Genomic DNA, 144,179 nt, shown 5'->3' with positions numbered 1-144,179 from the left:
GCAAGCTAAGTAAGGAGCCAATGCAGTAGAGTACTCTCTGTAAAACCGAATTGAAATCCCATCAGGATCTGGCGATTTATTTATTTTCAACCCATTCAGCTGCTTCACAACCCCAGGGATGTCTATCACTATGTCCTCCATACGGGAATCTGTGCTAGACTCAAACGGCGGTATGTTTGTACGATCCTCCTGCGTGAAAGATTTCTCAAATGCTAAATTTTAAATTTCAGCTTTCGTTTTGCTCTCTTCCGTTGCCAGGCCAGACTGATCAGTGAGTGACTGGATGGAACCCTTCGACCCGATTACCGATTTTACGTAAGACCAGAATTTCCTTGGGTTTTCAGCAAGATCTTTTGCTAAGGTATGACAGTGGTAGTGGTTGAATGCTTCGCGCATCGCTCTTTTTACAGCAGCACGAATCTCTTCTAACATTTGCCTGTCCTCATTCTCCCGATCTTTCTTGTACCGCGAGTGCAACTGCCTTTGCTTCCTGAGCATTCTCCGAATTGCGCTGTTAATCCACGGTGGGTCTTTTCCGTCCATAACCCACTTTTTCGGCACATACTTGTCCAATGCGTGATTTACAATGTGTTTAAAATTTGCCCATAATTCTTCCACGTCCATCGTACCGGAAGTAAATGGTTCAAATGGTTCAAATGGCTCTGAGCACTATGGGACTCAACTGCTGTGGTCATTAGTCCCCTAGAACTTAGAACTACTTAAACCTAACTAACCTAAGGACATCACACACATCCATGCCCGAGGCAGGATTCGAACCTGCGACCGCAGCAGTCGCACGGTTCCGGACTGCGCGCCTAGAACCGCGAGACCACCGCGGCCGGCCGGAAGTAAATGAAGTCGATTCATTTACTAAGTGGGATGCTAACAACTGCTTATCTGCTCTTTCTAGTAAGAATACTCTCCTAGCCTTCTTGACAGACGTTCTAACTTTTGTAACCATAGTCGTAATGACAACATCATGATCACTAATCCCTGTCTCAACACTGACACCGTCCATGAGGTCTGGTCTGTTCGTGGCTACCAGATCTAAAATATTTCCATTGAGCGTTGGCTGTCGATTTAGCTGCTCATGACAGTTTTCGGATAATGTATTCAAAAGTAATTCTCACGACGGCTTGTCTGTACCACCTGTAATGAATCCATAGATATCCCAGTCTACACTAGGTAGGTTGAAGTCGCCTCCGACTAATATAGCACGATCAGGGTACTTCTGCGATACAGAATGTAGATTCCCCTTGAATGATTCTAGAACTGTCACGGTGGAACCTGATGGCCGGTAATAACACCCTACAATTAACTTTATTTCACCTAGCCCTGTTAAACGTGTCCAGATAACTTCACAATCACACTCTACTTCGACCTCAGTAGACACAATATTTTTTTCAACTGCAATGAAGACACCACCACCTACGGAGTCTAATCTGTCTTTCCAATACATGTTCCAACCCTCACCAAATATTTTAGAACTTCCTATCTCTGGGTTAATCCAGGTCTCAGTCCCGAGAATAATTTGTGCGCCACATGCTTCCTGGAGGGCAGTAAATTCAGGAACTTTATTCCGAACACTCTGAAAATTTACTGCTAATATCTTGATAGCTGAAGTGTCTTTACACTGAGCGCTTTCTGATTTCCCTGCCTGCACGTCGACTGGTTAGTGTTCATCAGGACACCTCGCACTACTGCCTAGCCTAAAAAACCCCCATGTGCACGCCACAAGTACTCTGCTACCCGGTAGCCGCTTCCTTTGTGTAGTGCACCCCTGACCTATCTAGGGGCGTCCTATAATTCCCCACCCGAAAGCGCAAGTCTAGAAATCTGCAGCCAAGACCGTCACAGAGTCGACGAAGCCTCTGGTTGAGACCCTCCACTCGGCTCCAAACCAAAGGACCCCGATCCACTCTGGGAACGATGCTGCAAATAGAGAGCTCTGCATGCACCCCGCGTGCGAAGCCAGCGGTCTTCACCAAATCCGCCAGCCGCCTGTACGAACTGAGGATCGCCTCAGAACCCAAGCGACAGGCATCACTGGTGCCGACGTGAGCAACTACTTGCAAACGACTGCACCCTGTACGCTCGATAGCCGCAGGCAAGGCCGCCTCCACATCTTGGATGAGGCCCCCTGGCAGACAAACCGAGTGCATGTTGGATTTCTTTCCAGCCCTGTACGCTATTTCCCTAAGGGGCTCCATAACCCGCCTAACGTTGGAGCTCCCAATAACCAGCAAGCCTTTGCCCCCGTGTGCCTGCTCGGGCCCTGCTGAAGGATGAACGGGCGAGGCCAGCCGGCCAGCCTCCACATTGACCCTCCGCCTCGAGCGACGCGAACGCGTTGCAGTCCGCCACTCGCCCTGAGGTGAGGGCGGCCCCAACGCGCCGGGTACACTAGAAGGTGCCTCGGCGGCTGAGTCAGCGGACGCAAGTGACACCTGAGGTGCCTCAAGCGACGCGCCAGACCCTCCGCCGTCGCTGCACCTCGAGGCAGCAGCCTGAAGGCGGCTGACCGCGGCCAACAGCACGCACAGCTGTCCGCGAACCTGTCCTGCGCCCGCACACAGCACGCACACACCCTATCCATCCTACTGCTACTGTCTAACGACTCCGCGAATTTATACTCTATGGCTATCAATAAGCAATATTACTCCTCTCAAATACGAGAATAAGCAAGGATTTTATGTAATTAAATATGCAAGCGCACAAACACTCGGAAATAAATTAAGAATCAAACTACAAAACAAATATGAAAGCTAAACATGCGACTCGCTACTGCACTGCTCCTTGGGTCATCTAGGTGGTCAATTGCTTAACAGTTGCACGTCTATTCCCCCATACACATCTCCGCAGCCGTCGTTCACCTATGTTATCTATGGCCCGAGGTGCACCACAGTTGCCTCAGTGCAGGTTTTGAGTGCACAGTATACTGCAACCACCGTGGCACATGAACAGTTTACAAAAATATCCAGTTCGGAAATACTTCCACCCTTGGTCCGAAAGTCAATGATCATGTCCGTTTGGGCATAATTTAAATCACTCCATTTCCGCATTACGATAGCGACTGCATTGTTTTCCGCATCCCCCCGACACTGCTGGTGGTGTCACCTGTCACCTCAAATCTTTGAGTGGTTATTGCATGTTGACGTCGAACATAGTCGGAGGCCACATTAATGTTACTGGGCCGGCCGAAGTGGCCGCGCGGTTCTGGCGCTGCAGTCTGGAACCGCGACACCGCTACGGTCGCAGGTTCGAATCCTGCCTCGGGCATGGATGTGTGTGATGTCCTTAGGTTAGTTAGGTTTAACTAGTTCTAAGTTCTAGGGGACTAATGACCTCAGTAGTTGAGTCCCATAGTGCTCAGAGCCATTTGAACCATTTGAACCAATGTTACTGGACCGTGTAAAATTTCGGAACCTGTATGCTTTCAAATCACCTACAGATTTATTAACGTGTTCTTTCTACTACACTTTATAAGCATTATTTTCTATCCTGCCTGGTGAGCAGTTTCAATGGTGAGCAATGTATTTTCGATCGTTCTTACAATGTGCTACAAGGGTGTCATCAACTATTACCACTGGCGGATTCTGATTTCTATTCCAAAACAATGTTTGCATATATCTCCACAGCTGTCAGGTGTTGCAAGTACGAAGCAAGTAATGGTTTCCCATGAATTAGCATTTCAGCACGTAACGTGTCATGTAGCACTGCAGCTGTTTCCTAGCTAGTGGAAGTGGAGCGTTCTGGTTTTGCAAAGATATAAATTATACAACGAAACTAATTATCGTTGAGAGAAGACCAGTAGAAAGAAAGAAGGGAAGTTCAATAGTCCATCATTCTGTTTTGCACAGCGTGGTCATCAAAGATATTAACTAAACAACGAAACTAGTCTTTGTACAACGAAGACGATGGAGACAAAACGGAGCGTTGGGGCTCAAATCCTCAACGGCGACGGTATGATTATGTACCGAATACTTCCTCAGTTGGAGAAGGATGGGGAAGAAATTCGTCTGCGTCTCATTCAAAGAATCGTCCTGGAAATTGCTTGAATCGATTCAAGTGAACCATAGACAACCTTAATCTGAGTGGACAGATCATTTACTCGAACTCTATTTCTACTGGAAGCAAATCTACTATCTTAGTAGAAATAAATTATTGTTCATTTAATGCATCAGACTGAAGAAGTCAAATCTATATTGGCGCTTTGCACACCTATTATCAACAATAATAACTGTTACGCTATTTTAAGATAATCAGGCAAACTAGCAATGAAATATTTTACACAGGCCAAAAACAAACTGTTTCTTATATCTAGGATTTTAGAATTGATTTTAGCCACAGTTGGGGCGTTGAATCAAAAGTGAAATCAGTCTTCCTCTACCCGCTCTAATTTTTTTGATCATTGTTGTTTAACATGCACTTCTACATGAAATGTGCATTTGTAACTCTGGTTTGTGCACTTCTAAATCACATGTACGATGATTGGTTCTTGTAGGTTTGCCATATTGCCAGTCTGCTTTCTAATTAGTTTCAGGAATATCCACCAGATGGAGTTGGAGGTTACCGTTTGAGCTCTGGCCACACATGGCTGAGCGAGAATGACGTCGCTTGATCTATGCTGTAGTTTTTTGCACTAGTGATGTTGAACAGAAATAATATAAGTTAAAGTAGAAGAAGTTGCGTAAATCACTTTGATGGTTTTTGCTACATATGCAGAGAATAAACGCTGAAAGGAAACCGAAAACCTAACGTTGAGTTTGTAAAAACTTTTGCAATAAATCTGTATAACTTGTACAGAACATTTACGATTCTAGACTACCGGGAAACGAAAACGTCTGAAACAATGGCCACGCCAATACCTGTTGTTTGTGAGGACTGGTGTTGTCCCTCTGATACTTATGACGATGACAGGGATTATGTTGGTATGGCATTAATTCCTCAATGTTTAACCTGGGATGAGTTAATAACCCACCAGGGATCTCAAGCTGTCAAAAGAAGTTTCTGAATTACTGGCTTCCAACAAAAATGTACTGGATCAAGGAACCAAGGTTACCTTTTACCATACAACAGAAAAGGTATGCTACCCTTCTTGCTCTTGAAATGGTTCAACTCAGGCAAAATATCCCAGATGAGCCATTCCAATTGAAATAAATCTCTACTGTAATTACGTAATAGTTTGAGAAAATTACTCTTTCAATATATATTTAAACGATTTGTAGAATAAAAGTAAACACTCATTTTGTTTCAAAGAGAAGCGGCAGCATTCACCTAATTTGGGTATGAATAGGTTCTCAGATTGTTTACTAGCTTGTGAAGATACTATTTCTTAATATTTCTTCTTGATTTATTTCACAATTAGTTTGTCACCCATAGTAAAACATAATACACAATTTTTTCTTAGTGTCAACTTTTTTACCCATGAACAAGACAAAAAAACGTAGTCTCATCACCAAAACCTCTTTTTACACAGAAGGAGCTCATTTTCAATTGATTGCTGATAACAAAAACGTTACACACGTGTCTCACATACAAAAGCTTAAAAGTCAACTCAGCTAACAACTATGCCCAATCTGATTTGGGATGCATACCGTTCTATATAACACAAAATTGTTGTCCAAAATGTTCTAGAATTCCCTTTGTCAATATAATTATTAGAACGACATCTGGTTTTACAAACAGTGGCGATTTATGCAATAATTATACCTTTTTATGGTTACAAAAATGCGATTTGCAAAAGAATTTTTATATATTCCTGTAATAAAATTTAGTAATGTAAAAATCCATAACGTTCCAAAATTTGTTTACATAATGCAGTATTAAATTATTACGTCAAGCAGAAATTTTCTGGTGAAGTTAACTGCGGTTTTTGAATACACTGAAGACTATTGTCTGATAAACAATCAATTACGTTTTTCTACAGCTCATATGACACTTGGAATTTTGTTGAGTATATGTCGTGTACGGGAAAAACTGTATATATGAAATGAATTCCAATAAAAACCTTTAAGGTTAACAATACCTCTTAAATATAGACTTCTGTAAAGTCAAATCTGTAGGATGACCAGTTTTCATAATTTTATGTCTTCATGGTTTAACTCGCACTAAAGTGGTAAATTTGGAAAAGAATACTATTTCGTAAATACTTCAAAGTATCGTGTACCTACATAAGAGTCGTAAATCTCATACTTTACGATCTAAATCGGAATAAATGGTAAACCAATGGATGTGGTATAGTATCTTTCGGTTTTGCCCAGGCTGGTGTTGTAACGACCTGCTGATCCAGGAAGCCCTTCATTTTTATTTTTTATACTCTCAAGAAGACAATCTCGTGTTTTGCACGAAATTAGTGGACTCCTGGGGAAATGGGTCTTCCTGAATGTTTTATAGTTGATTTTCTTGTTTCTGTGCACAGCTCAAGGCAAGTTTGAAATTTGTACTAATACACAACGGTAACAAATTTAATTCAACATCAGCTGCTCCCTCAAGGGAAATGAAAGAAGAACATAAAACCGTAGTTTTGATCTTTGAGAATATTAAGTCTCATAAACATCAATGGATGGTTTGTCTAGACTTATGAACGGTAAACTTTCTCCTTGGTTTGCAATGTGCTTCTTGTGACTCTGGAATAGCAGAGACAAAACACATCACAGTGTTGGAAAAGAAACGCCAAAGAGAGAAAACATGTATGGAGGGAGGAAGAATGTCATTAACGATCCCTTAGTTGAACGAGAGAAAATCATTTGTCATCCACTGCATATCAAGTTGGGCCTTTTGAAGCAGTTTGTAAAGGCTTTTGATAAGAACGGGTCACGCTTTGCCATATATAGGGAAAAATGTCTGAGCTGAGAACGGAAAAGTTCAAGCAGGAATATTTGACTGTCCACAAATAAGGCAACTCTGCATATGAAAACTGTCGAGGAACGCTACCAAGGAAGATCGGATATGCACGTGATGGCAGTTTACTGCTCGAATTTAAAAATGGACCGCTCCATAATACATTCAAGAATGTCATGGAAAAGAAGCTTCCTTAATGTTCAGGGACTGGATGTTATCATCAATGACCTTTTTATTTAGTATAGAATAATATTTATATAATACAATAGTAAAATTATTGTTTCATTTTATATCCATGGACTTATATTAAAACAGTATAACATATATTTCACTAAAATCTTGTATTTTAGAATTTTGAGCTCCTTGCCAAACATTAATGAATTGTTTGAATTCAGGGCATGAAATTCTTAGAAAATCAGCTCAAAACACTCCGTTTTCATAGGATTTTTAGCCAGCTCATTGTCACACTAATAATAATCTATGTTTTTGCTCGTGAGTATCTTTCGCTCTGTGCTCTGTGGTAATGAAGGTTAGAATGTAACGTACCTTGAATCAGAATTATTACAAAGGGGCACTACCTTACTTGAAAGGGCAGTTTAGAAAATTGGTCATAACCTTGATCAAGGAGCCGTAATATCATTTGCATGAAATGAGTTAGAGAAACATGAGGAATTGTTAATCTTCCTGAACGAGAGTCCAGCGTTTCCATGGCTGCACCGCATCGTACATAAAATACAATGTGGACTGCTGATGTGCTGCAGATATTTTTTATTATCTGTTGTTGGATTTTGCTGAAAGAACAAGTTTTGAAGTACTCGAACGTGTTGGGTTGGCTACACCAAAAATAGCTACCTCACGTGAACTGGCCAATGCGAAGGCTGTCGTGATAAAATGAAACGTTATAAACTACACAGAGGGCATCCACCGCATTCACCAAATTTCGTTAATAAAACCCAGCGGGGTGATGAAGTGGGATGACCCAGAAGTCACAGTTAGGAGATCAGAGGTTTGTATCTCTATCAGTCCATCCACATTTAGGTTTCCTGCAGTTTTCCAAGCATAAGCTTGGATAGGAGACTGCTGAGAAAGAAACCTAAATGTGAATGGCCTGACACAGATTCGAACCACTGCCCTCCTGACTGTGAGTCCTGTGTCTTCCCACTTCGCCACCTCGCTGGGTTTGTGCCTTTGTCTATGGAAAGGAGTATACTCCTACATAGAAATATGGAAGTGATTGCGCATGCGCATGCCCGCGTGTCTGTGTGTGTGTGAGCGTGTGCCTGTGTTTGTGTGTGTGTGTGACTGTGAGCCCGTGGTCATGTGCTCGGCGGAAGGCGGGCTGGGGCGACGGTATCAGACACGCGAAGGCGTACCTCCAGGAACGTTACGACGCTTTCTCGTATGTCGGATAGCCAGATGACGGATTTACCGTTCCTGTTCCCTTGAACAATCTTATAGGACACAGCCATCTCTGCAGAAGCAGAGAAAGAAGGAGGAACTTCGTAACTTGGTCATTTCTAGCACTAGTCTATATCTACATCTACAGGGCGTTGACACAAATATGGAACAACGCGAAGTACAACATCTTGCCACGCCTAACGCGGCGAAGGAAAACACAGCTTCTAGTCATCACAGAACGGTGAAATATAGGTTCTGTGCCGTTTTCAGGGGAATCTTATACCACTGTCCCTGAAAAATATTGGGAACTTCAGGTAGTGATGATGGAAGTACGTACACTTCATTCCCAATTTGACGATGAAGGCTGAATAATGCTGAGATCTGTCACTGTGGTGGCCAGGGGAGAAGCGACAACTCAGTGTCTTGGTCACAAACCAGTCCTGGACGAGGTGAGCTTTGCGAACAGGAACCATGTCTTCTTGGAACACAGCATCTACATCTACATGATTACTCTGCTGTTTACAAGAAATTGCCTGGCAGAGGGTTCAACGAATCACCTTCAAGCTGTCTCTCTACCGTTCCACGCTCAAAAGGCGCTCGGAAAAAAGAGCACTTAATTATTTCTGTGCAAGCCCTGATTTCTCTTATTTTATCGCGATGATCATTTCTCCCTATGTAGGTGGGTTTTCGCAAATTGGAGTAGCAAACTGGTGATTGAAGTATCATGAGAAGATCCCATCGCAACAAAAACCGCCTTTGTTTTAATGATTGCCACTCCAATCACTCCAATTCACGTATCATGTCTGCGGCACTATCTCCCCAACTTCGCAGTAATACAAAACGAGCTGCCCTCCTTTATACTTTTTCGATGTCATCCGCCAGTCCCATCTGACGCGCATCCCACACCGCACAGAAACATTCCAGAACAGGGCGGACAAGCGTGGTGTAAGCAATCTCTTTAGAAGACCTGTCGCACCTTCTAAGTGCTCTGCCATTGAATCTCCGGCTTTGGTTGGCTGTACCCACAACATTATCTATGTGATCGTTCCAATTTAGGGTATTTGTAATTGCAATCCTTAATTATTTAGTTGAATTTACACCCTACAGATTTGTGTGACTTGCCGCGAAACGAAATTCAGCAGATTTCTTTTAGTACTCATGTGAATAACTTCTTTCTTTACTTTACTCAGGGTCAATTGCCACTTTTCGCACCATACAGATTACTTATCTAAATCATTTTGTAGTTTGTTTTGGTCATCTGATGACTTTACAACACGGTAAATGACAGCATCATCTGCAAACAATCTAAGACGGCTACTGAGATTGTATTCTGTCGTTAATACAGATCAGGAAAAATAGAGGGCCTATAACACTGCCTTGGGGAACGCCGGTTATTATTTCTGTTTTACTTGATGTCTTTCCGTCTGTTACTACGAACTGTGAACTTTCTGACAGGAAATCACGAATCCAATTGCACAACTGATGCGATATTCCATAGCCACTCAGTTAGGTTAGAAGACGATTGTGAGGAACGGTGTCGAAATCCTTCTGGAAACTTAAAAATATGGAATCAATTTGAATCCAATGTCGATAGCTCTCATTACTTCATGACTATAAAGAGCTAGTGTGTTTCCAAAGAATGATATTTTCTGAATCCGTGCTGACTACGTTTCAAAAATGGTTCAAATGGCACTGAGCACTATGGGACTTAACAACTGAGATCATCAGTCCCCTAGAACTTAGAACTTCGTAAAACCTAACTAATCTAAGGACATCACACTCATCCATGCGCGAGGCAGGATTCGAACCTGCGACCGTAGCGGCAGCGCGGTTCCAGACTGAATGGCCTAGAACCGCTTGGCCACAGTGGAAGGCGCCTACCTGTCAATAAATTGTTTTCTTCGCGGTACTTCATAATGTTCGAATACAGTATATGTTCCAAAACCCTAGTGCAAATCGACGTTAGTGATATGGGCCTGTAATTGAACGGATTACTCCTGCTTCCTGTTTTGGGTATTGGTGTCACTTGAGAAATTTTCCAGTCTTTAGGTACGGATCTTTCTGTGAGCGAGAGGGTGTATATAATTCCTATATATGGAGCTATTGTATCAGCATACTCTGAGACGAACCTGACTGGTATACAATCTGGACTGGAAGCCTTGCTTTTATTACGTGATTCTAGCTGCTTTGCGACTCCGAGGATATCTATTTCTATGTTTTTCATCTTGGCAGTTGTTCTTGATTGGAATTCAGGAATATTTACTTCGTCTTCTTTGTTGAAGGAGTTTCGGAAAATTGTGTTTAATAACAGTGCTTTAGTGGCACTGTCATCAGTGACTTCACCGTTGTTATCGCGCAGTGAAGGTATTGATTGCGTCTTGCCACTAGTGTGCTTTATGTATGATCTGAATTTCTTTGGGTGTTCTGGCTTATTATTTGTCCAGGATTATTTAATGCTAAGAGGTCAAGTATGCTTTCACAAGCATTTACGCTTCGAGTGGGCTTATGAACTAATTGTTCGAAATAATTTTCTGAGAAAGCCCAGTACAATTTCGGATGACGTTTTATGCCTGCCACCGGTTTTAACGTATAATTTTTCCAGCATATCGAGGGTAGATTAAACTCACCGCCGACTATTACTGTATGAATGGGGTACCTATTTTAAACGAGACTCAAGTTTTCTTTGAGCTGTTCATCAACTGTATGTTCTGAGTCGGTGGGTCGGCAAAACGACCAAATTTTTAAATGCTTCTAATGGCTCTGAGCACTATGGGACCTAACATCTGAGGTCGTCAGCCCCCTAGAACTTAGAACTACTTAAACCTAATTAACCTGAAGACAGCACACACATCCATGCCCGAAGCAGGATTCGAACCAGCGACCGTAGCGGTCGCGCGGCTCCAGACTGAAGCGCCTAGAACCGTTCGGCCACGGCGGCCGGCCCCAATTGATACTTTAGTCAAGTTGTCAAGTATAACCTCTACTCATACTATTTCGCAGGAACTATGTATTTCTATTTCACTACAAGGCAAACTACTTCTGACAGCAATAAATACTCCACCACCAATTGTATTTAACCTATCCTTTCTGGAAACTACTAGATCGTTAGAAAAAATTTCTGCTGAACTTGTATCCGGCTTTAGCCAGCTTTCTGTACCAATAACTGTTTGAGCTTCAGTGCTTTGTACTAGGGCTTGGAGCTCTGGTTCTTTCCCAACAGAGCTACGAAAATTTATAACCACAATACCGATCGTTTCTACAACTAACTTACTGTGTTTTACCTGCCCCCTTTTAGACGGACGCCCTTTCTGTGGTTCCCTGTGTCCCACTGATCTAGAAAAAACCGCCCAGTCCCTTCCACACAGCACCCGCTCCCGTGTAGCAGCTTCCTGTGTGTAGTGGACTGCTGACCTATTAAGCAGAACCCGATGGCGCAAGTCAAGGAATCTGCAGCCTACACCGTGACAGAACCGCCTAAGCCTCTGATTCAGACCCTCCACTCGGCTCTGCACCAAAGGACCACAGTGCGTTCTATCGACGATGCTGCAGATCACTATTGGAGAGCAAATATTGTACCACGAAATGGATCTGATCACACAAAATTGACTCACAATGCTTGGCAGTAATATGACCTTGCAGAGTAACCATGGGCTCCGAGGAATACCAGGGTATGGCTGACCGAATCATCACCGAACCCTCGCCATGTTTCGCTCTTGGCAGCAAGCTGTCTGTATCGTAGGCCTGGGACATGCATATGCCAGACATTAACTCGGGCAGAAATTGGAAACAGTGTAAAACAAGTCATTATCCAACCAAATGACTTTCTTCCATTGCTCCATATTTAAGGTTTTATGGCTTCATTTTCCTGTTGCACCCACTGCAGTCGCTAATGCTTGGTTTTGAAATTCCACATCGGCCTGCAGTTCTCTGCTTATGAAGACCCCTTCCTGGCTTTTGCTGCTGACAGGGTACTCGAGTGCGACATTGAGTTCTGCAGTGACTATTATAGCTTTTGTCCTCTTATTTTTCGTCACAGTCCTCTTTAATGATGATACGCGATGGGTACTCAACACACACTTTCGTTCGCATTGTGAATAAGAGGGCGCGTTTCCGCTCTATCTGTATTCAGCATAAATCTTAGATACGGTGCCTCATGAAACACGAACCACTTCAGCTACTTGGTAACAGAAACAAATACCATAAAATCACCAACAATCTGGCCATTTATGAACTCACTTACCTCTGACATAACACAGTTACAGCTGCACAGAACACTCTTCTGACCACGACTGACACTTGCAACGCATTGAGGGCATTGCACAGGTGCCGTTCGTGATCAAATACAACAGCGCACCCAGCAGGTTCGGCTAGCATCTGCAGTTATGTTCAAGAATGCTTTGTATTTCTCGTAGTGCTTCCATGTTTTTGTCCAACTCTCGCATATCTACATCCATTGTCGAACCCCTGTATATCTACCGCTACGGTCGCAGGTGCGAATCCTGCATCGGGCATGGATGTGTGTGATGTCCTTAGGTTAGTTAGATTTAAGTAGTTCTATGTTCTAGGGGACTGATGACCTCAGAAGTTAAGACCCATAGTGCTCAGAGCCATTTGAACCATTTGGTAGTTCCAACTGAACTAATTAGGGTTTCTTCTCCTTCCATCCACATACAGATTTAGAGAAAACTTGCTGTTTATACGCCTTTATACTCTCTGTAGTTAACTTAATCTTGTCCTCTCGATCCCTGTAGGGGCGTTGTGGTATATTCCATAATTCGTCTACGAAAACTAGTTCCTGACACTTTGTATGTAGGTGTCTGCCAGTCCAGTTTCTCCAGAATTTCCGTGACACTGTCCTGCAGATCAAACAAACATGTGATCATTGCTGTTGTCTTTCTCTGTATATGTTCAGCACTCTTGTTCGTCCTATTTGGAAAGGATTTACATCACCATGTACATGGTTACTCTGCAATTCACACTTAAGTGCCTGGCAGAGGTTTCATCGAACCATTTTCATACTACTTCTCTACCATTCCACTCTCGAATGGCGCGGAGAAAAAGGAACACCTAAATCTTCCCGATCGAGCTCTAAGTTCTCTTATTTTATTATAATGATTAGTTCTCCCTACGTAGGTGGGTGTCAAAAAAAGATTTTCGCGTTCGGAAGAGAAAGTTGGTGATTGAAATTTCGTAGATAGATTTCGCCGCGAAGAAAACCGCCTTTGTTTCAGTGACTGCAACCCCAACTCGCGTATCGTATCAGTGACACTCTCACTCCTATTGCGCGATAACACGAGACGAGTTGCCCTTCTTTGGACTTTTTCGATGTCCTCCGTCAATCCCACCTGGTAAGGATCTCACACCACGCAGCAATATTCCAGCAGAGGACGGACAAGTATAATGTAGGCTGTCTCTTTAGTGGGTTTGTCACATCTTCTAAGTGTTCTGCCAACAAAGCGCAGTCTTTGTTTCGCCTTCCCCACAATATTATCTATGTGGTCTTTCCAATTTAAGTTGCTCGTAGTATTTAGTGGAATTGACAGCCCTTAGATTTCTGCGATTTATCGTATACCCAAAATTTATTGGATTTCTTTTAGTACCCATGTGGATGACCTCGCACTTTTCTCTGTTTAGTGCCCATTGCCACTATTCGCGCTATACAGAAATTCTCTCTAGATCATTTTGTAATTAGAATTGATCGTCTGATGATTTTACCAGACGGGAAATTACAGCGTCATCTTCAAACAATCTAAGGGGGCTAGTCAGATTATCACCTAGATCATTTATGTAAATCAGGAACAGCAGAGGGCCTATGAAACTGCCTTGGGGAACGCCAGATATCACTTCTGTTGTACTCGATGATTTACCGTCTATCACTGCGAACTGTGACACTAGAGCAATATTCTAGGAAGGGTCGTATGAGTGTTGTGTAAGCAGTCTCATTTGAAGACTGAATACTTCCTAGTATTCTACCAATGAAACGAATTCTGCGATCTGCTTTGCCTACAGCGCAGCAAATGATATGGAATTATTCAGTTTACAGGGTACGTATATGTGACGACTGTTTACATTAACGAACACATTTATTTTGTCATACGCACTCAACTACATTTAAAAATATTTCCTTTCTCAGCCTACTGGCTTTTAAAGAGAAGTTCGCCCATGAAGTAGAACTGGGTTGTCCAGGGAAGATGATTATAATTTTATTTAAATCTTGCTGCGCTACCTGTCAGACATATTACGCTATTGTGCAAATGATCAAAAAATCTTTTGCAGCGCATTGAACTTCTTTGTGAGCCACTAACTGCTTTAATAATGGTTAATGATGTACATTTTTTCCTATACTTTTGTAGGTGTGTAAATCACTATTCTTCTCAAATTGTGGTGGATTATTTATGACGAATTTGTGACATCTCAGTTAAAACTGAAGTGATGTCAGGTGTTCCCCAGGGAAGCGGCCTGGGACCTCTGCTGTTCCTGATCTATATAAATGACCTGGGTGACAATCTGAGCAGTTCTCTTAGGTTGTTCGCAGATGATGCTGTAATTTACCGTCTAGTAAGGTCATCCGAAGACCAGTATCAGTTGCAAAACGATTTAGAAAAGATTGCTGTATGGTGTGGCAGGTGGCAGTTGACGTTAAATAACGAAAAGTGTGAGGTGATCCACATGAGTTCCAAAAGAAATCCGTTGGAATTCGATTACTTGATAAATAGTACAATTCTCAAGGCTGTCAATTCAACTAAGTACCTGGGTGTTAAAATTACGAACAACTTTAGTTGGAAAGACCACATAGATAATATCGTGGGGAAGGCGAGCCGAAGGTTGCGTTTTCATTGGCAGCACACTTAGAAGATGCAACAAGTCCACTAAAGAGACAGCTTACACTACACTCGTTCGTCCTCTGTTAGAATATTGCTGCGCGGTGTGGGATCCTTACCAGGTGGGATTACAGAGGACATCGAAAGGGTGCAAAAAATGGCAGCTCGTTTTCTATTATCACGTAATAGGGGAGAGAGTGTGGCAGATATGATACGCGAGTTGGGATGGAAGTCATTAAAGCAAAGACGTTTTTCGTCGCAGCGAGATCCATTTACGAAATTTCAGTCACCAACTTTCTCTTCCGAATGCGAAAATATTTTGATGAGCCCAACCTACATAGGTAGGAATGATCATCAAAATAAAATAAGAGAAATCAGAGATCGAACAGAAAGGTGTAGGTGTTCGTCTTTCCCGCGCGCTGTTCGGGAGTGGAATGGTAGAGAGATGGTATGATTGTTGTTCGATCAACCCTCTGCCAAGCACTTAAATGTGAATTGCAGAGTAATCATGTAGATGTAGATGTAAAATGCACAGCTCCTTGAAGAAGTACCTACATGACGACCGTGTGTGAACATCACTTATTATTACTTATTATTCTTACTGCTCGCTGTTGGGCAATCAGTACCTTATTTCTAACTGGTAAAGTACCAAGAAAATTACTACATGAGTTATTATTCAGAGTAAATACGCAAAATATGTTAGTATGTTGTTTCCAAGGCTAGCAATTATACGAAGAACAAAAGGAGCTGAACTTAACTGTTTGAGAAACTCAGCAACACGCTTCTTCCAGTTCAAGTTTTCATCAGTATGTAGACCCCAAATTCTGAAGCATTCTACATTGTTTACTGACTCCTGTTGTTGTGCCACGTCTATTGTTGATATTACTCTGTTTATTGTACAGAACTCTATATAGTGTATTTTCCCAAAAATAGTTTTAGTTGAACAGAGCGTCATGAGAAAATTACTATTTCAAGATGTGATTAAACAATTTGTAGAATAAAGGTAAATACTCATCTTGTTTCAATGAGAAGCGGCAGCATTCGCCTAATTTGGGTATGAATAAGTTCTCAGTTTGTTTACTAGCTTGTGAAGATACTATTCCTTAATACTTCGTCTTGATTTATTTCGCAATTAGTTTGTCACTCATAGTAAAACATAATACACAGTTTTTCTTAGTGTTATCTTTTTTACCAAAAAACAAGACAAAAAAACGTAGCCTCATGACCAAAACCTCTTTTTAGACAGAAGGAGCTCATTTTCACATGATTGCTGAAACAACAACATTACACACGATGTGTCACATACAAAAGCTTAAAAGTCAACTCAGCTAACAACTATGTACAGTCTGATTGGGGATGCATACAGTTCTATATAACACAAAATTGTTGTCCAAAATGTTCTAGAAATTCCTTTGTCAAAATAATTATTAGAACGACATCTGTTTTTACAAACATTGGTGATTTATGCAAAAATTATACCTTTTTATGGTTACAAAAATGCGATTTGCAAAAGAAATTTTATATATTCCTGAAATAAAATTTAGAAATATAAAATCACACCACGTCCCATGATTTGTTTACATATTGCAGTATTAAATTATTACGTCAAGAAGAAATTTTCTGGTGAAGTTAACTGCGGTTTTTGAATACACTGAAGACTATTGTCTGATAAACAATCAATTACGTTTTTCTACAGCACATTTGACATTTGGAATTTTGGTGAGTACATGTAATATACGGGAATAAATGTATATATGAAATGAAATCCAATAAAAACCTTTAAGGTTAACAATATACTTTAAATATAGATTTCTGTTAAGTGAAATCTGTAGGATGACCAGTTTTCATGATTTTATGTCTTCATGGTTTAACTCGCACTAAAGAGGTACATTTTTAAAGAATACTATTTCGTGTGTCGTGTACCTGTTGTAAATCTCATACTATACGAATTAAATCGATATAAATGTTAAACAAATGGATGTGGAATCGTATCTTTCGGTTTTGCCCAGGCTGGTGTCGTAACGACCTGTTGATCCAGGAAGCCCTTCATTTTTATTTTTTATACTCCCAAGCAGACAATCTCGTGTTTTGCACGAAATTAGTGGACTCCAGAGGAAACGGGTCTTCCTGAATGTTTTCTAGTTGATTTTCTTCTATTTATGCACAGCTCAAGGCAAATTCGAAATTTGTACTAATACACAACGGTAACAAATTTAATTCAGTGTCAGCTGCTCCCTCAAGGGAAATGAAATGAGAACATAAACCAATAGTTTTGATCTTTGAGAAGATTAAATCTCGTAAACATCAATGGATGGTTTGTCTAGACTTATGAACGGTAAACTTTCTCCTTGGTTTGCAAAGTGCTTCTTGTGACTCTGGAATAACAGAGACAAAACACACCACAATGTTGGAAAAGAACGGCCAAAGAGAGAAAACATGTACGGAGGGAGGAAGAATGTCATTAACGACCCCTTAGTTGAACAAGAGGAAATCATTTGTCGTCCACTGCATATCAAGTTGGGCCTTTTGAAGCAGTTTGTAAAAGCTTTTGATAAGAACGGGTCACGCTTTGCATATATAGGGAAAAATGTCTGAGCTGAGAACGGAAATATTCAAGCAAGAATATTTGACGATTCACAAATAAGGCAACTCTGCATATGAAAACTGTCGAGGAACGCTACCAAGGAAGATTGGATATGGACGTGATTGCAGTTTACTGCTCGAATTTAAAAATGGACCGCTCCATAATACATTCAAGAATGTCATGGAAAAGAAGGTTCCTAAATGTTCAGGGACTGGATGTTATCATCAATGACTTTTTTATTTAGAATATAATTATATTTATATAATACAATAGTAAAACTATTGTTTCATTTTTTATCCTTGGACTTATATTAAAACACTATAACATATATTTCACTAAAATCATGTATTTTAGAATTTTGAGCTCCTTGGCAAATATTAATCAATTGTATGAATTCATCCATTGTCGAAGCCCTGTATACCTACAAACCCTGTATATCTGGAAACCACTATGAAATGTATCGCAGAGGGTACTTCCAGCTCAACTAAATACCGTTTCTTCTCCTTCCATTCACGTACGGATTTCGTGAAAAATGACTGTTTGTACGCCTTTATACGCGCTGCAGTTAACCTAATCCCGTTCTCTAGATCCCTGTAGGGGCTTTGTAGTATATTCCAAAATTCGTCTACTAAAACTGTCCTGCAAATCAGACGAAACTGTGATCATTGCTGTGTCATTTCTCTCTATACGTTCAGTACTCTTGTTCATCCTATTTGGAAAGGGTCACACACACTAGAGGAATATTCTAGGAAGGGTTGAATGAGTGTTTTGTAAGCGGTCTCCTTTGAAGGCGGAGTACTTCCTAGTATTCTACCAATGAAACGAATTCTGAAATCTTCTTTGCCTATGGCTGAGCAAATGATATGGAATTATTCAGTTTACAGGGTACGTATATATGACGACTGTTTACATTAATGAACACATTATTTTTTGTCCTACTCACTCAACTACATTTAAAAATATTTTCTGTCTGAGGCTACCGGCTTTTAAAGAGAAGCTCGCCAATGAAGCAGATGTGGGTTGCCCAGGGAAAATGATTCTAATTTATATTTAAATCTTGCTGCGCTGCCTGTCAGACATAGTACGTTATTGTGCAAATGATCAAAAAATGCTTTGCAGCGTATTGAACTCCTTTGTGAGTCACTGAAAGCTTTAATAATGGGTAATAAAGTTCACTTTTTCCTCTAGTGTTGCAGGTGAGTAAATCACTACTCTTCTCAAATTGTGGTGGATTATTTATTACGAATTTGTGACATTACAGTTAAAATGCTCAGCTCCTTGAAGATGTACCTACATGAGGACCGCGTGTGAACATCACTTATTATTACTTATTATTCTTACTGCTCGCCATTGGGCAATCAGTACCTTATTTCTTACTGGTAATGTCCAAAGAAAATTACTACATGAGTCATTATTCAGAGTAAATACGCAAAATACACTCCTGGAAATTGAAATAAGAACACCGTGAATTCATTGTCCCAGGAAGGGGAAACTTTATTGACACATTCCTGGGGTCAGATACATCACATGATCACACTGACAGAACCACAGGCACATAGACACAGGCAACAGAGCATGCACAATGTCGGCACTAGTACAGTGTATATCCACCTTTCGCAGCAATGCAGGCTGCTATTCTCCCATGGAGACGATCGTAGAGATGCTGGATGTAGTCCTGTGGAACGGCTTGTCATGCCATTTCCACCTGGCGCCTCAGTTGGACCAGCGTTCGTGCTGGACGTGCAGACCGCGTGAGACGACGCTTCATCCAGTCCCAAACATGCTCAATGGGGGACAGATCCGGAGATCTTGCTGGCCAGGGTAGCTGACTTACACCTTCTAGAGCACGTTGGGTGGCACGGGATACATGCGGACGTGCATTGTCCTGTTGGAACAGCAAGTTCCCTTGCCGGTCTAGGAATGGTAGAACGATGGGTTCGATGACGGTTTGGATGTACCGTGCACTATTCAGTGTCCCCTCGACGATCACCAGTGGTGTACGGCCAGTGTAGGAGATCGCTCCCCACACCATGATGCCGGGTGTTGGCCCTGTGTGCCTCGGTCGTATGCAGTCCTGATTGTGGCGCTCACCTGCACGGCGCCAAACACGCATACGACCATCATTGGCACCAAGGCAGAAGCGACTCTCATCGCTGAAGACGACACGTCTCCATTCGTCCCTCCATTCACGCCTGTCGCGACACCACTGGAGGCGGGCTGCACGATGTTGGGGCGTGAGCGGAAGACGGCCTAACGGTGTGCGGGACCGTAGCCCAGCTTCATGGAGACGGTTGCGAATGGTCCTCGCCGATACCCCAGGAGCCACAGTGTCCCTAATTTGCTGGGAAGTGGCGGTGCGGTCCCCTACGGCACTGCGTAGGATCCTACGGTCTTGGCGTGCATCCGTGCGTCGCTGCGGTCCGGTCCCAGGTCGACGGGCACGTGCACCTTCCGCCGACCACTGGCGACAACATCGATGTACTGTGGAGACCTCACGCCCCACGTGTTGAGCAATTCGGCGGTACGTCCACCCGGCCTCCCGCATGCCCACTATACGCCCTCGCCCAAAGTCCGTCAACTGCACATACGGTTCACGTCCACGCTGTCGCGGCATGCTACCAGTGTTAAAGACTGCGATGGAGCTCCGTATGCCACGGCAAACTGGCTGACACTGACGGCGGCGGTGCACAAACGCTGCGCAGCTAGCGCCATTCGACGGCCAACACCGCGGTTCCTGGTGTGTCCGCTGTGCCGTGCGTGTGATCATTGCTTGTACAGCCCTCTCGCAGTGTCCGGAGCAAGTATGGTGGGTCTGACACACCGGTGTCAATGTGTTCTTTTTTCCATTTCCAGGAGTGTATGTTAGTATGTTGTTTCCAAGACTAGCAGTTATACGAAGAGCAAAAGTAGCTGAACTTAACTGTTTGAAAATCTCAGCAAAACGCTTCTTCCAGTTCAAGTTTTCATCAATATGTAGACCCAAAAATCTGAAGCATTCTACCCTGTTAACTGACACCTGTTCTTGTGCGACGTCTATTGTTGATATTACTCTGTTTATTATAGAGAATTGAATATAGTGTATTTTCCCAAAAATTTTGGGAGAGTCCAGTTTCAGAGGACCAGTTAATAACCCTTTGAAAAACATCATTAACAATGTCTTCTGTTGCTTTCCCTTTAATGGCATTTCTTAAAGCACAAGCATCATCTGCAAAAACGTACAAGTTTTGCGATCAACTTTGATTCCACAAGGAGCTGTTGTGCACAGGGACCGTAGACGACAAGGAAGGAGAGAAACATAGCATTCAGTCGCATTTCCATTACTTTTCTTACTCTTTCATAGGCGAAGAGCCGGCCGCGGTGACCGAGCGGTTCTAGGAGCTTCAATCCGGAACCGCGCGACTGCTACGGTCGCAGGTTCGAATCCTGCCTCGGGCATTGATGTGTGTGATGTCCTTAGGTTAGTTAGGTTTACGTAGTCCTAAATTCTAGGGGACTGATGACCTCAGATGTTAAGTCCCATAGTGCTTAGAGCCATTTGAAACATATGTGAAGACGGCTACTTATAGCAAAATTCTAGATATGCAGTAGTAGTAAAACTAATGTGTCGCGAATGATTGTTATGTGTCATTGCTTCCTTAAATTCTGCGATCATCCCGTTTCATACCTTCAAAACCTGTTACATCCAAGTATTTGTATGTGGTGACAGATTCCAGTTAAGACTCATTGATATTGTAGTTATAAAATACTGCATTGTTTTCTTTTTGCGAAGTATGTAATTTTGCATTCTTAGGATTTGAAGCAAGTGTCCAGGTGTTGCATCACTCTGAAGTTCTATCAAGATTAAACTGAATATCTGTGGACCGTATTTCGGGCAGCTCTTAATTGTAAATAACTATACCATCTACAAAAAGTCTGAGGTTACCGTTAATATTTTCTGCACTGTCATTAATTTTCAACATGAACAGTAAGGGCAGCATCACACTTTGCTGGGGAACAGGGTGTCCCAGGAGGAATGGTCAATATTCAGGGATGTTACAGGAACGATCGTTTGAAGCAAAAAACATCATACAGGCATATGCCCTATTCCGAATGATTTTCGAGACAGAACACATTTAATGTACATCGTTATTTATTTTCTGTTCTTCAATAATTTGCCGGCATCACCCATGTACAACAGTTAGTAAATATAACATAATTAGTTTAACAAAGTATCAGCTCATAAATATGTTTTTTAGCACATTCATCTCCAAGTATTATCGTACACGTCACATCACAGCCGATGTACGGTGCACAATCAGTGTTCGAGTATCGCAGCGCCAACTTCAGTGCATTTGTTCACTCTTGGAGAACATGTCGTTTTGCCTGTCAGTGCCGCAGCAAGTTCCCTAATGAGGATAGCAGTGTCCATGATGCGACCATGCGGTTCATCTCTTGTACATATCTTTCGCTTGTACATCTGAAACTTCATCAAAACCCAAAGTCAAAAATTTAATGACGTAATACCTGGCGATCTTAGTGGCCAGTTAATTGGAGTACTACGACCAAAACACCAACTAGGGAAGTGCCGCTGAGAGGTTTTCTCATACGTCTGGTAAAATGTAGAGGGTCTCCATAATGCTGGAAGTAAATTGCACTCCGAGTGTGTAAGAGAATGCTCTCAAGCTTTCAACATGCAAATCATTCTGCCTTCTTATTTGCTCTTCTAAAATGAGTGAACCTAGCAGCATATTACCGATCGTGTCAGACCAAACAGTGATCGTAAAAAGGACTTGTAAATTGGTTTCCACTGTAGCTTGCAAATTTTTGTGCGGCCATCGATAATTATGTGTTGTTGATTACATTCCATATAAACGTGTCTACATGAGCAAAACGTATTAATGGAAGCAAATGACGATTGTCATGTAACCAGTGACAAAATTTAATTACGATGCTATTGTCGGTATTATGAAGATTGTGAAAAGGTAGTATGTAGAATGGGTAAAAGTAACCAGCAAGGGCGAGGCCACAGGCAGCTGCGACAGCGGCGATTCCCAGGGGAGTGACACGCCAGAAGACCTGGCTGCTCTTTGCATGAGAGGTTGTGCGTGGGTCTGAACCTATGCCCCTCAGACAGACGACAGACGGCGGCTGACGGTGTGATGTCGAGTCCCTCCTGGGTCACATCATTTGCGGCAGCTGACAGGAACAGCAAGTCAGCAGGGCTATAACGCCAAGTCTCACAATGGACCCAGTGTGCCGGCAGACACAGCCTGGTCTCGAACCATAGGCGCTGCCCAGCCGTCTTATTGGCCAGTGGTGCTCCAGCATTGTAGTGCGGCTACTCAGCAATTATCAAGTCCTTGACTCGAATAACGTCCTATCCTCAAATTCAGCCTCATTTATACTCCATTACTGCCCATTTGTTCCTCTAAATCCTGGTGTCTAGTCATACTGCCCATAACTGCTTCAGTGCAGTGGCAACGACCCAATTGCTACATCATTATGAATTACCTCGAAGAAAACTGGCCGGCCGAAGTGGCCGTGCGGTTAAAGGCGCTGCAGTCTGGAACCGCAAGGCCGCTACGGTCGCAGGTTCGAATCCTGCCTCGGGCATGGATGTTTGTGATGTCCTTAGGTTAGTTAGGTTTAACTAGTTCTAAGTTCTAGGGGACTAATGACCTCAGCAGTTGAGTCCCATAGTGCTCAGAGCCATTTTTTGAAGAAAACTGTCTATTGACACACAGTCAACATGGGTTTAGAAAAGATCGTTCCTGTTAAACGCAACTAGCTCATTATTCACGTGAAGTGCTTAGTGCTATTGACAAGGGATTTCAGATCGATTCCATATTTCTCGATTTCCGGGAAGTTTTAGACACTGGACCGCACAAGTGGCTTGTAGTGAAATTGCGTGCTTATGGAATATCGTCTCAGTTATGTGACCGGATTTGTGATTTCCTGTCCGAGAGGTCACAGTTCGTAGTAATTGACGGAAAGTCATCGAATAAAACAGATGTGATTTCTCGTGTTCCCCAAGGTAGTGTTATAGGCCCTTTGCTCTTCGTTATCTATATGAACGTTTTGGGAGACAACCTGAGCAGCCGTGTTAAGTTGATTGCAGATGACGCTGTCGTTTGTCGACTAATAAAATCATCAGAAGACCAAAACTAACTGCAAAACGACTTAGAAAAGGTATTTGAATGATGCGAAAATTGGCTGTTCACCCTAAATAACGAAAAGCGTGAGGTAATCCACATAAGTGCTAAAAGGAATTCGTTAAACTTCGGTTACACAATAAATCTGTCTAATCTAAAAGCCATAAATTCGACTAAAAGACTAGGTATTACAAATACGAACAACTTAAACTCGAAGGAAAACATGGAAAATGTTTTGGGGGGAGATCTACCCAAAGACTGCGTTTTATTGGCAGGACACTTAGAAAACATAACAGTACTACTAAGGAGACTGCCTATACTACGCTTGTCCGTCGTCTCTTAACAATACTGCTGCGCGGAGTGGGATCCTTACCAGATAGGACTGACGGAGTACATCGAAAAAGTTCAAAGAAGGGCAACACGTTTTGTACTATCGCAAAATATGGGAGAGAGTGTCACAGAAATGATACAGAATTTTGGCTGGACAAAATTAAAAGAAAGGCGTTTTTCGTAGCGACGGAATCTTCTCACGAAATCCCAATCACCAGCTTTTACCTCCGAATGCGAAAATATTATGTTGACACCGACCTACATAGGCAGAAACGATCACCCCGATTAAATAAGGGAAATCAGAGCTCGTACGGAAAGATATAGGTGTTTGATCTTTCCGCATTCTATACGAGACTGCAATAATAGAGAATTGTAATGGTGGTTCGATTAGCCCTCTGCCAGGCACTTCAATGTGATTTGTAGAGTATCCTTGTAGATGTGGAGGTAGATTCTTTGCTGCGTGGGGCAATTTACCATTGTGCTACGCTATACTTGCTTCACAACTCACGCATATATTATTCTGCCTTATTTGTCGACGTAGAATGGCTGATGGCCAGCGCTAGCACTATAACACTCCGTGGTGGCCTCCATGCTACTTTCAGCGCTTACAATAAAGATTTATTACTTTACCAGAATTCTGGGTAGTGTCACTATGCAGTGTAGTAGGACTAATACCACCTACATTTTTTATATATGGGTTTCTCATTCAGAATGTTGTTTGCTAGTGAGATGATCTTGTTACGCCTCACGTACGAACACGAACAGCAGCACGTGTCAGAATTCGACAGTGGCAGCATCGTGAACATTCGAAACAGTGGTTTATCGTTCCGCGATATCACTATTGCCTTGAATGGCATCCCACGATTGTCACGTGATACGGAATTAATGTGTTCAGTAGATTCCTATTCAGCGACATGAGGGATCGCAACAATCACATATGTCTGGAGCCCGAGGAACATGCATATTCATTCAGCTGTGCAGGATGACAAAGTAAAGTTACATGCCAAGAACCATGAAATGGGTTTGCTTACTACACGACAAGTATCCATGCGGAGAGTGAGGTGACGTCTCGAGCACTACGGACTATCAGTGCAGAACCCGTTGCTGCTGGCACCCTTGACACATTAACAGAGGAAGTTAAGGTGACAACCCTGAACACAGGAGTGACGCCATGACACTCTTTCTGCGTATACCATCATGGTTTTTCAGCTTTCCCGTCGCTGTCATACATGCTCCAATACCTGGTATCATGCTATTCAGGGCCAATGCGTACAGGAAATGTCTACTTCTGGTTCTCATAGCCGGTAACTTGGACAGCAGCCGTTACATTTCCGACTCCTTAAGGCCAGTGATATTGCCTTATATTTGAGGTCTCCAAAACGTTATGTTTCACCAAGACGATGCAAGTCCGCATGTTACCACACTGTCCAAACCTACCTCTATACAGAGGGTGTACAACTGTAGTCCTCGCCAACACGTTCTCCAAATCTCTCGCCCATTGAATACATTTGGTCACGGGTTGCCAAGAGACTAGGATGCTTGCACTTGACACTTCGATTGGCATGTAACTGAAGCAGCATAGCGTGCTGCACCCATACCTCTCATACAAGCTCAGTTCAACTCAATGCTCAGCCAAATTGGAGCCATCGTTGCTGCCAGAACTGGCAATTCTGTGTACTGCTTGGGCCAATCATATTAATGTGACCACCTGACAAAAGTCTGAATGACCACCTTTTGCAGTGTGAGATGTGCAGAAGAAGTCAGTGGGGTTCTAGGGGTACAGAGAGGGATGTGGAGTCATGCCGACTCCATGGCCGTTGCCAGCTGAGCTACGTTTCTCGGTTGAGGCTCCCTGGTGGGATCGAGCTAGTCTCACAGATTGTCAACTTGGTTCAATCCAGGGAGGTTTACAGGCAGGGGAGAACAGTATACTCATCCTGGTGCTCCTCGAAACACGCACATACACTGCAAGCTATGTGACATGATGCTTTGTCCTGCCAGTAGGTGGCATCATGTCAAGGAAAAACAAAATTCATGTAGGGGACAGATGGATATAAGTATTTTGTTGAAATATTGTGCCTCCAGAATGATGAGATTAGCCAGGGAATGCCACTGAAAACATTGCCCAGATCATAACGCTCCCTCCTGGTTGCAGGGTGTTTCCTTTCAGACATTCCTATGGAACATAATACGTAATTCATCTAAAAAGGACAGCTGTCGAGACACTCAGTGGCAGCCAGTTGAAGTATTGGCGTGCAAATTACAGCCTTTGCCGCCGATGAATAGAAGTCAGCATGGGTGCATGAACCAAACACCTGCTCCAGGGCTCATACACAGCGAAGTTCGCTGAACGGTCGTTGAGCAGACACCCTTGCTACCTCCTTGGGTCATACTTTAACCACAGTTGCACATGAACACTCTACAAAAATAGCCGTTTCGGAAATACTTCCTCCGTTGGCCCGAAAGCCTATGATCATACCCTTTTGGACATCATATAAATCACTCCATTTCCACATTGCGATAATAACTGCACTATTTTCCGCATCCCCCCGACACTGCTGGTGGTGTCACCTGTCACCTCAAATCTTTGAGTGGTTATTGCATGTTGACGTCGAACATAGGCGGTGGCCACATTAATGTTACTGGACCGTGCAAAATTCGGAACCTCTATGCTTCCAAATCACTTACAATTTTATTCACGTATTCTTTCTACTACACTGTATAAGCACTACAAGTAAAATGTTATTATGTTCTATCCTTCCTCGTGAGCAGTTTCAATGGCCAGCAATATATTTTCGATCCTTCTTACAATGTGCTACAAGGGTGTCATCAACTATTACCATTGGCGGATTCTGATTTCTACTCCAAAACAATGTTTGCATATATCTCCACAGCTGTCAGGTGTTGCAAGTATGAAGCTGGTAATGGTTTCCCGTGAATTAGCATTTCAGCACGTAACGTGTCATCTAGCACTGCAGCTGTTTCCTAGCTAGTGGAACTGGAACGTTCTGATTTTGCTCAGATATTAATTATACAACGAAACTAATTTTCGTTGAGAGAAGAGCAGTAGAAAGAAAGAACGAAAGTTCAATAGCCCATCATGCTGTTTTGCACAGCGTCATCACCAAAGATATTAACTAAACAACGAAACTAGTCTTCGTAACGCGAAGACGATGGAGACAAAACGGAACGTTGGGGCTCAAATCCTCAACGACTACAGTACGACTATGTACCGAATACTTCCTCAGTGGGAGAAGGATAGGTAAGAAATTCGTCTGCGTCTCATTCAAAGAATCGTCCTGGAAATTGCTTGAATCGATTTAAGTGAACCATAGACTTCCCCCACGAACCATGGACCTTGCCGTTGGTGGGGAGGCTTGCGTGCCTCAGCGATACAGATGGCCGTACCGTAGGTGCAACCACAACGGAGGGGTATCTGTTGAGAGGCCAGACAAACATGTGGTTCCTGAAGAGGGGCAGCAGTCTTTTCAGTAGTTGCAGGGGCAACAGTCTGGATGATTGACTGATCTGGCCTTGTAACATTAACCAAAACGGCCTTGCTGTGCTGGTACTGCGAACGGCTGAAAGCAAGGGGAAACTACAGCCGTAATTTTTCCCGAGGACATGCAGCTTTACTGTATGATTAAATGATGATGGCGTCCTCTTGGGTAAAATATTCCGGAGGTAAAATAGTCCCCCATTCGGATCTCCGGGCGGGGACTACTCAAGAGGACGTCGTTATCAGGAGAAAGAAAACTGGCATTCTACGGATCGGAGCGTGGAATGTCAGATCCCTTAATCGGGCAGGTATGTTAGAAAATTTAAAAAGGGAAATGGATAGGTTAAAGTTAGATATAGTGGGAATTAGTGAAGTTCGGTGGCAGGAGGAACAAGACTTTTGGTCAGGTGATTACAGGGTTATAAATACAAAATCAAATAGGGGTAATGCAGGAGTAGGTTTAATAATGAATAAAAAAATAGGAGTGCGGGTTAGCTACTACTAACAGCATAGTGAACGCATTATTGTGGCCAAGATAGACACAAAGCCCCTGCCTACTACAGTAGTACAAGTTTATATGCCAACTAGCTCTGCAGATGATGAAGAAATTGATGAAATGTATGACGAGATAAAAGAAATTATTCAGGTAGTGAAGGGAGACGAAAATTTAATAGTCATGGGTGACTGGAATTCGTCTGTAGGAAAAGGGAGAGAAGGAAACATAGTAGGTGAATATGGATTGGGGGGAAGAAATGAAAGAGGAAGCCGCCTTGTAGAATTTTGCACAGAGCATAACTTAATCATAGCTAACACTTAGTTCAAGAATCATAAAAGAAGGTTGTATACCTGGAAGAATCCTGGAGATACTAATAGGTATCAGATAGATTATATAATGGTAAGACAGAGATTTAGGAACCAGGTTTTAAATTGTAAGACATTTCCAGGGGCAGATGTGGATTCTGACCACAATCTATTGGTTATGAACTGCAGATTGAAACTGAAGAAACTGCAAAAAGGTGGGAATTTAAGGAGATGGGACCTGGATAAACTGAAAGAACCAGAGGTTGTAGAGAGTTTCAGGGAGAGCATAAGGGAACAATTGACAGGAATGGGGGAAAGAAATACAGTAGAAGAAGAATGGGTAGCTCTGAGGGATGAAGTAGTGAAGGCAGCAGAGGATCAAGTAGGTAAAAAGACGAGGGCTAATAGAAATCCTTGGGTAACAGAAGAAATATTGAATTTAATTGAGGAAAGGAGAAAATATAAAAATGCAGTAAAAGAAGCAAGCAAAAAGGAATACAAACGTCTCAAAAATGAGATCGACAGGAAGTGCAAAATGGCTAAGCAGGGATGGCTAGAGGACAAATGTAAGGATGTAGAGGCTTGTCTCACTAGGGGTAAGATAGATACTGCCTACAGGAAAATTAAAGAGACCCTTGGAGAGAAGAGAACCACTTGTATGAATATCAAGAGCTCAGATGGCAACCCAGTTCTAAGCAAAGAAGGGAAGGCCGAAAGGTGGAAGGAGTATATAGAGGGTTTATACAAGGGCGATGTACTTGAGGACAATATTATGGAAATGGAAGAGGATGTAGATGAAGATGAAATGGGAGATAAGATACTGCGTGAAGAGTTTGACAGAGCACTGAAAGACCTGAGTCGAAACAAGGCCCCGGGAGTAGACAACATTCCATTAGAACTACTGATGGCCTTGGGAGAGCCAGTCATGACAAAACTCTACCATCTGGTGAGCAAGATGTATGAGACAGGCGAAATACCCACAGACTTCAAGAAGAATATAATAATTCCAATCCCAAAGAAAGCAGGTGTTGACAGATGTGAAAATTACCGAACTATCAGTTTAATAAGTCACAGCTGCAAAATACTAACGCGAATTCTTTACAGACGAATGGAAAAACTGGTAGAAGCGGACCTCGGGGAAGATCAGTTTGGATTCCGTAGAAATGTTGGAACACGGGAGGCAATACTAACCTTACGACTTATCTTAGAAGAAAGATTAAGAAAAGGCAAACCTACGTTTCTAGCATTTGTAGACTTGGAGAAAGCTTTTGACAACGTTAACTGGAATACTCTTTTTCAAATTCTGAAGGTGGCAGGGGTAAAATACAGGGAGCGAAAGGCCATTTACAATTTGTACAGAAACCAGATGGCAGTTATAAGAGTCGAGGGGCATGAAAGAAAAGCAGTGGTTGGGAAAGGAGTGAGACAGGGTTGTAGCCTCTCCCCGATGTTATTCAATCTTTATATTGAGCAAGCAGTAAAGGAAACAAAAGAAAAATTCGGAGTAGGTATTAAAATTCATGGAGAAGAAGTAAAAACTTTGAGGTTCGCCGATGACATTGTAATTCTGTCAGAGACAGCAAAGGACTTGGAAGAGCAGTTGAACGGAATGGACAGTGTCTTGAAAGGAGGATATAAGATGAACATCAACAAAAGCAAAACGAGGATAATGGAATGTAGTCAAATTAAATCGGGTGATGCTGAGGGGATTAGATTAGGAAATGAGACACTTAAAGTAGTAAAGGAGTTTTGCTATTTAGGGAGTAAAATAACTGATGATGGTCGAAGTAGAGAGGATATAAAATGTAGACTGGCAATGGCAAGGAAATCGTTTCTGAAGAAGAGAAATTTGTTAACATCGAGTATAGATTTAAGTGTCAGGAAGTCGTTTCTGAAAGTATTTGTATGGAGTGTAGCCATGTATGGAAGTGAAACATGGACGATAACCAGTTTGGACAAGAAGAGAATAGAAGCTTTCGAAATGTGGTGCTACAGAAGAATGCTGAAGATAAGGTGGGTAGATCACGTAACTAATGAGGAGGTATTGAATAGGATTGGGGAGAAGAGAAGTTTGTGGCACAACTTGACTAGAAGAAGGGATCGGTTGGTAGGACATGTTTTGAGGCATCAAGGGATCACAAATTTAGCATTGGAGGGCAGCGTGGAGGGTAAAAATCGTAGAGGGAGACCAAGAGATCAATACACTAAGCAGATTCAGAAGGATGTAGGTTGCAGTAGGTACTGGGAGATGAAGAAGCTTGCACAGGATAGAGTAGCATGGAGAGCTGCATCAAACCAGTCTCAGGACTGAAGACCACAACAACAACATAGACAACCTTAATCTCAGTGGCCAGATCGTTTACTCGAAATCTATTTCTACTGGAAGCAAAACTACTATCTTAGCAGAAATAAATAATTATTCATTTAATGTATCAAACTGAAGAGGTCAAATCTATTTTGGCACTTTGCACACCTATTATCAACATAAATAATTGTACATCAGCCTACTGCAACGTTACCCCAGCTTAAGATACTCAGGGAAACTAGCGACGATGTAATTCCACAGGCCAAGAACAAACTGTTTTCTTATATCTAGGAATTTAGAATTGATTTTAGCCCAGGTTGAAGAGTTGAGTCAAAAAGTGATATCAGTCTTCCTCTATCCACTCTTATTTTTTGATCATTGTTGTTTAACATGCACTTCAAGATGAAATGTGCATTTGTAACTCTGGTTTGTGCACTTCTAAATCACATGTACGAGGATTGGTTCCTGTAGGCCTGCCCTATTGCCGGTCTGCTTTCCATTTAGTTCAAGGAATATCCACCAGATGGAGTTGCAGGTTACCGTTTGAGCTCTGGCCACACAGGGCTGAGCGAGAATGACGTCGCATGATAAATCAGTTAGGAAACATCTGTGCTGAAGTTTTTGCACTAGTGTAGTTGAACAGAAATAATATAAGTTATAGTTGAAGAAGTTGCGTAAATCACGTAGATGGTTTTTGCTACTTATTCAGAGAATAAACGCTGAAAGGAAACAAAAAACATATTATTGACTTTGCAAAGACTTTTGAAATAAATCTTTAAAACCTGTACAGAGCATTTACGATTGTGGACTACCGGGAAACGAAAACGCCTGAAAGAAAAGCCATTCCGACACCTGTTGTTTGTGAGGACTGGTGTTGTCCCTCTGATACTAATGACGATGACAGTGATTAAAAGCCGCCAATAGAAGCTTCTCAATTACTGGATTCCAACAAAAATGTACTGGATCAAGAAACCAAAGTTACCTTTTACCATACAACGTAAAAAGTATGCTACCCTTCTTGCTCTTGAAATGGTACATCTGAGGCAAACTATCCCTGCTGAGCCATTCCAATTGAAATAAATCTCTACTGTAACTACGTAATAGTTTGAGTTCAACAGAACGCCATGAGAAAATGACTCTTTCAAGATGTGATTAAACAATTTACAGAATAAAGGTAAATACTAATCTTGTTTCAATGAGAAGTGGCAGCATTCTGCTGAAAGAACAAGTTTTGGAAAGTACTCGAAAATGTTGGGTTGCCTACAGCAAAAGTAGCTACCTCACGTGAACCGGCCAATGCGAAGGCTCTCGAGATAAAATAAAACCTTATAAACTACATAGAGGGCATCCACCCCATTCACAAAACCTTGGAGAACATGTTGTGTTGCCTGTCACTGCCTCAGCATGTTTCCTCATGAGGGTAGCAGTGTCCATGATGCGACCATGCAGTTTATCTCTCGTACATATCTTTCGCTTGTACATCTGAGACTTCATCCAACTTCAAAGTCAAAAATCTAATGATGTAATACCTGGCGATCTTATTGGCCAGTTAATTGGACTACTACGACCAAAACACCAACTAGGGAAGAGCGGCTGAGAAGTTTTCTCATACGTCTGGTAAAATGAAGAGGGTCTCCATAATGCTGGAAGTAAATTGCACTCCGAGTGTGTAAGAGAATGCTCTCAAGCTTTCAACATGCAAATCATTCTGTCTTTTTATTCGCTCTTCTAAACTGATTGAACCTATCAGCATTTTGCCGATAGTGTCACACCAGTGATCGTAAAAAGAACTTGTAAATTGGGTTCCACTGTAGCGTCCATATTTTCCTGCGGCCACAGATAATTTTTGAGTGTGTTGTTGATTACGTTCCGTATAAACGTGCCTACATGAGCAAAAAGTAATAATGGAAGCAAATGACGATTGTCATGTAACCTGTGACAAAATTTAATTACGATTCTATTGTCGGTATTATGAAGATTGTGAAAAGGTAGTATGTACAGGGTGTTTGAAAAAGACCGGTATATTTGAAACGGCAATAAAAACTAAACGAGCAGCGATAGAAATACACCGTTTGTTGCAATATGCTTGGGACAACAGTACATTTGCAGGCGGACAAACTTTCGAAATTACAGTAGTTACAATTTTCAACAACAGATGGCGCTGCAAATGATGTGAAAGATATAGGAGACAACGCAGTCTGTGGGTGCGCCATTCTGTACGTCGTCTTTCTGCTGTAAGCATGTGCTGTTCACAACGTGCAAGTGTGCTGTAGACAACATGGTTTATTCCTTAGGACAGAGGATTTTTCTGGTGTTGGAATTCCACCACCTAGAACACAGTGTTGTTGCAACAAGACGAAGTTTTCAACGGAGGTTTAATGTAACCAAAGGACCGAAAAGCGATACAATAAAGGATCTGTTTGAAAAATTTCAACGGACTGGGAACGTGACGGATGAACGTGCTGGAAAGGTAGGGCGACCGCGTACGGCAACCACAGAGGGCAACGCGCAGCTAGTGCAGCAGGTGATCCAACAGCGGCCTCGGGTTTCCGTTCGCCGTGTTGCAGCTGCGGTCCAAATGACGCCAACGTCCACGTATCGTCTCATGCGCCAGAGTTTACACCTCTATCCATACAAAATTCAAACGCGGCAACCCCTCAGCGCCGCTACCATTGCTGCACGAGAGACATTCGCTAACGATATAGTGCACAGGATTGATTACGGCGATATGCATGTGGGCAGCATTTGGTTTACTGACGAAGCTTATTTTTACCTGGACGGCTTCGTCAATAAACAGAACTGGCGCATATGGGGAACCGAAAAGCCTCATGTTGCAGTCCCATCGTCCCTGCATCCTCAAAAAGTACTGGTCTGGGCCGCCATGTCTTCCAAAGGAATCATTGGCTCATTTTTCAGATCCGAAACGATTACTGCATCACGCTATCTGGACATTCTTCGTGAATTTGTGGCGGTACAAACTGCCTTAGACGACACTGCGAACACCTCGCGGTTTATGCAAGATGGTGCCCGGCCACATCGCACGGCCGACGTCTTTAATTTCCTGAATGAATATTTCGATGATCGTGTGATTGCTTTGGGCTATCCGAAACATACAGGAGGCGGCGTGGATTGGCCTCCCTATTCGCCAGACATGAACCCCTGTGACTTCTTTCTGTGGGGACACTTGAAAGACCAGGTGTACCGCCAGAATCCAGAAACAATTGAACAGCTGAAGCAGTACATCTCATCTGCATGTGAAGCCATTCCGCCAGACACGTTGTCAAAGGTTACGGGTAATTTCATTCAGAGACTACGCCATATTATTGCTACGCATGGTGGATATGTGGAAAATATCGTACTATAGAGTTTCCCGGACCGCAGCGCCATCTGTTGTTGAAAATTGTAACTACTGTAATTTCGAAAGTTTGTCTGCCTGAAAATGTACTGTTGTCCCAAGCATATTGCAACAAACGGTGTATTTCTATCGCTGCTCGTTTAGTTTTTATTGCCGTTTCAAATATACCGGTCATTTTTGAAACACCCTGTAGAATGGGTAAAAGTAACCAGCGAGGGCGAGGACACAGGCAGCTGCGACAGCGGCGCTTCCCAGGGGAGTGACACGCCAGAAGGCGACCTAGCTGCTCTTTGCTCTGCGGTTGCAGAGGCGGTTGTGCGAAGGTCTAAATCCATGCCCCTGACAGGCGATAGACGGCGGCTGACGGTGTGATGTCGAGTCCCTCCTGGGTCACATCATTTGCGGCAGCAGACAGGAACAGCAAGTCAGCAGGGCTATAACGCCAAGTCTCACAATGGACCCAGTGTGCCGGCAGACACAGCCTGGTCTCGAACCATAGGCTGCTCCTGGCGCTGCCCAGCCGTCTTATTGGCCAGTGGTGCTCCAGCATTGTAGTGCGGCTACTCAGCAATTACCAAGTCCCTGACTCGAATAACGTCCTATCCTCAAATTCAGCCACATTTATACTCCATTACTGCCCCTTTGTTCCTCTAAATCCTGGTGTCTAGTCATACTGCCCATAACTGCTTCAGTGCAGTGGCAACGACCCAATTGCTACATCATTATGAATTACCTCGAAGAAAACTGTCTATTGACACACAGTCAACATGGGTTTAGAAAAGATCGTTCCTGTTAAACGCAACTAGCTCATTATTCACGTGAAGTGCTTAGTGCTATTGACAAGGGATTTCAGATCGATTCCATATTTCTGTTTTTCCGGAATCTTTTAGATACTGTACCGCACAAGCGGCTTGTAGTGAAAATGAGTGCTTATAGAATATCGGCTCAGTTATGTGACTGGATTTGTGATTTCCTGTCAGAGAGGTCACAGTTCGTAGTAATTGACGGGAAGTCATCGAGTAAAACAGATGTGATTTCTCGCGTTCCCCAAGGTAATGTTATAGGCCCTTTGATGTTCCTTACCTATATAAACGATTTCGGAGACAACCTAAGCAGCCGTCTTAAGCTGTTTGCAGATGACGCTGTCGTTTATCGAATAATAAAGTCATCAGAATATAAAAACAAATTGCAAAACGATTTAGAAAAAATTTCTGAATGATGCGAAAATTGGCAGTTCACCCTAAATAACGAAAAGCGTGAGGTAATCCACGTAAGTGCTAAAAGGAACTCGTTAAACTTCGGTTACACAATAAATCTGTCTAATCTAAAAGCCGTAAATTCAACTAAAAGCTTAGGTATTACAATTACGAACAACTTAAACTGGAAGGAACACATAGAAAATATTGTGGGGAAGGCTACCAAAAGACTGCGCTTAAATGGCAGGACACTTAGAAAACGTAACAGAACTACTAAGGAGACTGCCTATGCTACTCCTGTCCGTCGTCTTTTATAATTCTGCTGCGCGGTGTGGGATCCTTACCAGATAGGACTGACGGAGTACATCGAAAAAGTTCAAAGAAGGGCAACACGTTTTGTACTATCGCAAAATATGGGAGAGAGTGTCACAGAAATGATACAGAATTTTGGCTGGACAAAATTAAAAGAAAGGCGTTTTTCGTAGCGACGGAATCTTCTCACGAAATCCCAATCACCAACTTTTACCTCCGAATGCGAAAATATTATGTTGACACCGACCTACATAGGTAGAAACGATCACCCCGATTAAATAAGGGAAATCAGAGCTCGTACGGAAAGATATAGGTGTTTGATCCTTCCGCATTCTATACGGGATTGCAATAATAGAGAATTGTGATGGTGGTTCGATTAGCCCTCTGCCAGGCACTTCAATGTGATTTGTAGAGTATCCTTGTAGATGTGGAGGTAGATTCTTTGCTGCGTGGGGCAATTTACCATTGTGCTACGCTATACTTGCTTCACAACTCACGCATATATTATTCTGCCTTATTTGTCGACGTAGAATGGCTGATGGCCAGCGCTAGCACTATAACACTCCGTGGTGGCCTCCATGCTACTTTCAGCGCTTACAATAAAGATTTATTACTTTACCAGAATTCTGGGTAGTGTCACTATGCAGTGTAGTAGGACTAATACCACCTACATTTTTTATATATGGGTTTCTCATTCAGAATGTTGTTTGCTAGTGAGATGATCTTGTTACGCCTCACGTACGAACACGAACAGCAGCACGTGTCAGAATTCGACAGTGGCAGCATCGTGAACATTCGAAACAGTGGTTTATCGTTCCGCGATATCACTATTGCCTTGAATGGCATCCCACGATTGTCACGTGATACGGAATTAATGTGTTCAGTAGATTCCTATTCAGCGACATGAGGGATCGCAACAATCACATATGTCTGGAGCCCGAGGAACATGCATATTCATTCAGCTGTGCAGGATGACAAAGTAAAGTTACATGCCAAGAACCATGAAATGGGTTTGCTTACTACACGACAAGTATCCATGCGGAGAGTGAGGTGACGTCTCGAGCACTACGGACTATCAGTGCAGAACCCGTTGCTGCTGGCACCCTTGACACATTAACAGAGGAAGTTAAGGTGACAACCCTGAACACAGGAGTGACGCCATGACACTCTTTCTGCGTATACCATCATGGTTTTTCAGCTTTCCCGTCGCTGTCATACATGCTCCAATACCTGGTATCATGCTATTCAGGGCCAATGCGTACAGGAAATGTCTACTTCTGGTTCTCATAGCCGGTAACTTGGACAGCAGCCGTTACATTTCCGACTCCTTAAGGCCAGTGATATTGCCTTATATTTGAGGTCTCCAAAACGTTATGTTTCACCAAGACGATGCAAGTCCGCATGTTACCACACTGTCCAAACCTACCTCTATACAGAGGGTGTACAACTGTAGTCCTCGCCAACACGTTCTCCAAATCTCTCGCCCATTGAATACATTTGGTCACGGGTTGCCAAGAGACTAGGATGCTTGCACTTGACACTTCGATTGGCATGTAACTGAAGCAGCATAGCGTGCTGCACCCATACCTCTCATACAAGCTCAGTTCAACTCAATGCTCAGCCAAACTGGTGCCATCGTTGCTGCCAGAACTGGCAATTCTGTGTACTGCTTGGGCCACTCATATTAATGTGACCACCTGACAAAAGTCTGAATGACCACCTTTTGCAGTGTGAGATGTGCAGAAGAAGTCAGTGGGGTTCTAGGGGTACAGAGAGGGATGTGGAGTCATGCCGACTCCATGGCCGTTGCCAGCTGAGCTACGTTTCTCGGTTGAGGCTCCCTGGTGGGATCGAGCTAGTCTCACAGATTGTCAACTTGGTTCAATCCAGGGAGGTTTACAGGCAGGGGAGAACAGTATACTCATCCTGGTGCTCCTCGAAACACGCACATACACTGCAAGCTATGTGACATGATGCTTTGTCCTGCCGGTAGGTGGAATCATGTCAAGAAAAACAAAATTCATTTAGAGGAGAGATGGATATAGTACTTTGATGAAGTGTTCTGCCAACAGAATGATGAGATTATCCAGGGAATGACACTGAAAACATTGCCCAGATCATAACGCTCCCTCCTGGTTGCAGGGTGTTTCCTTGCAGATATTCCTATGGAACATAATACGTGATTCATCTGAAACGGACAGCTGTCGAGACACTCAGTGGCCTGGCCGCCACTTGAAGTATTGGCGTGCAAAGTACAGCCTTTGTCGCCAATGAATAGCAGTCAGCATGGGTGCATGAACCAGAGACCTGCTCCAGGGCTCATACAGAGCGAAGTTCGCTGAACGGTCGTTGAGGAGACACTGTTCCTACCTCCTTGGGTAATCTAGGTGGACAATTGCTTAGCACTTGCACGTCTATTCCCCTTTGCACAACTCCACAGCCGTCGTTCACCTCTGTTATCTATGGCCCGTGGTGCACCACAGTTTCCTCAGTGCCAGATTTGGATGCACAGTATACATTAACCACAGTTGCAAATGAATAGTTTACAAAAATGGCCGTTTCCGAAATACTTCCCCCTTGGCCAGAAAGCCAATGATCATAACCTTTTGGGCATCATACAAATCACTCCATTTCAACATTGCGATAATAACTGCACTATTTTCCGCATCCCCCCGAAACTGATGGTGGTGTCACTTGTCACCTCAAATCTTTGAGTGGTTATTGCATGTTGACGTCGAACATACGCGGTGGCCACATTAATGTTACTGGACCGTGCAAAATTTCAGAACCTCTACGCTTACAAATCACCTACAGATTTATTCACGTATTCTTTCTACTACACTTTATAGGCACTATTAGTAAAATGTCATTATTTTCTATCCTGCCTGGTGAGCAGTTTCAATGGCGAGCAATGTATTTTCGATCGTTCTTACAATGTGCTACAAGGGTGTTATCAAATTTTACCACTGGCGGATTCTGATTTCTATTCCAAAACAATGTTTGCATATATCTCCACAGCTGTCAGGTGTTGTAAGTATGAAGCAAGTAATGGTTTCCCACGAATTAGCATTTCGGCACGTAACGTGTCATGTAGCACTGCAGCTGTTTCCTAGCTAGTGGAAGTGGAGCGTTCTGGTTTTACAAACATATAAATTATACAACGAAACTAATTATCGTTGAGAGAAGACCAGTAGAAAGAAAGAAGGGAAGTTCAATAGTCAATCATTCTGTTTTGCACAGCGTGGTCATCAAAGATATTAACCAAACAACGAAACTAGTCTTTGTACAACGAAGACGATGGAGACAAAACGGAACGTTGGGGCTCAAATCCTCGACGACGACGGTATGATTATGTACCGAATACTTCCACAGTGGGAGAGGGATGGGGAAGAAATTCGTCTGCGTCTCATTCAAAGAATCGACCTGGATATTGCTTGCATCGATTCAAGTGAACCATAGGCAACCTTAATCTGAGTGGCCAGATCATTTACTCGAACTCTATTTCTACTGGAAGCAAATCTACTATCTTAGTAGAAATAAATTATTGTTCATTTAATACATCAGAATAGAAGTCAAATCTATATTGGCGCTTTGCAGACCTATTATCAACATTAATAACTGTTACGCCATTTTAAGATAATCAGGGAAACTAGCACTGAAATAATTACACAAGCCAAAAACAAACCGTTTTTTATATCTAGGATTTTAGAATTGATTTTAGCCACAGTTGGGGCATTGAATCAAAAAGTGAAATCAGACTTCCTCTATCCGCTCTTCATTTTTTGATCATTGTTGTTTAACATGCACTTCTACATGAAATGTGCATTTGTAACTCTGGTTTGTGCACTTCTAAATCACATGTACGAGGATTGGTTCCTGCAGGTCTGCCCTATTGCCGGTCTGCTTTCCATTTAGTTCAAGGAATATCCACCAGATGGAGTTGCAGGTTACCGTTTGAGCTCTGGCCACACAGGGCTGAGCGAGAATGACGTCGCATGATAAATCAGTTAGGAAACATCTATGCTGAAGTTTTTCCACTAGTGTAGTTGAACAGAAATAATATAAGTTAAAGTTGAAGAAGTTGCGTTAATCACGTAGATGGTTTTTGCCACTTATTCAGAGAATAAACGCTGAAAGGAAACAAAAAACATGTTATTGACTTTGTAAAGACTTTTGAAGTAAATCTTTAAAACCTGTACAGAACATTTACGATTGTGGACTACCGGGAAACGAAAACGTCTGAAAGAAAAGCCATTCCGATACCTGTTGTTTGTGAGGACTGGTGTTGTCCCTCTGATACTAATGACGATGACAGTGATTAAAAGCCGCCAATAGAAGCTTCTGAATTACTGGCTTCCAACAAAAATGTACTGAATCAAGGATCCATAGTTACCTTTTACCACACAACAGAAAAAGTATGCTACGCTTCTTGCTCTTGAAATGGTTCATCTCAGGCAAAATATCCCAGCTGAGCCATTCCAATTGAAATAAATCTCTACTGTAATTATGTAATAGTTTGAGTTCAACAGAACGTCATGAGAAAATTACTATTTCTATATATATTTAAACAATTTGTAGAATAAAAGTCAACACTCATTTTGTTTCAATGAGAAGCAGCAGCATTCACCTAATTTGGGCATGAATAAGTTCTCAGATTGTTTACTAGCTTGTGAAGATACTATTTCTTAATATTTCTTCTTGATTTATTTCACAAATAGTTTGTCACCCATAGTAAAACATAATACACAATTTTTTTTAGTGTCAACACTTTTACCCATCAACAAGACAAAAAAACGTAGTCTCATCACCAAAACCTCTTTTTACACAGAAGGAGCTCATTTTCAATTGATTGCTGATAACAAAAACGTTACACACGTGTCTCACATACAAAAGCTTAAAAGTCAACTCAGCTAACAACTATGCCCAATGTGATTTGGGATGCATACAGTTCTATATAACACAAAATTGTTGTCCAAAATGTTCTAGAATTCCCTTTGTCAAAATAATTATTAGAACGACATCTGGTTTTACAAACAGTTGCGATTTATGCAATAATTATACCTTTTTATGGTTACAAAAATGCGATTTGCAAAAGAAATTTTATATATTCCTGTAATAAAATTTAGTAATATAAAAATCCACAACGTTCCAAAATTTGTTTACATAATGCAGTATTAAATTATTATGTCAAGCAGAAATTTTCTGGTGAAGTTAACTGCGGTTTTTGAATTCACTGAAGACTATTGTCTGATAAACAATCAATTACGTTTTTCTGCAGCTCATATGACACTTGGAATTTTGTTGAGTATATGTCATATACGGGAAAAACTGTATATATGAAATGAATTCCAATAAAAACCTTTAAGGTTAACAATACCTTTTAAATATAGACTTCTGTAAAGTCAAATCTGTAGGATGACCAATTTTCATAATTTTATGTCTTCACGGTTTAACACGCACTAAAGTGGTAAATTTGGAAAAGAATACTATTTCGTAAATACTTCAAAGTATCGTGTACCTACATAAGAGTCGTAAATCTCATACTTTACGATCTAAATCGGAATAAATGTTAAACCAATGGATGTGGTATAGTATCTTTCGGTTTTGCCCAGGCTGGTGTTGTAACGACCTGTTGATCCAGGAAGCCCTTCATTTTTATTTTTTATACTCTCAAGAAGACAATCTCGTGTTTTGCACGAAATTAGCGGACTCCTGGGGAAATGGATCATCCTGAATGTTTTATAGTTGATTTTCTTGTTTCTGTGCACAGCTCAAGGCAAGTTTGAAATTTGTACTAATACACAACGGTACCAAATTTAATTCAATATCAGCTGCTCCCCCAAGGGAAATGAAAGAAGAACATAAAACCGGAGTTTTGATCTTTGAGAATATTAAGTCTCATAAACATCAATGGATGGTTTGTCTAGACTTGTGAACGGTAAACTTTCTCCTTAGTTTGCAATGTGCTTCTTGTGACTCTGGAATGGCAGAGACAAAACACACCACAGTGTTGGAAAAGAAATTCCAAAGAGAGAAAACATGTATGGTGGGAGGAAGAATGTCATTAACGACCCCTTAGTTGAACGAGAGAAAATCATTTGTCATCCACTGCATATGGAGTTGGGCCTTTTGAAGCAGTTTGTAAAGGCTTTTGATAAGAACGGGTCACGCTTTGCCATATACAGGGATAAATGTCTGAGCTGAGAACGGAAAAATTCATGCAGGAATATTTGACTATCCACAAATAAGGCAACTCTGCATATGAAAACTGTCGAGGAACGCTACCAAGGAAGATCGGATATGCACGTGATTGCAGTTTACTGCTCGAATTTAAAAATGGACCGCTCCATAATACATTCAAGAATGTCATGGAAAAGAAGGTTCCTAAATGTTCAGGGACTGGATGTTATCATCAATGACTTTTTTATTTACACTCCTGGAAATGGAAAAAGGAACACATTGACACCGGTGTGTCAGACCCACCATACTTGCTCAGGACACTGCGAGAGGGCTGTACAAGCAATGATCACACGCACGGCACAGCGGACACACCAGGAACCGCGGTGTTGGCCGTCGAATGGCGCTAGCTGCGCAGCATTTGTGCACCGCCGCCGTCAGTGTCAGCCAGTTTGCCGTGGCATACTGAGCTCCATCGCAGTCTTTAACACTGGTAGCATGCCGCGACAGCGTGGACGTGAACCGTATGTGCAGTTGACGGACTTTGAGCGAGGGCGTATAGTGGGCATGCGGGAGGCCGGGTGGACGTACCGCCGAATTGCTCAACACGTGGGGCGTGAGGTCTCCACAGTACATCGATGTTGTCGCCAGTGGTCGGCGGAATGTGCACGTGCCCGTCGACCTGGGACCGGACCGCAGCGACGCACGGATGCACGCCAAGACCGTAGGATCCTACGCAGTGCCGTAGGGGACCGCACCGCCACTTCCCAGCAAATTAGGGACACTGTTGCTCCTGGGGTATCGGCGAGGACCATTCGCAACCGTCTCCATGAAGCTGGGCTACGGTCCCGCACACCGTTAGGCCGTCTTCCGCTCACGCCCCAACATCGTGCAGCCCGCCTCCAGTGGTGTCGCGACAGGCGTGAATGGAGGGACGAATGGAGACGTGTCGTCTTCAGTGATGAGAGTCGCTTCTGAGTTGGTGCCAATGATGGTCGTATGCGTGTTTGGCGCCGTGCAGGTGAGCGCCACAATCAGGACTGCATACGACGGAGGCACACAGGACCAACACCCGGCATCATGGTGTGGGGAGCGATCTCCTACACTGGCCGTACACCACTGGTGATCGTCGAGGGGACACTGAATAGTGCACGGTACATCCAAACCGTCATCGAACCCATCGTTCTACCATTCCTAGACCGGCAAGGGAACTTGCTGTTCCAACAGGACAATGCACGTCCGCATGTATCCCGTGCCACCCAACGTGCTCTAGAAGGTGTAAGTCAGCTACCCTGGCCAGCAAGATCTCCGCATCTGTCCCCCATTGAGCATGTTTGGGACTGGATGAAGCGTCGTCTCACGCGGTCTGCACGTCCAGCACGAACGCTGGTCCAACTGAGGCGCCAGGTGGAAATGGCATGGCAAGCCGTTCCACAGGACTACATCCAGCATCTCTACGATCGTCTCCATGGGAGAATAGCAGCCTGCATTTCTGCGAAAGGTGGATATACACTGTACTAGTGCCGACATTGTGCATGCTCTGTTGCCTGTGTCTATGTGCCTGTGGTTCTGTCAGTGTGATCATGTGATGTATCTGACCCCAGGAATGTGTCAATAAAGTTTCCCCTTCCTGGGACAATGAATTCACGGTGTTCTTATTTCAATTTCCAGGAGTGTAGAATATAATTATATTTATATAATACAATGGTAAAACTATTGTTTCATTTTTTATCTTTGGACTTATATTAAAACACTATAACATATATTTCACTAAAATCTTGTATTTTAGAATTTTGAGCTCCTTGGCAAACATTAATGACTTGTTTGAATTCAGGGCATGAAATTCTTAGAAAATCAGCTCAAAACACTCCGTTTTCATAGGATTTTTAGCCAGCTCATTGTCACACTAATAATAATCTATGTTTTTGCTCGTGAGTATTATCTTTCGCTCTGTGCTCTGTGGTAATGAAGGTTAGAATGTAACGTACCTTGAATCAGAATTATTACAAAGGCGCACTACCTTACTTGAAAGGGCAGTTTAGAAAATTGGTCATAACCTTGTTCAAGGAGCCGTAATATCATTTGCATGAAATGAGTTAGAGAAACATGAGGAATTGTTAATCTTCCTGAACGAGAGTCCAGCGTTTCCATGGCTGCACCGCATCGTACGTAAAATACAATGTGGACTGCTGATGTGCTGCAATTATTTTTTATTATCTGTTGTTGGATTTTGCTGAAAGAACAAGTTTTGAAGTACTCGAACGTGTTGGGTTGGCTACACCAAAAATAGCTACCTCACGTGAACTGGCCAATGCGAAGGCTGTCGTGATAAAATAAAACGTTATAAACTACACAGAGGGCATCCACCGCATTCACCAAATTTCGTTAATAAAACCCAGCGGGGTGATGAAGTGGGATGACCCAGAAGTCACAGTTAGGAGATCAGAGGTTTGTATCTCTATCAGTCCATCCACATTTAGGTTTCCTGCAGTTTTCCAAGCACAAGCTTGCATAGGAGACTGCTGAGAAAGAAACTTAAATGTGGATGGCCTGACAGAGATTCGAACCACTGCCCTCCTGACTGTGAGTCCTGTGTCTTCCCACTTCGCCACCTCGCTGGGTTTGTGCTTTCGTCTAAGGAAAGGAGTATACTACTACATAGAAATGTGGAAGCGATTGCGCATGCGCATGCGCATGCCCGCGTTTCTGTGTGTGTGTGTGTGTGTGTGTGTGTGTGTGTGTGTGCGTGTGCGTGTGCATGTGTGTGTGTGACTGTGAGCTCGTGGTCATGTGCTCGGTGGAAGGCGGGCTGGGGCGACGGTATCAGACACGCGAAGGCGTACTTCCAGGAACGTTACGACGGTTTCTCGTGTGTCGGATAGCCAGATGACGGATTTACTACCGTTCCTGTTCCCTTGAACAATCTTATAGTACACAGCCTTCTCTGCAGAGGCAGAGAAAGAAGGAGGAACTTCGTAACTTGGTCATTTCTAGCACTAGTCTATATCTACATCTACAGGGCGTGGACACAAATATGGAACAACGTAAATTACAACATCTTACCACGCCTAACGCGGCGAAGGAAAACACAGCTTCTAGTCATCACAAAACGTCGAAATACAGGTTCTGTGCCGTTTTCAGGGGAATCTTATACCACTGCCCCTGAAAAATATTGGGAACTTCAGGTAGTGATGATGGAAGTGAGTAGTGATCACGTACACTTCATTCCCAATTTGACGATGAAGGCTGAATAATGCTGAGATCTGTCACTGTGGTGGCCAGGGGAGATGTGACAACTCAGTCTCTTGGTCACAAACCAGTCCTGGACGATGTGAGCTGTGCGAACAGGAACCATGTCTTCTTGGAACACAGCATCTACATCTACATGATTACTCTGCTGTTCACAAGAAATTGCCTGGCAGAGGGTTCAATGAACCATCTTCAAGCTGTCTCTTTACCGTTCCACTCTCAAACGGTGCGCGGGAAAACGAGCACTTAAATTTTTCTGTGCGAGACCTGATTTCTCTTATTTTATTGCGATGATCTTTTCTCCCTATGTAGGTGGGTTTTCGCAATCGGAGTAGCAAACTGGTGATTGAAGTATCATGAGAAGATCCCATCGCAATAAAAACCGCCTTTGTTTTAATGATTGCCACTCCAATTCACGTATCATGTCTGCGGCACTATCTCCCCAACTTCGCAGTAATACAAAACGAGCTGCCCTCCTTTATACTTTTTCGATGTCATCCGCCAGTCCCATCTGATGCGCATCCCACACCGCACAGAAACATTCCAGAACAGGGCGGACAAGCGTGGTGTAAGCAGTCTCTTTAGAAGACCTGTCGCACCTTCTAAGTGTTCTGCCATTGAATCTCCGGCTTTGGTTGGCTGTACCCACAACATTATCTATGTGATCGTTCCAATTTAGGGTAATTGTAATTGCAATCCTTAATTATTTAGTTGAATTTACACCCTACAGATTTGTGTGACTTGCCGCGAAACGAAATTCAGCAGATTTCTTTTAGTACTCATGTGAATAACTTCTTTCTTTACTTTACTCAGGGTCAATTGCCACTTTTCGCACCATACAGATTACTTATCTAAATCATTTTGTAGTTTGTTTTGGTCATCTGATGACTTTACAACATGGTAAATGACAGCATCATCTGCAAACAATCTAAGACGGCTACTGAGATTGTATTCTGTCGTTAATACAGATCAGGAAAAATAGAGGGCCTATAACACTGCCTTGGGGAACGCCGGTTATTATTTCTGTTTTACTTGATGTCTTTCCGTCTGTTACTACGAACTGTGACCTTTCTGACAGGAAATCACGAATCCAATTGCACAACTGATGCGATATTCCATAGCCACTCAGTTAGGTTAGAAGACGATTGTGAGGAACGGTGGCGAAATCCTTCTGGAAACTTAAATATATGGAATCAATTTGAATCCAATGTCGATAGCTCTCATTACTTCATGACTATAAAGAGCTAGTGTGTTTCAAAAGAACGATATTATCCTAATCCGTGCTGACTACGTTTCAAAAATGGTTCAAATGGCACTGAGCACTATGGGACTTAACAACTGAGATCATCAGTCTCCTAGAACTTAGAACTTCGTAAAACCTAACTAATCTAAGGACATCACACTCATCCATGCGCGAGGCAGGATTCGAACCTGCGACCGTAGCGGCAGCGCGGTTCCAGACTGAATGGCCTAGAACCGCTTGGCCACAGTGGAATGCGTCTACCTGTCAATAAATCGTTTTCTTCGCGGTACTTCATAATGTTCGAACACAGTATATGTTCCAAAACCCTAGTGCAAATCGACGTTAGTGATATGGGCCTGTAATTGAACGGATTACTCTTGCTTCCTGTTTTGGGTATTGGTGTCACTTGAGTAATTTTCCAGACTTTAGTTACGGATCTTTCTGTGAGCGAGCGGGTGTATATAATTGCTAAGTATGGAGCTATTGTATCAGCATACTCTGAGACAAACCTGACTGGTATACAATCTGAATTGGAAGCCTTGCTTTTATTACGTGATTCTAGCTGCTTTGCGACTCCGAGGATATCTATTTCTATGTTTCTCATCTTGGCAGTTGTTCTTGATTGGAATTCAGGATTATTTACTTCGTCTTCTTCGTTGAAGGAGTTTCGGAAAATTGTGTTTAATAACAGTGCTTTAGTGGCACTGTCATCAGTGACTTCACCGTTGTTATCGCGCAGTGAAGGTATTGATTGCGTCTTGCCACTGGTGTGCTTTATGTATGATCTGAATTTCTTTGGGTTTTCTGCCTTATTATTTGTCCAGGATTATTTAATGCTAAGAGGTCAAGTATGCTTCCACAAGCATTTACGCTTCGAGTGGGCTTATGAACTAATTGTTCAAAATAATTTTTTGAGAAAGCCCAGTACTATTTCGGATGACGTTTTATGCTTGCCGCCAGTTTTAACGTGTAATTTTTCCGGCATATCGAGGGTAGATTAAACTCACCACCGACTATTACTGTGTGAATGGGGTACCTATTTTAAATGAGACTCAAGTTTTCTTTGAACTGTTCATCAACTGTATGTTCTGAGTCGGTGGGTCGGCAAAACGACCAAATTAATAAATGCTTCTAATGGCTCTGAGCACTATGGGACCTAACATCTGAGGTCGTCAGCCCCCTAGAACTTAAAACTACTTAAACCTAACTAACCTGAGGACAGCACACACATCCATGCCCGAGGCAGGATTCGAACCTGCGACCATAGCGGTCGCGCGGCTCCAGACTGAAGCGCCTAGAACCCTTAGGCCACGGCGGCCGGCCCCAATTGATAGTTTAGTCAAATTGTCAGTTATAACCTCTACCCATACTATTTCGCAGGAACTATGTATTTCTATTTCACTACAAGGCAAACTACTTCTGACAGCAATAAATACTCCACCACCAATTGTATTTAACCTATCCTTTATCGAAACTACTAGATCGTTAGAAAAAATTTCTGCTGAACTTGTATCCGGCTTTAGCTAGCTTTCTGCACCTATAACTAGTTGAGCTTCAGTGCTTTGTATAAGGGCTTGGAGCTCTGGTTCTTTCCCAACACAGCTACGACAATTTAAAACCACAATACCGATCGTTTCAACATCTAACTTACTGTGTTTTACCTGCCCCCTTTTAGACGGACGCCCTTTCTGTGGTTCCCTGAGTCCAACTAATCTAAAAAAAACCGCCCAGTCCCTTCCGCACAGCCCCCGCTACCCGTGTAGGAGCTTGGTGTGTATAGTGGACTGCTGACCTATTAAGCGGAACCCGGAAACCCACCACCCGAAGGCGCAAGTCAAGGAATCTGCAGCCTACACCGTCAAAGAACCGCCTGAGCCTCTGATTCAGACCCTCCACTCGGCTCTGCACCAAAGGACCACAGTGCGGTACATCGACGATGCTGCAGATCACTATTGGAGAGCAAATATTGTACCATGAAATGGATCTTATCAGACAAAATTGACACACAATGCTTCGCAGTAATATGACCTTGCAGAGTAACCATGGGGTGCTGCACTGATACTTCACCAGCGGCTGCTCAATGCCACACGTTAAGTCCTATAACAAACAGACCTTCTTTATGCTAATTAGGAACTTAAACAACTGTGAATATTATACCACTTTGAAACTCAATGCAGTTTTCCCAGAAGATTCTATACTCCATATAAAGACAGCATCGAAAAATCAGCTGTGTTACAATGATTTTATATATTTTTTTAACAGCGTATCCTTTCGTCAATACAGCATTTGTAAAATACTAATCTCCTTCATTTTCATAATCCTACATTGCTTAAGGTGTTCAATATTCTAAATAACATATGTACACTCCTGGAAATGGAAAAAAGAACACATTGACACCGGTGTGTCAGACCCACCATACTTGCTCCGGACACTGCGAGAGGGCTGTACAAGCAATGATCACACGCACGGCACAGCGGACACACCAGGAACCGCGGTGTTGGCCGTCGAATGGCTCTAGCTGCGCAGCATTTGTGCACCGCCGCCGTCAGTGTCAGCCAGTTTGCCGTGGCATACGGAGCTCCATCGCAGTCTTTAACACTGGTAGCATGCCGCGACAGCGAGGACGTGAACCGTATGTGCAGTTGACGGACTTTGAGCGAGGGCGTATAGTGGGCATGCGGGAGGCCGGGTGGACGTACCGCCGAATTACTCAACACGTGGGGCGTGAGGTCTCCACAGTACATCGATGTTGTCGCCAGTGGTCGGCGGAAGGTGCACGTGCCCGTCGACCTGGGACCGGACCGCAGCGACGCACGGATGCACGCCAAGACCGTAGGATCCTACGCAGTGCCGTAGGGGACCGCACCGCCACTTCCCAGCAAATTAGGGACACTGTTGCTCCTGGGGTATCGGCGAGGACCATTCGCAACCGTCTCCATGAAGCTGGGCTACGGTCCCGCACACCGTTAGGCCGTCTTCCGCTCACGCCCCAACATCGTGCAGCCCGCCTCCAGTGGTGTCGCGACAGGCGTGAATGGAGGGACGAATGGAGACGTGTCGTCTTCAGCGATGAGAGTCGCTTCTGACTTGGTGCCAATGATGGTCGTATGCGTGTTTGGCGCCGTGCAGGTGAGCGCCACAATCAGGACTGCATACGACCGAGGCACACAGGACCAACACCCGGCATCATGGTGTGGGGAGCGATCTCCTACACTGGCCGTACACCACTGGTGATCGTCGAGGGGACACTGAATAGTGCACGGTACATCCAAACCGTCATCGAACCCATCGTTCTACCATTCCTAGACCGGCAAGGGAACTTGCTGTTCCAACAGGACAATGCACGTCCGCATGTATCCCGTGCCACCCAACGTGCTCTAGAAGGTGTAAGTCAACTACCCTGGCCAGCAAGATCTCCGGATTTGTCCCCCATTGAGCATGTTTGGGACTGGATGAAGCGTCGTCTCACGCGGTTTGCACGTCCAGCACGAACGCTGGTCCAACTGAGGCGCCAGGTGGAAATGGCATGGCAAGCCGTTCCACAGGACTACATCCAGCATCTCTACGATCGTCTCCATGGGAGAATAGCAGCCTGCATTGCTGCAAAAGGTGGATATACACTGTACTAGTGCCGACATTGTGCATGCTCTGTTGCCTGTGTCTATGTGCCTGTGGTTCTGTGAGTGTGATCATGTGATGTATCTGACCCCAGGAATGTGTCAATAAAGTTTCCCCTTCCTGGGACAATGAATTCACGGTGTTCTTATTTCAATTTCCAGGAGTGTATATACAAAGAAAATTTAAGATTACACTCTGTACAATGGTCATGGAGGAAGGGGAGTCAAAGACAGTACATTTGTCATTACACTATTTTTAACAAAAGGTTACAGTGTTGTATCAGCATCTTAAAATCAAATTCATAAGATCCATATGCCATTGTACAATGTATTTTAGACAGTACTTACATCATTTAAACCATGCTCTTGCTATTTGACAGGATGGAAAGAATGTTTGTCAGTAAACCACTATTCAACTCTATTTCCTTTTGTGGTCACTTCGCGAGATCTGTGTGGGAGCAAGTAATATAAAACTTATTTTATAAAAAAGTCAACTACTTACACTTCGTTCAGAAGAAACTGTCTTTGTGGACAGAGTGTAATTTGTTACTGGTATATAAACTTACTGCCAAAGAGAGGACATTTATGTTTTGCTACACAGTGTAAAGTCCTTCAACAGCTAGATAAGCCGATACTACAGCAGAGATGAAGTTTCCCTCATTTTAACTGCCCCTAGAGCGTTGTGCGATCTACACTCATATCTGATCAAAAGAATTTAGATACAGACGATTGGACACTAAAATTGGTTGTCTCCTCCCGTCGAAACGCGGACTACCTTTTAAAAAAAGAAAAATCGCGACTGACAAGCAGTGACATGTGCACAATGGATCCTTAGGCTGAGCCTTCATATTAATTGAAATTCCCTGAGACATGTGTGGGAGCACGTAATGGGTCAAAACGTGTTTCATAAGCGGCTTATTTCGTTGGTGATGAATCTCATTTCCTTAATACTCTGTGAACGAACTACAACATGGCATCTGATTCTCTAGCAAGTCATTTTATGTCATCGTTCTACATTAGGTATTATATGCTTGTTACCGATTCCAGTGGCTCACTACGACTAGTGTAATCGGAAAGGTGTTTTGTTAGACGCTTATTCCATGGATGATGAATTACATTTCCTTAAGATTCTGCCAATGAAACTGAGCATGGCGTCTGTTTCTCCTACGAACTGTGTTATGTAATCATTATACATTACGGTATTCTGTTCTTGTTACTGATTCCAGTGGCTTACCACCAATAGTGTAATTGAACAATAAAAAATTTTGTTTATTTATTTATTTGCAGCATGCTTCTTAATAATATTTTTAATACTACCTATGTATGTACTGTGAGTGTGTGTGTGTGTGTGTGTGTGTGTGTATGTGTGTGTGATGTGTAATGTGTGGTGTGTAGTGTAATGTTTGTGTTGCATGAGATGATAATGAGAGAAGGGAGAGGATGAAACCTGGTGCCTGCACATAGCCTGCTCCTCGTGAATTGCAGCAAGGGGGCCGCCCCATCCGACAGACGGATCACGATCAATAATGTCACTTGCCCTCACTTCATGAGGCACAATGGTGAGGTTTGATATTTAAACCAGGATATTGGCGCGAAGTCTGGTGATCAGGAATTTTACGTCACAACTTTTCCTCCCCTTGCCAGCAAAATACAGACAGTGGAAATTTTTCCATCACCAGCATTCGAACTAGCTTACTGCTGAGTCGAACGCTACTGCACAAGTCTGCAATAGCGACATTTTTCTATTTATTTATCTTTTTGCTTTTTCCTTTCTCCCATTTTTCCCGTTTTTTAAACAAAGCATTTTCCAAACGTAAAATAAAAATTATGTTTCCTGCATCAAATTAAAAATATGCCTCTTTTCCTGCAATTATGTTTTTTTCAGAAGCGGTTGAAGGTGAGTAGAGTACCTGTTACATCAAAATGAGGGCTGAGTGTATGGAGGGGACTGACAGAAAAACGTCATCTATATGTATTGGCTCAGGACTGAATGTACGAGTAAGGAGACAGGCTGGACAGTGGAGGGGGAGGCGTGTTTATAGCGATAAGAAGTGCAATAGTATCGAAGGTAATTGACGGAGATCCGAAATGTGAAATAATTTGGGTGAAGGTCACGGTTAAAGCAGGCTCAGACATGGTAATTGGATGTCTCTATAGGCCCCCTGGCTCAGCAGCTGTTGTGGCTGAGCACCTGAAGGATAATTTGGAAAATATTTCGAGTAGATTTCCCCACCATGTTATAGTTATGGGTGGAGATTTTAATTTGCCGGGTATAGACTGGGAGACTCAAACGTTCATAAAGGGTGGCAGGGACAAAGAATCCAGTGAAATTTTTTAAAGTGCTTTGTCTGAAAACTGCCTTGAGCAGTTAAACAGAGAACCGACTCGTGACGATAACATATTAGACCTTCTGGTGACAAACAGACCCGAACTATTTGAAAAAGTTAACGCAGAACAGGGAATCAGAGATCATAAAGCAGTTACTGCATCGATGATTTCAGCCGTAAATAGAAATATTAAAAAAAGGTAGGAAGATTTTTCTGTTTAGCAAAAGTGACAAAAAGCAGATTTCAGAGGACCTGACAGCTCAACACAAAAGTTTTGTCTCAAGTACAGATAGTGTTGAGGATCAGCGGACAAAGTTCAAAACCGCTGTACAATATGCGTTAGATGAGTTTGTGCCAAGCAAGATCGTAAGAGATGGAAAAGAGCCACCGTGGTACAACAACCGAGTTAGAAAACTGCAGCGGAAGCAAAGGGAACTTCACAGCAAACATAAACATAGCCAAAGCCTTGCAGACAAACAAAAATTACGCGAAGCGAAATGTAGTGTGAGGAGGGCTATGCGAGAGGCGTTCAATGAATTCGAAAGTAAAGTTCTGTGTACTGACTTGGCAGAAAATCCTAAGAAATTTGGGTCTTATGTCAAAGCGGTAGGTGGATAAAAACAAAATGTCCAGACACTCTGTGGCCAAAGTGGTACTGAAACAGAGGATGACAGACTAAAGGCCGAAATACTAAATGTCTTTTTCCAAAGCTGTTTCACAGAGGAAGCCTGCACTGTAGTTCCTTCTCTAGATTGTCGCACGGATGACAAAATGGTAGATATCGAAATAGACGACAGAGGGATAGAGAAACAATTAAAATCGATCAAAAGAGGAAAGGCCGCTGGATCTGATGGGATACCAGTTCGATTTTACACAGAGTACGCGAAGGAACTTGCCCCCCTTCTTGCAGCGGTGTACCGTAGGTCTCTAGAAGAGCGTATCGTTCCAAAGGATTGGAAAAGGGCACAGGTCATCCCTGTTTTCAAGAAGGGACGTCGAACACATGTACGGAACTATAAACCTATATCTCTAACGTCGATCAGTTGTAGAATTTTGGAACACGTATTATGTTCGAGTATAATGACTTTCCTGGAGACTAGAAATCTACTCTGTAGGAATCAGCATGGGTTTCGAAAAAGACGATCGTGTGAAACCCAGCTCGCGCTATTCGCCCACGAGACTCAGAGGGCCATAGACACGGGTTCACAGGTAGATGCCGTGTTTCTTGACTTCCGCAAGGCGTTCGATACAGTTCCCCACAGTCGTTTAATGAACAAAGTAAGAGCATATGGACCATCAGACCAATTGTGTGATTGGATTGAAGAGTTCCTATATAACAGAACGCAGCATGTCATTCTCAATGGAGAGAAGTCTTCCGAAGTAAGAGTGATTTCAGGTTTGCCGCAGGGGAGTGTCATAGGACCGTTGCTATTCACAATATACACTCCTGGAAATTGAAATAAGAACACCGTGAATTCATTGTCCCAGGAAGGGGAAACTTTATTGACACATTCCTGGGGTCAGATACATCACATGATCACACTCACAGAACCACAGGCACATAGACACAGGCAACAGAGCATGCACAATGTCGGCACTAGTACAGTGTATATCCACCTTTCGCAGCAATGCAGGCTGCTATTCTCCCATGGAGACGATCGTAGAGATGCTGGATGTAGTCCTGTGGAACGGCTTGCCATGCCATTTCCACCTGGCGCCTCAGTTGGACCAGCGTTCGTGCCGGACGTGCAAACCGCGTGAGACGACGCTTCATCCAGTCCCAAACATGCTCGATGGGGGACAGATCCGGAGATCTTGCTGGCCAGGGTAGTTGACTTACACCTTCTAGAGCACGTTGGGTGGCACGGGATACATGCGGACGTGCATTGTCCTGTTGGAACAGCAAGTTCCCTTGCCGGTCTAGGAATGGTAGAACGATGGGTTCGATGACGGTTTGGATGTACCGTGCACTATTCAGTGTCCCCTCGACGATCACCAGTGGTGTACGGCCAGTGTAGGAGATCGCTCCCCACACCATGATGCCGGGTGTTGGCCCTGTGTGCCTCGGTTGTATGCAGTCCTGAATGTGGCGCTCACCTGCACGGCGCCAAACACGCATACGACCATCATTGGCACCAAGGCAGAAGCGACTCTCATCGCTGAAGACGACACGTCTCCATTCGTCCCTCCATTCACGCCTGTCGCGACACCACTGGAGGCGGGCTGCACGATGTTGGGGCGTGAGCGGAAGACGGCCTAACGGTGTGCGGGACCGTAGCCCAGCTTCATGGAGACGGTTGCGAATGGTCCTCGCCGATACCCCAGGAGCAACAGTGTCCCTAATTTGCTGGGAAGTGGCGGTGCGGTCCCCTACGGCACTGCATAGGATCCTACGGTCTTGGCGTGCATCCGTGCGTCGCTGCGGTCCGGTCCCAGGTCGACGGGCACGTGCACCTTCCGCCGACCACTGGTGACAACATCGATGTACTGTGGAGACCTCACGCCCCACGTGTTGAGCAATTCGGCGGTACGTCCACCCGGCCTCCCGCATGCCCACTATACGCCCTCGCTCAAAGTCCGTCAACTGCACATACGGTTCACGTCCACGCTGTCGCGGCATGCTACCAGTGTTAAAGACTGCGATGGAGCTCCGTATGCCACGGCAAACTGGCTGACACTGACGGCGGCGGTGCACAAATGCTGCGCAGCTAGCGCCATTCGACGGCCAACACCGCGGTTCCTGGTGTGTCCGCTGTGCCGTGCGTGTGATCATTGCTTGTACAGCCCTCTCGCAGTGTCCGGAGCACGTATGGTGGGTCTGACACACCGGTGTCAATGTGTTCTTTTTTCCATTTCCAGGAGTGTACATAAATGACCTTGTGGATAACATCGGAAGTTCACTGAGGCTTTTTGCAGATGATGCTGTGGTGTATCGAGAGGTTGCAACAATCGAAAATTGTACTGAAATGCAGAAGGATCTGCAGCGAATTGACGCATGGTGCAGGGAATGGCAATTGAATCTCAATGTAGACAAGTGTAATGTGCTGCGAATACATAGAAAGATCCCTTATCATTTAGCTACAATATAGCAGGTCAGCAACTGGAAGCAGTTAATTCCATAAATTATCTGGGAGTACGCATTAGGAGTGATTTAAAATGGAATGATCATATAAAGCTGATCGTCGGTAAAGCGGATGCCAGACTGAGATTCATTGGAAGAGTCCTAAGAAAATGCAATCCGAAAACAAAGGAAGTAGGTTACAGTACACTTGTTCGCCCACTGCTTGAATACTGCTCACCGCTGTGGGATCCGTACCAGATAGGGTTGATAGAAGAGATAGAGAAGATCCAAGGGAGAGCAGCGCGCTTCGTTACAGGATCATTTAGTAATCGCGAAAGCATTACGGAAATGATAGATAAACTCCAGTGGAAGACTCTGCAGGAGAGACGGTCAGTAGCTCGGTACGGGCTTTTGTTGAAGTTTCGAGAACATACCTTCACCGAGGAGTCAAGCAGTATATTGCTCCCTCCTACGTACGAGGGCAGTTCAATAAGTAATGCAACACATTTTTTTTCTGAAACAGGGGTTGTTTTATTCAGCATTGAAATACACTAGGTTATTCCCCAATCTTTTAGCTACACAACACTATTTTTCAACGTAATCTCCATTCAATGCTACGGCCTTACGCCACCTTGAAATGAGGGCCTGTGTGCCTGCACGGTACCATTCCACTGGTCGATGTTGGAGCCAACGTCGTACTGCATCAATAACTTCTTCATCATCCGTGTAGTGCCTCCCACGGATTGCGTCCTTCATTGGGCCAAACATATGGAAATCCGACGGTGCGAGATCGGGGCTGTAGGGTGCATGAGGAAGAACAGTCCACTGAAGTTTTGTGAGCTCCTCTCGGATGCGAAGACTTGTGTGAGGTCTTGCGTTGTCATGAAGAAGGAGAAGTTCGTTCAGATTTTTGTGCCTACGAACACGCTGAAGTCGTTTCTTCAATTTCTGAAGAGTAGCACAATACACTTCAGAGTTGATCGTTTGACCATGGGGAAGGACATCGAACAGAATAACCCCTTCAGCGTCCCAGAAGACTGTAACCATGACTTTACCGGCTGAGGGTATGGCTTTAAACTTTTTCTTGGTAGGGGAGTGGGTGTGGCGCCACTCCATTGATTGCCGTTTTGTTTCAGGTTCGAAGTGATGAACCCATGTTTCATCGCCTGTAACAATCTTTGACAAGAAATTGTCACCCTCAGCCACATGACGAGCAAGCAATTCCGCACAGATGGTTCTCCTTTGCTCTTTATGGTGTTCGGTTAGACAACGAGGGACCCAGCGGGAACAAACCTTTGAATATCCCAACTGGTGAACAATTGTGACAGCACTACCAACAGAGATGTCAAGTTGAGCACTGAGTTGTTTGATGGTGATCCGTCGATCATCTCGAACGAGTGTGTTCGCACGCTCCGCCATTGCAGGAGTCACAGCTGTGCACGGCCGGCCCGCACGCGGGAGATCAGACAGTCTTGCTTGACCTTGCGGCGATGATGACACACGCTTTGCCCAACGACTCACCGTGCTATTGTCCACTGCCAGATCACCGTAGACATTCTGCAAGCGCCTATGAATATCTGAGATGCCTTGGTTTTCCGCCAAAAGAAACTCGATCACTGCCCGTTGTTTGCAACGCACATCCGTTACAGACGCCATTTTAACAGCTCCGTACAGCACTGCCACCTGTCGGAAGTCAATGAAACTATACGAGACGAAGCGGGAATGTTTGAAAATATTCCACAAGAAATTTCCGGTTTTTTCAACCAAAATTGGCTGGGAAAAAAAATGTGTTGCATTACTTATTGAACTGCCCTCGTATATATCGCGAAGAGACCATGAGGATAAAATCAGAGAGATTAGAGCCCACGCAGAGTCATACCGACAGTCCTTCTTTCCACGAACAATACGAGACTGGAATAGAAGGGAGAAGCGATAGAGGTACTCAAGGTACCCTCCGTCACACACTGTCAGGTGGCTTGCGGAGTATGGATGTAGATGTAGATGTAGAAGCCATGAAATAAAATCGACTGGTGGAATCCTTACCACCAGTAACCGGTACCGCATTATGCACTAGACTGGAAATATAGCAGCTGAGGATTCTTCCTCAGATAAGATGAAAAATGCTTTTTATTTTTCAACTTATCTGGATGCTGCCAGAAGTGCTACCACCACCTATACAACGGTGTTAACATCATGAGGAAGAGCCAACCAAAGACTACAAAACACTTAGAAAATATATAAAATATATGAAACTACCGAATTTGTCTGTCCTTGTCTAGGGTATTGCTGTATGGTTCAAATGGCTCTGAACACTATGGGACTTAACTTCTAAGGTCATCAGTCCCCTAGAACTTATAACTACTTAAACCTAACCTAAGGACATCACACACATCCATGCCCGAGTCAGGATTTGAACCTGCAACCGTAGCGGTCGCGCGGTTCCAAACTGTAGCGCCTAGAACCGCTCGACCACTCAGGCTGGCATTGCTGTATGGTATGGAAACCTTACCAGATAGGTTTCTTGGAGGACACATCCGATCTACACACCCCTTTTTACCTAACCCGCACTTAGACTTCCTCTGTAGTAAATGTCCCAGACTTCATTATTTTATATTAGTACACCAACTGTATAAGTTTGTGTAATCGATTTCCACGTTATATGTTTAAAACTATAGGCAGACAGAACATGCACCTTCTTTGGTGCATGTGAGTAACTCTTTTGCTACATTCTTTTGCACAGATCTAGAGTTTTTAGCACTTTAGCAAGTGAACAGATAATTGCTTGTCAGTTTACACGACAATAGTAACATTTAGCAGGAGATGTACTGTAAATAATGTTTGCTAATATAAAAATACATAGCACTGCTTCTGTATAATTCTTGTATCATACACTCCTGGAAATTGAAATAAGAACACCGTGAATTCATTGTCCCAGGAAGGGGAAACTTTATTGACACATTCCTGGGGTCAGATACATCACATGATCACACTGACAGAACCACAGGCACATAGACACAGGCAACAGAGCATGCACAATGTCGGCACTAGTACAGTGTATATCCACCTTTCGCAGCAATGCAGGCTGCTATTCTCCCATGGAGACGATCGTAGAGATGCTGGATGTAGTCCTGTGGAACGGCTTGTCATGCCATTTCCACCTGGCGCCTCAGTTGGACCAGCGTTCGTGCTGGACGTGCAGACCGCGTGAGACGACGCTTCATCCAGTCCCAAACATGCTCAATGGGGGACAGATCCGGAGATCTTGCTGGCCAGGGTAGTTGACTTACACCTTCTAGAGCACGTTGGGTGGCACGGGATACATGCGGACGTGCATTGTCCTGTTGGAACAGCAAGTTCCCTTGCCGGTCTAGGAATAGTAGAACGATGGGTTCGATGACGGTTTGGATGTACCGTGCACTATTCAGTGTCCCCTCGACGATCACCAGTGGTGTACGGCCAGTGTAGGAGATCGCTCCCCACACCATGATGCCGGGTGTTGGCCCTGTGTGCCTCGGTCGTATGCGGTCCTGATTGTGGCGCTCACCTGCACGGCGCCAAACACGCATACGACCATCATTGGCACCAAGGCAGAAGCGACTCTCATCGCTGAAGACGACACGTCTCCATTCGTCCCTCCATTCACGCCTGTCGCGACACCACTGGAGGCGGGCTGCACGATGTTGGGGCGTGAGCAGAAGACGGCCTAACGGTGTGCGGGACCGTAGCCCAGCTTCATGGAGACGGTTGCGAATGGTCCTCGCCGATACCCCAGGAGCAACAGTGTCCCTAATTTGCTGGGAAGTGGCGGTGCGGTCCCCTACGGCACTGCGTAGGATCCTACGGTCTTGGCGTGCATCCGTGCGTCGCTGCGGTCCGGTCCCAGGTCGACGGGCACGTGCACCTTCCGCCGACCACTGGCGACAACATCGATGTACTGTGGAGACCTCACGCCCCACGTGTTGAGCAATTCTGCGGTACGTCCACCCGGCCTCCCGCATGCCCACTATACGCCCTCGGTCAAAGTCCGTCAACTGCACATACGGTTCACGTCCACGCTGTCGCGGCATGCTACCAGTGTTAAAGACTGCGATGGAGCTCCGTATGCCACGGCAAACTGGCTGACACTGACGGCGGCGGTGCACAAATGCTGCGCAGCTAGCGCCATTCGACGGCCAACACCGCGGTTCCTGGTGTGTCCGCTGTGCCGTGCGTGTGATCATTGCTTGTACAGCCCTCTCGCAGTGTGCGGAGCAAGTATGGTGGGTCTGACACACCGGTGTCAATGTGTTCTTTTTTCCATTTCCAGGAGTGTATTTATCTGAATCTATGTTAACAATCTCCATGTGGTTTACAGATGGAGAACTAAAACCATTCCAGACAGAACATGGTTCATAACATTTTCTCGTTATCTGGAAGGTATACGTCTACACCAATCAACTTTTGTAGCCGTGCAGAGTGGCCGCGAGTTTTGAGGCGCCATGGTACAGATTGCGCGGCCTCTCCCCCCGGAGGTTCGAGTCCTCCCACGGGCATGGGTGTGTGTTATTCTTAGCATAAGTTAGTTTAAGTAGTGTCTAATAAGTCTAGGGACCGATGACCTCAGCAGTTTGGCCCCTTAGGAATTCACACACATTTGAAAATTTTTGAACAACTTTTCTGTGTCCTTATTATCACCAGTTCACTACATGCAGTAAAAAAATCTTGAATAGGGAATTGTTTAAGTCTGCTCAACACATAGGTTCCTTGAGCTATTACCCACTCTGATGTGTGTTATATCGCTTTAACAAGGTCCAGGATTGAGAGAAACTTTTCCCCTGGTTTACTATAGCACTTACGTGTATGGCCTGTGTTGTCTGTTTGGAGTCTGCACTTTAGTAGAGCATTGCTGTGTGGTACTGCCTCTTGCCATTAAAAAAATGCCCCATTAAAATTACATCTTCTAAAGCATATACACCGCCAACTTTCGTCCTCCTGATTTGAAATACAATTTCCTTATGAAGAATAGCCTGTATTCCAGCAGATTAATGGAATCAGATGCATAACATAGATTTCTACCAATATAGTCTAAAATATGCGTGATAGTCCCCATTTTTAGTAGAGTATTGTTGTGTAGTGATACCTCCCAACATTAACAGATGTTCCATTACAAACACAGCCATCTATGGCATATACATCTCCAGTTTCCATCCTCCTGATTTTGAAATGCAATTTGCTTACAAAGAATCTCCAGTACTCCAGGAGAGCACTGGAATCAGTTGTGCAATATAGATTTCCACACAGCTTACAGGCAAATAATTAAATCTACAGGCAAACAGAACATAGTTTATAACGGTTTCAGACCTCAGGTGTTCTTATCACTCCAACAGATAAATTGCAGAATGGTTTCATTTGGCCATTTTTCTTAAGAACTGTGGAATAACACTGTTTGAAAACAACATTCTGGATGGAGAAAAATGTATTTTTCAAGCTTTAATATGACACTTACAGTATGTATAATACATGTGCCGACTTTGTTGGAGGTTGCAGTGTAATTTACACCACCACATGGGGGTGGGGGGGGGGGTGAAGAGGGGGAGATTGATACAGGGTGCAGTGGGCATGTTTTAAAAAGTACTCCTAGTGGGCATTTAATACATTAGAGAAACTTCTACAGACTCATCCACACAGTCCATTCCATAGTTATAAATCGTAGCTTCTGGCATGGTATTTCCATGATCGTTAACCAAGGGTGATGTGACATTCTTGTTGTTGTTTACAATAAGATTATTGCTTCCATATTAATCTTCTTCTTGCACGCAGAAGCTGTGGTTTGATATTAGGTAGTCACACATATGCATTTTGTTAAAAATCCCAGCAAAGTCTTGCGTTATATGCACATGCATAAAGTGATAATCGTCCATACATACCTGATGGAATAGTCCAGGCACTTGATCTAGTAGTACATCCACTTCAGCATTGGCCCACTCGCTGTATATGACACAGCAATAGGTTTCTTTACATTTCTTCGAAATGGTTTCTAGTGCCTCCCTGATAAATTTTTTCTGATTGCCTATTGCTGATACAGTTGCTCACATGTAGGGAAATATAGTGGTTTCGTCTTGACATAATGTCTCTGGAATGCCCTGTCCTTCCCCAAATACATATGTGGTGTCACCCCTCTCTTCTATCTAGTGCTTACATTAAAGTCCTACAGCTTGTGGCATAAATTTCGATTGCTCCCTCTGTGTAATGCCCTTTTTTTCTAAGTTATCAGGGAGGCATTAGAAACCATTTCGAAGAAATGTAAAGAAACCTATTGCTGTGTCATATACAGCGAGTATGCTATTAATGGTTTCTCTGGTAACAGAATTAGATTCTTCTATGCACTACACCCCAATACAGCACCATGTCAATATTACCATAGTGGAGTGTGCAGTACAAGCTGCCATTTGAATGGTATTCCCACATCATGAAGCACTTGTTAACGAATGATACAGACCCAAATGTCTTACCAATAGCTCTCTGTGAGAAATAAAATGGCATCCTTTAACCCTATGGGAGGGTATCCACCTTGACAAATGTTGATATTGTCAGTTAGTTCTATGTTTTAGCACTAAAATCATGATTCCTTAATGCTGCCCAGTTATCTCGAAGGAATTGTTGAGATCACAATGTAATCATATCAGGAACTAATGTATGTAGATACTGTCTGTCTATATATAGAATGTCGATGTGTGGTGTCTCACAAACAAAAAACAGCCACATCCCTTTGGTGTATACATGATTATATAGTATTTTTGCAAACATCACCATAGGATCTCCAATGCAATCCAAACTATACAGAATATCCATAACACCTGCTTATTTTCTGTCTAAGAGGGCATTTCGAAAAGTAAGGATATAATGGCTCGCTGTCCTTAAATATAACAATTATTTAGAAAACGTCAGTTACACCTTATTAACCGGATTATTTGTTATCCAAACATTTGTTAAGTCGGTGCACAAGCTTTTGTATCCCACAGTCATAGAAGGTTGCTGCCTGTTGTCGGAACCACATTTCAACTTCATCTTTGATCTCTTCATCGTCGTGGAATGATTTTCCACCAAGATGTGACTTCAGGTAACGGAAGACATGGAAGTCGGTGGGCGCAAGGTCCGGGCTGGATGGCGGATGGTCCAATATGTCCCATTTGAATTGTTTGAGTAGTGCTTTGGTTACGAGCGCTGTGTGGGGCCGAGCGTTGTCATGAAGCAAGCGGACTCCACTTGTCAGCATTCCCCTGCGTTTGTTTTGAATTGCCCTTCGAAGATGTTCCAAAGTCTGGCAATATGCAGCAGCAGTCGTTCCAGGAGGCATAAATTCCAACAGAAGAATGCCTTGTCTGTCCCAAAAAACAGAAGTCATGATTTTCTTCGCTGAAATCGACGCTTTGCATTTCTTGGCTTTTGGTGAAATCAAATCGCGCCATTGCATTGATTGCCGCTTGGATTCAGATGTATGGTGATAAACCCACGTCTCGTCACCTGTCACAATGTGATCAAGGAACTCATCAACTGCTTCAGCATAGCGTGTGAGGAAGTCGAGTGCAAAGCCCATCCTTTTCTTTTTGTGTTCTTCTGTTAACGATTTTGGAACCCAGCGCGCACACAATTTCCTATATGCTAACTTGACAGTCACAACGTCATAAAGAGTTGTCATTGACACGCACGGTATGATCGGAAGCAATTCTTTCAATGTGAGACGTCTATTCGCACGAATTGCTTCCTCCGTTCTCCGAAGAAGGGCATCAGAGATCACAGATGGCCGACCTGTTCTTTGTTCGTCATAAACATCAGTCCTACCGTCAGAGAAATGACGACACCATTTCGTTACATTTTCTTGATTCATGATGTTCCCATAAACAGAAACAATTTCTTTGTGAATATCCGCTGGTCGCTGACCTTTTGCATGAAGAAAACGTATGACGGGGCGCACTTCGCATTTGGCGGGATTCTGAATCGGCGCAGCCATTTTAAACACGACCTACTCCAACCAGAAGCAACGTTCAACTGCCGAACGACCGCGAGGAGAAAGCTAACGATTCAAGGTAAACACCAGTGTTGCTAACTTGCTCTCCAAAACTCTTCTGTTCCTCTGTCGTACCGTTTATCTTTACTTTCCGAAATACCCTCGTATCTATGTCCAAAGTATCATGTAAACTAATGTGCACGTAGTGAATACCCTGGAAACATTCATTTTTTATTGCAAGTTCGTCAACGTATCACCACTCACCTTAAGTATTTACAATAAATACAGTTATCCTTTATTCCCACTTATTATCTGGACTTTTCCATATTATGTATATTTTTCCATATTTTCAATATTTTTTCTATATTTTCCATATTCGTTCCATATTCTGTGTGTTACTGTACAAGAATATTTGTACACTTACTACGTTCCCTACCAGATTTCTTTAACATCCAACAGTGACTCAGATTCCCCCAAACAGCTAGAGAGAATCTACTAAGTGTCTGCGAGAACACTTGTTCCTCATCTTCCAGATACCAATCCAGAAAAACTTTTATCGACACACAATATTAACATCCAAACATATACTCTAAAACACACATGGATTGTAGTGCAGGTGGAGTGCTGACCTTAGCTGTCTTAAATGCAGATTTATGTTAACTGATTCCTACAATATCTGTCTCCGTGCCCACCTAACAACAATGAGATTCACTTTAATTTTGGAGGAACTGACTTCACCTTATTGTAAACATGTAGCCCAATCGTGCAAATCTTGTGTGCGCGCATGTCGTTTTCTCGCAGGGGCCAACAGATCCTACCCTGGACCTAACATTGGAATATCCACCTCCAAACTGTACCCTACCACAACGCTGGTGGAGCCACCTCTGAAATCTACCCTTTACCTACCCTTGAAAGCGGGTCCCTTACAAAACTGACATAGGCGCACATACAAATTGTACATTTGGGCTATGTCTTTACAACAGTGTAAAATCAGTTCCTGTTAAATACGTACTGGATCCTTAGTATATACATATATACAATGACAGAAAAAAATCGGAACACCAAGAGGGAATTGTGTACATAAACGAAAGTTGATAGGCATGTTTCTACATCTGAAAGACGACGTCTATTCAAATTTCGCGCCAGTCGCTTAAGAGTGTCATTGGTAGCGCCCCTATGAGGATAGAAATCAATTTTGCTTTAAATACACGCTGTAACGGAAGTGAGGATTAGTTACATTTGGGACTGAACGTGGTGAGTTGATGTTAGTCAAGAAATATATGATTTTACGGTTTGGGCATCCACAGCTTAGGTACATCATAAAATATTTCATTTTTTAAACTTTGAAAATCGTCTATAAAACTTTTTGGTAGCTGCATTAGCTGTTAGCAATTCCTTTATTACAGGACCACGCACAACTGATTTGGCGATCATTTAATCACGTCCATAGGTGTATACATATAAATAGTTTAACAATGGTTCGTTAAAAAAACACGATCTCCCAACGTTTGGCGTTCGAAATGCCAGAACCACCTAAACCGGATGGTTAGACGATGAAACACCAAAATATCCAGTGGGTAGCAGGCATAGGCAGTGTACATGAGCACTGTGAGCCGCGGGTACGGACCATTGATGAAAAATCAAGAGATACCTGTAAAATCCACGTGGTGGAGACGTGACAATGCCTGATGTAGGAAGGCCATGCCACCTAACAGCCCACTTGACGTTACTCGATCAACAGATCTGTCTCCAATCGATCACATATGAGACATCATTGGACAACAACTCCAGTGTCATCCACAAACAGTATTAACCGTCCTTATATTGACCGACCAAGTGCTATAGATATGGATCTCCATCTGGTAACAGTGCAACACAATGTGTGTACATTTTGCTTGCATTAAACATTCTGGCGGTTACACCGGTTATTTAATGTACTAGCAGTTCACATTTGTAATGACCTATCTCGCACTTACATTAACATGTGATCTAGCAATCTTAATGACTTAAATATGTTACCTAGGCAAATGTATTCCAATAATTCCATTACTCTACATTAATTATTTTCTGCTATTTCAATTTTTTTCCCTCAGTGAATATATACCCAAAGGATGTGCCTGTTTCTTCATCGAGATTCTATGTAGAGGTAAGAATACCTCCATGGGTAAGACATTGAGGTCTGTGTCATCTGTTAACAAGTGCTTCACGATGTGAGAATAGCACACCAGTGGCAGCTTGTCCCACACTCTCCACCACATTAACTTAATGTTGTATAGGTGTGTATTGCATGGAAAATATCTGATTCTATTACCGCAAAAATAGTATGTAACATACCAACTACAATTGTCTGCCTACACTGATTTATAGATACACTCAGAAAAGAAGCATTACGTAGAGGAAGTAACCGAAATTTGTAGCCTTGTCTGTAGGCCTTTAATGTAAGCACTAGATGTAGGAGAGGGATGACACCACACATACTCTTACAATAAAAGCATTGTACAGAGGAAGTAATCGGAATTTGTGGTAGAAGCTGTAGGAATGTAATGTAAGCTCTAGGTATAGGAGAGGGATGACACACATATGTGTGCTTTACTAGTTGAAAGAAGGAACAATCTAGAGACATTGTGTCTACATGTGAGCAATACTGCACATCAATAGGCATATCAAGAGAAATTAATCATGGATGCACTGGAAACCATTTCGAAGAAATGTAAAGACGCTATGACTATGTCATATGAAGTGGAGTTGGCCAACATTAAAATGTATGTTCTAATGGATCAAGCGTCTGGACTATTCCATCAGCCTTGTGCAGGGGATTATCACTTTATTGATGTGGATGTAAACCAGACTTTGCTGGGATTTTTAACAAATCATGACTTCTGTGTGCAGGAAGGACCCTACCAGGGAAGCGATAATGTTATTGCAAACAACGATAAGACTTTTACATCTTCCTTGGCTAAAGACCATAGTATTACTGTACTCGAAGCTACGATTTCATACCTATTACAAACTAGGAGCATAAAGCATAGACACAGCACCACTGTTGTTCTATAATTTGTCTACTGTGATAATAAAAACACATCAAGTTTGACCTCTGTGGAACTATACCTACCAGAGAATCAGCACCGAGAAAAAGTTATAAACTATATCCTGTCTGCCATGGTTTTACTTCCCTGCCTGTTAATTACATGGAGACTGCTAACATAGATTTCAGCAAGAATGATACAAGTATCATACAGAAGTAGTAATATGTATTTTTTTATATTAGCAAACAGTATTTACAGTGCATCCCCTGATATATCCTACTATTGTGGTATAAACTGGCAAAAAAGTACCCCCGAAGCGCTAGAAACTCTGGAACTATAGACAAGAATATAGGAAAAGACTTACTGACATGCACCAAAGAACATGTTTTTTGCCTGTCTATAGTTTTAACCATCTAACGTGTAAATCGATTACACAAACTTATACAGTTGGTGTACTCATATAAAATAACGTATTTCTGGACATTTACTACAGAGGAAGCATAAGTGCATGTCAGGTAAGGAGGGCATGTAAATCAGCTGTGTCCTCTAAGAAACCTATCTGGTAAGGATACCATACGATACACCAATATCCTAGGCGAGAACAGACAGTACTAGTAGGCTGACACATCTTATGAAGGGCTTATTTCAATAGTGGCAAAAAGTACATTTTTGTTCATTTTGAGATACAGAGTCATAAAGTTAAATAAGTGCTGAAAAATCTGCAGTTGGGATACCAGAAATATTCAAGCATATGGCTTCTTGCTAGAGATGAACCTTTCCTTCTTTTTGTTTGGATCATTAATTTCAGAAGCATTATAGACAGAAAAGTGGAGGTAATGGACTTGTACCACTATTGAAATAAGCCCTTCTTGTGTTTCACAGTCTCTGGTCTGATCTTCTAAATTACCTAAATAAACCCTGTAGCGCGGACTCATGGAGCTTTGCTGTTGAGAGACGATGTATTCAATAATGGCTGTGATTCCATTATGTGTCTACCATTGTATATTTGGCGTAGCGATCATTAGAGGGATTAGGGAATTTACAGAGGCAAAACGAGTATCAGTTTTTCCTCGATCAGTACGAGAGGGTGCTATACGAAAGAAAATCGATAGTGCCTTAACCGTGTACCTTCCGCCACGAACTGCACACCATCTGGCAGGGTATGTGTTTCACTCTATATGTATATGATGCTGTAGGAGGTCTGTAATGCCAGTAGGCTATAGCGAAATGCACGAATAACAACTGCTTAGGATCGATGACTGATGTAGACACTCACTGTAAATAAATGTAACATATTGTGTATTTAATAAGGTGACGAAGTCAATTACTGTTCGATTACACTATTGGTAATAAGTCATTGGAATAAGTAACAAGCATGAAATAACCTAAGGTATAATGATTACATAACATAACTTACATGAGAATTGGATGCCATGCTGAAGTTCACTGGCAGAATCTTAAGAAAATTCAATTCATCATCCACAGAAAAACTGTCTTATAAAACACTTTTCCAATTGATTCCATCCTCCAACAGAAATCTTGAGAAATTACAATTAATGTGAAGTCTCAGTCTAAGGATCCCAAATATGGTCCTGTATACAAGTGGATTACGATTGTGGTTATCTCACTGTTCTGTGCATATTGTCAAGCGATTCCAACCTTCATGTACTGAATCAATTTTTCCACCCATCTATATCTACATATACACTCCTGGAAATGGAAAAAAGAACACATTGACACCGGTGTGTCAGACCCACCATACTTGCTCCGCACACTGCGAGAGGGCTGTACAAGCAATGATCACACGCACGGCACAGCGGACACACCAGGAACCGCGGTGTTGGCCGTCGAATAGCGCTAGCTGCGCAGCATTTGTGCACCGCCGCCGTCAGTGTCAGCCAGTTTGCCGTGGCATACGGAGCTCCATCGCAGTCTTTAACACTGGTAGCATGCCGCGACAGCGTGGACGTGAACCGTATGTGCAGTTGACGGACTTTGACCGAGGGCGTATAGTGGGCATGCGGGAGGCCGGGTGGACGTACCGCCGAATTGCTCAACACGTGGGGCGTGAGGTCTCCACAGTACATCGATGTTGTCGCCAGTGGTCGGCGGAAGGTGCACGTGCCCGTCGACCTGGGACCGGACCGCAGCGACGCACGGATGCACGCCAAGACCGTAGGATCCTACGCAGTGCCGTAGGGGACCGCACCGCCACTTCCCAGCAAATTAGGGACACTGTTGCTCCTGGGGTATCGGCGAGGACCATTCGCAACCGTCTCCATGAAGCTGGGCTACGGTCCCGCACACCGTTAGGCCGTCTTCCGCTCACGCCCCAACATCGTGCAGCCCGCCTCCAGTGGTGTCGCGACAGGCGTGAATGGAGGGACGAATGGAGACGTGTCGTCTTCAGCGATGAGAGTCACTTCTGCCTTGGTGCCAATGATGGTCGTATGCGTGTTTGGCGCCGTGCAGGTGAGCGCCACAATCAGGACTGCATACGACCGAGGCACACAGGGCCAACACCCGGCATCATGGTGTGGGGAGCGATCTCCTACACTGGCCGTTCACCACTGGTGATCGTCGAGGGGACACTGAATAGTGCACGGTACATCCAAACCGTCATCGAACCCATCGTTCTACCATTCCTAGACCGGCAAGGGAACTTGCTGTTCCAACAGGACAATGCACGTCCGCATGTATCCCGTGCCACCCAACGTGCTCTAGAAGGTGTAAGTCAACTACCCTGGCCAGCAAGATCTCCGGATCTGTCCCCCATTGAGCATGTTTGGGACTGGATGAAGCGTCGTCTCACGCGGTCTGCACGTCCAGCACGAACGCTGGTCCAACTGAGGCGCCAGGTGGAAATGGCATGGCAAGCCGTTCCACAGGACTACATCCAGCATCTCTACGATCGTCTCCATGGGAGAATAGCAGCCTGCATTGCTGCGAAAGGTGGATATACACTGTACTAGTGCCGACATTGTGCATGCTCTGTTGCCTGTGTCTATGTGCCTGTGGTTCTGTCAGTGTGATCATGTGATGTATCTGACCCCAGGAATGTGTCAATAAAGTTTCCCCTTCCTGGGACAATGAATTCACGGTGTTCTTATTTCAATTTCCAGGAGTGTATACTCCATCCACAGGTGATGGAGTGGTCATTGTTGTTATTCCATGGGTCTTAAGTAAAGAGAGCACCTTAAGCTACTGCTGTTCCCACAATCATTATTATTCTGCAGGTATTAAGAAAATGATGCAATGTATCAAATAGACTTAGGTATGTTTCCATTAAAGAATTTACTTCTAGATTCGCTATCATAATTTGGATTAGGGCATTATAGAGGCAATAGACTATAATTTTTCCTACATCACTATGTGAGAGTAGAACAGAAAAGAAAATCGACAAATTGCCAGAATGAAACCTCTATACAGAGGCTCGTAGAGTATGTGTTGGGATGGAGATGTAGACGACGCTATACAGGTAGGAGGGCTGCAACGCTGGTAGGCTGTAGAGAAATGCACCAGTAAGAACTGCATACGACTGACGAGTGATGTAGGGATGGGCTCTTAGTGAATGTAACGTACTGTGTATATGAAGAGGTGAAGAGGTCCATTAATGTTCGATTACACTATTCGTAGTAAGCTACTGGAATCAATAACAAGCATATAATACCTTAATGTACTCTGATTACATAATACGACTTGTAGAAGAATCAGACGAAATAAGCCACTAAATATGGAAATGCTGTGTGACTAGGGCTTCCCGTCGGGTAGACCGTTCGCCTGGTGCAAGTCTTTCGAGTTGACTCCACTTCGGCGGCTTGCGTGTCGATGGGGATGAAATGATGATGATATGGACAACAGTTCACCCAGTCCCTGAGGGGAGAAAATCTCCGACCCAACCGGGAATCGAACCCGGGCCGTTAGGTATGACATTCCGTCACGCTGACCACTCAGCTACCAGGGGCCGACATAAACCACTTATAAAACACGTTTGACCTATTACATGCTCCTACCCATGTCTCGGGGAATTTTAGTTAATCTGAAGGCTCAGCTTAAGGATCCGTGACCATATGTCACAGCCTTGTCAGTCACGATTTTTCTTTTTTAAAAAATATGGTTTGCATTTCGACTGCAAAACGAACCCAATAATAATGTCCATTAGTCAGTGTCTAGACACTTTTGATCGCATGATGTATATCACGTAGTGCATTAAGGGCAGCTAAAAAGAGGGGCAATTGTTTCGCTGCTAGAGTATTGGCTATTCTATGTATTGGACGATTCCACTCTACAAAGCAAAATATAATCGACTTCCTTATATAAAAAGATGATTTTATATTATGCAGACACATAATATGGTGATATACCGAGTCATTTTCCCACTCTCGAACAGCAAGGGCGTGGGTTAGACGATGTAACTACTGTTCATCTCATATTGTATGAATCTGATATTAGGTATGGACACAACATGTAACCATTTTTTTAAAAAAAACTGTCATGGAAACATATTGTCTTTATTTGGACATCTCACATAAACGCTGCACAGGGTGTAATCGCCATATTTCTATATACATACAGTTGTTATTTAGAATATGAAACTCCGTAATCTATGCAAGATTATTAAAATGAAGGAGGTTGCTATGAAATGCTCTGTTGATGAGAAGATATAATATTAATCGAATGTATATGATCAGTATCACACAGCTGATTTTATGATAGGATCTTCAGCGTGTATCATAGAGTTGCATGGGAATGTATAACTCTTTTTTAAATAAATAACTCTCATGGGAAACATGCTGTCTTTGACTACGCTTCCACATGATTGTTATATAGAAACCTGCATACTATGTGCTGGTGGCCATGTGATGGGCACTCTTGTTTGTGGCATGGTGCACTGCAGGACGAGAAAAACAGAGGTCGTGGGGAAACAAGCACTATGGCACATACTAATGGTGGCGAGCGAACGAGATCTCACATGGCCACGGCGAAGCTGGCCGCACTTAACGTGTGTGCAAGCTTTCAGACAAAGCATTGTGCGGCGATCTAAAGTAAAAGTAAATATTTTGAAAGTAAATGTTTTAATAATGTCCCATAAATTTTCTAAATGATGTAAAACCACACCAAAGTTACATATTTTGAGTTTCAGCATGACTAGTTTCTACAAAAATTCTATTTGTACGAAATTTCAAAAGTGCGAAAAATTATAGATAGAAAGTTGTAATTTCAGAGTTAGGTTTCGTTTTATGTAAACACGTACTGTAGTGGTTTTATGAAGTTAATACTTTTATTTTTCAAGTTAAAAGTAGAAACCGATTTTTGTATTAATATTTGCAAAATCATGATAGATTAACTAGCATTTAGAAGTAAGTTCCAACGAGATAAAACAGCACTATGTTCATTAGAAACAATGAAGGAGCTGTACCAAATTGCAAGATAATTATGTAACTTATAGAGATACAAACGGTAGAAGAGAGACAGTTCAGTGATCCCTGGTAGCGCTAGAAAAGTTCTAGAAGTTGGAATTTAGGAGTTATGTAACTGATATTTTAATGTAACATTGACAGAGTACAGTGTTACTCATACAAAAATTGGGGAAGTTGTTAGTTATCAACTAACAATTATATGCAAGACTTTGTAGCCAGAAAGATTATCGCAATAAGACACACAAATCTGAAGGCTGTAAGTTCGACTAAATACTGAGGGATTACAATTACAAATAACCCAAACTGGAAAGATCACATAGATAATATTGTGGGTAGAGTAAACCAAAGACTGCGAGTCGTTGGCAGAACACTTAGAAGGTACAACAGGTCTACTAAAGAGACTGTTTACACCACGCTTTCCGCCCTATCCTGGAGTGTTGCTGTGTAGTATGGGATCCGCATCAGGTGGGACTGACGGATGACATCGAAAAAGTACAAAGAAGGGCAGCTCGTTTTGTATTATCGAGAAACAGGGGATATAGTGCCACAGGCATGATACGTAAACTGGCGTAGCAATCATTAAAACAAAGGCGTTTTTCGTTGCGTCGGGATCTTCTCATGAAATTTCTATCGCCAGTTTTCTCCTCCGATTGCGAAAATGTACTGTTGGCACCCACCTACTTAGCGAGTAATGATCATCACGATAAAATAAGAGAAATCAGGGGTTGCACAGAAATAATTAAGTGCTCTTTTTTCCGAGCGCCTTTTGAGGGTGGAACGGTAGAGAGACAGCTTGAAGGTGATTCGTTGAACCCTCTGCCAGGCACTTTGTTGTGAATAGCAGAGTAATAACGTAGATGTAGGTGTAGGGTGCCGTTTGAGTACTGCTTTAGGTACTCAAGATGTTCTAACCACAGATGTTCTGTTTACCTTCTGGTGCGAAACCGCACCGACAGTATAAAAGGACCACTGTAACGGTATCATTAGATCGTCGTGAGTCACCATTGATACATCTCGTTACGATCCAGGATGTAACGTACGTCTGTCCGCGACCATGTATGCTAAACCTCAGACAGCGTTGAGGGCAACTGACTTGACTGTTTATCGATCGCATTAATTATCGCATATTTTTGCGTAAATGGGTGGAAGTGAACTTTTGTGGATTGATAATTTACTAGAAGAGACTGTATCTTAGTTTCAATGTTTCTTTCTTATGTGTAACGCCTTTAGTGTTGCTGCACGTGAAACAACCCCAACGCCGCCATCGCTGCTACTGTGACATGTCGCATCACGATTCCTGGTACATCGCGCCGGCATCGCTCGTCGAATTCAACCAAATAAGTTACGTAAGTCAAGAGACTTAAAGTATTTTTTTATAGCTTATAACCAGTTGTCAGAAATGCAGTCTACTGTAAAGGGTGCTGTATGCGATATAAGGTAGAACCAGTCTCTGAGGATGACGGGGTAGAAATAAAAATTAATGATGAGGTTTATTTGAAAATAGGGATAGATCCAAAGGAAGTGTCACATAGTGACGCTGAATTTGATGATTTCGGAATTAAAAAGGATTCATATCATGCAAGAGATTCCACTGAGACTGGTTAAAATGTAAAGCGAAAACGTAGGCAGTCCAGGTTGGATCCACTTGCTATTTGCTAAGATTTAAGATGGCAATGAAAGGTTAAAATCCAATAATAATGAATTGCTAAATGTAATTGAATCCAGTTATAGGGAATTAAATAATAGTTTAAAGGAGGGGCGGCCAAGCCGCGGCCCACGGGGCGCTGATTTTTGGCCCGTGGAGCTACTTCATATGAAGGATAAATTTAACTTTTATTTCTCGTAAAACCCCCAAAACCGCATTCTGTCAACCATCTTTCATATCATTTTCTATTACAACAGGAGTGTATCAGTTCATTGATTCAACTATCGTTAGATTTTCGTCTATATTCCTGTCTGACAAAAATCGCTGTGCCCCATCTTGAAGAAAATATAGTTCACCTTGGCGATATGCAACCAACAATCAGCGGTAATATGGATTGTGGAACTTGATACGTTTGTTGCCCTGTGCAAGTGAGACGAGTGCCAGACATAGCCAATAAACTCCATATTTAATTTTACTGCAAACTCGCAACAATATTGTCCATAAAGTGATGGCCCTTCACATGTATATGTGGTGCACATCCGATCGCGATAGACCTATCAACACTTCAGGTAAGTAAAGCCAGCTTTTATCTTTTTACAATTAATATGTGATGCTTGTCTTTAATTTTAGTAGGCTTGCAGTTATTTTAGGTATTCAATTATAGTGAGTAGGTACACCAATTGCATAATCAATGGTTTCTGCCTCAGTACCTTCTTTTAATGTTACTAGTACAAAATAAATACTTAATTGTAGTAATGTGTTTTTACTGATGACGTTTAAGGATTACTAGCTCTCTCTCTCTCTATTCGTTTAGTCGGTTCCGACTCTTCGTGACCCCATGAACCAAATCACGCCACTTTTTCCTGTCTTGCACTTTCTCCCGTAGACCTTCCAGGTTGGAACACATTGCTTCTGTGATGCCATCGATCCATCTCATCCTCTGACGTCCTCTTCTTCTAGTTCCTTCAATCTTCCCCAGCATTAATGTTTTTTCCAGCGAGGCATGCCTTCGCATTGTGTGTCCAAAGTAGGTCAGCTTTTGTTTTAAGATTAGACCTTCCAGGGAGAAATCTGGTTTAATTTGCTCCAATATTGATCTGTTGGTTCTCTTTGCAGTCCATGGAACTCTAAGAAGTTTCCTCCAACACCACAATTCGAAGGAGTCAATTCTTCGCCGTTCAGTCTTTCTAATGGTCCAGGTCTCACATCCATACATCACAACTGGAAAGACCATAGCTCTCACAATACGGATCTTTGTTGCTAGTGTTATATCTCTGGACCTTATAACCTTGTCAAGGTTTGACATCACCTGTCTACCGAGCAACAGGCGTCTCCGGATTTCATGGCTGCAGTCACCGTCAGCAGAGATCTGGGAACCGAGATAACTGAATGTGGTCACTACCTCCATGGTTTCTCCTGCTATATCCCACGAATTGATAGGTGTAGTTGCCATAATTTTCGTTTTCTTCACATTCAGCATAAGACCAGCCTTTTCACTTTCGTCTTTCACCTTCAGTAAGAGTGTTCTCAATTCTTCTTCACTTTCTGCCAACAGTCCCGTATCATCCGCGTACCTGAGGTTGTTTACATTTATTCCAGTTATTTTAATTCCTGTTTCTCCTTCATCTAGCCTCGCATTCCTCATGACATGTTCCGCATACAGATTGAATAAGTACGGTGACAGTATGTAGCCTTGCCGGACCCCTTTCTGAATCTTTATCCATTTCGTTGTTCCATACATAGTTCTCACCGTGGCTTCTTGGTCAAGGTATAAACTCCGTATCAGATGAATGAGGTGATCTGGTACACCCATGTTCTTCAGTACGTTCCATAATTTGTTGTGATCGACGCAGTCAAAGGCTTTGGCGTAGTCAATAAAGCAGAGGTACACATCTTTCTGGAATTCTCTCGCTTTTTCCATAATCCACCGAATGTTAGCAATTTGATTTCTAGTTCCTCTTCCTTTCCTAAATCCAGCTTGTTCTTCTGGCAGCTCTCGATCTAGATATTGGCGAAGTCTATTTTGTAAGATTTTCAACATAACTTTGCTAGCATGTGAAATAAGTGCGATTGTTCGGTAATCTGAGCATTCTTTAGAACTTTTCTTCTTTGGAATGGGGATGAATACTGATCTTTTCCAGTCTTCTGGCCACTGCTGCGTGATCCATATTTTTTGACATATTGAGTGCAGCGCTTTCACTGCATCCTTTCCAGTGACTTTAAACAATTCTGCTGGTATTTCATCATGTCCACTAGTTTTGTTATCAGCCATATTTTCAAGGGCCCACTGGATTTCGCTCTCCAAAATATCTGGCTCTAATTCTAAATTAACATTAACATCAGCAGTAGGAGCCCTGTCATGATGCAGTTCTTTCTTGTATAGGTCTTCTACATATTCTGCCCACCTTTCCTTAACATCCTCTGCTTCACTCAGATCTTTCCCGTTTCTATCTTTTATCATTCCAATTTTTGCCTGGAATTTTCCTTTAATTTCTATAATTTTCTTATAAAGGTCTCTTGTCTTCCCCATTACGTTACTATCTTCAACTTCCTTGCACTGTTCATTAAAGAATATATTTTTATCTCTTCTAGCTAATTTCTGAAAATCTTTATTTAATTCAAACATAGCTGATCTATCTCCCTTGATTTTTGCTTTCCTTCGTTCTTCTGCAACTTGCAGTGCCTCAACTGATAGCCATCTAGCCTTCTTACTGTTCCTTTTCTTGGGAATGTGTTTTTCTGCGGCCTCCTTGACAGTATTAGCTACTTCTGTCCACATCTCTTGCGAGCTTTTGTCCTCCAGCTGTAATACATTAAATCTGTTTTGTACCTCTGCAGCATAGTCGGAGGGTATAGAGTTAAGGTCGTATCTGCAAGTTGGGATACTTTTTGCTACATTCTGAAGTTTCAGCCGAAATTTTGCAATCAGGAGCTCATGATCTGATCCGCAGTCAGCCCCAGGTCTTGTTGTAGCTGACTGAACCGCGCTCTTCCACCTCTGATTACAAAGTATGTAATCAATTTGGTTCCGGTGTTGGCCATCTGGCGACGTCCAGGTATATAGGCGTCGTTTTGGTAGTTGAAACAGTGTATTAGTAATTATCAATGAATTTTCTTGGCAGAATTCTAGGAGTCTCTGTCCAGCTTCATTTGTTGTACCAAGACCATATTTCCCTGTTATACCTTCTACAGCTTCATTTCCCACTTTTGCATTCCAATCTCCAAGTATGAAGACGATATCCTTTTTTGGTGTTGACAGTAGTAATTCTTGTAAATCTCCATAGAACTGGTCAATAATTTCCTTTTCAGCATCGGTTGTTGGTGCATAAACTTGAATTACTGTGATGTTGAGGGGCTGACCTTGAAGTCTGATGGACATCATTCTATCATTTTTATATTTGCATCCCATCACAGCTTTTCTCACTTTATCACTAACTATGAAGGCTACTCCATTACTTCTGTTGTTATCGTGCCCAGAATAATACACCATATGGCCATCCGAAGCAAATTCTCCCATGCCAGTCCACCTCATTTCACTTATTCCCAATATGTCGATGTTAATTTTCTCCATTCCTCTTTTCACTATGTCTAGTTTTCCTTGATACATGGATCTTACATTCCATGTTCCTATGCAGTGCTTCTCTTTGCACCATCTTACTCTTCGTGAAGCTCCTCTCAACCTGGTTCCCCCCAGAGATCCGATCGGGGAACTTGAAACTCCGGAACATTTTGAGCTGAGCGAAGCCATGGGGTTTTCTTGGGATAGTTCAGTGGTGGTTTCCCGTTGCCTTCCACTGTCCTCCAACTCCTATCTGCTCACCGACTCAGTTTCCCGCTGGGGTTGGTTACCCAACCTTCCGCTGAGTTGCTCGGCCTAACAGGGGCACCACGTGTAGGTAGGAAGTTGGAGAATTGAGGTGACAGAGGCTGTGAGAACTCTCTTGCTGAGTTCTTGTAATCGCGTATCACCCCCATTTTATGCCAGAGTCTCATGATGTCTGCAGAGACCCCCCCAGGTCATTTCCTGGGCCCAGCTACAAAGGTAGAAAAGGGATCTAGTGCAACTTCATCCACCTGTCTTTCTTATTTACAGCAACTAATGATATTACAGACTTGAAATGTAGAATAGTTTTAAGAAACAATCATAACAAAGAAGGTCGAAATGGGGATCGAACTTTTTAAGTAAGGCTGCTAGGTTAGGTGAAGCATGTGCAATTTTTTATATTTATGATACTTGACGTACAGAACTAAAACATCAGTTCCCTAAGCCGGTTGAATACTACTGTTCCGGTGTAACGACAAGCGCCGACACGAAGGTCAAGAACACAAGAGCAGAGAGGACTGTGAGACGACGTCAGCCAATAGTATGCTGACTAGGACGCCACCATGACTGGAGCAGCATCTAGTGAAATTGTAAACGATGTTTTTCAGAAAAGTGGTTCTCTGCAAATGGGCTCTCATTAAACTTTGACAAAACACAGTATATACAGTTCCACACAGTAAATGGAATGACACCATTAATAAATATAGACTTCGATCAACAATCGGTAGCTAAGGTAGAATATTCAAAATTTCTAGGTGTATGCATTGATGAGGGGTTGAACTGGAAAAAAACACACTGAGAATCTGCTGAAACGTTTGAGTTCAGCTACTTATGCTATTAGGGTCATTGCAAATTTTGGCGATATACATCTCAGTAAATTAGCTTACCACGCCTATTTTCATTCTCTGCTTTCATATGGCATCATATTCTGGGGTAACTCATCATTGAGTACAAGAATGTTCATTGCACAAAAGCGTGTAATCGGAATAATTGCTGGAGCTCATCCAAGATCATCCTGCAGACACTTATTTAAAGAGCTAGAGATCTTCACTGTAGCCTCACAATATACATATTCACTTATGAAATTTGTTATTAACAATCCGAACGAATTCAAAAGTAATAGCAGTGTACATAGCTACAACACTAGAAGAAAGGATTATCTTCACTACTCAAGGTTAAATCTAACTTTGGCTCAGAAGGGGGTAAATTATGCTGCCACAAAAGTCTTTGGTCATTTACCTAATAGCATCAAAAGTTTGACAGATAGCCATATAGCATTTAAAAGGAAATTAAAAGAATTTCTGAATGGCAACTCCTTCTACTCATTAGATGAATTTTTGGATATAGTAAGTGGGTTATTTCCCCAACCCCACCAAAAATATTAAGTGTCATGTAATATTTTGTGTAATGTAATATCTTGTATAGACAACTTTCATTAACCTGACACGTTCCACGTCATTACGAAGTGTCGTATTCATGATCTGTGGAACAAGTACTAATCTAATCTATACGAAGAGAATACAAGCGCCGCGCCGCCTAGCCACGGCCGGGCCAGAAGACAAGCCGTCATACAAACGCTACAGCAGTGACTTATGTACTGAGTTGTTTTGCTTGCATTGAAATAGTATATACCGAAGGACACTGATTATTTGCATGTCGCCATTTGCTTGCGACACACCTTTGTGAATACGCAAAGTTAAGTATTGTCAATTTAACTTACTGTAATAAACTACACCAATGCGATTTGCTTCAATTGTTGTCTAGCGATCTGAGAAAACTGCTTCGTAGGCACCCTATATTAGAAGATAAGGCAGGATACTACACTCCTGGAAATTGAAATAAGAACACCGTGAATTCATTGTCCCAGGAGGGGGAAACTTTATTGACACATTCCTGGGGTCAGATACATCACATGATCACACTGACAGAACCACAGGCACATAGACACAGGCAACAGAGCATGCACAATGTCGGCACTAGTACAGTGTATATCCACCTTTCGCAGCAATGCAGGCTGCTATTCTCCCATGGAGACGATCGTAGAGATGCTGGATGTAGTCCTGTGGAACGGCTTGCCATGCCATTTCCACCTGGCGCCTCAGTTGGACCAGCGTTCGTGCTGGACGTGCAGACCGCGTGAGACGACGCTTCATCCAGTTCCAAACATGCTCAATGGGGGACAGATCCGGAGATCTTGCTGGCCAGGGTAGTTGACTTACACCTTCTAGAGCACGTTGGGTGGCACGGGATACATGCGGACGTGCATTGTCCTGTTGGAACAGCAAGTTCCCTTGCCGGTCTAGGAATGGTAGAACGATGGGTTCGATGACGGTTTGGATGTACCGTGCACTATTCAGTGTCCCCTCGACGATCACCAGTGGTGTACGGCCAGTGTAGGAGATCGCTCCCCACACCATGATGCCGGGTGTTGGCCCTGTGTGCCTCGGTCGTATGCAGTCCTGATTGTGGCGCTCACCTGCACGGCGCCAAACACGCATACGACCATCATTGGCACCAAGGCAGAAGCGACTCTCATCGCTGAAGACGACACGTCTCCATTCGTCCCTCCATTCACGCCTGTCGCGACTCCACTGGAGGCGGGCTGCACGATGTTGGGGCGTGAGCGGAAGACGGCCTAACGGTGTGCGGGACCGTAGCCCAGCTTCATGGAGACGGTTGCGAATGGTCCTCGCCGATACCCCAGGAGCAACAGTGTCCCTAATTTGCTGGGAAGTGGCGGTGCGGTCCCCTACGGCACTGCGTAGGATCCTACGGTCTTGGCGTGCATCCGTGCGTCGCTGCGGTCCGGTCCCAGGTCGACGGGCACGTGCACCTTCCGCCGACCACTGGCGACAACATCGATGTACTGTGGAGACCTCACGCCCCACGTGTTGAGCAATTCAGCGGTACGTCCACCCGGCCTCCCGCATGCCCACTGTACGCCCTCGCTCAAAGTCCGTCAACTGCACATACGGTTCACGTCCACGCTGTCGTGGCATGCTGCCAGTGTTAAAGACTGCGATGGAGCTCCGTATGCCACGGCAAACTGGCTGACACTGACGGCGGCGGTGCACAAATGCTGCGCAGCTAGCGCCATTCGACGGCCAACACCGCGGTTCCTGGTGTGTCCGCTGTGCCGTGCGTGTGATCATTGCTTGTACAGCCCTCTCGCAGTGTCCGGAGCAAGTATGGTGGGTCTGACACACCGGTGTCAATGTGTTCTTTTTTCCATTTCCAGGAGTGTACATTGGCGACGAGTTATAAGAAGGACCCAGTGCCCGGCGGCCACGGAATTTTCTTCTTTGTTTTGCTGGCGCCGTATTCTCCCTTGTCTTTTCTTTGCAGGGCTGTTTACTTGCTTTAACAGTCTCTTATAGGTTTTTGCTAATCAGTCTTTTCAGGCGGGCGTTGCACAAATTGTTTTTGCTTTTGTACTTATTTTTCTTTTTCTTGCCTTGTCTATTTATTGCATTTGTCTTTTCCAACACGAACACCCCACCTATCCCACCCTCTGCTCAGACGCCACAGCTGCCAGCGTTAAATGCAACGCAGCTAATGCGAATGTTCCAGTTTCAGAGCTGGCAAATAGCCTCGCTGCTAAACATGGTACGGCAGCTCCTGCGAACGAAACTACTAATTCAGCACAAGCCACAGCTACTGCAGCTCCAAGTCCTATATCGCCTTTTCGCCAGTTTCATGAACAAGAAGAGGAATGGCTCGAGTGGCTGCAACAGTTTGAAGCTCACGTAATTGCTCACAACGTACCAAGTACTGCGAAAAGGCATTACTCCCTCTCAACAGCAGGAAGTGCAGTGCTTAGACTAATCCAAAAACTGTTTCCTAACGCCACTCTGAGTGAACTTTCATATGATCAGGTTGTAGATTCGCTAACTATTACAACCAACAAGTGAATGTGGTAGCAGCCAAGCATCAATTCTTCAATTGCTAAAAACGGTCAGACCAAACTTATCGCGAGTGGATAACAGATTTGTAGGGTATGACGAGGAAATTCAAATGGGCTTGTGGTGCTTTATATTCAGATGTTATGTTGCATGATGCGATTGTGTACAATGTAACTGATGTCAAGCTCAGAGAACAGATTCTGAATGAGTCCGATCCATTACTTCAGCAAGTCGTACAAATAGTACGATTCAGGTGCCCTGTCGGCCAATAAATTTAAGCAGCCAGCAATTTGTCGGGTTGAGTCCTTGGTTTGTCCCATTTGGCAGTGACAGTGTGCGCTCGCCACGCCCTGTAAACAACTTTCCACGCCACGTAAGCAGCTTGCTAAACAGGTGGCTATACAGGTGAACAGAATTAAGTCACGCCCTCGGTGTTATTCGTGGCACAAACGCCAAAACTGCCCCTCCAGTCCAGCACAGTGTTACGCTTGTGGCCAGAAAGGACATGTACAATCTGTATGTTTGCAAGGGAACAAACATAAGAATTCGACACACTCACAAAAATCTAGTCACAAGGCCCAAGTCATTAATGCAGAATATTCAAAGTCTGCAACAGGCATTAGCAAAACTAGAAAACGAGCAAGTTGTTCAGTCCCACACCGGTCCAGCAAACGTTTTGTTCATTTGCTTCTATGGGGGAAAAGTGTAAAACTTCAGTTGGACATGGGTGCCATTTTTACATTGCTGAATCGTCACACATATGAAATACGTGCTCCCCATACCTGTCTAAAACTAGCACACACCTGATGGCTCATAATGGACAACACATTCCCGTTCTCGGAAAATGAACTTTGCCTGCCATGTATAGCTCGCATATGCAAACAGTGACTTTTATGGTGCCACAATCACGAGATTGTGAGAACATATTTGGTCTTGATTCATTTTGATTGGTTTGGCTTTAACATTCAGGACAATGTGATGTCAGTGTCTGCCTTCCATGCAAAACATAGTATAGCCAGCTTGTTGAAAGAATTCCCAGAACTCATGTCTGAAAGTTTAGACATGGCTAACAATTTTGTTGCACATATTACTCTGAAAGACAATGCTCAGCCGAAATTTTGCCTGCCAGAACTGCTCCCATTGCATTACGGGACAAAGTTACTGTTGAACTTACAGAATTGCAAGATAGCGGAGCTATTGCGTCCATACAAGCTAGGCAATGGCAAGTTCACTGGTTTTGCTCCCCGAACCTTCAGGTCGCATTTGCCTCTTTGTTGACTTGTAAATCTACGTTCTACCCACAAAATGTGATCGATACGTACCCCTCGCCACGCCCAGAGGATCTCATTGACAGATTAGGCGCAGGCGCTACTTTTCCAGAACTGATTTGCGTGATGCGTATCTTCAAATACCGCTCAATGAAGAATCTCAAAAAGTGGGCTTGTTTAAATATTTTCGTTTGCCTTTTGGTAGTGCTTTCGCACCCGTCATTTCCCAACGGTATTTGGAACAGCTGACTGCTCAAGTGCCAAACTGTTAGAACTATTTGGACGATGTTATCGTAGCAGGTCGTACACCTGAAGAGCACACTGCACATTTGCATGCTTTGTTTCGTGTGTTATCTGATACAGGACTCAAGTGTAGACTGAACGAGTGTAATTTTTTTTTAACCTGAGTTGCAGTATCTTGGTCATATCATGAACAGTCAAGGTGTACATCCTCTTCAGTTGCATTCGTTAGCCATATGAGATTTGCCAGTTCCTTGCAATGTCACAGAATTGCAGTCAGTTTTAGGGAAAATGAACTATTATATTCGGTTCATACCGAATGTTGCACAAATCGCAGCAAAATTGCGTCGCAATGTTTCCTTTGCTTGGACAGATGAATGCCAAGTAGCTTTTCAAAAACTTAAAGATGCATTGCTTAGTGATCGATGCTTAGTTCACTTTGATCCCGAAAAACCAGCTGTATTGCAAATTGACTCTTCCTCTTATGGAATCGGTGCAGTAGTTTCACACAGTATTGGTGATGAAGACAGGCCTATCGCTAACGCGTCAAAAGTATTGTCCAAAGCACAGTGTAGCTATTCACAAACAGAGAAAGAGGTGTTGGCAATTGTGTAAGGAGTCACCAAATGCCAGCACGATTTGTATGGCAGAAAATTCTACTTAAGCCGGCCGCTGGTGGCCGAGCGGTTCTGGCGCTACAGTCTGGAACCGAGCGACCGCTACGGTCGCAGGTTCGAATCCTGCCTCGGGCATGGATGTGTATGTTGTCCTTAGGTTAGTTAGGTTTAAGTAGTTCTAAGTTCTAGGGGACTTATGACCTCAGCAGTTGAGTCCCATAGTGCTCAGAGCCATTTGAACCATTTTAGCCAATTCTACTTAGTGGCGGATCACAAGCCTTTGTAGTCCTTCTTTCAGCCGACGAAACCGGTGCCTGCACGGACTTTTCAAAAATTGTAAAGATGGACTTCGTTGTTGACTCAGTACACGTACGAGGTAGTGTATCGTCCGACAGCTCTACATGGTAATGCAGATGCACGTTCACGTCTTCCGATTGGCCCTGATAAAGACATTGGCGCTTCCGCTGCATCTTGTTGTCACATCGGTGCTCAGGATTCTGAATTGCTTCAATATTTTCCCATGAAATATAGGAAAATTGAACAGGCCATGGAAGCTGATTCAGGTTTGAACATTTTGCTGACATACATTCGCACATCTTGGCCTCTTTCCTTGCATAGCATAAAGGACTCTGTAGTGTACCGATACTTTCACGTCGGCATAGCCTCGCTATACAGAAAGGTGTGATTGTTGTTCAAAGTGACAGTGTACAGTCACGTGTGTTGATCCGTAAAGCTTTGCAAAGAGAGATGTTGCAGTTACTTCAACAAGGACACTGGGCAATTGTTCATACGAAACAGCTAGCGCGTCGACACTGTATTTGGCAGGGTATAGACACCCAAATGGAACAGATGACGTCACAGTGTCACACATGTGCGAAAAATTAGTCCGCTCCACCACAAAAATTCTCTGCTTGGCCTGAGTCGCAATCACCATGGCAACATGTGCACGTAGACTTTTCGGGACCTTTTTGTAACACCCGTTGGTGGATTGTGGTTGACTGGTATAGCAAGTCTCCTTTTGCTGTGCCAATAAAATCGACGACGTTACGTTACACAATTGAAGTGTTGTCTTCTATTTTTTGCCTCGAAGGTTTGCCTGAAGTCATAGTGCCGGACACCGGCCCCCAGTTTACGTCAAATGAATTTGAAACATTCTATGAATGCAATGGCATACAGCATCTAGTTAGTGCACCGTTCCATCCACAGTCAAACGGCGAAGTGGAGCGTTTTCTCGGAACCTTCAAGCAACAGATGGCCAATCTTCGTTCCGCACACACCAGGGATCGAGCACTGCAACTGTTTCTCGCCTCCTATCGTTCGCACACACGAGATGGGACATCGCCGGCGGAATTGCTTCGCGGCCGCCGCCATCGGGCACTGCTCCACCTTCTCCAGCCTCCTCAGCATCTGGCACCGAAGGAAGGCCGCAAGTATCAGTACGCGCCGCATGATATTGTGTTTTATAGGGTTTTTAACGGTAGCAGACGGTGGGCACGAGGCGAGATTGTCCGTCGACTTGGCGCTTGCATGTATCTCATTTCAGGTCCAGAAGGATTGCAGCGCCGACATCACAATCAACTTCGCCACTGTCATGTCCACTGTGATCCTTGTGTGTCTCTTACCCCATATTCACGGATCCAATGACACTGTGGCCACAACCGCCACCAGAGGGTGTCATCACAACACCGCGGGATGACCGCATGGAGACGTAGCCATCGCTGCCTCCGTCTCCTCTCGTCCTACCGATGGAACTGGACCAGCCCAGACTGCAGCAGCCGACGCCTTCTACGTCTGGTTATTGGCCTCCAGAGGTGGACGAGTACCCTTCTGGTCGTTTTCCGAGGCACGTTTCCGCCAGAGCGAAGGCCGGAAGCTGTGTACGACCGGAAGCTTGACGTCCCCTGCAGCCACAGCTTGCGGTCCAGCGAAGCGTCCACCCTTCGGCCTCCCCCGCCATTGGCCCGCTACCTACACAACGACGGTCCGTCGCTTTAGGGAGCAGGAATGTTCTGACGTAACGACAAGCGCTGGCCTGAAGATCAAGAAAGCAAGAGCAGAGAGGGCTGTGAGACGACGTCAGCCAATAGTATGCTGACTAGGACGACAACACGACTAGCCGAGGCCGGACTAGAAGACAGGCCGTCATACTAACGCTACAGCAGTGACTTATGAACTGAACTGTTTTGCTTGCATTGAAATTGTATATACCGAAGGACACTGATTATTTGCATGTCGCCATTTGTGAATACGCAAAGTTAAGCATTGTCAGTTTAACTTACTGTAATAATATCCATTAATACGATTTGCTCGAATTGTACAGCTTCCTGGGCAACCTATACTAGAAGAGTGGGCAGGATAGTACAACTACTGTTGAAAATTCTCTAGAGAACAGAGTATGAAGTTTCCCACGTGCATATAATACCCAAATGAAACACCGATAACTCGAGGAGCAGTGTAGCTCTGTGGTACGACGCTACCCTTCAATATGGAGAGCCAGCATTCGATTCTCAGGTGGGTTGTATGTTTACACATAGGTGCATGGCTGACACATGTTTTGAAACATAGTCGCATACTCTACAGGCATTTCTGTGAAGCGTGAAATACATAAAGATAAAAAAAAGGATAAAACGGCGCTCGAGACTGGTAATTGCTAGATTACTGGTTCGAGTCTAGTTTTGGTCATTACTTTTTAGTTGTTTTCCGTTGAGTTCTTATACCTACGTCATATAAAAATATGCTAATTAGCATATATTTAGCTGTCATTTTTACGAAAAATGCACGTCTTCTTATGTCTAATTACATATCACGCACAAAAATCCAGTTTTCATTGCAGATATAAATCCCCAACCACCAATCCTTTACATATAATCTTGTTAAAAATAAATAAAAACGTCTCAAATTAATTTTTTCGATCTTCATGCACCCTACACTTCACGGAAATGCTCATATAACATGACCCTTTGTTTAAAAATTTACCACAATTGGGAATCGAAGGTCACCTATGTGACACTTGGGAATCCTACCACAGAGCCACACAGCCCATCAAAACAGTCAACTTGCTTTACAACGATAAACAACTTTGGAGAACTTTTAAAGTAGATTTTGTTGGGAAATTTTGAGAGGAGTATCAAACTACTTTAGGTAACTGATATTTGATTCTGAACTTCACGTACCATATATACACTGAAGAGCGAAAGAAACCTGCCCAATATCGTGTAGAGCCCCCACGAACACGCTTAAGCGCCGCAACACGACGTGCTATGGACTCGACTAATGTCTGAAGCAGTGCTGGAGGGAACTGACACCATGAATCTTGTAAGACAGCCCATAAATCCGTAAGCGTACTGGGGGGGTTGGGTGGAGATCTCTTCTGAACAGGATGTTTAACGCATCCCAGATATGCTCAATATTGTTAATGTCTGGGGAGTCTGGTGGCCAGCGGAAGTGTTTAAACTCAGAAGAGTGTCCCTGGAACCACTATTGCCCTCGGTTTGAGTCTTAACACGACGTCCTCTGGCTGCTCGAAAAGCATTATTCAACATGGTGGCGTTGCTGTCAGGGTTCCTCCGAGGTATAATTCGTAGGGGGCGGTCATCCTATACATTAGTAGCTCTTGGGCTGCCTGAGCGAGGCATTCCATCGACAGTTCGTGTCTCTCTGTATCTCCTCCATGTCCGAACAACATCGCTTTGGTTCACCGCAGTATTGACCATATAGGCATGGTTGAACTACAGACAACACTAGCTGTGTACCTCCTTCCTGGTGGAATGACTGGAACTGATCGGCTGTCGGACTCTCTCTGTCTAATAGGTGCTGCTCATCCTTGGGCGGGTTTACACCTCTGAACAGTCAAAGGGACTGTGTCTGTGATACAATATCCACAGGTAACGTCTATCTTCAGTAGTTCTGTGAGCCGGGGTGATGTAAAACTTTTTTTGATGTGTATAGTTCTTTCACATCCCCCCCCCCCCCCCCTTCGTGGTGCCTGTTCTGCTCTGTCAGCCTGTTCATCTATCCATCTTCTGTGGTCTCTTCTCACACTCCTTTTCACTTCCTTATCTGCTTGTGCCTGTGCTTTTTTTTTGCCTGGTCCTGGTCTGGTTTACTCTCCCCTTGGCCTTCTTTTTATGGGTGATCTTCCTCTAGATATGTTCCGACATACAATCTCTCCGCAGGCGATTTTTAAATGCATGTTTTCTCAGGATATCCCAGGATATCAAGCTTATAGTTATTCATTTCCCTGGTCACTTGTTTCAGCTTGCTACTCTCCCTCAAGGTTTGTATATTCCAAAAGCCATTTTTCGTTTTTCTTTTCATGGTTCAAATGGCTCTGAGCACTATGGGACTCAACATCTTAGGTCATAAGTCCCCTAGAACTTAGAACTACTTAAACCTAACTAACCTAAGGACATCACACACACCCATGCCCGAGGCAGGATTCGAACCTGCGACCGTAGCAGTCCCGCGGTTCCGGACTGCAGCGCCAGAACCGCTAGACCACCGCGGCCGGCTTTTCTTTTCTTTTCATACCAAGGGTCCTTATTTTGTGACTGACTTTTATTTAAAATCATCCCGTGTGTGTGTGTGTGTATGTTTTCTGGTAGCAGCAACAACAACATGATTTACACTGTGTGATGTCTAGTTTTCTGTGAGAGGCAATGGATCACAATGTGTTAATGTCAGTTTAGAACCTGACACAGACCTCGACGTCGTGGTGGAAAAAAAAAAAAAACAAAATGTATGGCAGTGTATTAAGCGTGTTACAGCAGAAAGAAAAACAACGTTTCAAACAAAGACACAGGAACCCTCTCTTGCGACTGATAGTCTGTGGGATACAGTTATCCTCCTACAGTACCAAATGGTTCAAATGGCTCTGAGCTCTATGGGACTTAACATCTATGGTCATCAGTCCCCTAGAACTTAGAACTACTTAAACCTAACTAACCTAAGGACATCCTACAGTACCGGTGATGAAACTTTGCACTGGTCTGTGCAATGGATCAATACCTGTATATTTAAGAGGATCGCCGCATATGCTCGATGCTGGCACACATACAGTATTTGTTTTCGATATATGGAAGAGAGAGATGCGGTAAAAGTCTAATCAGATTCTCTATCGGATAAAGTTAGTAGAGCTTCTATAGTTCGTAATTTTTCTTTGTTGGATGATGCAGAATAACGATACTATGTTGGGCTGATAGACGTGAAAGGGATTTGAGGGATGCAGATCTGCTTTGGACTGCAGTATGTGTCTGTATTTTGGAGATGCACCGCAGTGCAGTAGCAAAATCGTCGTTTATTCTCCCAGTTCCCGTAATGTCTTTTATACTACCTCGTGTTGCAGGAGTGAGCTTCCTTTAGCGTTGACCTTACACATCGTACATGTGCTATGACAACATGTTCCCATTCCCACCAAATGGTCAAAACACGGTCCTGTCCCACTAACTCAGCCAGTTTCTACACGGATTGTAGAATGTGGTAGACATAGCTCTCTCTGACTTCTGCTCAGTTCCGACTTAAATAGGAACGATCACATGCGCAAAGCTGCAGGTAAGGCAGAGCAGAGTCTGAGGAGCAGTTACACGATACATAGGGACTATCTAAAACCACGTTGGAATTTTACTGTAACAGACAAGATCGAAAAAGGCGACTCGTTTCGAGATATCAGAGTGCCACGAATATGATTCACTAGTGGCTGCAATCATTAAAGAACTTCTCTATAGGATCCACCCCAGGTACACTATGTGGTCTAAAGTATCCAGACACCTGGCTGAAAATGACTTACAAGTTCGTGACGCACTCCATTGTTAAAGCTGTAATTCAGTATGGTGCTGGCCCACCGTTAGACTTGATGACAGCTTCCACTCTCGCAGGCATATGTTTAGTCAGGTGCTGGAAGGTTTCTTGGGGAATGGCAGCCCATTCTTCACGGAGTGCTGTACTGAGGAGAGGTATCGATGTCGATCGGTGAGGCCTGGCACGAAGTCGGCATTCCAAAACATTCCAACGGTGTTCTATAGGATTCAGGTCAGGACTCTGTGCAGGCCAGTCCATTATAGGGATGTTATTGTCGTGTAACCACGCCACCAAAGGCCGTGCATTATTAACAGATTCTCGATCCTGTTGAAATATGCAATCCCCATCCCCAAATTGCTCTTCAACAGTCTGAAGCCAGAAGGTGCCTAAAACATCAAAGCAGGCCTGTGCTGTGATAGTGCCACGCAAAACAACGGGGGGTGCAATCCCCCTCCATGAAAAACACGACCATACCATAACGCCACCGCCTCTGAATTTTACTGTTGGCTCTACACACGCTGGCAGATGACGTTCACCGGGAATTCGCCATACCCACACCCTGCCATCGGATTGCCACATTGTGTACCGTGATTCGTCACTTCACACAACGTTTTTTAACTGTTGAATCTTCCAATGTTTACGCTCCTTACACCAAGCGAGGGGTCGTTTGACATTTACCGGCGTGACATGTGGCGTACAAGCAGCCGCTCGGCCATGAAATCCAAGTTTTCTCACCTCCCACCTAACTGTCGTAGTACTTGCAGTGGATCCTGATTCAGCTTGGAATTCCTGTGTGATGGTCTGAATAGATGTCTGCTATTACACATTACTACCCTCTCCAACTGTCGGCGGTCTCTGTCAGTGAACAGACGAGATCGACCTGTACACTTTTGTGCTGTACGTGTCCCTTCACATTTCCAATTCACTATCACACCAGAAACAGTGGACCTAGGGATGTTTAGGAGTGTGGAAGTCTCGCATGCAGACCTATGACACAAGTGACACACAATCACCTGACCACGTCCAAAGTCCTTGAGTTCCGCGGAGCACCCTATTTTGCTCTCTCACGATGTCTAATGACGACTGAGGTCGCTGATATGGAGTACCTAGCAGTAGGTGGCAGTGCAATGCACCTAATATGAAAAACATATTTTTTGGGGGTGTCCGGATACTTTTGATCACATAGTGTATGTGGTTGAATGGAAAGACTTGATTCCGAACCAAGGACACCATTTCTACCGGAAAGCTTAACACTAAAGATCTGAAAAGCTAGTGTGCATTTCTTACTACCTCAATCAGCACACCATATACTGTAGGTGATCATTCTCAATCAACCATGGCCTATAAACCAGTGGATATATCGCAGAAGCTCCGACGTGGCATTAAGACAGAATGCGTTACAAATACTGGAGAAATATCTAGCGGTGTCATATGGGAACTGCAAATACTGGCTTCATACCATGTTCCTTAGCCGGATTGCTTTCTAAATTCAGTGATTTTATTACGAGCTTACACCCTCGTCGACTTGCACCCGCACTTTGATCTGTTAATATGCACTCCGGCAATCATCATCTGTATTCAGTGTCACGGTATTTGTGTGGAGAAACCTATTCATCTGGAGGTAATTCCATACCACAATTTATAAGGCTTGTACAGTTTTTAACATGGATATCGTTAGCGATACTTGTGATCACCTGTAGATTCAAGACGGCTTGTGACAGTAACATGGTCGTTGCTGTCGTGTTTTTGACATCTTTCGGCTTGTAAGACGATTATACCTCTCTTTCTAAGACACTGTGGTACCTCTGGCAAGAAAAACGTATGAGGCACGTCCACCCATCGCTGATTTTTGCTTAGTATTGTTTTGTATCGGTAGCAATTAGTTATTGGCGAAGTATTATACTTGGTAGTAGGGGATGCGTGATGGGTTTGCCTTCAGCATCAGGCTTATATGGTATGTGTGTGTGTTCTGACATGTCCAAAGAAAATTACTATGTCCATTCATAAGGAAGGTATGGATATGATATGGAATACTACGATAGCCGTAAAGGAAACAAAAGCATTTTTTTACATAGGGAATTATGTCAAGTCATAAGAATGGTACAGATTTTTCTATTTCAAGAGCCACAGCCGTCAGCAGGGGGTATTTCTGATACTTTGCTCAGTGTCAAATGTCGTCCAATTGAGACCGCAATAGTAATATTTAATTGTAAGTACAGGAATTGGTGTCCGGTTTCCTAGGACGATTCTGTCTTGGGGTGCCTGGTGCATGGTGGCGGTGGCCTGTGGCGGGAATGATTCATATTTCTCGCTAACAGCAGAAGCCATCCGAATGGAAAGGCCGGTTGGGGTATAGGAATGTAAATGTCGTAACCGTGTCGCCCTCTAGCCGATTGAATAGCAAACTAATGCTCAGTATGTGTTTTACAGCCTTCATGATCGTGTGTGTTCTCTGTGGAAATTTCAGAAGATTCAGTATTGACTTGTGTTTTACTACACCATTATTCCCTCCCACATAAATTTTCCAGTTGACTGCTTCTGCACATTTCCCGTCTTTATTTGGTTGAGAGAACATCGATTGTGGTATGTGTTGTGTGCATGTAGCAGGTGCAAGACGGGTGGAAGACACATTTGCTGGTTCTCTAGACACGAGAAACACCTTAGCTGACTTTGTAGATTATAACGATGATTTCGAATCTGTTATATCACCGACATCGGTATTCGGGAGTGGAAATATCAGTTTCCCCTATTTTCTTCGAGTTTTCACGTAAAGAACTTCGCGGACGAGATAAGTTTTTAGTTCCTCAGTGGTTTACAGCACGATCCACATAGTGGAAGTTTCTGGTTTCTAGAGAAATAATTTCTACATCTACATCTACATTTATACACCGCAAGCCACCCAACGGTGTGTGGCGGAGGGCACTTTACGTGTCACTGTCATTACCTCCCTTTTCTGTTCCAGTCGCGTATGGTTCGCGGGAAGAACGACTGTCTGAAAGCCTCCGTGCGCGCTCTAATCTCTCTAATTTTACATTCGTGATCTTCTCGGGAGGTATAAGTATGGGGAAGCAATATATTCGATACCTCATCCAGAAACGCACCCTCTCGAAACCTGGACAGCAAGCTACACCGCGATGCAGAGCGCCTCTCTTGCAGAGTCTGCCACTTGAGTTTGCTAAACATCTCCGTAACGCTATCACGGTTACCAAATAACCCTGTGACGAAACGCGCCGCTCTTCTTTGGATCTTCTCTATCTCCTCCGTCAACCCGATCTGGTACGGATCCCACACTGATGAGCAATACTCAAGTATAGGTCGAACGAGTGTTTTGTAAGCCACCTCCTTTGTTGATGGACTACATTTTCTAAGCACTCTCCCAATGAATCTCAACCTGGTACCCGCCTTACCAACAATTAATTTTATATGATCATTCCACTTCAAATCGTTCCGTACGCATACTCCCAAATATTTTACAGAAGTAACTGCTACCAGTGTTTGTTCCGCTATCATATAATCATACAATAAAGGATCCATCTTTCTATGTATTCGCAATACATTACACTTGTCTATGTTAAGGGACAGTTGCCACTCCCTGCACCAAGTGCCTATCCGCTGCATATCTTCCTGCATTTCGCTACAATTTTCTAATGCTGCAACTTCTCTGTATACTACAGCATCATCCACGAAAAGCCGCATGGAACTTCCGACACTATCTACTAGGTCATTTATATATATTGTGAAAAGCAATGGTCCCATAACACTCTCCTGTGGCACGCCAGAGGTTACTTTAACGTCTGTAGACGTCTCTCCATTGATAACAACATGCTGTGTTCTGTTTGCTAAAAACTCTTCAATCCAGCCACACAGCTGGTCTGATATTCCGTAGGCTCTTACTTTGTTTATCAGGCGACAGTGCGGAACTGTATCGAACGCCTTCCGGAAGTCAAGGAAAATAGCATCTACCTGGGAGCCTGTATCTATTATTTTCTGGGTCTCATGAACAAATAAAGCGAGTTGGGTCCCACACGATCGCTGTTTCCGGAATCCATGTTGATTCCTACAGAGTAGATTCTGGGTTTCCAAAAACGACATGATACGCGAGCAAAAAACATGTTCTAAAATTCTACAACGATCGACGTCAGAGATATAGGTCTATAGTTTTGCGCATCTGCTCGACGACCCTTCTTGAAGACTGGGACTACCTGTGCTCTTTTCCAATCATTTGGAACCTTCCGTTCCTCTAGAGACTTGCGGTACACGGCTGTTAGAAGGGGGGCAAGTTCTTTCGCGTACTCTGTGTAGAATCGAATTGGTATCCCGTCAGGTCCAGTGGACTTTCCTCTGTTGAGTGCTTCCAGTTGCTTTTCTATTCCTTGGACACTTATTTCGATGTCAGCCATTTTTTCGTTTGTGCGAGGATTTAGAGAAGGAACTGCAGTGCGGTCTTCCTCTGTGAAACAGCTTTGGAAAAAGGTGTTTAGTATTTCAGCTTTACGCGTGTCATCCTCTGTTTCAATGCCATCATCATCCCGGAGTGTCTGGATATGCTGTTTCGAGCCACTTACTGATTTAACGTAAGACCAGAACTTCCTAGGATTTTCTGTCAAGTCGGTACATAGAATTTTACGTTCGAATTCACTGAACGCTTCACGCATAGCCCTCCTTAGGCTAACTTTGACATCGTTTAGGTTCTGTTTGTCTGAGAGGTTTTGGCTGCGTTTACACTTGGAGTGAAGCTCTCTTTGCTTTTGCAGTAGTTTCCTAACTTTGTTGTTGAACCACGGTGGGTTTTGCCCGTCCCTCACTGTTTTACTCGGCACGTACCTGTCTAAAACGCATTTTATGATTGCCTTGAACTTTTTCCATAAACACTCAACATTGTCAGTGTCGGAACAGAAAATTTCGTTTTGATCTGTTAGGTAGTCTGAAATCTGCCTTCTATTACTCTTGTTAAACAGATAAACCTTCCTCCCTTTTTTTATATTCCTATTAACTTCCATATTCAGGGATGCTGCAACGGCCTTATGATCACTGATTCCCTGTTCTACGCTTACAGAGTCGAGAAGTTCGGGCCTGTTTGTTATCAGTAGATCCAAGATGTTATCTCCACGAGTCGGTTCTCTGTTTACTTGCTCGAGGTAATTTTCGGATAGTGCACTCAGTATAATGTCACTCGATGCTCTGTCCCTACCACCCGTCCTAAACATCTGAGTGTCCCAGTCTATATCTGGTAAATTGAAATCTCCACCTAAGACTATAACATGCTGAGAAAATTTATGTGAAATGTATTCCAAATTTTCTCTCAGTTGTTCTGCCACTAATGCTGCTGAATCGGGAGGTCGGTAAAAGGAGCCAACTATTAACCTAGCTCGGTTGTTGAGTGTAACCTCGACCCATAATAATTCACAGGAACTATCCACTTCTACTTCACTATAGGATAAACTACTACTAACAGCGACAAACACGCTACCACCGGTTGCATGCAATCTATCCTTCCTAAACACCGTCTGTGCCTTTGTAAAAATTTCGGCTGAATTTATCTCTGGCTTCAGCCAGCTTTCTGTACCTATAACGATTTCAGCTTCGGTGCTTTCTATCATCGCTTGAAGTTTCGGTACTTTACCAATGCAGCTGCGACAGTTTACAATTACAATACCGATTGCTGCTTGGCCCTCACATGTCCTGACTTTACCCCGTACCCTTTGAGGCTGCTGCCCTTTCTGTACTTGCCCGAGGCCATCTAACCTAAAAAAACCGCCCAGTCCACGCCACACAACCCCTGCTACCCGTGTAGCCGCTTGCTGCGTGTAGTGGACTCCTGACCTATCCAGCGGAACCCGAAACCCGACCACCCTATGGCGCAAGTCGAGGAATCTGCAGCCCACACGGTCGCAGAACCGTCTCAGCCTCTGATTCAGACCCTCCACTCGGCTCTGTACCAAAGGTCCGCAGTCGGTCCTGTCGACGATGCTGCAGATGGTGAGCTCTGCTTTCATCCCGCTAGCGAGACTGGCAGTCTTCACCAAATCAGATAGCCACCGGAAGCCAGAGAGGATTTCCTCTGATCCATAGCGACACACATCATTGGTGCCGACATGAGCGACCACCTGCAGATGGGTGCACCCTGTCTATATCTTCGGAATGCTATGCGAGTGATATTGCTATGTGCTTGATGACGAGAAGTATCGTGAAAATGGTATGCTATTGTGGCAAAACATGTGAAAAGACATATGTTCAGAGTCTGGAAATGTGCTTACACAGCAAACAAGTCGGGAGCCGGTCTTTGTGGCCGAGAGGTTCTAGGCGCTTCAGTGTTACGGTCGCTGGTTCGAATCCTGCCTCGGGTATGGATGTGTGTTCTGTCCTTCGGTTAGTTAGGTTTAAGTAGTTCTAAGTCTAGGGGATTGACGACCTCCGATGTTAAGTCCCATAGTGCTCAGAGCCATTTGAACCAAGCTGGTCGGGGCAAGAAACAGTAACGCCTTCATGTCAAGGGGAACCGACCCAGCCTTTCTACAACAGTTCGAAGAGTGTCCTCGGTTTGCTGAGGGCGATTTGGTCATGCATCAGGCCAGTGTGTGTACGGGGACGGATGGATTTTCACCATTGGCTGTGGTGGATGACCTACCGAACTGCCCGCATCTCGTGGTCGTGCGGTAGCGTTCTCGCTTCCCACGCCCGGGTTCCCGGGTTCGATTCCCGGCGGGGTCAGGGATTTTCTCTGCCTCGTGATGGCTGGGTGTTGTGTGCTGTCCTTAGGTGAGTTAGGTTTAATTAGTTCTAAGTTCTAGGGGACTGATGACCATAGATGTTAAGTCCCATAGTGCTCAGAGCCATTTTTTTTTAACCTACCGAGCTCACGGGAAATATCTACTGCTGCGACGAATATATACGGTTCTGAATTTGTGATATATGTACGAGTGTCTGATGGTCGATAGGTAATGCAGCATTCAGAAGTTGTTGGTTTTGTTTGGTGCAGGATACGAATTTTGTGTTTACTACATTGATACGGTATGCGTTGACATAGCCGGGTTAGAGATCTGTTTCATGCTGAAATATTCAAGCCTTCGTTGTCAGTGGTAGAGCAGTGTAATTGAGGAAGTGTCTTCTTATATTTCATGATCTGTAGATCACTTTTGCAAAGTTTAACTGTCAGTACGATATGGAGATCTGTACAAAGTAGTTTTGCCACTGAAAGTCTCGTCTGTAGAAAAAAATGGCGGACAGTGCTCCCACATCGACAGCATCAGTAATTTGGTGGGTAAATTCAGTAAGAGCCAATCAGTATGCTCCATTCATTCACAAGACATCCTTTGTCCTGTGGCATAGGAGCCTCTACAGACTGGTTCAAACAAGATGGGGGAAAGATATCTACAGAAAGTTCTGAGAGTAATGTGATGGCTTCTTTGTTCAAGTGTTCAAAGACGTTGAAGCAGACCATCAATCTCTGACATCCTTTGTGCTGTGGCATAGGAGCCTCTACAGACTGGTTCAAACAAGATGGGGGAAAGATATCTACAGAAAGTTCTGAGAGTAGTGTGATGGCTTCTTTGTTCAAGTGTTCAAAGACGTTGAAGCAGACCATCAATCTCTGGCGTGATGCTGTTCCTCATCCGCCATTGTGGCATTAGGAGATCTCCAGACCAGCAGCTGTCAGACACCGAAAATTCAGCCATTTTTCTCTTCTGTAGGACAGTGCTTCAAACTCTGTTTGTGTAATTGTTCTGATTTTCCCGTCTGTGCCGGCCGCGGTGGTCTAGCGGTTCTAGGCGCGCAGTCCGGAACCGCGCGACTGCTACGGTCGCAGGTTCGAATCCTGCCTCGGGCATGGATGTGTGTGATGTTCTTAGGTTAGTTAGGTTTAAGTAGCTCTAAGTTCTAGGGGACTGATGACCACAGATGTTAAGTCCCATAGTGCTCAGAGCCATTTGAACAATTTTTTTCCCGTCTGTGTTTAGACAGTGCTCTCTTTCCATACAACAAGCATTCTTTTATGATTAACGGTGTTTTCGCAAGCGTGCAGAAACATGATGAAGGCCTTTAGTGGCGAGAACGTTTACAGTTTCTGAGACATATGTTGAAAGAAGGATGTTACGATTTCTGGGAAGGGTAACACGTGATGGATGGGGTGCCCAGTTAGGGCCATCAGGAAGAATGCAATCGGCGTTATTTTTGGCTATTTTCGTAAATAGGTCCTGTGAGGACAAGAATTTCCATGCAGGCAAGCTGAGACATCACAAAAGCTCCTACAACAACAAACACGACCATTAACTATTTCTGTGACACTTTTCGATTTTTGGGAAGGGTTGATATGTAATGGACAGGCTGTCCCATTTGGATCGCTAGGAAGAATGCATCCTGTGTTATTCTGGAATGTTTTTTTTGTAAACAGTTTCTGAAAGTATTGCGACAAATTTTTATAACACATCCAGAGGGAGACCTGGCTGTTATTTACATAGACATGTGACATCAGTATAACACTGGTGACCTTTTAGCTGCGCCTGTGAGTCTGAGCCGCTATGCAAACATCTCACTGGACCCACAGGCACAAAGGCTATGCGTCAGCCACGGTGGCTAGGTAAAGATGTGTTTCACAGGAATTCTCTCAGGTGTCAAGTATGAAAGGGATGCCGCTGCGCCGGCCAGAGTGGCCGAGCGGCTCTAGGCTCTACAGTTTGGAACCGCGCGACCGCTACGGTCGCAGGTTCGAATCCTGCCTTGGGCTTGGATGTGTGTGATGTCCTTAGGTCAGTTAGGTTTAAGTAGTTCTAAGTTCTAGGGGACTGATGACCTCAGCAGTTAAGTCCCATAGTGCTCAGAGCCATTTGAACCATTTGATGCCGCTGCCTCTTCCTTGTGGGTACCAATTAGACATCTGCACCTAGCTTGGCAGCTGACAGCCAAGTCATCGCTTTGCGGACCACGCCCCAATAGTGTGCGTGCGCCACCCCAGCGTCCTAAGGCGTTTTACGTGCAATAAGTGTTTGTGCACTGCATTATTTTCGGCTGTTTAAGCGTTGTGAGCATGTTTGCAATGTGCTATACGAGCACTATTTTTTGACAATTTTATGTGTAGTGAATGTGTCTGTGCATTAGTGTGTGTGTGTGAATTTCTAAGGGACCAAACTGCTGAGGTCAAGGGTCCCTAGACTTACACACTAGCTAAACTAACTTATACTAAGAAAAACACACACACCCATGCCCGAGGGAGAACTTCCAACGGGAGGGGCCGCTCTGTGCATTAGTGTACTGCATTATTTTGTGAACATGTCTGCAGGCAGTGCAATGCATTATTTCGAAAGTTTATAATTAGTGAGTGTGTTTGCATAGTGTTTTACATGAATTATTTTGACAATGTACGAGTTGTTTGCGTCTCTGTACATCAGTATACTGCATCATTTCGGTAATTTATAAGCAGTTTTTTAGGTCCGTAGGCTGTGCAATGCGTTATTTCGACAGTTTACAGTTAGTGAGCGTGTTTGGAAAGCCTTGTACACTGTACAGGCATTACTTTGACAACTTACGAGTTGATTTCGTGTCTGTACATCAGTGTTGTGCATTATTTCGGTAATTTAAGAGCAGTTTGCAGGTCTGTAGGCTATGACTGTGGCCCCAAGCGCATAAGGTCGAGTGTTTTGTATCAGCGTAATAAATAAACAAACTTTGTGAAATCCACTCCTAAATAAATTGTTCCAGCTTCCTTCTGAAAATAAATAAAGTACACTCCTTCCTCTCTCCAGCAGCTGGACACAGACTGAGTTCTTTTTTCCCAGAACTCCATCCTGGATTACGTCACAGGAGGGACGACAGCGCCCTCTGGTGACAGTACTTTGTACTAGGTAAGTTGGTCTCCGAACCTCAGTGTGAACACACTGGATGGAGCTATTGCCTATGACATCTCAAATTGTTTAAATGAACAATGCATGCAAAATGAGTACTTAACTTCCATCCTATCCAGCAGCCCAGCACAGACTAAGGCCTTTTCCCGCTAATTCCAAGGAAGAGTTGGTGGCTGGATGACTTAGGTTAATGGAGGTAGCCCAAACGACCTAATTTCCCGCGAAAATTTCCCCAATGTTTTCTTAGGTTAGTAGAGGAAGCTCAAGGGACCTATTTTCGCGCCAAAATTTTCTCGCCATTTTCTTAGGTCGCGGAGGGGGACGGGATGGGAGGGGTTAGGTTAGTGAAGGCAGTCCAATTGACCTATTTTCCTGCCAAAATTTGAGCTTCTCGACATGACGTCATTGCGACAGTGCCACATCTATCACCGCCATGTTGGATAAATTTGGAAAAATGCAGCGTGCGGTGACGCCCGCCTTGCTCAATTACTGACGGCAAGCGTGTAATCGAACTTCGCCTCTAAGGGTCCCACTTCACTATGTTCTTTACAGTGCCTAGTTACTGTCAGACGTGTTCGTAGGATTTGTAAATGGTGACAGGCGACATTCTTAAAGCACGTCATTGAATTGTCATGTTAATTGTATAATGAAATCAACGAATAACGTATCGAAATCAATGGAATGTCCACCTAAAGAAGGGTGAACCCTCTTTCCAGGTATGGTCTTATGCTTTTAAAATGAATATTATACCAACAACACTGAATTTTATGTTGAAAACGGTGAATATCAATTGAATTATCCCATTAAGGTGAACCCAGATTTTTTTCAGTCATTCAGACAGAAAGCAAGTAGCCCTGAAAAGCTCGAATAGGGGTCTACCACCCTCTGGGAGGGGAACGGTGTCTGCCGCCTTATGGGTCTCATGGGCAAGCAGAGTGAGCTGAGTTCCGCACACAATCAATGTTTATGGGAAATGTGTTGTTATTCAGCCTGCAGAAAGCGCTCAGCCTAAATTTTTGCGAAGAACATAAAGATGTTCCTAAACGATAGGCTAAGCACAGTGGTCGGTGGCGTGTTTTTTGCTATTAGAAATAGTTTACCCTGTAGAGAAATCGAAGTAGATATTTCCTGTGAGTTAGTATGGGCAGAAGTCATTCTTGGCAACCGGAATAAAATAATAACTGGATCCTTTTACCGACCATCCAACTCTCTTGATACAATAGCTGAGGCCGGCCGCGGTGGTCTCGCGGTTCTAGGCCCGCAGTCCGGAACCGTGCGACGGCTACGGTCGCAGGTTCGAATCCTGCCTCGGGCATGGATGTGTGTGATGTCCTTAGGTTAGTTAGGTTTAAGTAGTTCTAAGTTCTAGGGGACTAATGACCACAGCAGTTGAGTCCCATAGTGCTCAGAGCCATTTGAACAATAGCTGAAAGGTTCAAAGAAAATTTGAGTTTAATTTCAGACACATAAACGATTCATACATTTAGTAAAACTGGAAATCTTGTCACTCTTTTGTGTTGCAAGGTTGTGTTATTTAGCTTGATGCTGGGATTTATTTTAAGTTCACCTTTAAGTAGTAAGTACACCGTTATATTAGCTGCAATTGTTAGTTTATTGTTGTCACACCATTCACTGATCTCTATGAGAAGCTGCACAATCATTCGTTCTGAGTGACTTCTTTAATTTCCCGATACCGCTTCGCGCAAATCATCAGCGTACGCTACTATCCTCTTTCCTCTATCATCTATCTCTATTTTGTCGGTAATTTCCAAGAATGACTGCCTGTCGAAGTCGCTGGGACCAAACGATACATATCGAACGAATGATCATAAATCGATATAGTTTAGATCCCGTGACTTCTATATGCAATCATTCTTGGAAATTACCATTTTGTCTATCAGTGGCTCAGTAGCAATGTCCCAGAATATGGGTCCACATATGGACACCTGTGGGCACCCTTTGGTTATTTTCTTGACAACTATTTGGTGCCCTGTTCGCCATTCTACAACTCCGTCTCTGCAGCAGTCAAGGTATCTGTTATAAACTAATTGCCATTAAAATTGCTACACCACGAAGATGACATGCTATAGACGCGAAATTTAACCGACAGGAAGAAGATGCTGTGATATGCAAATGATTAGCTTTTCAGAGCATTCACACAAAATTGGCGCCGATGGCGACACCTACAACGTGATGACTTGAGGAAAGTTTCCAACCGATTTCTCATACACAAACAGCAGTTGACCGGCGTTCCCTGGTGAAACGTTGTTGTGATGCCTCGTGTTAGGAAGAGAAATGCGTACCATCACGTTTCCGACTTTTATAAGGATCGGATTGTAGCCTATCGCGATTGCGGTTTATCGTATCGCGACATTGCTGCTCGCGTTGGTCGAGATCCAATGACTGTTAGGAGAATATGGAATCGCTGGGTTCAGGAGGGTAATAAGGAACGCTGTGCTGGATCCCAACGGCCTCGTATCACTAGCAGTCAAGATGAGAGGCATCTTCTCCGCATGGCTGTAACGGATCGTGCAGCCACGTCTCGATCCCTGAGTCAACACATGGGGACGTTTGCAAGACAACAACCATCTGCACGAACAGTTCGACGACGTTTGCAGCAGTTTGGACTACCAGCTCAGAGACCATGGCTGCGGTTACCCTTGACGCTGCATCACAGACAGGAGCGCCTGCGATGGTGTACTCAACGACGAACCTGGGTGCACGAATGGCAAAACGTCATTTTTTCGGATGAATCCAAGTTCTGTTTACAGCATCATGATGGTCGCATCCGTGTTTATCGACTTCGCTGTGAACGCACATTGGAAGCGTGTATTCGTCATCGTCATACTGGCGTATCACCCGGCGTGACGGTATGGGGTGCCATTGGTTACACTTCTCGGTCACCTCTTGTTCGCATTGACGTCACGTTGAACAGTGGACGTTACATTTCAGATGTGTTACGATTCCTGCGAAACTCTACATTTCAGCAGGATAATGCAAGACCGCATGTTGCAGATCCTGTACGGGCCTTTCTGGACACAGAAAATGTTCAACTGCTGCCCTGGCCAGCACATTCTCCAGATCTCTTACCAACGGAAAACGTCTGGTCAATGGTGGCCGAGCAACTGGCTCGTCACAATAAGCCAGTCACTACTCTTGATGAACTGTGGTATCGTGTTGAAGCTGCATGGGCAGCTGTACCTGTTCACGCCATCCAAGCTCTGTTTGACACAATGCCCAGGCGTATCAAGGCCGTTATTACGGCCAGAGGTGGTTGTTCTGGGTATTGATTTCTCAGGATCTATGCACCCAGATTGAGTGAAAATGTAATCACATGTCAGTTCTAGTATAATATATTTGTCCAATGAATACCCGTTTATCACCTGCATTTCTTCTTGGTGCAGCAATTTTAATGGCCAATAGTGTATAAAGCTGTTGGGATTTCCATTTGTCTTAACTTTTCGGATAGCACAGGCCACCAAAGGATATCAAAAGCGCTAGATATATCAATTAATATGGCCACCACATATCTGTCCTGTGTCCTCTGAGTTACGTGTAAAGCCCTGTTTACTGCATTGTCAATAGACTTGAGCGGCGTGAACTGATGTGGACTGAGGCGCAGATGCTGTCTGTGTGACTGTAGTCTGTCACACAGTAGCATCTCCTCGTATATTCAGTAGACAGATTGGTCTATATGATTTTGGGTATGTTGAGTTCTTGTCCTCCGATTTTTTATAATTACTGCATTGGCCATCTTCCAACAGGCGGGTATTCTCCCTTGCAGTAAAGAATCATTCATTAAGTCCTTCAGGTAGGGTACAATCTGTAGGGCAGCAGTTTTGATGGTTTCTGAGTGAACTCCATGTGGGCCCAGATTTTCTTCTTTAAATTTCGTTATTGCCAGCGCAGACTCCTCATGAGCGAAAAGAGTCGTGATTCCACGACTTATTAGTTAATGTCCATTTGGCTGCATAGGTGTATGTAGTGGTGTTGGTCTTGTGAAGGGTCATGTTCCGGTAGTAGGTGTTTAGCAGGTACTCTGCCGAGCATCTCTAACCCTTCATCCTTGTACCTCCTGTCGCTTTAATAGTATACCGATATTTAAACGTTTTGAACCTGTAGATATTAAACTGTATGTTGAAGCAGAAAGCATTAGAGTACTAGGTGGCACAGATAGCTTTTCATTTACAATACCTACACCTCGTTCATCTTGCTGTGGCATCGGAATCTTCTGGGATGGCTCATATGTTGGCGACCAGTACTGACCTGTACAGTGTGGGGTAGGGCCACCTGCACATTTCTCTGAGTCAAGGACAGGCTGAGTGTATTCATCACTGAGTGGTATGGACAACAGCACATCATTGTCCTGCTCCAGAATGATGATCAGGTCCCACGATGCCAATGCTAATGCTTGTCCTGGCAGACTGGAGGTCACTGCTGCTGGTCTCGACACATAGGAGGTCACTGCTGAACAGAGAAGAAGAAGCAATAAGCATCCACGGAGACAAAGAAAATGGAACTGAACAGGAAAAAACACACACACATATGCACACACTTACTTTTATAGTTCATATTCTTCTGCTGTGGTGTGCTGCATGATTTTGACTGCTGCTGGTGATGCTTCATGGTTCTTCTTCTTCCAGAGACTGACTGAGACTGATAACCTGCTGTGTTCGCCTTATGTACTCCACATTACGACCACGTGACTGGATAGAGAGTTCCTGCACTCCTGTTTGCTCCTGAGGGATGTGGTGGGAGTGGACAACAGTGCCCTCTGGTGGTGATATTATGAAGTAACTCACTCAAGACTCAAGTACATCTGGCAGTTTCAGAAAAGGTAGGGAGTTCCAGCACGAGCATCTGTGTGTGTGTCCTGAAATGCATCTTCACCCCATCCCACTGCATTGCCATTATTTATTGAAGAATATTCATGCTACACTTATCCATTATCTTTTCTTTCCAGTCTTTGTGTAGGAGGCTGTGGGAGTAGAGCTCAGTTTCATGCTTGTATATAGTGTACTTATTAGGCACCTCACTGTTTGTTCTAGGCACTCCAGTCCGGAGCCGCGCTGCTGCTACGGTCGCAGGTTCGAATCCTGCCTCGGGCATGGGTGTGTGTGATGTCCTTAGGTTAGTTAGGTTTAAGTAGTTCTAAGTTCTAGGGGACTGATGACCACAGCAGTTGAGTCCCATAGTGCTCAGAGCCATTTGAACCAACCATCTCTGTTTGTAACCAACATCTCCTCAATTGAACACATTGCACATACACGGTTGCTTGCGGTCTTGCCTCTTGCACTTCAGAAGACTGACTGAGTTTTTCTCAAATGATCTACAGTTCCAGCACAGACATTTATTCACATGAGTTGGAGAGTGTAACATTAACGTAGTGCTGCTGCATCTTGATTATTTGATTAAGCATATTTGTGTTCTTCATATGCTCATTCAGTATCATTTCTTTCCAAGCAGCATGTAGGAAGCTACACGCATAGTCCTCAACTACATGATTTCAGCTAATATAACAATTAAACTCCTCCTTGAGCGACACAGACATCTCGTCCATTTAACACATAGCACAACGTAAACACTTACATCAGTCCTGTCCAAAGTCTCACCAAAGACTGAAGCTCCCTCACAAATGGAGGAGGGAAGGAGGTGTGGGGTGGTGGGGGGAGGGTGGTAGTGTGGCTGGGGAGGGCCAACAGCGCCCTCTGGTGTTGGTATTGTCAACTATGTCAGTTGGTCTCCAGACCTCAAGGTGAACACACAAAATTTGAAACTCCCACCAATAAATTTGAATTTCTGGGCATTTTTGAATTTCCTGCCCAATTCCAATTTCCTGCCACTTCTACAGGAGAGGGGAGGGGAGGGGAGGGGAGGGAAGGGAGAAGGGACCAATGTGCCGACTGGGGAAAACTCATGACGTCATCAAGGGTGGGTGCCCCTGAATGTATGCAACCTGTGCTAACAAGGTGGCATAGAATGCAGGTTGTCCCCCTACCGGTGAGGACCTAGCTATGCTCAAGACCACAAAGAAAACATTATTGGAAATAACACGTTTACTAAGCAGGCATACAGGACTGTCTCCCAAGATGCCACACCACAGTCAAGCAAGCAGGACAGTGGCCTAATCAGCAGAGGGACTCGCCATAGGAAAAGGAGAAGCAGCAGCAGCGGCCATCCCTCTCGAAGGTGAATGATGGGTACCGTCATGATCACACTCATGAAGCCTCCAGAAGGCCTGCAGTCTCCGTGCCTCACCAGTGTTGTCTTGGAAGATGGCGCTGCAGTGGGCAGTGGCAGAGCCCTTCCAGCAGGACGTTTGACTCCATAGACTATTGAAGACATGTAGGCATGCCAAGGGTTGACTCCCATAGCCTCCTTTCTCACTGGATAGCTGTACCTGAAACAAGGGCTGACATTATGCACTGCGTAGTCAGCGTTCAGCATTCGGCAATGAGACATTTGCTAAGAAGGGTGAGGTGTTTATGTTGGCGCTTTCCGTGTAGTCTGTGGCGGTGGGGATGGCAATGGCATCATGTTTTCTGGTTTTCCTTCGTTGTGAGCTCTGCTGGTGGCTTCAGACTTTTGCACTTTAACGTTTCAGAGGCTCGTTTCTGCTGGTTTGGCACCTGAATACTTGTTGTTGCGTTGTATCTAGGCCTTCCTTGCGACACTCTGCTTTGCCACAAGTATGAAAGAGCCTCTCAGCTTCCACAATGACATTATGCTTCAGTTTCAGACTTGGGAGCTCAGTTGTTCCTTGGATGCTCTAATAGCTTCCATAATTGCCACAGCTCAGTTAGTATTTCCCATAGTTGGCAGTCTGCTGGTCATTGACACAGGCAGTTAAGTGACCAGGAGTTGCCAAGATAGAAATTGCTCGAATTTTTAGTGTCCACAAGGGATTTTGACGTGGGGTGTAATTGCAGTGCCGGCCGCGGTGGTCGTGCTGTTCTAGGCGCTCCAGTCCGGAGCCGCGCTGCTGCTACGGTCGCAGGTTCGAATCCTGCCTCGGGCATGGATGTGTGTGATGTCCTTAGGTTAGTTAGGTTTAATTAGTTCTAAGTTCTAGGGGACTGATGACCACAGCAGTTGAGTCCCATAGTGCTCAGAGCCATTTGAACCATTTTTTTTGTAATTGCAGCAATTTCGTAAACACTTCCGCAGCTGTTGGAACAGAATTGCTGGTTGAGATGCTGTTTCATTCTGATTTGACCCACTCTGTTGTTTGTCGCTGATATCGTATCTTCTTCTTCTTTTTTTCCTTTTTTTTTCTTTTACATTTTGAGCACATTGACACCCTCTCTTAGCTTAACAATTGTCTTTATACTGGTTCTCTTCGATGGAGCGTGTTCATAAGTATGACTTTTTTTATGCCTTGTACTACACATATACTTGAGCCTTCATTGCATTTCTGCACTTTATTGCTAATGAACCATTGTTAGTCCCATAACAATATTTCATTTTGTGGCTACATCTTCATAAAAGCTAAAAAAAAATCCTGTTAATTAGTCACCAGCACAAGCCACAATGCTTCTGGCACAGCCTTCTGTTATCAGAACCCAGCTTTTATTTAGAACTTGATAATTGTGTAGATGGGAGTTGTGATTTCAGTACAACAGGAGTGAGCACCCTTTCTATAAATAATATAGTTTTAGCACATTTTTAGTTATGGTGCATCAGTGGTTCATGGAAGGATTCATTGCAGTATGTTATAGACGTGACATCAAATCCTATGGCTTGTTAACATTATATGGCTGTGCGAACAATTTGCTGTGACTAGCAGCTTATTGAATACCTTGTATAGTGTACAATGTACACTGAAGAGCCAAAGCAACTGGTATAGGTATGCATATTCATATACAGTGATATGTAAACAGGCAGAAGACGGCACTGCAGTCGGCAATGCATATATAAGGCAACAAGTGTCTGGTGCAGTTGTTTGATTTGTTACTCCTGCTACAATGGCAGGTTATCAAGATTTAAGTAAGTTTTACGTAGTGTTACAGTCGGCACACGAGCGATGGGACACAGCATCTCCGAGGTAGCGATGAAGTGGGAATTTTCCAGTACGGCCATTTCACGAATGTACCGTGAATATCAGGAATACAGTAAAACATCAAATTTCCGACATCGCTGCGGCTGGAAAAAGATCCTGCCAGAACGGACCAACGAGAATCGTTGAACGTGACAGACGTGCAACCCTTCCGCAAACTGCTGCAGATTTCAATGCTGAGCCATCAACAAGTGTCAGCGTGCAAACCAATCAATAAAACATCATCGATATGGGCTTTTGGAGCCAAAGGCCCACTCGTGTACCGTTGATGAGTGCATGACACAAAGCTTTATGCCTCGCCTGGGCCCATCAATATCCTGTCTAATCACCTTCATCCATTCATGTCCATAGTGCATTCCGACGGACTTGGATAATTCCAGCAGGACAATGCGACGCTCCACACGTCCTGAATTCCTACAGAGTGGCTCCAGGAACACTGTTCTGAGTCTAAACACTTCCGCTGGCCACCAAATTCCCCAGATATGAACATTATTGAGCATACTGTTACAGATTTATGGACAGCTGTGCAGGATTCATAGTGTCAGTTCCCTCCAGCACTACTTCAGGCATTAATCGAGTCCATGCCACGTCATGTTGCGGTAATTCTGTGTGCTCGTATGGGCTCTACGCCATATTAGGCAGGTGTACCAGTTTCTTTGGCTCTTCAGTGTAGTACTCTCAAATTCAGAAAAAACAGAGCACCTTGTACTAGAGATAGGATGTTCATATTCACAGGACATGTACATTAGTATGTTCTGCAGAAATAAGTAGCATTTCAGTCACCTTGGTTCAGCATGTGTCCTGTGTGTAACATCCAAAAGGTGTCCTGTGGTATAGCCATCCATGTTGCATTCACCTAGTTCAAAACTTCATCTGTGGTGGTTGGCAATGGGTCACAATGCTGCACCTGTCACTTCATTATATCCCACACATTTTCGATTGACGACACGTCTGGTGATCTGGCAGGCCAGAGCAAAAGGCTGACATCCTGTAACACCAAGATGGCATGTGTCTGTGTAGGAACATGTGGTCATGCATTGTCTTGCTGAAAAATGGCTTCTGGGATGCTGTGCAGAAAGGGTATGGCTATGAGTCACAAGATGTCATTCACACAGATTGCACTGGTCACAGTGCCCTGGACATGCGCCAGCTGTGATTCCTGGTTGTACCCAATATCACCCCACACCATAAGGTCTTGAGTTGGCACTGCATATGTTGGGTGAATGAAGTCACTGTGATGCCATTCCCCCTGTCTGCAGCGAACCAAAATGTCACCATCTTTTTCTAACAAACACAACCTGGATTCATCCTAAGACACTATCTGACGTCATACCTGTCCCTGGTGACGCCGTTCCATTCACCATTGCAGTCTAGCATGTTTCTGTGCATTAGTCAAAAGTAGGCAGAGGATTGGACGATGCGCACATAACACAAGCCATAATAAACGGTGAAGGACTGTCACTCCTGATAGTGTATGATGTGTTACACTGTTGTGCCAGAACCGAGGATGACACAGATCTGTCCTAGAATGCCTTTTGGGTGAGGTGTCGATCTTCTTGGATGGGGGTGATTTGGGTGGTGCAATCTGACTCATTTCATCGTGTTTTACGGCCTTCTTTGAACCCTTCAGTACACATCTATTGCACTGCCGAAACACTTCATCCCACATGAGTAGCAGTTACCCCAATAGATGCATCACACTCTCTCATGCCAATAATGCGCCCTCTTTCTAACTCACTGATCTGATGGTGTGATTTCTGCACACATCTGCAAGGCATCCTGCATGTCTGCTCAAGTCACAATGATGCACTACCTTCAGTTTATACTGACAACGAGAGTCGCAGGCACATTTTACCAGTAGGTGATGTTGCTCATCGATATTGATGTTGACATTGAACCCACGGGCTGACGTGGTTCAAATGCTAATCATTTCTGGAAAACATACTAATGCACACATCTTCTAAGTATGATCATCCTACCTCTAGTCGTTCAAGGTGTTCTGTTTTTTCTGAACACGAGTGTAGATGCTAAACTGTTATCATGTATGTGTTTCAAAATTCTGAATCTGGTGGATTCAGACGTTACTCTAATTTTCTTTTTAACTAAACCCTATTGAAGATGACTCTACACTACAAGTTTTACTTATATGCACCTTTTCCCCATTTTTGAGAAAGGACCTTCTAGATATGTCTCCTAATTTATATTGCCATACTTACCACCCTGAAAACTTCTCAATGCTTATCATACAAAACATTACTCAGGAGATTCACAAGAAAATAAACACATTTCTTACATTTTTATAATGTGCCACAGAGAGAAAAAGAACTAGCTTAGAATTCTTCCTCTATGTACTCATAGGCGGAATGACAAACTATTTTGCCTTATATTCACAGTGAATAGTAGACACATAACCTATTACAACTATCAGTATACAACACACAAGATATAATTAGTAGTATTTCTTTTCAGCCTGATCATTCAGCCAATGTAAGACTTATCTGAATAGATCAATGAGTGCCTCAATGCTGAAAACCATGACATTTATTTATTTTTATTGAATTAAGTGCTTTTAGTGCATATAAATGGCTTCAGTTGTGAACCTTTGAGTATGTCCTAGAAAATAAAGCTCAGTATTGTAGCAAACTCAAATTTATTCTTCACTTATAATAAATATGTAGACATACAGCATATTGTGATTCTTGAAGTTTTCCAGGCGGACATAATGTTCCATCATCTTTCGGCCGTGCACTCGGGACAGCGACAATTGTCGCTGTCCCGAGTGCACACCCGAAAGATGATGAAACATACAGCATATTGTCTTCATTTGATGTTGTTTTTGCTTTTTACTCATGGTTTTAGGAGATACAGCAAACAAATAGTTACACTGTCTGGTGTATACATTGTGACAGCAATTTATAAGTGTGATATCAGAGAGTGAGTGAAATTGGTAGTAGTAGTATAGTAATAGTAGTAGCTTTAATCGTCTGTAGATCTCTTTTTACAAGGATATAGGACATTTCAAAGTATTCACAAGTTTAGATCAATTTAAAATAAACTAATTTGTATACACATATATTTACAGACTTCTAGTTAGAGACAATCATTGGATTTACTCCTGGTATACAATACTTTTTTTACAAATAACTTATTAAATAATGTAATGCCACATTGTTCACTTATATCTCACTATCAGTCACTGCACACACTATATATATATATATATATATATATATATATATATATATATATAGACACACACACACACACACAGAGCAAGTGAGATGTTGAGCTCAGAAAGAGGAAGAGGTGTTGGTATTGTGCTATGCATAGATTGGGGGTATGTATTTCTAGAAAGGAAAAAAGAAGGAAAAACATAAAGTGAAGGTGTTATGTGACATGTTGGATATTTTATAATCATTATTATTATTTATTTGTATAAAATTTTTTATCAAACCCCTACTCTGTTTTAGCTAAGTAATCCTTCAGTGTATGAAATGTATTGCATAACAGGTACTTTTTAGCTGCCTTTTTAAATAAGTGTATTTTTGGAATTTCTTTAATCTCTTTTGGTAATTTATTGTACAGTTTTATTCCTTGTTAAAAATGCTGTTTTGAGTTTTATGTTTATTTTTTCTTGGTAAATGTAAGTTGAGTCTATCTCTTGTTGCATGGTCATGGACAGAGCTGTTTGTGCAGTAATTACCAATGTTATTTTTTATGTATACTACTGACTGGTAAATGTATTCACAAGGAGCAGTTAAAATCCCCAGTGTTCTGAACAGATCTTTACAATAAGCTCGACTAGTATTTTTGGTTATTATTCTTATGGCTCTTTTCTGGAGTTTGAAAATTGTGTTCATATTTTGTGCATCTGTTCCCCAAAAAAGAATGCCATAGCTGAGTGTACATATGAAAATATGTAACTAAAAGACACTGCATGTTACACACTGATGATAGGATTCTAAGAGCGTAACATGGTGATGACATTCTGTTTGTAAGTACCTTTGTGTATTCACACCACTTCAACTGAGAATCAATATTCATTCCTAGAAATGATGCATTTGTACACAGTCTATAGGGGTGCCATCTACATTTAATTTAACATTGTCATTTTTCCTCTTCAAACTGAAATTCATTACATTAATTTTCTTTATGTTTAATGTCACTTTATTACTTATTGACCAATGATAAACTTCCTTGAGAGTTTCATTTGCTTTCTCGGCAAGGATTTCTCTTGTTTTCTCAGTGACTATAATATTGCTGTCATCAGCGAAGAGGATTTTTTCACCATGAGTAACACTACTGGAAAAGTCATTGATGTATATCAGGAACAGTATTGGTCCTAATGTGCTACCTTGTTGAACACCTATATTAATGTATTTTGGTTCTGATAACTGTTTTACTAATTTTTTAGATCTATTTGAAGTGTGTGTTATCTCCACTCGTTGTACCCTATCTGTTAGGTATGATGGAAACTAGTCATAGCTACCCCCCTTATTCCTAATGTTTCTAATTTATTTAATAGAATCTTGTGCTCAACTGTATCAAACACCTTAGAAAAATATGCCTGTGACACACTCATCTTTATCAAGAGCATCAAGTACAATTTTTGTGAATTCTGTATTTTTGCCACTTCAGAAACCAAATTGTGATTCTTTTAATTGATTGTATTTATTCAGATAATAAGCAATAAGCATAATGTAAAAAGACATAACTCTGCCTAACATGATCACCCCATGGAACCTGCTCATCCTGTGCAAACAGCACCTTAGGAAAATAAAGCTTTAAAATGGGCACTTGCCTCCTCCCCCCACTGTTTCTATAGGTATATTGTAATCATTTTTTAGCTTCCACTAGAATACAGACCATTGTCAATAGGGAGATCTGTCTTTTGCTTTCCATAAAGATCAGAAGTGCCCAAAACGGATGGAGAAATGGAGGATGTGTGTGTGGGCTTTGTTCGACATATGTCACAATGAACATTTCACAATTTACTGTTTGAGTTAATTATTTTCAGCTTCTGTATTGAAGTTTTGAATAAATAAACAGTGCATTATCAACTATGAAATTTAAATTTTTGTGCTCCTTTATCCTCAGAGAAAACAAGAAAGTACCTACTTCAACTAGCATAGCTGGCAGAGCAACGGAACCTTAATTGCCATGATAAACATGTACCATAGTGCCAAGTGTATGAATAACTTTGTCACATTTTGCTCTTCTTACACATACATGATGCAGCTGTGTGACCAAACTGGTATATTAAATAATATCCTGGGTTTGGTGCACAGGGCGAGGAATCATGACAGCACTTGAAAAAGGTGACAAAATTTTTAAAAGAGGTCAGTAAAGAATGACCAACAGTTTCAAAAAACAGATGTGGCACAAGTGAATTGTTTTCATTTTTGATAATCCCAAATAAAAAGGCCAGTTATGATCCTGGATGGGGTATGGCTATTTTTCCCCTTCATACAAATTTATTAATATGTGCAGATACATTGGTAATTCTGTATGGGTAATTTGATATTGGTAATCGTAATTCACAAACAAAATCTACATCACATTTTTACAACTAATAACATTCTACACTTCAATATTGGAAAAAGACCAACAAAATATTTGTGGATTACTGCTTCATTTACATCTATAACCTGTGCATGGCAGAGGGTATGTCCCACTGTACTGGCTATTAGGGCTTTTTCCCATTTCTTTCACATACAGAATATGGGAGAAATGATTGTTTAAATGCCTTTGTGCATGCTATAATTAATCTAATTTCATCCCCATGATACCTTTAGGAGCAATATATAGGGGATTGTAGTATATTCCTAGAGCCATCTTTTAAAGCCCACTATTGAAACTTTGTTAGTAGATTTTCTCAGGATAGTTTCCATCTATCTTCAAGAATCTGCCAGTTCAGTTCTTTCAGCATCTCAGTGACACTCTCCTGTGGATCAAACAAACCTGTGACCATTCGTGCTGCCCTTCTCTGCATATGTTCAACATCCTCAGCCAGTCTTACTTGATATGGTTGCCATATACTTGAGTAATATTCTATTATGTGTAGCATGAGTGATTTGTAAGCAATCTCCTTTGTAGACTGACTGCATTTCACTAACATTCTACCAATAAACCGAAGTCTGCTACATGCTTTACCCACGACTGAGCCTATGTGATCATTCCATTTCGTGGCCCTACTAAGTGTTGCACCCAGGTATTTGTATGATTTTATATATTCTAACTGTGACTTACTAATATTATATTCGTAAGATACTATGTTTTGTTGTGAAGTGTACTATTTTACATTTTTGAACATTTAAAACACGCTGTCAGTCATTGCATCACTTTTAAATCTTATCAAAACCTGATGAAATATTTTTACAGCTTCGTTCAGACTGTGTTTTGTTGAGGATAACTGCAACATCTGCAAAAAGCCTGAAGTTACTATTAATATTGTCTGTAAAATCGTTAATATGCACACTGGAAAAAAAACTGTACAAACTTTTACAGATTTCCAATTCACTCAAGATTTATTGTTGCAACAGTGCATATTGAGTACGTTTATGGATCAGTAGTACAGGCACTTCTGAGGTACCAAGTATTGACACATGCTGAAACACCCATATTAGTATGTGCGTAGCCCTTATGGGCGGGAATGCAGGCTCTGATTCTGGCATCCAGTCGATGATATAGATGGCGAATACTGTCCTGGGATGTTTTATGCCACGCCTATTAGACCTGTTCACATAGTTCTGTAAGAATTGTTCGTTGACGAGTCTCATGAGTTACTTTTCGTCCTATCATATCCCACATGTGCTCGACTGGAGACAAGTCCAGAGAGTGTGATGGCCAGTAAACTTACTGCAGATCTTATAGAGACATTCAGTATCACAGGCAGCATATGGGAAAGCATTGTCCTGTTGGAACAACACATCACCTTCCTGTTGCAAAAACAGCAAGAGGACTGGTCTAACAACATTCTGCATTAGCTGAGCAGTGGTTAGTGTTCCCTCCAGGAACATCAAAGGTGAACGACAGTTGTAGACCATAAGACCTGGGGTGGAGGAATGCACTCTACCAGACATCACTCACCATGTCTACGTCATACGTGCAAACAACCATCACTTACGTGCAGGCAAAATCTTCTTTCATCACTGAAGACCACAGCACACTATTCCGTCTTCCAAATGGTCCTCTAACAGCACCAGTCGAGCTGTGCATATTGATGCTGTAGCGTGAGTGGAAGACAGGCATGAGCGGTTCTATTACTCTGCTTATTGAGTTGGCAGCCAGGCGACTAGCGTGAGTTTTGGTGTTCTCGTAAAGATAAGTCATTTTAGATTATAAAACATATAGATTAGAACTGATTACGTGGTAAATAGGCGTATTAGTGTGCCTTTTAAGGGTACAATTAAAAGTTTCATTTTTCTTTACGTAATAAAGCAGGAAACGCGAAAAGACCGTACAGTCGTATTTTCTGTTTACGTTCTGCTGCAGCAAATCTATAGAATTTCGTTTAGTTGTTCCTTGCTCTCTCCAACAATTTAATTTAGCGTACCTAGCATTTCCGGAAAGTAGCGTAAAGTTTAAGTTGTTGTATCAGAAACTTTGCACTTTTGTTTTTGTTTACACACAGTTGCGTATAGACCAAATTTGTGTAACCGAATTTTCGTGTTTTTCTGTAATTTAACTGACTTATTCTTAATAAACCATTACGTTTATCATGAGTCAAAAGTGCTTGACTTGCCGTAGAATTGTTAGGTCGGGGCTTTGGTGTGATGGGTGCTGTAGTTTTTTCCATGTGGGTGACTGTAGTGGCGTGGGAATAGGGGAAGTAAATGAGACTCATCAGTGGTTTTGTAGGACTTGTAGTAGAGATAGGAAGATACTAGAACAGGAGGGGAAAATTGCCGCCCTTCAGGCTGAGTTAGACAAGGCCAGGGGAGATCTTGACAGGTTAAGGAGGGAGAAGGATAAAGAGAGGTGGGAAGTGGCAACAGGCAACAGTAGGAACAGGCCAAGAACTTTGTCTGACAGCTTCATGGTGAATGTGGAAAATAGATTTGACCAGTTGCTTCAGTTAGAAGCTGGTGAGCCTCAAGCAGTTGCAGGTGTAGACAGGGCACAACAAACTTTCAGCAGCAAATTGAAAAGTAAGAATGTAAGGAAATCAGTAAAGAGAAAGAAAGTGTTGTTGTTAGGTAGTTCCCATGGAAGAGGTGTTGGCCAACTTTTGCAGGATGAACTAGGATCAGAATACCAGGTCACCAAATTTTTTAAACCTAGTGCTGGTCTGGAGCAGGTGACAGAGCACTTAGGACCACTTTGCAAAGATTTCACTAAGGAAGACACCGTGGTTATAGTGGGTGGGGCAGGTAACAGCATTGACAGAGATCCTGGGTACAGTATAGAGTATGACCTGGCGAAGACTGTATCAGCATCGAGGCATACTAGTGTTGAGTTTGTATTTGTTCTTGGGCGCCATGACCGACGTCATTTGAACTCTTCTGTCAAGAGAGTTAATTTGGAGATGGAACGGCTGCTTATGTCGGGTGTAGGGTCACACATTGGTGTGGTTCCTGTTGATTCTCTCAGTAGGTGGGATTATACTAGGCATGGCCTTCACCCCAACAGGAAGGGGAAGTGTAAATTGGCTGGGGAAATAGCAGGAAAGTTAAAGGGGGGAGGCACTGTCATGAGTGGTAAAATACCAGTGGTTATAGGGTTCAGAAAAGACCCTTTTTTAGGGTAGGGAGGACAGAAAGAAAGCAAATTTAAAGAGAGGTTAGAACTGAGACAAACCTTAAGTTTGAGGAAGAAATCAAAAAACATAATTACAGCTCATTACATCAGCATAAACAGCTATTAGTTAAGAATTTTCAACAGTCAGCAGATATTATAACTCTACCAAATTTTAACTCAGTTAATGTGAAATGTCAGCTATCTTTATTGCATCAAAATATTCGAGGACTGAGAAATAAAATTAATGAATTAACTATCTGCATAGATGAATTAGAGTCTTCAAACCCAGCTGACATAATCTGCCTCTCTGAACATCATGTGACCACTGGTATAGAACTTTTAAGTTTTACAGGGTTTAGGTTAGCATCTCACTTTTGTAGATCAGAAATGGAGAAAGGAGGAGTTGCCACATTCATTAGGAACTGTCATAAATTTAAGAACATAGACATTCATAAATTTTGCCTAGAACAGCATATGGAAGCATGTGCAACAGAATTAGAATTTCACAAAAAATCCTTCATAATATTAAGTGTATATCGAGCACCTGCAGGTAACTTTAATCTATTTGTAAACCACCTTGAAGCTGTACTGGCCCATTTAACAACCAAAAACAAAGAAATAGTGGTTGCTGGTGATTTCAATGTAGATTTCCTTAAAGACTCTCCCAATAAGAACTTCTTTGAGTTAGTAACACTATCATTCAACTTAATTCCCACTATAAAGTTCCCCACTAGGGTAGCTACTTGCTCACAAACAGCCATTGATAATATCTTTATAGAAAAGTCCAATGAACAAAATTATATTACAAAACCAATAGTCAATGGCCTCTAGACCATGACATGCAGTTCCTTCTGTTAAATGTTAATACTGACGAGGATATAAAATCTGTTAAATCTGAGCTCAAGAGGGTAATCAATAAGCCAAAAATTGATTATTTTAGGACACTCCTCAGAGACATTCACTGGACTGATGTTTTCAGTGCTCATGGCATGAATGAAAAATATAACACTTTTGCTAATAAAGTGCTTACCTTATTCGAACACAGTTTTCCCCCAAAACTTACCAAGGTTAGAGCAAAGTCTACAAAAAAGCCATGGATTACTCGAGGAATAGGGGTATCTTGTAAAACAAATAGAAAACTGTATCTGTCAATTCGAAACAGTTCTGATGTTGATGCTATAGCACATTACAAGAAATACTGCAAAATATTAAAGACTGTAATACGAATGTCAAAGCAAATATATTACAAGGAAAAGATAGTCATATCAGATAACAAAATAAAGACAATATGGGATATAGTGAAGGAGGAGACCGGTAGAACCAGACATGAAGAGGAACAAATAGCATTAAGAGTAAATGATACATTGGTGACAGATGTGTATAGTGTTGCAGAACTTTTTAATAAACATGTTATAACTGTTACTGAAAAGATGGGGTTGTCAGGTTCGGTAGATGCTGCTATGGAATACCTCAGACCAGAAATTTCATGCAACTTCCATAATATGAATTTGACCCTCACTACCCCAACAGAAATAATGTCCATCATAAAATCTTTAAAATCAAAAACATCTAGTGGGTATGATGAAATATCAACAAAGTTAATTAAAGAATGTGATTCTGAGCTAAGTAACATATTAAGCTATCTGTGTAACCAGTCATTTATCAGTGGAATATTTCCTGAATGGCTGAAATATGCTGAAGTTAAGCCACTGTTTAAGAAGGGAGTAAATTAGAGTATTATAGTGTAACAGGAAATGCTGCAAAATGGTTCAAATCTTATATCTCTGGCAGGAAACAAAGGGTGTTTTTAGGAAAGAGACATATATCAAGCTATCAGGCATCATCCAACTGGGAACTAATTACGTGTGGGGTCCCACAAGGTTCCATTTTGGGGCCCTTACTTTTTCTTGTGTATATCAATGACCTTTCATCAGTAACATTACCAGATGCCAAGTTCGTTTTGTTTGCCGATGATACAAACATTGCAATAAATAGCAAATCAAGCGTAGTCTTAGAAAGATCAGCTAATAAAATATTTGTGGACATTAATCACTGGTTCCTAGCCAATTCTTTGTCACTAAACTTTGAAAAAACACACTACATGCAGTCCAGAACTTGTAAGGGGTGTCCCACGAGTATAAGCCTAACATACGATTACAAGAAGATAGAAGAAGTGGACAGTGTTAAATTCTTTGGATTACAGCTTGATAATAAATTCAACTGGGAGGAGCACACCACAGAACTGCTGAAGCATCTTAACAAATCTCTGTTTGCAATGCGAATTTTGTCAGACATAGGGGATATAAAAATGAAAAAGCTGGCATACTATGCTTACTTTCATTCCATAATGTCATATGGGATTATTTTTTGGGGTAATTCATCAAGCCAAGCTAAAGTTTTCCGGGCACAAAAACGTGCAGTAAGAGTTATATGTGGTGTGAACTCAAGAACATCCTGCAGAAGCCTGTTTAGGGAACTAGGGATACTAACTACTGCTTCCCAATATATTTATTCCTTAATGAAATTTGTCATTAAAAATATATCACTTTTTCAAACCAACAGCTCAATTCATGGAATCAATACTAGAAATAAGAATAATCTTCACAAGGATTTAAAGTCACTTAGTCTTGTACAAAAAGGTGTGCATTATTCAGGAACACACATTTTCAATAACTTGCCAGCAGCCATAAAAAGCTTAAAAACCAATGAAATTCAGTTTAAGAGAAGCCTAAAGGATTTATTGGTGGCCAACTCCTTCTACTCCATTGATGAATTTCTCAGTAAAACCAACTGATTTATATATATATATATATATATATATATATATATATATATATATATATATATATATATATATATATATAACTTCTGTGCCATTTCAGTGCAGTAATGCGTTCATTGTAAATGTGTGTGTGTGTGTGTGTGTGTGTGTGTGTGTGTGTAAGTACAATCTAACTTCTGCACCATTTCAGTGCAGTAATGTGTTCATTATAAATAAGTATTATAGTAGTTGTATTACATGTTTATTACCTTATAAATAAATAAAAAACTGTTTTATTTTAAATTCAGTGCATTAGTATTTGTGAAATGACTTTCATATAGTGTTCATTAAAAAATGACAATAATTCCACTTGGGACCTGTGGAATGGTACATTAGCTTATTTGTTTTAGTTATAAATATTTGTCATGTATTGTTGTTTTTCTGACATGTTCCACATCCTGGAGGACCTCCTCACTATGGATCAATTGGAATTAAAGTAAATCTAATTTACTCTAATCTAGACGCTTCAGTCTGGAACCGCGTGACCGCTATGGTCGCAGGTTCGAATCCTGCCTCAGGCATGGATGTGTGTAATGTCCTTTTAAGTAGTGTGTAATGTCCTTTTAAGTAGTTCTAAGTTCTAGGGGACTGATGACCTCAGATGTTAAGTCCCATAGTGCTCAGAGCGATTTGAACCATTTGAAGACAGGCTAGAGTTGTGCATGTCCGTAGCCCCACTGCTAATAACCGATTTGCAACAGTTCGTGACGACACGTCTGTGCTCACAAGCCTTCTTATCTGTGCTGTGGTAGCTGTACGATCTGCCACCGCTGCTCTTACAATATTATGATCCTGGTGGACATCTGTGTTGCTTGAATGTCGTGAACCTCATCTATGGGTATGAGAATGTTAACACGACTGCTGGTACCAGCATTGTTGCACAACTGATGCAGCATGTCCAACTCGTGTGACAGTTCTCCAAAAGAACCATCCCATCAATTCGAGGGTCACAGTTAGACCCCTTTCAAACTCGCTCAGTTGGCTGTAGGAAGCACAAGTGCATCTCTGTGGCATGGTTGCCTTATTGCTTCATACGTTTGCACCACACTGATCCTTCTGGCTGTGAGTATTCCCGATTAAAGCATAGACACAATGTTGCTCTGGGAGCTATGCCACTTCGCTATCTGTTGGCAGACGGTGTTGAACCCATTATCAATACATCTACTACCCCCAGGAGGCACATACTGTCATTGGATCAAAGTTGACACTGTCTTTCCAAGTGTTCTATTTTTTCCGGCACCCAACACACTTCCCAGTATACAAGAAATCACTTCTACATTTATAGATGGTTCACCATCTAATACAACATGCTGTGTCCTCCTGCGAAGAAATCCTCAATCCAGTGACATTATTCGGAAATCGATAAACACTGCATCCACCTGCCTGCCTTAATCCATGACTTCCAGGATGTTGTGTGAGAAAAGTGTGAGTTGGGTTTCACATTATCTACGTTTTTGAAATCCATGCTGGTCCACACAGAGGAGGTCATTCTGTTCTACATACCTCGTTACGTTTGAGCCCAGAATATGTTCTAAGATTCTATAACAAATGGATGTCAAAGACACTGAAGGCAGTTCTGTGGATCACTTCTGGTACACTTTTGCAGACAAATGTGACCTATACCTTCGTCTATCTACTGTGCACAGTATTTTGTTTGATTTACCTACAATACATTATAGTTAACAGAGGGACTAACTACGCTGCGAATTGGGTATAGAATATGATAGGAATTAAGTTGCGCCCTGGGGCTGTATTCAGTATTAAAGATTTCAGCTGTTAGTCAGCCCCAGTGACACTAATACCTATTTCACTCATCCTTTCAGTGGTGTAAGAATTAGTTTGGGGCAACAGTCTTGAGTTTTCGTTTGTAAAGGAACATTTGAAAACAGAGTTAAGAATTTCTGCTTTTGCTTTGCTACTCTCAACTTCAGTTCCAGTCTCGTCCATGAGTGACTGAACACTAACTTTGGTACCATTAACAGCCTTTACATATGAGGAGAATTTCTTTGGGTTTTGTGAAGGGTAATTCAAGAATATTCTGCTACAGTAGTTTCTGAAGACTTCATACATTGCTCACTTGACTGCCAAATGTGTATCACTCAGCATCTGTCTATCTATAACCCTATGCTTTGCTTTATACCTATTATGCAGTAGTCTCTATTTCTTTAGATGTTTCTTTACAGTGACTGTGTACCATTGAGGATCATTCCCACTACAAACTGTCCTACTGGGTGCATATCTATCAAGCACATGTTTAACTATTCTTTTAAACTTGATCCATAGATCCTCTACATGTTACTGTCCTGAGCTAAAAGTTTCATGTTCCTCATTGAGATATGACATTATTGTTTCTCTGTCTAGTTTGCTGAACTTATAAATCTTTTTACTTGTTTTAGTTCCTCTTTGTGTTTTAGTACTCACTGTTGCTGTAACTGTCCCATTGTGACTTTACACTTTCGATGTGGACTTCCTCAAAGTCAGGGCTGTTTGTTGCCATTAGATCTAGTACATTTCCGTAATGTTTGGCATTCTGAATTCTGTTGTAGGTAGTTGTCAGAGGGGAGCTGTGGCCGAGTGGTTCTCGGCGCTTCAGTCCGGAACCGCGCCGCTGCTACAGTTGCAGGTTCGAATCCTGCCTCGGGCATGAATGTGTTTGACGTCCTTAGGTTAGTTAGGTTTAAGTAGTTCTAAGTTTAGGGGACTCATGACCTCAGATGTTAAGTCTCATAGCGCTTAGAACCATTTGAACCATTTAGCAACATTTCACAGGATACTAACAAAACGATAATTATCCCAATCGATTATTGGACGATTAAAATCTCTTCCAATGATTACAGTATCATTAGGAAACTTATGTACAAGCAAAGTGTGGTTTTCTCTAAAGTCTTCAGTTACATCATCAGGAGAATCTGCTGGTGAGTAGACGAACCCTTTTATAATTTTTTGCCTATCCTTGATACTGAGTCTTTCTCTGACGATCTCACATGCAGTTTCAGCTTCTATTTTGGTGGATTTAAGTTTCTTGTCTACTGCAACCAGCTTTCTGTGCCCAATAGGAGTGATTTGACCTCTGGCACTTTGTTGTGAATGCTTTGCCAGTTAACAACTAAGATTTTGATACTCTCATATGTGGGAGGCATTTATTTGAATCTTACATTGATACTTCTGGGTTTCCCACAGCTATCATCATATGAATTGGATGGAAGTCACCTAATCTAAAAAAGCCTTATGTGCACCCTACACACAGTCAGCTATTCGGGTATCTGCGTCTGATGTGCAGTGCACATCTGACCTATATATGGGGACCCTAAAACTCTCAACACTATGGCGCAAGTGTAGGAAGTTACAGTCTAGTTTCTCACAGAACCCTCAGACTCTCTGGTTCAAGCCTTCCACTCGACTAAGAACCATGAGAGCCACAATCTGTTCTGGAGCTAGTGCTGCAGATTGTGAGCTTAATTGAAACTCTGTGAGCAAAGCTTATTTTCTCAATCATCTGTGCTAGTCACTAGAATGATCCAAGTATGACCTAAGAGCTCAGATGACACGCATTGTTTGTTACACTGTGCGCCACACTCTGTAGTTTGTTGCACTCTGTTTCCTCAATGGCTGCTGGAATAGCCTCTTCAACATGCTGAATGAGGCCTCTCGGCACACGCACAGATGTTGCTTCCTATACCTTGTTGCCAGTTCCCTACAGGGTACCATTATTCACCATATGTTTGAACTGCAGACAATTAATAGACCCCTAACCTTTGGCGTTGGCGTTCTCTTGACATTGGACCAGGCTCAAATCTAGAGGGGGCAAAGCAGGGTATCTGCCCCAGGCGGAAATTTCAGGGGGCGCCAAATTCATATTCTTGAAGAAAAAAACCTTGTTTCACAATGCGCCTGGCATCCAGCGCATGTTGGTCTATCGATTATTCATATGATTTTGAAACGCATCCCTGTTGGTTTTTGAACATTTTTGAACACATTGTAAGTTGATTTCTGAACGAATCATATGTTGATTTTTGAATGCATGCATAGTGTACATGGCATCTCTGCCAGGGGAATCCCCATCGCATCTAGAAATAAGAAGCTTTCCCACACACATAATTGGATAAGCCTTTATGAGCTGAGCCAAATAAACCCGAACGGGTGAATGTCAATCGCTGTTTGTTCATGTGCTTCATTGGGTATGCGAATGATAAGCATTGTTATAATTACTAGCGAAATAAACAAATTTAGACTGCCAAGTGAATATAAACGACTAGCAGGAATAACAAGAGCGATTACATATTATCTTGACATAAAATTTTTGCCAGATCGCTAGACTACTAATGACAAGTTGTACAGTGCCGAGTTACCAGCTGCATAAGTTCTATTCTCGGAATAGCGCGGAAAACGCTTTGCACAAACACTTAATAACGCTTAACTAGAGAATAAACACGGGATAACTAAACCGGTGATTCTGGCAGGGTTAAAAGAAGGTAACTGGAGAATAAGTTTTGACAATGACAGGAATAGTTACAGAATTAGTGATGACAAGATTGTTTGTTAGAACGAGGAAGGAGAAGAAACGGGGACATTACACAAATTGTATGAAAGAATATGACGATTCCAAATTTATATAAAAATTTCGTACTACTACTATTTTTTGGGCTCATGCTTGAGAAACTGGAGCACATGAATGAAATGTAAAACTATTTTCTAACATAAAATTTTTTGCTTGTAGTAGGCCCAATAGAATGAGATAGATAAAAGTGACCATTTGTCCCAAAACAGCCTCGCTTATTTGGCATGTGTTAAATTGCTGCAATGTTAGTCAGGCATTATAGGCTACTGTTCGTTATTAACAGCTTTTTCAGTACTAGACGACATTTTAATGTTACATGCAGCAAGGAAGCAAGATTAGAGAGAAAAAATGCTGGAGCAAAACAACTGAAGAATTGTGTCTTGCTTGTCTCTTGACTCTACTGGTTTTATGTTTCCTATATTTAATTTTACGTCATACAAAAGAGAAAGTTGTTAGCTAATAGACAATAAAGAATGTAAAGTTTTTGAAGAATTGTTATTCCCTCCGTCACAAATAATCCCACCCAGTATTAATTATAAGTTTTTTTTAATGTCAAACCGGCCGACTGGGAGCAGGAGAAGCACCAAAGGACATTTTAATATCCATTGTCGTGAATGAAATACAGCGACATGAGATAGAATAATGCTGTGTGAAGAGGAGTTACACTGCACTTAGGCAAACTTATGACCAAATAACATGACTCACATTTCCTCGAACATATATGTTTTGTATATCAAATTCTTCAGAAAGATGTTCGCTACAAAACGAACATATTTTGAAAAATCGATAGTTTAAAATTTTTGACGTCCTCTCTCAAGCGCTCGAGGGGGAGGGGGGGACGCCGCTATCAAGTTTTTGCTCCAGCTCGGAAATATCGTAGATCCTGGGCTGCATGGGAGAAAGAAGGTTTCCCCAAAACAGGTGAAGTGAGTCCGACTGGTCCAGTTTCAATGAAAGGCAGCACAGAGTTATCTGTATGCGCTGTAAGTGTTTGTTGCATATTTTTGGCATGGTTTTATTCTTTGGAAATACCATTTTTGACTATGTTATGATGATTTCAAAATGGGTCTCGGACCGAAACTAGTTATCAAATGAATAAAAAAAAGTAAAATTTGCGACTTTGTACAGGTTTTTCATTGTACTGATTAACAGAAGTTGCTGGCCCACAGCTACTCCAGCATGCTGGAAGTTCGAAGGAGAGAACTAATATGACATGAAATACTACTTATTCACAGTAACTGTAAATCACGAACACCGGTTTATTACGAAATAGCTTATACAAAAACTCGTAAATTGCGAAAATCTTTGCAAGTGCTCAAAACTTCTTAAAGTATTCCTTTCTCACTTCAATATTTGGGAATATATAGCAATGAATGAGGATACTGTGACCAACATTTCTGAAAATCACAATTAACACTATATCTACATCTACATCCATACTCTGCAAGCCACCTGACGGTGCGTGGCGGAGGGTACCTTGAGTACCTCTATCTGTTCTCCCTTCTATTCCAGTCTCGTATTGTTCGTGGAAAGAAGGATTGTCGGTATGCCTCTGTGTGGGCTCTAATCTCTCTGATTTTATCCTCATGGTCTCTTCGCGAGATATACGTAGGAGGGAGAAATACACTGCTTGACTCATCGGTGAAGGTATGTTCTCGAAACTTCAACAAAAGCCCGTACCGAGCTACTGAGCGTCTCTCCTGCAGAGTCTTCCACTGAAGTTTATCTATCATCTCCGTAACGCTTTAGCGATTACTAAATGATCCTGTAACGAAGCTGATGATATAACACTACACAATATATATCGATACCCACACGAGTTTTCCTAAAAAAAAATAGCACCAAAACCGAGTTTACATTTTATGTCAGGCTTCTGTACCTAAGTTTTCGAAATGAATTTATGTAACACACATGATTTTACTCTAAACGTGCGCACACACTGGTGTTCAGCTCTCCTCATGCGCATAAACGTTGAGCAGCGTAACTACGCAAGGGCATTTGGACATGCGTAATTTACTGGATGGAAGCCGTGAGTAAAGTGCATTGCTACCCGCCTTCGTTGGAGAGCCTTGCGGTTTTTAGCAACCGACAGGCAGCTGGGGCCCATATTTGTTTGTATAGTAAGTTGAGGTAATGCTGTAAAGCGATTTATGTGCAATAATGCCTGTTGACTCCAAAGGAGAAAACAGTCATGTGTAATGCAGCTTCTAAAGATAGTTTGAGTAAATATTCGAGAGGGGGCGGAACATGCACAGATGCATGTGTCAATTCAAAGGAAATTAGGTTTAAAAATGCCTCCTATATTGAAAATGATTTTGGATATTGTTTATGTGAACTAACAGAAAGTAAAATTATAGTTGCATGTATATATTGGTCTCCACCTGCAATTTTGAATTGTTCTCTGAAATTTTGGAAATCTTTTTAACTGTCTAAATAGTCAGTGGAAATACAAAACTGTGCTTGGGGATTTCATTATTAATTTCAAAGAAAACTGTAAAAAAATTGCAGAAACTGGTTAATCTACTAAAAACATACAATATGGACATATGTGTAGAAGATACCACCAGATACAGCAGTAAAAGTGAAAGTACTATTGACCAAATACTCACTGATAAATAAAAATGTGGCTTTAAATCTGAGGTATTGGATACAGGTTTCTCTGATCATCAAGCAATTAACTTGATGTTAAAGAAATCTCATGAGAAAAATGACTCCAACATATATATTGAGAGAAGATTAATCAATGTTGACAGCAATAGGGTCTTTAATCTCATATTAAAAACCTAAACTGGAACATCGAAATCAATAGTTCTGTAAATATAAAATTCAACAAGTTCTTCTCTAATTATAAATACTGCTACGATATTTCATTCCCATTGAAGAGAACGAAAATAAACAAAAAATCAAATACATGGATAACAAGTGAAATCAAAGTGTCATCTGAAAGTCTTAGAATGCAATATAAATGTGCAAAGCAAAATACTACCTTGAAACCATATGTAAAGTGTTATAGGAAAACGTACAGGGAAGCTATAGTTGCTGCAGAAAGAGATGCACAATGATTCATATATCAGAAAGGGGATCAACAAAATGAAACCAATGGGTAAAGTTATTATTAGTCATTCAGGCAAGCATGAAAATGCAAGTAATAAAATCATCATAAAACAGAGAAATGAAATTGTTGATGATCCACTTTTAATAGATAATATATTCAATGGTCATTATATTAATGTGGCCCAAAACCTGATCACAGGTAAATATAATCCAGAGACAAAGATAATAACTACAATAAATGAAAGGACAATGTACCTCTATCCTGTAACATGTAAAGAAATATAAAAGGCTATCAGTAAAATAAAGTGTAAAATGACCTGCGGATTTGATGGTATCTTAGACAAAATTACTAAATATAGTACTGATAATGTTGTCTCTCAACTTGTGGACGTAATCAATGACTCCTTTGAAACTGGTGTGTTTCCAAGTAAACTTAAGTAGTCAACAGTAATACCAATTTATAAAAGTGGTGACAAGTTTGATATTAAACATTTCAGACTACTATTATTATTATCTGCACATTCGAAAATAATTGAAAGAGCAATGTATGACAAATTGCTGGACTTCCTAAACAAAAATAAAAATTGGACCTCCCCAAAGCGTTTGATCTTATAAAACATAATCTGCTGCTGTTAAAACTATATAATTACGGTGTTTTCTACAAGTGGTTGAAGTCATATTTAACTGATAGGAAACATAATCTGCTACTGTTAAAACTATATAATTACGGTGTTTTCTACAAGTGGTTGAAGTCATATTTAACTGACAGGAAACAAAGAGTGCAAATTTCTCAGGATGGGAATTTGCACCATTCTGAATATAAAAGACTTAATTATGGGGTATCCCAGGGCTTGCTATTGTGACCATTGTTATTCTTGGTTTCTATTAATGACATACCACAACAATTTTCAACAGCTGATACTATATTATTTGCTGATGATACCAGCTTCTTTATAAAAGGGAAGAATGATTATGAGATGCAGCAAAAAATCGACAAAACAGTAGAAGTGGCTGAAAAATAGGTTAAAGATAACTGTCTAGTTGTCAGTGACAAGGAAACTATGGATGAACTTCAACCATACAAGGGACAGAAATAGAACCAATGTAAAATTCATATTATTGAATACCCAAATTCAGCAAAAGAATCACATAAACATTTTAGTACTATTGGTGGATGAACATCTAAGATGGGAGAAACATGTAGAAATGCTTAACAAAGAATTAAGCAAGTACTGTTACATATTAATAATGCTTAAAGATTGCTGCAATACTAAAACAATGTTAAGTGCATATTATGCATACATGCATGGTCTACTGAGGTATGGTATAGTATTCTGGGGAAATACCTCTTTTGCAAAGCAGTATTTTAAATTACAAAAGAAAGCTGTAATATTATTAAGTGATGTTGTTTACAGAGAATCATGTAGAGGTATTTTTAAGGAGTTAAAAATCATGATCTTACTATCTAATTTGAACGTATCTGCTTCATTAAAAACCATCAAGTTTCAGCTCTGAATAGTGAGATTCACAATTATCAAACAAGGAACAGGGATGACTATCATAGGGATGTGCACAAAAAATTAATATATCAGAACACTGTTGTTTACAAACCAAAAATTCTCTACAGCACATTGCCTGATAACATCAGAAAAATACCAAACATTAAGGCACCTAAAAAGGAACTAAAAAAGTCTACAGCATTAATGAATGCCTGGAATTTTGTTCAAATCTGTAGGTCTGCCTCATGATCTCTCTAAATAAAAATTCACAATTATCAAAGTATTCCTAGATAAAACTAGACTTCTTTCACCAATGTATGTATCTAATTATGCACCTAACTTCTGTGCCATGTGTTACTATGCCTATTTAACTAAAGTTCTGGTATTTAATAGTTTAGTCAAATCGACCAAGGCGTTTCGCTGGCGTTTATTTTATCTGTATCTATGTACAGCGTGATTATAATTAAAATTAAACATTCAAAACACTGTAGAAATAACACCACTGGTCAGAATGACGTCGAATTGCAACGGAATATTATCGGAGAAGGGGAAAATGTTTGGCAGAAGAAAAAAAATAGTGTGAAAATTGATCAATAGATGGTACTGTATGTGTCAGAATACTTAAATGAAAACACCTATCATGTGCACAACCGATTGAATTTGGTATAAACATGCTGCATACACGGCTTTTCCTCCTTTTGCGTCTGTCACGTTCGCCATGACTGTCTCAATGCAGGATCATGCTCTCCTTGTAAAGTTGTATTAAAAGAATGATGACTGTGCACACGTCGCTCTGCAGAAGTTCCGGACACTGAAGGGTTTGAAAAAAGGCGTTGGTCCAATAACTGCTGTGGGTCTGGAGAAAATGATTTGGAAATTTGAAAAGATGGGTTCTTTTGGAGCGCAATCTGGTAGAGGGAGAAAATGAATTGATTCGACGTCAGTGGAAGCAGTGGCCACAGCAATGCAGGAGGAGATGAGTGGTGGTGTGCAAACGTATTGTGCATAGATAATTGCCCGAACATTGAACATACCCTTCAGCACGGTGCATAAAATCCTATGAAACATCCTTCTTTACCCATGTGCACGAGCTGCTTCCTGTTGACCTGCCTCCAAGAGATACCTTTGCTTTAAAATTTCTTGCTCGCATGGAAGTGGACAATGATGTGGACAGACAAAGCCCACTTCCATCTGACAAGATATGTCAATACACAGAATTGTGGAATATGGGCAACTGAAAATTCACTTGCAAATCAATTTACCACTTCATCGTGAAAAGGTCACTGTGTGGTGCAGGTTTATGGCATCATTTATCATAGGGCCATATTTTTTCGAAGAGACAGGTGCATCCGGTCCTGTTACCTGTACCGTCACTGGCAAGCGCTATGAGTGTCTTTTGCACAACCACGTCATTCTAGCTCTCCATCAGCGTGGATGTGTGAATGAGATCATTTTTATGCAAGATGGCCCACCTCTGCACATTGTAAATCCAGTTAAGCAGCTGCTAAAGCACCATTTCGGAAATGCTAGAATTATCAGTCGCCATTTCCCTACAGCCTGGCCGTCCCAATCACCTGATCTTAATCGGTGTGACTTCTAGCCGTTGAGCTACCTTAAAAGATGGAAACACTTTGATCAGTTGTGGAACATGCTGTTTCTCGATTTCAACTTGCTGAAAACGGTGGACAGCATATTGAACATGTTTTGCGCCAGTCACACGGAAATTAATAATCCGATTTGATTTTGGTTGATGCTTTTTATACAGTTTTTGGCCTCAGGACTTAAAAACCAATGTGATTGATGCTTTCTATGCTGTTTTTGGCCTCAGGACAATTATGTGGGTTGGAACTTAAATAGTGGCAACTGTTTATTCACAACCGATACAAAAGAGTTACATGTCTGCACCGGTTACTGTCCTCTAAAGTAGTAGTCACCAGCGTTGTGTAGAACCCGTTGCTAGCGATGTGGAAGTCGTAGTATACCGTTATTAGAGCCTGTTCTGTTGATGGTGCGAATGGAGCGGTCTACTGCCTCTCGAATCTCTGGAACAATTCTGAAGCGAATGTCACGAAGCCAAAATTCAAACGCCAATCCAACGAATGGCTTCATTATGGGTCGCCGCGAAAGTCGGAAGTGGGTCAGAGCCCCAGTATGGTGAAAGTTATGATGTTTCTCGTGTACGACTGTGATGGTGTTAACCTAACGCATTACGTTCCTCCACAGCAGACCGTCAGTGCACAGTATTACTGTTCGTTTATGGAGCATCACTTGCGATCAGCTTTGCGAAAGAAGCAGCGATACTTCCTGCGCAATCCACCATTCATTTTGCACGACATTGTGCGGGCGCATACAGCGCAAGCTGTGGCTGCTCTGTTCGGTCGATGGGACTGCGAAGTACTGTACCATCCACCGTACTCCCCGGACTTTAAGTCCTTGCGACTTTGATTTGATTCCAAAGATGAAGGAACCACTTAGTGGCATTCGCTTCAGAACTGTTCCAGGGATTCGACAGGCAGTAGACTGCACCATTCCCACCATCAACATTGCTCTGCTAATGATATATTACGCCTGGCAACGGGTTCTACAAAACGCTGATGACTACTTTGAAGCCGGCCAGAGTGGCCAAGCGGTTCTATGCGCTACAGTCCGGAACCGCGCGACCGCTACGGTCGCAGGTTCGAATCCTGCCTCGGGCATGGATGTGTGTGATGTCCTTAGGTTAGTTAGGTTTAAGTAGTTCTAAGTTCTAGGGGACTGATGAACTCAGAAGTTCAGTCCCATAGTGCTCAGAGCCACTTGAACTACTTTGAAGGACAGTAACAGGTGCAAACATGTAACTCTTTTGTACCGGTTGTGAATAAATAGTTGCCACTATTTAAGTTCCAACCCTCGTATAAACCGACTGGTGTGATATGACCTTGCCGTGGCGGATGGGCTTACGTAACTAACAGTATCACACCAGTACACCCATGCACACTGAGTAGTACAGTTTGTTTAACATCAAACATACACCGTAGGCATTATTGTATGATTCATTTGTCATTTGTAGTCGACCAGCATTAAATTATGAAGCTTACAGTGTCATCTATTGCTACATTTTGTAACTATTTATTTTCTTTTTCCATGCGTTTTCCCCCTTCTCCAATAATATTCTGTTGTAATGTGACGTCATTCTGACCAGTGGTGTTATTTCTACAGCGGATTGAAAGTTTAATTATAATCACCCTGTATACAATTTTATAATATAATTAAGCGGAATAATGTTTTTGTTATAAAGATGTATTGATAAGAATGATAAGATTTTGTACATGTTTTAAAAATATATATTTTACTCTTTTGTACTTTGACAAGTCCAATACCATGAATGTGATAATATGGGCACTAAATAAATAAATACATGTGTTACCCTGAGTGTCACGTATTAGATAAAGAGTCTCAGATCATATTTCTGTGAAGAATAAGATACCGTAAAGTTTCGACATAGGAGAACTGAGAAGAATAAGCCAAAAATTTGTGAAAAGTGTATATGAAAACTGTAGGCGAATTTAAAAGCACAAGTAAGGAGCCTGACATCTGAAGAAAAGGAGTGATGGGATATATGTTGTTCCTGAACAAACTACTAAACATAGACATGAAGCACAGTGATGATGCAAAAAATAAGAAAATGAATAATACATCTTCGGTTCTAGTGGATTCTGGCGTCTATGAAATTCCTGAATTTGTCGAGTCCCGGGTTTTAATCTTCGTATCATATTTCATGATATAAATGACGCATTGAAAGTAAATTAACTTTCTTTCAACGACTCCCACAAGTATTTCTCACTTTCAGGAATAATCGCTTTTATTTTTATTTATTTGCTCGTGTTCCGTTGATCAGTACGCAAGAGAACTGCATAGATATGTAACGAGTCATAATTATACACGGGAACAGTACTTATAGATGCTAATAGATATAAATTTTAATATTGTATAGACACAAAATACGCTAATAATTACAAGCTTGAGCATTGCCTACAGTGAAAAGAGGTATAAAACAATCAAATAATAAATTACAATTTCCACATTGTCCAGAAACAACCCTCAAAATATATTAGAAGAGTCAAAAGGATTCTACAACATTCTCAGGGAAAATATAAAGAGTTATCAGCCTCCAAATATTTGCTTCAAAACAACAGACGGATCTCTGGAAACAAATACTACAGAAATCTGCAAAAATCTTAAAAATTATTTTGATAAGCTACTCAATTGCCAGAAGCCTAAAGGAAAATTACTCTTCACGAAAACAGTACCAAACCCAGATTCAAAGCCACCTTCGGTAACCGAGGTAGAAGAGATTATAAAACAACTAGAGAAGCAACAGAGCCCCACGAGACGACGGCATTATTGTCGAGTTCTTGTAACTCAAAGACCAAACCATCATAAAGAAAATCCGTGGAATTCCTACAGAAATATGGAATACAGAAAAATTCCACAGGTATGGAAGTGTGCGTTGAGCCACCCTCTCTACAAAAAGGGCGACAAGAGAGACCTTCATAATTACGGAGGTGTCTCATTATTACTGGTCACGTACAAAATTCTCTCCAACGCATTAATCAACAGCTATAACCACAAGCTGATACAAAGATAGGTGAATACCAAGCAGGCTTCAGAAAAGGAAAGTCCTGTATTGAACAAATTTGGAACCAGCAAACGTTCCTGAAGGTCTGCCAGACGAACGACACTATAGTCACATTCGTGGCCTTTAAGAAGGCCTACGGCTCCGTAGACATGCAGATTCTCTTTAACACATTAGAAGAATACGGAATACACAGAAAAACTAGGACACTCATACAACAGACACTACATTCAAAATAAAATTTATGGGAGAAATCTCAGGCCCAGTCGAGATACATACAGGGCTCAGACAAAGAGGTCGTCTCACCGCTTTTATTCAACATTGTCTTGGACAAACTTATGAAACAATGGGTAGAGAAAGTAATAGGAATTCAGTTAGGAAGAACGTGTGCAAATAAGACGATCATTAAATGCCTGGCGTTTGCAGATGACTTGCAGTACTAAACAACAATACACAAGAAGCGCTGGAACACGCACATGAAGTCTCTGCAAAAACAGGTCTACAGATATCGTATGAGTAGATGCAATACATGGAAAGAAAGAACAACAACAACGAAGCCATGTACACAAAATATGGAAAGGTCAATAGAGTGGAAAAATTCAGATATCCTGGGGGATGTATACAAACATGAGGAACAATTAAGGCATCGAAAAAAGAACAAAAAACCTCACAAAGCATACAAACTGACATGAACACACTATAATAAAAGAAATATTTCAAAACAGGCTACATTCAGGCACTATAGTACAGTTGCACTACCAGAAGCGCTCTATGCATCAGAAACAACCTCAATCAGAGCATTAGGCATAACAGAAACAGAAAAAATAGAACGTAAAACCCTCAGAAAAATTTTTGGAGCAGTACGCAGAGATGGCATATGGATAAATAGACCAACAAAAGTATTATATGAACATACAGAGATGATCCCCCCATGAACCATGGACCTTACCGTTGGTGGGGAGGCTTGCGTGCCTCAGCGATACAGATGGCCGTACCGTAGGTGCAACCACAACGGAGGGGTATCTGTTGAGAGGCCAGACAAACGTGTGGTTCCTGAAAAGGGGCAGCAGCCTTTTCAGTAGTTGCAGGGGCAACAGTCTGGATGATTGACTGATCTGGCCTTGTAACGCTAACCAAAACGGCCTTGCTGTGCTGGTACTGCGAACGGCTGAAAGCAAGGGGAAACTACAGCCGTAATTTTTCCCTTGGAAATGCAGCTTTACTGTATGATTAAATGATGATGGCGTCCTCTTGGGTAAAATATTCCGGAGGTAAAATAGTCCCCCATTCGGATCTCCGGGCGGGGACTACTCAAGAGGACGTCGTTATCAGGAGAAATAAAACTGGCGTTCTACGGATCGGAGCGTGGGATGTCAGATCCCTTAATCGGGCAGGTAGGTTAGAAAATTTAAAAAGGGAAATGGATAGGTTAAAGTTAGATATAGTGGGAATTAGTGAAGTTCGGTGGCAGGAGGAACAAGACTTTTGGTAGGTGAAAACAGGGTTATAAATACAAAATCAAATAGGGGTAATGCAGGAGTAGGTTTAATAATGGATAAAAAAAATAGGAGTGTGGGTTGGCTACTACAAACAGCATAGTGAACGCATTATTGTGGCCAAGATAGACACAAAGCCCATGCCTACTACAGTAGTACAAGTTTATATGCCAACTAGCTCTGCAGATGATGAAGAAATAGATGAAATGTATGACGAGATAAAAGAAATTATTCAGGTAGTGAAGGGAGACGAAAATTTAATAGTGATGGGTGACTGGAATTCGTCAGTAGGAAAAGGAAGAAAAGGAAACATAGTAGGAGAATATGGATTGGGGGGAAGAAATGAAAGAGGAAGCCGTCTTGTAGAATTTTGCACAGAGCATGACTTAATCATAGCTAACACTTGGTTCAAGAATCATAAAAGAAGGTTGTATACCTGGAAGAATCCTGGAGATACTAAAAGGTATCAGAATGGTAAGACAGAGATTTAGGAACCAGGTTTTAAATTGTAAGACATTTCCAGGGGCAGATGTGGATTCTGACCACAATCTATTGGTTATGAACTGCAGATTGAAACTGAAGAAACTGCAAAAAGTTGGGAATTTAAGGAGTTGGGACCTGGATAAACTGAAAGAACCAGAGGTTGTACAGAGTTTCAGGGAGAGCATAAGGGAACAATTGACAGGAATGGGGGAAAGAAATACAGTAGAAGAAGAATGGGTAGCTCTGAGGGATGAAGTAGTGAAGGCAGCAGATGATCAAGTAGGTAAAAAGAAGAGGGCTAATAGAAATCCTTGGGTAACAGAAGAAATATTGAATTTAATTGATGAAAGGAGAAAATATAAAAATGCAGTAAATGAAGCAGGCAAAAAGGAATACAAACGTCTCAAAAATGAGATCGACAGGAAGTGCAAAATGGCTAAGCAGGGATGGCTAGAGGACAAATGTAAGGATGTAGAGGCTTGTCTCACTAGGGGTAAGATAGATACTGCCTACAGGAAAATTAAAGAGACCTTTGGAGAGAAGAGAACCACTTGTATGAATATCAAGCCGTGCTTGAGGACAATATTATGGAAATGGAAGAGGATGTAGATGAAGATGAAATGGGAGATATGATATTGCGTGAAGAGTTTGACAGAGCACTGAAAGACCTGAGTCAAAACAAGGCCCTGGGAGTAGACAACATCCCATTAGAACTACTGACAGCCTTGGGAGAGCCAGTCCTGACAAAACTCTACCATCTGGTGAGTAAGATATATGAGACAGGCGAAATACCCTCACACTTCAAGAAGAATATAATAATTCCAATCCCAAAGAAAGCAGGTGTTGACAGATGTGAAAATTACCAAACTATCAGTTTAATAAGTCACAGCTGCAAAATATTAACGCGAAGTCTTTACAGACGAATGGAAAAACTGGTAGAAGCGGACCTAGGGGAAGATCAGTTTGGATTCCGTAGAAATGTAGGAACACGTGAGGCAATACTAACCTTACGACTTATCTTAGAAGAAAGATTAAGAAAAGGCAAACCTACGTTTCTAGCATTTGTAGACTGAGAGAAAGCTTTTGACAATGTTAACTGAAATACTCTCTTTCAAATTCTGAAGGTGGTAGGGGTAAAATACAGGGAGCGAAAGGCTATTTACAATTTGTACAGAAACCAGATGGCAGTCATAGGAGTCGAGGGGCATGAAAGGGAAGCAGTGGTTGGGAAAGGAGTGAGACAGGGTTGTAGCCTCTCCCCGATGTTATTCAATCTGTATATTGAGCAAGCAGTAAAGGAAGCAAAAGAAAAATTCGGAGTAGGTATTAAAATTCATGGAGAAGAAGTAAAAACTTTGAGGTTCGCCGATGACATTGTAATTCTGTCAGAGACAGCAAAGGACTTGGAAGAGCAGTTGAATGGAATGGACAGTGTCTTGAAAGGAGGATATAAGATGAACATCAATAAAGAAATACATGATCATAACACTAGAGGCAGAGAGAGACCCCATATCATCTCTCATAGAACAACACTTTATGAGAAAAGCCCTCACTATGCAGGCATAAAACTACTGAATTGCTTCCATCCTAATATCTCCAAATTGCCCATTACAAAACTAAAAATGAAATTAAAATTATGGCTCCTAAACAATCCTGTATATTCAATAGATGAGTTTCTAGATTTAGTACACTCGTATGATGGAAGACCATCTATCTAAAAATATATGTAATCTCAGATCTTAGACTGTGTCACAAACTGTAAATATCTGAATGTCAGATATGAATACTGTGTTACAAACTGTAGATTCCTTAATCTAAGTATGGTAATAACAATTTTCTTTATGTATAGTCCATATATGTAACTCTGTTCTCTCAACTAAATTTAGAACAAGTTGTGTAGATAGAAGTGCCAGCCAATAATATGTAACCCTAGTAAGTAAGGCTCTGACTTATCCAGAAGACTGGAACAAAAAAAACCTTTTTTTGTAATCAGTTGATGTTCAATCAAAATAAAAAAATAAAAAAGTAAATAAATAAACAAAAGCAAAACGAGGATAATGGAATGTAGTCAAATTAAATCGGGTGATGCAGAGGGAATTAGATTAGGAAATGAGACACTTAAAGTAGTAAAGGAGTTTTGCTATTTAGGGAGTAAAATAACTGATGATGGTCGAAGTAGAGAGGATATAAAATGTAGACTGGCAATGGCAAGGAAATCGTTTCTGAAGATGAGAAATTTGTTAACGTCGTGTATAGACTTAAGTGTCAGGAAGTCGTTTCTGAAAGTATTTGTATGGAGTGTAGCCATGTATGGAAGTGAAACATGGACGATAACTAGTTTGGGCAAGAAGAGAATAGAAGCTTTCGAAATGTGGTGCTACAGAAGAATGCTGAAAATTAGATGGGTAGATCACATAACTAATGAGGAAGTGTTGAATAGGATTGGGGAGAAGAGAAGTTTGTGGCACAACTTGACTAGAAGAAGGGATCGGTTGGTAGGACATGTTTTGAGGCATCAAGGGATCACAAATTTAGCATTGGAGGGCAGCGTGGAGGGTAAAAATCATAGAGGGAGACCAAGAGATGAATACACTAAGCAGATTCAGAAGGATGTAGGTTGCAGTAGGTACTGGGAGATGAAGAAGCTTGCACAGGATAGAGTAGCATGGAGAGCTGCATCAAACCAGTCTCAGGACTGAAGACCACAACAACAACAACAACAACAGAGATGATCTGAAAATGCCGACTAACAACAATCTATGGACATATACACAGAACGAACAACAAGAGACTCACAAAGAGGATTTTTGATGTAGTAAATAGTTCAATAAAAAAAAAAAAAAAAAAAAAAACTATTGATTTCAAGAAATAGAAGAAGACCTAAAACACGCAGGGATCAGTATTGAAATGAAAGAGACAAATTCAGAAACAAACTATTACCAGTAACACGAAATTTGAAGTAAAAGAAAAGAAGAAAATAGGCAAAATAGGGACAGATCAAAGGAAACAGCAACACAGACAAGAATGAAGAGGTTTTGGAAAGAGAGAAAAAAGGAAACAAGGAAAAAATGAATAATAGTGTATCATTCAAGTTAATCGCTATCTTGGTGGCAAAAATGTGTAATAATAATAATAAAATTACAGTTCTTCCACATTACAAGCTTCAAATTTGGTAGACTTGAAATGCTTTGTTTTGAGGAATAAATAATTCAGTTGAGTATGTAATGTGTCTGTTACTAACTAATAAAATTTCAGTGCCAGCCTTATCGCTGAAGTTTTGCAAGTAGAAAATCTAAAATCTTGTTTTGACCTGCTCCTGAAATTTGGAGACCACTGTGGTCATCACTTTATATTTCTTGTGTGTCTGTTGTTCCTATACGTCCTTATCTACAGTTGCCTTTGAGTTTTCCTTTTCCGTCACCTTTTCTTCACAATAAACGCAACACAAGCTCACAAGCAACGAAGGGGATTCATAGCAGACTGCTTGCGCAGTGAGACAACGTTTGAACATGGAGAATGCTCATTTGTAGATGCGTTCTTTCCACAAATTTGTGTGCATGCCCTTTTATTCCCGTGCGTCTCCAATAGTGCACAACAAAAGAGGCAGCATGTGGACATACCTTAATAGAAAAGAAATGATGGAAGTCGGCTCATATAGATACCTAGTCAATAAATGCGCGAATCACCCTGCCCTTTATTTCACTTTTTCTTCTATTTTCAGGATTTGTGCACCCTCAGACATATCCTGGACCAATTTTGCTGCCTTTAAATCATTTTCTTTTTATGCTTTGTTCAGTTTAGCTGACACCTGAGGGAGAAGTTCTTCTCGTTCCTCCTTAGGCAGATCGAGTTCTTTTTTCTTTACTTTTAGAGTAGCTGTCTCATAGTCAATTTATTTATTCCTTATTATTCATATTTTTAATCTCCTCTTCAAGATGCTTTTGATTTTGTTCCCCTTCTCTTCTAACTCAACTTTTCTTTTTTTTCACATTCCTCCTTATAAGCATTACAATTTGCATGTGCTTGCTGTTTATACTTGCTGAATTGTGAGTCAGTGAGCACAGAACAAAAATGGGGGCAGTGTCCCAACACATCCCTCGCAGTCAAAACACTGTCAATAAGTCATCGCAGCCTTGTCTTCTCCTAATGTGGGCTTCAAAATGCAATATCTTCTCTCTATGTCCACATTTCCATGTGTCAATGTAAGAGAAGCCTTAACAAGGTCAGAAAGGTCAATGTCAGTCGTAATGTCATTAGTCTTTTTTATCACAACACAGACCTAGTTTTCAACTGACAGTGCAGCTATCATTAGTGCATTATAAGTAGTTGTGTAGACTGAATGTAATTACAATGACATATATTCCAATGTAACTCAGGCATGCTCAAACATTAGCCCCTAATGCTTATGTTATACCTATGTTTGGTACGCATGACTACTTATAATACATCAATGATAGCTGCACTTTCATTTGAAATCTAGATCTGCTATGCAATAAAAAAAAAGAAGAAGACAGATGATGTTATGACCAATGCTGACCACCTTTCCATCCTGGATTACATCACAGTCATGGGGCACAACCATTCCAATGTAATCCAACATAATGAAGTCTTAACAAGTTTTGAAACATTTGGATACTTTAGCTCTATGGATGACGATTTTTTTATGTACTGTTGGAGTAGAATCTTCCACTCATGTAGTAAGTAATCTTACTGGACATTGAATGGCATCCTGTCTGGAACTTTTAACATGTTGCTGCAGCTTCTGCTCTTTATTCTTTCTTTGGGGCCAAAAAACCTAAAACTCTGCAGTGCTGCATTTGGTAAGCTTGTCTTTTCTATCACATATTTGCAGGCTGCTATTTAACATGTTGGGCACTTTTTAGGAACCACAACTTGTCACATTCTTCCGGTTTAGTATGTTCATTGGTTACTTGCCCACTAACTACTACTGGAAGTTGGTTAAGAGGAAGCAAATTATCAAATGTAAAAAATTCATTACGAAGAACTTCAAAAATATTCTCATTTTTTCTCAAAGCACTACCCTTCAAAAAACAAATCAAAACAGTTTGAAGTGTCTTTTCTATTTCTGTGTGCAATGTGTAAATCAAAGATGTTTGGCTTTGAAAATGTTGGGTGAATTTACTTAATAGTTCTGCGCATGAAATTATGAAATGAATTTCGGCTTTAATTGAAGGTTTTTTAAAGCATTCACAATGGCATTGTAGCACTGGGTGGTGGTGGTTAGTTGACAACGAGGTCATTAGAGACGGAGCACAAGCTCGGATTAGGGAAGGATTGGGAAGGAAATCGGCCTTGCCCTTTCAAAGGAACCATCCCGGCATTTGCCTGAAACGATTTAGGGAAATCACGGAAAACCTAAATCAGGATGGCCGGAGACGGGATTGAATCGTCGTCCTCCCGAATGCGAGTCCAGTGTGCTGTAGCACTGGGGGACTGAACAATAGCAGAATTCTTTTTCTGTAGAAGTATATGCTTAAGAAAGTAATACTGAATACCACTCCACTGTTCTAAAATTCTGTTGGCTTAAGTTATTATAGTAAGCCACCTTGCGGTTGTCATGTCAAAAACATGTGATGTAGAATGTTAAACTTAGACAAAATTTCTTCAAATTCTTCCCAGCATAACAGGCCACCAGTCAAAATAATACAATTCAATTCAATTGATTATCATCCATTTTATCATATACATGATATAGGAATTGTCATACAGAAAGAGAGAGAGAGAGCATCATTTATATTTATATTTTTAACAACTACGGGAAATAACATTTTGTTAGTTGCACTTTACATATTTTGTCTTCTTTTTACATGAAAGATGAGAAAAAAAATTTACAAAGTTTATACAAAGAAAAATCGATTGAGGGGAATAAAATTTTCTTAATTACACTTTAATATTTTTCTTAGTTATACTTCACATATTTTGTCTTCTATTTACATGCAAGTTAGGAAAAAAAAGAAGGATTATGCAGAAAAATCAGAAGATGAGCACTATCTGTTTAGATAGCAAAGAAATTCATCAACGTTATAGAAACTCTGACCTAATAGCAGCCTCTTTAATTGTTTTTTACATATATGTAAGTTTTGTGTGCTTTTTATTTCTTTTGGTAAGGAATTAACATTATTTTGGGTACATACATCACACTATTTTGGTACAGGGATTTTGAATGTATGTTTCTATGGAAATCGTGCCTGTTTCTGGACAGATAGTCATGTACTTCACTGTTTAGAGAAGAGAATACTTGATTTGACTTTAGGAAACATACTGATTCATAGATGAATAAACTAGGGATGGTCAAAATTTTCAACTCCTTAAAGAGTCCTCTACATGGATCTCTGTAGGCAACACCCTTCAGAATACGAATAGCTCTCTTTTGGAGCTTAAAACAGCTTTTTGCGAAACCTGTATTCCCCCAAAATATAACACCATATCTTAGATTACTATGAATGTAAGAGTAGTAGGTACATAGTACTGTTTCAAAATTTCAGTTTTCTTTAAGTTTTCTTAACATATAACAGTATTTACTAAGTTTTTTTTATTCAATAGTTCAACATGTTTTTCCCATCTCAAGTTATTGTCCAGCCATACACCTAAAATTTTTGTAAAAGAAGTTTGTTCTATCAGACATTTCCCAATCTCTACTCTTATGTTTTTTTTTACTTTGTTTCTTATGTGCCTAAAGTTCATCCAAATGGTTTTTTTCATTTATAATTAAGTAATTGTCCTTGAACCATTCAGCTGCCTCATTCATTGTTGAAGCTATTTTTTTCTTGTAGGTCAGCTTCACTAACTGCCTTAATAAAAAGGCTCGTATCATCTGGGAAAAGTACTGATTCTGCTCTTGTTAGATGTTTAGGAAAATCATTAATAAAAACTAAGAAGAGCAGAGGGCCTAGAACAGAACTCTGGGTTACACCACAGGTGACTTTCAGATATGTTGAGTAATATTTTGTGCCATTATGTATTATTTCAACACTTTGATATCTGTTGCACAGATACAATTGAAACCAGCTGTATGCTTTTCCACGTACTCCATAGCAATACAGTTTCTCCAGCAAAATATCATGGCTGATGAGGTCAAATGCCTTGGATAGATCTAAAAATATTCCACAGTTTAAGTCCTCATTATCCATTGCAGTTAAAACCTGTTCCAAGAAGTGATATACAGCGGTTTCTGTAGACCTGTTTTTCCTTAATCCATTCTATGCATTGGTTAGAATTTTGCATTTGTTTAGGAAACTCAACAGTCTCTTATACATAATCGTCTCAATTACTTGAGCAAAACCTGAAAGTTGTGACAATGGTCTATAATTTTGTATGGTATATGGACAGTTTTTTTTTATAAAGAGGTTTTACTATTGATTTTTTAAGTGCAGAAGGGAATTCACCAGTTTTAAATGATGTATTAATAATACAGTGATATTGACCAGAAATTCAGAGGCTTCTTCAACTAAACATTCCAAAGCCTTTACATAGGCATGTTGCATGTTGTAAGTTCTGATGTTTGTAAGTTGTCTGCCTTGGATCTCCTGAAGATTACTATCTAAGATCCAAAACACTTTTTTTTATTGATGTAGGTGCATCTGATCCCAGCATAAGGCATTTATTTAGGGATAAGTTAGCTTCAGAAAGTGCTCACATAATTTCTGATATAACATTTCACCATCTCCTTTGCTGAACAAGTTCTTAAATGGTGCGTTGTTATGCTACACTTACTCTCTGATCAAAATATAAAGGTTGTTTGTAATTCCTTAACATTGGTAGTTTCATTGGAACTCAATGTGTAATATAATGAATATGCTTCTTCTTCTAACACATGTACCCAGAAAAATTATGTCAGGCCATCAGTTATTAGGCATCTCAACTTCTTAAATGAAAGTGAAAAATGTTCAGGAACACTATCAGAGAACATCATCTTTACAATGTGACAAATATCACTTGACAAATCCACAGAGAAATTAAAAATCAGTGATTTCATAATCCGAATCAATTTAGTGGTATTGGAACTGTCCTTGGTACTTAACATCTGTATTGCTGGTGCACTCACCAAACTTGAAAGTTGTCTCTGAGCTGAACATTCTAAATGTATCTGATGTGATCCACATATAATTTCAAAGTTACACTTATGTTTTCTTGAAAGTGAGTGGTTAAAGATTGTCTCAAAGCCTTTTGTCTCGAAATTAATAAACATAAAACACACGTTGCAAAATAGTTAACTTTCACTAACCTTTCTTCCCATCCGCATGCTTTTTTTCCAAACTATCTGTTTTTTCTTGCCATCATACAGAATTTCCATCTTCCCATCTCTGAAAGTTTATTTTCCAAATTGAGTATCACAATACCAGTTTTGTTACAACAGTAAAATTAATGATCTGGCAACAAAAGTGAGATCACTTTTCACTGATATCTGGAACAATTACTGTCACAGTGAGACTCGCAAAAATCAGCAAAATATTTACATTGCTAAAGAGGAACAGCACTAACCAGCACGAATTCACGCACCCACACTTTGCCCAAACATACACTTATTAAATATTGACCACACTGCCTTTAATGCATATTCTTTGCTACAAATGAGAAAATGGGGAAAGAGTGTCATCTGAACAGTGATAGCAGGCTTTGTAGTGACAGTGTACCCAATAATTTGACAGGAGGAAATATTAAAAATAATATTTTTAAGTCAGTAGCATGACTATCACAACAAAAATAATAAAACAGCAGCAGTCTGTTTATCCTGTACTCTTTACGGCACTGTCAGGCTCCAACACCAGTAAAGGATAGCTAACTTTGGTCATGAACCAGAAACTGCATTTCTGTAGTAAACGTTCTTTCCATAAGCCGAAACAGATTAATTCCAAGTACATATAATTTCGGCACTGACGTATTTTTGGAGAGAACAATGAAATAAACCAAGTTGCAATGGTTCCTTCGAAAATGACATGGGCCATTTCCTTTCTTATCTGGTCCCAGTCAGTGCGTGGGCTTTCTTCTTACTGCAATCTACAAGGTGTAGAAACTATTTTGCTATACCATAATAGCAACCCTTTGCATAACAAAATGGTACTTGTGTGAAAATAACACTCAAATGTGTTATTCCTCCTCCTGTGGCAGTCATGTACTAAAGTTCAACATTACTACATAATTAGTGGAGCCTACAGCTACATTTATACCAATACCAAATTTTGACAAGCAGCTGCAATTATTTTCCACCGATAACTGCTTTACTTTGAGGTGCTTCGGCGTAGATATTGCCCCTAGACACTGCACGCCCCCTTTTCTTAGTATGGTAAGCCATAGCCAAGATGGCAACTTGCAGAGGAAACAGTGTGACTTGTTCAGATGTGATGATGCATTGTGTGGAACTGATAGGAAAGCAGATGGTTTTTGAATCTTTGTGCTCTGACAGTGCTGCAGATGTGGATTATCAGCCAGTTATATGCGATATCTCATCATTGTTAGAGGTAAGTATCACAAATTGTAATTATGTGGCATGCCATGTCATATCATGTGGCAAAGTGGATTACCATGACAGTGCAAAACATTCTTAACACTAATAATTACTGGAACCATGAACTATGGGACACTTTCTAAGATATTTATATGGGGGTCGTTACCCGTAAACTTCCAACGGGCATCTCTAGGTGCCCGCTATAGAGGTTATTGTGGGTTTTCATTATATAGATGTTAAATTTCTGTATTGTTCTAGGGGTTATTGTGGCTTGCCACTACACAGCTGTTAAATTGCACTATTGTTCAGTGTAGGTTCATGCTATTAGTAATTTTTGCATCCTTTTTTTCTTCCGAAACGAAGGAGACTTCAGACTTTTAGTTAGAGAGGTGCTTATCTTCCCTGCTAAGGATGGAAGGCATCAACGGTGGCAGCGGACACCAGAGTCAAATAAAGGCGCTAAATGTAAACATCGGTGTAATCTAGGATGTATTAAAATATGGCTATTAAACAGAATCAAAGAATATTAGAAAAATGATATAATTTTACTTAAATAATGCCAGTTATTAATATTGTTATT

This window comes from Schistocerca nitens, chromosome 3 (assembly GCF_023898315.1).
Source record: "Schistocerca nitens isolate TAMUIC-IGC-003100 chromosome 3, iqSchNite1.1, whole genome shotgun sequence".
Classification (NCBI taxonomy): domain Eukaryota; kingdom Metazoa; phylum Arthropoda; class Insecta; order Orthoptera; family Acrididae; genus Schistocerca; species Schistocerca nitens.
This window is presented reverse-complemented; position numbering follows the sequence as displayed.